Genomic DNA, 129,371 nt, shown 5'->3' on the forward strand with positions numbered 1-129,371 from the left:
TCCTCTTCCATTTTTGGAGCCCCTTGGGATTTTGCTTTTTCCTGGGGCTCCTCAGATTCTGCCTCTTTGTCTGAGCTCTGATCAGCTGCTTCCACACTGGCGGCTGCAGGAGAAGGGAGGACAGGTCAGTCAGTCCTTGTCCCACGACCATCCCAGTGGTGCTGGCACCTGGTTGGACCCTGCTCGGAGCCAAAGCCAACATGGGACAGGGCAGGGAAAGAGCTGGGACCTCTTTTCCATCAGAGCCAGTGACAAGATGCTGAAATTAAAAAGGAGAAATGATCACTGTGCTGTGTTTTGGTGGGGGGGCCCTTCCAGAAGGACAACACAGGGAGGACTGGAGCTGCTACAGCACAAAGCAGGAAGGAAGAACAGCCTGGAATACAAGGCATCTCAAAACCTATCACTTTAATAACTGGTCAGTAAAAGGTACAGGGTATTAATAAGTTAATTATCAAAGATTGAAGAGCTCCCAGAAAATTGTCAAGACCAGAGGGTTTTGCCTCTGGATGACTAATTCACTGTCCAAGTGACAAATTCCAGGGAAGGAAGTTCATGACAGAATCCCAAAGCCCCCAGGGGAAAGAAACCCCAACTCCCAGTGTGTGTGACCTGGTGCTGGAAGGCTGGAGACTTCCCTAAATCACCCTCCCGCAGCAAGGTGTTCGATTTAAACCGGTTGTTTTGGTGTGACAGCTTCCTGTTCCTCAGGTTAAGAAGGGGGAAATGGGAACAACTGGCTTCAGGGATGCTCGGAAAGCCCTCGGGTAAAACCACTCCTTGGAGCCACTATGGAAAAATGACATCACTGACTTAGTGCCAGAGACGTCACCCAGCTCACGCCCCTGCCTGAAGCAGAGGCACCTTAGGGAATGGGGCAAGCACCAACACAGCCTGCTCCAGGCCCTTTTGTACCAGTTCTTCCTCGGAAAAGCAGTTTAATTCAGCTTGCTGTGCTGCAGGTAGTTGGCCTAAAGCCTCATGCTGGGAAGGGACTGGCACGAGTGGAGAAAAGGAGGCTCAGGGGGGACCTTCTCACTCCCCACATCTCCCTGACAGGAGAGGGGAGCCAGGTGGGGGTCAAGATCTGCTCCCAGGGAACAAGTGACAGAACAAGAGGAAATGGCCTCAGGCTATGCCAGGGGAGATTTAAGTTGGGTATAGGGAAAATTTCTCCATGGAAAGGGCTGTCCAGGGCAGTGGTGGAGTCCCCATCCCTGGAGGGATTTAAAAGCCACATGGATGTGGCACTTGGGGACGTGGTCAGTGATGGCCTCAGCAGCCTTGAGGGAACAGCTGAACTCCATGATCTCAGAGGGCTTTTCCAACCTGAACAATTCCATGATCCTACAGTCTAGAAGTCCCAGGACTGCTGGGCACAGGGTGTTCTTTTAAATGCTGCAGCTGGTGCATTTTAGGAAGCACAGCTCTGGAAGGTCTGACAGGAACATGAAGAGTGGTTGTGGGCAACTGATATATCCATGCACACCTGGAATGGATCCAGGAGTACCTTGCCACGGAGGCTGGAGTTACATTCCCCACACATGAAGTGTGGAGCCCAAGTGGCTCTGGGGACACCTCAGCTGTCTGGAATTTGGCCATTGTTACCAGGTAGCTCAGAAACTGAACTTTGAAAGAGGAAGGTGACAGTTCCCAGCATGCCACAGGTTGGATTTCTGATGTTGAGAGGAAGTGGAAGGCAGTGGGATGCAAGGCAGCTGTTATCCACATCCCTTCTCCCAGCAAACCACTGAATGTGGGCACTCTCCTGCTTATGTAATTAACGAGGAAAAAGGAGAGAATGTGGCAGAGAACAGCTTGTCCTGGTGAGGCTGGGCTGCGACAGCGGTGACAGCCACCCCTTGGCCTGACCCCACACGTACCTCACAGCCCTTCCCGGCTCTGCTCCGCAGGTCTTCGGGGAAAGGAGACCCCCCGCTCCTCCCTCCGAAGGGAGCCTTTCCAATTACCTGCTTCTCCCACTTCTGGGCTCTCCCGGCCCGTTTTGCTGGAGCCTCGGCTGGCAGACTCGGGGCTGGCGGCTCCCCCCAGCAGTTTCCATTTCCCTCTCTTGGAGGCCAGCCTGCGGGATGCATCCTGCGAGGCTGACTGGCTCCTGTCGGACAGCGGGCTGGAGCCCGAGACGCTGCCATCGCCTTCCTCCAAGGCACGCAGCTCTGCCTGCCAGGACAGGACACCCCAGTTTATTCCCAGTAATACCACGGCTGCTGCCTGTGCAGTCTCATTTCCGGGACAAACGTCCCCCCTTACCTTCTTCCTTTCCAGCACCATCTCCAGTTCGAGCGTGTCCTGCTCCTCCTCCTCCTCCTCCTCGGCGCTCTCCCCCGACTGCACCACACTGCACAGATCCTCCTGCCCCGTGTCTTCCAGGGGGTCCCTGCTGGGCTCCGGCTCCTCGGGGACAGCCGGCGCCTCTTCTGCTTTCGCCTCCTCTTCCGGAGGCGGCTCGACCTCCTCCTTGCAGATCACCTTCCTCCTCCAGCGCTCCTCTTCCTCCTTCACCACATCGGGCAGGAGCGGGGCCAGGAGGGCTGCAGCCACGCCCTTCCTCTCCTCCTCGCTGTTGGAGAGGGCCTGCACGCCCTCGTTCACTTCCTGTGGGATGAGCTCTGCCTGAGCTTTCCGGCAGCCGCCAGAGGAAGGAGCCTGTGCTGCTGGGGCCCCTCCTGGGGCTGCTTAATGGAGAGGAGCGACCCACCCACTTCCAAGGAAGCCCAAGGAGGTGCCTACAAGCCCTAGGGCAACCACAACCCGCCTGACTGACCTTCTTCACCTCCCGCTTGGCGAGGCTGGTCCCGCGGCTGGCACTGCCCGGGGTCCCCTTCTCCTGCGGGAATGGCTCCGTGGCTGCCACAAAGCTGCCGTTGGCACCTGCAACGGTGCTGCTGAGGGAGAAGAGAGGGAATGAAGCGTGGGATTGGGACAACATCCCACGGAGCAACATCCCAGGTACCTCACCCACCTGTGCTGGTAGTGCTGCAGGCCCTGGACCTGCGTCGCCAGGTACTGTGGCAGCTCCCAGGTCACCTCGTTGCTCTGGGTGTTCCAGTAGTAGTAGCAGCCGGTGTTCTCATCCCACACTTCCTGCCAGTCGCCCATCTCCAGCTCTCCCACTGCCGGGGGGGGCACAAGGACAGCCCGTCAGGCCCTTCCCCCGGTGACACCTGCCTGTCCCTGCTCCCTGTGGGGACGGGAAGGGCTCTCACCTCCGGCCAGCGAGCACTGGGTGTCGTACTGCCACTCCGGGGCCGGCGCCGCGCCCGCTCCGTTGGCTGTGCCCACAGACGGGCCCGTGCCCGAGTCCTTCGGCTCCGGGCGGGGGGGTGTGGGTGGGGGCGCAGAGGAGGAAGAGGAGGAGGAGGCAGCGGTGGGCTCTGTGGGCTGTGGGGGAGCCGTGATAGCGTCGATCTCCTGTAAAAACAACATCCCACCACAGGCTTCAAATGCCAGGCCGAATCAAAGCACTTATTTGGTCATGAAACTCCCCTCCTCCCAAAAACACCCCCTGGCCCTCCCTGGGGCGGCACTCACCGCCAGGAAGTTGGCCAGGGTGCTGTCGATGTCGGTGGAATTGCTGCCATTGGCATCCGTGGAACGGGCTGGTTTTTCCAGGTTCTCACCCTCCTCATCGTCACTGTCAGCGTAGGCTCCCAGCAGACACAGACCTCCTGGAGAAAGGAGGATTGAATCCTTAGGGGGATCCTTGCTGCTGCCACAGGGAATTGGATCTGACCCCACACCCTCTGCTGCGGTGGTCCCACTGTCAGCCCAGGGGGAACAGCCCCCATGGAAGCAGCAGGGTTGGCTTCTGGGGACAGACAGCCCCTTCCCGTGAACATTCCGGGGACAGACACCACTCTGTCCTCTTCTAAACAGCCACAGGGGCATATGCCAACTCCCAGAACTGTGAGGGACCAAGCCCCGAACACAGGGGAGCAGGAAATCATTCCACGGCGAAAAGAACTCGACACGAGGAGGAAAGATCAAATCCCCACCCGAGAAAAAAAGACTCGGGGGTGGGGGGTCGGGATGCCACAAAAACGGAAACCCTCCATTTTTTATCATTATGCACCAGGGGCCGCTCCACTCCACTCCCAAATCCAGGGATTTGTTATTTTGGGAGGAGGGGGGTTTAATCCCACGTTTCCCCTCATGGCGCTCTCTTACCTGTGGCCTTGACGGCGGCGGGCGCGGGGGGCGGCGGGTTGGGCGGGTTGCGTGGGGGCTCCGCCACCGCCTCGGGCTCATCTGCGGGAAAGAAGCGTCAGTCCCGGGGGGCTCCGGGGACGGCGGGAGGGAGGGCGCGGGGAGGGCGGCGCGGGGCCCCCCGGGCTCACGCCCGCGCTAGGCCGCGCCAGGCCAGGCCGCGCCGCGCCAACAAAGCGCGCCCCCCTCCACCGCCCGCGACCGCCTTACCCGGCTCGGAGCCCGATTCCACCCCGTCGCCTGCGGGTCCCGCGGCCTCGTCGCGGCGCGGCGCGGGCGGCGAGAGCTGCAGGATGGGCCGGCGGCCGGGCGCGGCCCGCGGCTTCTTCCCCATGGCGGCGGCGGCGCCTCGGGCTGCGGCCGCGCCGGTGACGTCAGAGCGAGGGGCGGGGCCAGAACAGGACACGCCCCCTCCCGGGCGGAGACAGCAGGGCGGGACCGGCGCTGTCCGGGCCTGTGGGATGGGGATAGGAGCGGGAATAGCGCCCCTTCCCGCCCGGGAAAACGGGATAGGGCGGGAATAGCGCCCCTTCCCGGCCGTGGAACTGGGACAGGACAGGAATAGCGCCCCTTCCCACGCGGGGAAGCGGGATAGGTGGGAATAGCGCCCCTTCCCGCCCGGGGAACCGGGATAGGTGGGAATAGCGCCCCTTCCCGCCCGGGGAACCGGGATAGGAGCGGGAATAGCGCCCCTTCCCGCCCGGGGAACCGGGATAGGGTGGAAATAGCGCCCCTTCCCGCCCGTGGAACTGGGACAGGGTGGGAATAGTGCCCCTTCCCGCTGGAGGAACAGGGATAGGAGTGGGAATAGTGCCCCTTCCTCCCTGTGGAGGGGGATGAGTTAAGTGCCCCTTCCTACCCTATAGAAGGGAGAGGGATGAGAGTTTAATGCCCACTCCTGACCTATAGCCCCATCCTGCCCTGTAAGACAGGGCTGTCTTTGCATTTATAGCCTCTTCCTGCCCTAGGGCTGCCCTTCAATGTACAGCCCAATTCCCCCCTTGACCCTGTAGCACATCCTATCCCATAGCCCTGTCCTGCCCTATAGCACAGGCTGCCCTTGAGTCTATAGCCCCCTGCTGCACTCCAGGGTTGTGGCCCCATCCTACCCTACAACATAATCCTAGAGCTTTTCCTGGGGGTCATAGCCCCTTCTTACCCTATATCCCCCTTCCCTTGACTTATATCCATTGGGGATAGAGCTCCTTCTCTCCTGGGCCCTACAGCTCCATCCTGCTCTATATCCTGGCCCTAGAGCAAGGGCTGTGGGGAGAGGTCTGGGGAGAAAAGCCTCACAGCACCACCCTTTTCCCACCACGCCCTGATGCACGCCTGGAATAACGCTTCCATTTTATTAAAGTTAATCCAAAAACATATCAATAAATAAAAGAAGTTCCCAAAAGTTCCACATCCGAAGCAGGCAGAGAGCGAGTGGGTGTTGTGTCCGTGACCCCCCAGCCCTGCCCATCACCCACTGCCCCCCAGGGGGACAAGCCAGGGCACACGTTGAAGGGGCAACCCCACCTCCCCAAACCCGATCCTTCTGGAAAAACGACGAGTAAATCCAGCACCACAGGCTGGGATGGCGACGCTCCCGGGGACGTCACCTGGGCTAGGGGTGGCAGTACAGGCGCTCCAGGGTGGCCACGCTGACCTTCTGCTGGTAGTCCTCCATCCTGTCGTTCAGCTTCTCGTAGAGCTGGGAGAGGCAGGAGTCACGAGGAATCCCACCCCATCCCAGTGCCCCTCCCTCAGGAATTTTGGGGACTCTGCACCTACCACAACACTGTTCTCGTTGGCGGAGCTCTCCCGCAGCGCCTGCAGCAGCTGGTCAATGGCAGTGTAGGGAAGCCACATCGTGGGGGACGTCGGGGACAGGGGGACCTGGGAGGGACAGGAGCCCTCACACTGTGTCCTCAAGGAACATCCATCCCCCGCCACATCCCTCCCGCCTGCGGGTGAGCTCACCTCGATCCCAAAATACTGGTGCCCTTTGCCCAGCACAGCATCCACGTACTCCAGGACCAAATCCACGGCCTCCTCCAGCAGGTCGTAGTTCAGGTAGAGGCGCAGCAGCTCGGCAGCATCCACTTCCTGCAAAAAAAACAAAAGGGAAACTCAGCCAGGGCTGAGCCTTGGTCCTGGGCACAGGGCACCCAGCCCTGGGGCCTGGAGCGGGGAGCAGGGAGGTGGGTGGTGCTGGAAGGTGCCCATCGGAGCGAGAGTGATCCAGCAGCTCTGGGACAGAAGGGATTTTGGGACAGCTGGCTCCCCGTTCTCACCTTGTAGCTGTTAATGAGCCAGTTGGGCAGAGGGATCCCATGTGCCAGGAGCTTGTTGATGACGCAGCGATGGTACAGGCTGTTCTGGGATGGGTAACGCTCCAAGTAGGATGACAGCAGCCTCCAGGCTTCATCCGTGGCACTGCAAGGAAACAATTCCCCTTGGAACACGTGCCAGCAGCTCCTGCCACTGTCTGGGAGGCCATGGTGTGCTCCAGGTCACGTGGGGACAATGTGCAAACACAGCTCTCCCCATATCCCTGTCACACAAGTTCTGCTTTAAGGGGTTTTTAAGGACCCACGACACTCTGGATTCCCACAAGGCTCCTGTCTCCAGACCCTCCTGCTCCCAAACTGTGGACATGGTCCTACCTGGACTCCTTGGTGGTGACCAGGGATGAGAGCTGGTTTGCTGCCAGCCAGTCCCAGGCCTTGGCCTGCGCCTCTTCCCCTCCCAGCTGGAGCTTGATGCACCTGCATGAAAACCAAAAACCAAAGAAAGGTGGGTCCCTCCAGAGCCCAGCCCTTTCCCACTGCCATTAAAGCCACCCCTCGCAGGACTACTCCCAAGGAACAGCTGGGAATCAGCTGGATTGGCAGGAAAAGAAGGTTTTTAGGGCCAATTCCACCCCAAAACCACTGCGTCCCTCCGGCCCCACATCCCCCGAGGTGGGAGAACACCCGGACACGCACTTGAAGGTGAGGCCCTCAAAGATGGGCGTCAAGGGCAGCTTGAAGGTTTGGCACAGGGTGATGGCAGAGTCGAAGAGTCCGGCCCGGACCAGGAGAGACACCGTTTCCTCGGGCGTGGAGTTGCCTGAAGGGAAGGACCAGGTAAAGCCTCTCCCAGTAACACCCAGTGCTTACTGGGGCCTCACCCCATGTTACTCATCAAGAGCTGCAACAGCAATGCGCTAACAGCCTCAAACACCCCGCAGCAGTACTTCTCAATCCATGGCTGGAGGCTTCCCTGGCCTCCAGAGCATCCCATGAGCCCAGGAGCTATCCCCTGGAGGGACTGCACAGAGCAGCAGGGAGACACAGAGCTGGCCCTGATCCATCATCACCTGGAGAGGGACTGCACAGGGACACAGGCAGCAATATACAGCCTACAGGCAAATGCTGCTGCTGTTTAGGACCACGGAATTACTTGGAAAAGAACAAGATCAAGGCTAGGGAGGGGACAGCCTCGTCACAGCTCTGTATCCAAGCAAACAAGGCACCAGCTCAGCTCTGCCAGCACAGAAACTGCGGCACTCGGCTCCCTGCGTCTCCACTCTGCCCTCAAAGCAGCTGTTCCCTCCTTTCCCTGCAATCCCTTGCTGGGAAGTCACCTCCTCCTGACATTTAAAGGGGAGAGATGTGGACACGTTGTATAACTTCTATCAGAGATATTAAAAGGCCCAGGGTGGGAGAGTTGCACCTTCCTGCTGTCCAAAAAGGAACAACTTGGAGGAGCTAACACTGTTCCATGAAGCAGGACTGTCCAGGAAAATCATTTAGTCATCAATTAAAAAGGCTGGACTCAATGATCTTGGAGGTCTTTTCCAACCTTAGTCATTCCACGCTTCCATGATTTCCAGCAAGATAAAAAAGTGCCTTTTTGTCCCAACCCAGAAGCTCATCCCACCCTCCCTGCAGACCACTAGAACTTGGAAAAGCCAAAAAACAGCAGAATGGTGGATGGATTTCACGGGAGGGATGGGGATTGGGCGGTCCTTGCCAGCTCCTGGGTTTGTCCCTGGGGCAGGACAGGGACCTGAAGGGTCTGAAAGGGGCTGAATCCCTCTCACCTGCCACAGCCGCTGCCGACACGTCGTGTTCCACCAGGGTCAGCCGGATCCGGGCCAGCAAACATTCCCTCTCCAAATCCTCCAGCTCCAGGATTTCGATCTGGCGAGTGGCTGGAACAGATGGATACTGGGCTCTCAGCATTCCAAAAAGGGTTCTCTGGGCACTGTGCAGAATGTCATGGAATTGCCTGGGTTGGAAGAGAGCTTAAAGCTCATCCATTTCCATGGGCAGGGACACTTTCCATTATCCCAGGTTGCTCCAAGCCCTGTCCTACCTGGCCTTGGACACTGCCAGGGATGGGGCAGCCACAGCTTCTCTGGGAAATCTGTGCCAGGGCCTCCCACCCTCACTGGGAAGAATTTCTTCCCAATATCCCATCTAACCCTGCCCTCTGGCAGTGGGAAGCCATTCCCCCTTGTCCTGTCTTTCCAAGCCCTTTTTCCGAAGTCCTTCTCCAGCCCTCTTGGAACCCTTTTAGGCATTGGAAGGGGCTCTAAGTTCTCCCTGGAGCCTCCATACCCTTGTAAAACCATCTCCACACCCCTCTCCCACCCTAAGAGGAGTTGTACCCCAGAAAGCACCACAGGAATTATCAGGATTTGCTGCCCTTTCCCTGGTCCCTTGACTGCACTCTCTCCTTGATACTATCCTCTAATTCCTCCTCCTCCAGATGTTACCTAATATTTGGGAACAGCTGCTGCTTTGCCTGCCAGGCACACGCCACAAAAAAAACTCTTCAGAAAGAGCTGGTTTAAAAATACCTGACCTTAAATTTTCCCCACCGGAAGGCTGAGGATAACCTGATCCCACATCCTGGGCTGTGGCACACACAGGCACAGCTTATTCCTCACAGGATTTCCAAGGGCACAAACAGTCTTGAACAACCAGAAAATGCCTCAAAAAGGTGTTTGGTGGTTGGTGTTTTTTTTTTTGATTATAAATTATTTCCACTGAAAAAAAAAAAGGCACTGTCAAGGCATCAACTTGCTGAGAGCGTGCACAGGAGCTCCTTGGGGAATAGCTGTATTCCTTGGGGAAACAGTGGCAGTGTGTTGCAAATGGGACACTGGGAGAGTTAGAAACCTTAAAATCCCCCCACATTATTGATCCAGTGGAGGTAAGAGCTGCCCTGAGCTATCTCCCAGCTCCCATGGGAGCAGCAGAGAGGCTGTGGGGAAACTCCAGAGGCACAGGAAGGACCAGGACTGGGCACTTACTGGGAACAGCCATGCACTCCCCGTCGTGGCTCCTCTTCGGGGACGCTCCTGGACGCTCGTACTTGCAGGGAAAAGCAGAAGGAGGGTTTATAGCCACCTGGTTTCCCAAGGATTAATCACTTTGATAGGATAAATCCCAACAGGAGCCTTGATTTGGATCAGGGAAGCCGTGCAACCCCTTGGGAACTCAGGTTACTTTATCTCTGGGGCTCTCAGGAACATCAGGATTGGGTGACCAGGCTGCAGCCACCTGAATCCTCATTAGGATTTGAAACACAATCCCTATTACACCAACTCTCCTTTGCAACTGGTATTCCAGGTGCTCACACTCCCCTTTAACAAAAGGTGATATAATTCCCATATATATCCACCAGCCCATTTCCAAAAGTTATCCTGCTTCCACCCTGCTCCAGAAAGGGGAATGACACAAGGGTCACAGGTAGGGGTGATGAGCAGGGCCAGACCAAGAGCAGCGGATTAAGAGGCCCAACGCCTCTGTTCGCACTGGAAAGGATTCCGGAAGCTCCCCTGCAGGAAGCTCAGCATTCCTACCACAGCTCCAGAGGCTGGCTGCACTATCCAGGCGTATTCCGGGCGGATCAAGCGCAGGCAGTTAATAGCGGCCAGGAAACAATTTCCCTGTTTCTGGAGCCCTCGGAGCGTCCGCACCTCCCTGCCCAGGCGCATTCCGTACTCAAACATCACTGTTCCAGCTGGAAACAGGGGGAAAAAAGAAAAAAAAAAAATCCATCAGCCAAGAGCCTGGTGAGGCCACACACGTGGCAGGGCCAGGGGTGTCCCGGGTGGGTGGGCAGGGACAATGTGCCATCCCAGGCTTTACCTTTCCGGTAGTTGTGCCGGTAGACGTGGAAGGCGTAGAGCAGCTCGTAGTAGTTGTGAGTCATCAGGTCCACTGCCCGAGCGTGGGATTCGATGATCCCGACGACCTGCAACACGAACAGGCAACCCGTGGGCCCATTAATCCCTTTCCTTTAAAGGCAGTGCCCCCAAGCCCCATGATCCCAGCGCAGGATTACCTCGTTGTGCAGGTTCACGTAAGGGAATTCCACCAGGTCCTGGAGCTGGGATCGCTCGCACAGAACCACCACTAGCTGGCGCAGGCAGTCCAGCTGCCTGTGGAGGGAAGCACAGCCCTTTGGAGGAGCAGGACTAAACCCAGGAGCAGGAACACAAACAGCTCCAGGATGCAGGATTTGAGCCGCAACCAACCACTTTGCGACAAGCTCCTGCTTTGGGATGAGCTCCGTGGGATTCTTCCTGGCTTAGAGCCAGGTTATCCCTTTAGATTTCTCCAGTGCTGGAAACAGAGATCCTCTGAAAAGGTCTTCTCAGGAGGGCAGTCTTCCTCCCTCAATCAATTAAAAAGCATTCCTATTTCTCCTCCTTTATTCCAACTTTTCTCTGCTAGGATGAAGCTTCCTCTACCCAGTTAACTTCCCAAGCTGAAAACTCAACTCCAAATCTTTTCCAAATCTCTTTTTTTAGGAGCCAATTGACTTGGCTCCTAAAACTTTTAAACATGCAATGTTGCCAACAATCCTTCAGCCTCTTCCCAGATTTTTTTCCTTCTTTGAGACAGTCCCAATCCCAGGTGTCCTTAAAGTGAACATCCAAAAATTGCCTCCGCCTTTTTAAACCCACCTTTACACATTAACTCTTTAAACACGGCAGCCACGTCCTATCTTAAAGTGTCATTTTCCTTTCAGTTTCATGGAAAAATGGGTCCATGGGCCTCAAATAGAGGCATGAACTGTCACCTACCTGCCTGGATCCGGGTTTTGTGTTAAGGCTACATATGCTTCACTGTTGTGTCCCAAATCCAAGTGATGCTTGAAGATGCAGGTCCTCAAAGTAGCCTGAAAACAGCACAAACCAGTTATAAGACCAGCAGGAAATTCGAGTGGAAGAGGTTCCCAAAGTAACACCTTGCTGGAAAAGACTGACTGTGTACCTGGCTCCTCCAGTCATCTGCTGATTCCATGATGGCCAGGGTGGCCAACTGGATCACCAGCTCTGGCAAACCCACCATGTCCAACAAGCGAAGGACCTGGAAGAGAAAATACTTGAATAAAGGGGTTTTTGGGTTGTTTTTTCAGGAGCTGCTCCTGGCTGAAAAGATTTTGCCAACGTTTTAGGGAATCAGACTGAAAAAACGGAAGATTTGGGTAAATCACAGGGATCTGGATGAAACCCCAGCACAACAGGTCCAGGTTATGGCTTGCGTGGAGGATTCACCTCTGCACGTGGGGGATTTTTGGAGCATTTTAACATTAATGATTAATTTTCTGGATCCTAATTCCAGGGATTCCCTCAGCAGGAGCCCAGCTCTGAGCTCGCATCCCGACTGACCCAGGGCATTATGCAAGAGGAAAAGATCCTATCTCAAATTAAACATATTAACTTTAATTTGCCTCAAAGCTTAATAACCTTCCCCTTAGGCAGCGTCTTGCATCAAGTCTGGACATGTCTGGCTTCTGCTTCCAGCAGCTGGATCTCATCCTGCCTTTTTCAGCTGGATAACAAAGTTCTTGGCTTTTAGGAAACTAATAGGTGGAAAGTACCTAGGTTTCACATGCTCACCTTGTCATCACCCCCAAAGAAAGTAAACAGAGGTTTCACCTCCCAAATATTAAGTTTACTGAGGTTCAAGTCACTTCTCCCCCCATTCCAGCCAGGGACTGAGCAGGAATTCTCTGCTCCCTGTGGAGGGACTTGGTGCCAGTTTCCCTGCTCAGGACTGTACCTTGTTGTAGTACTGCAGGCGTGGCGTGGAGACCACCTCGCCCTCCTCGGGCTGGATCAGCCTGTCCAGGAACTCCTCTCTTCCCACCTCTGAGGCAGCTTGGCAGAAGCAATCCAAAGCCTGGAAGCAGACCTGGAATCAGCTCCCTGTCCTGTCAGGTGACTGATCCAGCAGCTGTACAGGTGAGGGGACAGTGTGGCCTCTCCCAAGCTCATGAGATCTTCCCCAAGAGCAGATTCCATCACTCTGCTCCAATCCCATCCTTTCCCGAAGGAGGCAGAGCATGGGAAGGATGGTCCCTGTGCACCTCCTGCCTTCCAAGGGAAAAGGTCCCTCAGACTTCAGAGCACGTGAAGGAGATGTGGGAGGGGTCTTACCTTGTGCCCCTCACCCATGACCAGGTAGCACCTGCCCATCATGAAGCAGCAGGAGCCCATGTTCACATGGCACCACGGCTGCAGCAGGCGGATGTATTCCTACGGGAGACAAGGAATGGGAGATTGGATTCAGGTCAGCACTCGCTCGTGATCTGCAGGCACCCACTACCAGCTGGTTTTTGGTGGCCCTGTTACCTCCTGTTCTCAGACAAATCCTGCTTTGCCAGCTCAAGGGCTGGTTTTCCCAGCCCCAAATTCCCATGGCTGCACTGATCATAGAATCCTGGAACAGTTTGGGCTGGAAAGGACCATCCAGTCCCACCCCCTGCCACGGGCAGGGACACCTTCCACTAGGCCAGGTTGCTCCAAGCCCCATCCAACCTGGTCTGGAACACTTCCAGGGATGGGGTAGCCACAGTTTCTCTGGGCAACCTGTGCCAGGGCCTCACAGACAGGAATTCCTTCCCAATATACAATCTATATCTCCCCCCTGTCCTGTCCTTCCACAGGCCCTTGTCCAAAGCCCCTCTCCAGCATTCTTAAACACCCTTTAGGAACTGCAAGAGGCTCTAAGGTGCCTTCTCTTCTCCAGGCTGAACATTCCCAGCTGTCCCAGCCTGTCCCCAGAGCAGAGCTGCTCCAGCCCTGTGATGGAGAGACATCCCCACCGTGCTCCCGGGAAACAACCTGCCCCAGTGTCTGCAGGGAGCACCTGACAAACAGCTTCCAACATCCCTGAAAATCAGACAGGATTCTTTCTACATTCCATTGCAGGGAATTGCAGAGGAAATGTGGACAGAGCACAGCAGGGAGGGTAAAGGCAGAGGAACAACGGGCAGGTGTTAGAAGAGGTTCAGGAGATGGTCAGCAGCCAAGGAAGCACATGGATGCCAGCATGTGGGACAGGGGTGGGATGGAACATCAGCGGCACACCAGGGGCATGATGACACCAATGGGACCCATCCTGGCCCTGTGCCAGCAGAGCATCCTCATCATCCTTGGAGCAGAAGCCACGTCCCGCTGGCAGGGCTGTGGGACTCGGCAGGAGAAACCAGGTCTTGGAAGTCAAGGCACCTCTGCAGGTGCACGAGCCCCCAGCACCTCTCCCCTCACCTTCCCTGGCCACAGGTCCACTCAAAGCCACGTGGCAACGCATCCAGAGCCCGGATTAGCAGCTACGAGAGATAAATCCTGCTCCAGGCTTGCCTAACAGCCTGTCACACACAGTTTGGCCTGTGTCCCAGGCCACTGCTTGGTCACCAGACCTTCCCCGTGCTCGCCAGCTCCTTGCAGGGAGCTTCCTGCATCCCCACGATTTGGGTCACCGTGCTCCCAGCAAAGCTGCTGTTATCTCCCCGGGGTCAAGGCACTTAATCCAAGTTTCCGTGACCGACTGGGATCAGGGAGCGGAACAGAAGGAGGAGGAGGAGCCGGCTCCTGCGGAGATAAAAGCCTGGAGGAGACACCAGCGAGGCGAAAGCAACACGAGCAGATTCAAAGCGTGTGCACATGCCAGGAGGGAGAAGGATGAGGCTCCAATCTTGGCATTTCCTGGCTCAAAAGCTTGGAGGAATTGAAATTCTTCCCTCATTCTTCTTGGCAGCAACACAAAAGGAAGCACTTCAGCCCCCAGGTGTGAGGGGCTGGGAGGATAAAAGGTTCTGCTGAAAAACAGGCCTTCACAAACAGCCTGCCTGGCCCTGGTGCCTCCAGGAACGCCCAGACAGGGATGAAGCCTGTCACGTGGAGCTGCAGATAAGGAATTATGCCGGTCAGAACTAGAGCACAAGCACCTCCAGCTGTCAGGAGCCCAGGGAGAGAGGTAGAGAACCAGTGGTCTGAAATATAGCATGCTGTCTGAGACATCTGGAAATCAGGAGTTCACTGTCCCTGCTACTGAAATGTCGGGAGCAGCCAGGGATGGAATGATGGTGGGTGTTTCTTGCACTGATTTTTACTAGGACATTAAGGCTCATTTAACAGATGAGCCCTTGCTGGGTCGAAGAAATCCTTCTGAACCCTGGTCCCATGGGCAAAGGTGCCACAGGAAAGGCTGTGAGCACACCAGCACCCAGCAAGCTCTTGGACTACTGGGATATTTAAACAGGCTCTGCAAAGGTGTTGCTGGAGCGTCATGTGGTCAGACAAGCCCTGGGAGACTGAACTCCTCCATGAAAAGGGAATGGAATAATAAAATGGAGTATCTGGATGCACTTGAAAATAGATGAAAGAGGAGATGCAGAAGATGATTCCCCCATGGCAGGGGAGTGGAATGAGATGAGCTTAAAGGTCCCTTCCAACTCACGACCTTAAATCATTCCCCAACAAACATTCTGAGGCACTGTCTAAGCTTAGAGAGCAGTGACTAGAGGTGAAGGGGACATTTAGATTGGATTATAGGAAGAAATCCTGCCCTGTGAGGGTGGTGAGGCCCTGGTACAGGTTGCCCAGAGAAGCTGTGGCTGCCCCATCCCTGGAAGTGTCCAAGGACAGGCTGGATGGGGCTTGGAGCAACCTGGGCTAGTGGAAGGTGTCCCTGCCCATGGCAGGGGGTGGCACTGGATGAGCTTTAGGGTCCCTTCAAACCCAAACCATCCCAGGATTCCATGACTAGAGGAAAGCAGAACTCCAGCTCCTGGAAAGATGGTATTTTGGAAAGTTTTCTGGCACCTGTGAGAGGGACAGCACAAAGGACTCACCTGCAGCTGGGTGTACTGACAGCTCCCCATCAGGCACTCTGGGAAGAGGAAGCTGGGGTTGCTGGGCCATCTGAGCAGAGGTTAAGGAATACAGGAGAATCCAATCTGGAGAAGCAATCTGGAAGCCAACATACCTCTCAGGCTCCATTTGTGGGGGGAAAGGAGAAAAGATTAAGCTGCTCTTTACTCAAGTCATTATTCTGTAATAAGATTTATCCATATTAGAACAAAATCATTAGTACATCTAATCCCCAGCTCCCTGAATCCCGTTACCCTTCCAAATCTCCCAACACTCCGCCCCGCCAAGTCAAGTTGTGAGAGCTCAGGGGCTTAAAGTCAAAAACTCAAATCCTTTATCGCGCACCTAAAACAGGGCGAATTCCATGAAATCTTAAAATACCCACAAATCCCATTAATGCCAGCAACCTCACTCCTTCAGGAGGCTTGTCTTGGAAATCTGGGGGTGGAAAACTGATTTTGGGACGGCAGGAGGCTCGGCAGCAGCGGAGTCACAGCCAAGGATACAGGAGAGGCAGAAAATCCGCCACTATTGAGGTGATGAGGTGGGGCCAGTTCAAACTTGTCTCAGCCAAAGAGGTGTTTGGTTGCAGGAAGAGTCGGGATATGATGTGCTTTCTGGCCACTTCCTGAAAGAAGAGCTCCACGATGGTCTGAGGGCCTGATACTGAAAGTCCAAATGAAAGGAACAGTGAGGAGAGGGCCCCTGCAGCAGAGATCCCAGGCTTTCCACCCCTCACTGTGCTCATCAGCCCCAACAGCACAGATTAAGTCAGGGCAAACCAAAATCACGTTCCACGCTCCGGCTTGTTGGTTTTGGATTTCTCCTGCCGTCTGGTTAAGTCAGAGGGAGCAGCAGGAGATCAAAGAGCCTGGTTCCGCAGTGTTTATTAACCACAGCTCAATTAAAACACACAGAAAAGGGGCTGTGCTCCCTCTCCAGTTGTTATTCCCAGCCCAGCTGCAGCCTTCCAGTATGACAGGGCTGAGGGAGTGCTGAGCTGGCTGCTCAAATGCCTCCCTCCTCATTCCAGCACCCCAGAAATCCCCCCTTACTGTTCCCAACGCCTCTCCCAGAGCTGCCACCTCCTTCCCTACGTTCCACATATTCTTCCCAAAGAACAGTGGCCAAACAGGACTTTCCTCACGAGCCGGCCAAGAAATAACCCACAACACTGGCAAACACAAAGGATGTTTTCAACCTCCCTGACATTTCCAGCTGCCTCCTGCACCCAGACTCTCCGTCAGGGAGAGCTCGGACTCTGAGGATCACAGATGTCAGAAAGTGGAGGAAGTTCTTCCCTGGCTCACACGTGGCAGTGCTGCCTGTTTGTCCCAGATCTTCCCAGCTCCCCGTGAAGTATCTGAGCCTCCAAGTGCTGACTAGTCACAGCAGGCTCTTACCTGTGTGTTTCCTCCCCATCCCTGCTCACCTCCTCCCTCTGGAACCACTTCAAGGCCCACATCCCCCTAATTAGGCTGCCTTATATCCTCCCCCGAAAAAAACTAACCCAAAACTTACATCTTTGCAGCAAAACTTTAAAGATAAGGAGTAAATATCAGCTGCAGCGTTTTGGGGAGGTATTTCCACGTTTTCAAGCAGGTTTTGGACAAGTATTTCTACATTTTCACGCCACCCTGAGCTGCTGCTCCCAGTTGCTGTGGGATAAAGGTTGGAGAGCAGGACAGGTTGGATGCAGCTCTGAGCAATCTGGGCTAGTGGAAGGTGTCCCTGCCCATGGCAGGGGGTGGGACTGGATGAGCTTTAAGGTGCTTCCAACCCAAACCATTCCAGGATTCCACGGTTCTGTGACAGACCTGGTCTGACCACTAGAATCACTGTACAGTGCACGAGAGGTGAGTTTGGCTGATGCTGCCGGGGTTAGAATGAATAATTTTTGCTGAGTGAAGCATTCCCATCGTCCTCAGGCAGAGAGCAAAACCTGAGTCCAACACTCCAAGGGCCTTTACTGTTGCTTGTTTGTTGTGTTTTTTTTTTTTGTGGACAGGCTGACAAACATCCCCACTTAAATCAGGGTCATTCAACCACACAGTCCATTAGCTCTCTGCATAAAGCACTTCCCCCCTCAGGTGGCAGAGACAGGTCTAAATAACAGAAAGGGAGAGCTGATGATCCGTGGACACCTTACCCAGCTTGTGTGGTGTCAGAGCCGTGGTGTCTGCTAACTCCAACACGGAGAGATGCTGCAGATTAGATTCCCTGGGGAAGAAAGGAGCCATCAGTGAAGAGACAACAAAACGCCTCCCGCTTTAATTGTGCTCATTGTTCAACTCCCACGAGCACAGAACAGCGAGGCCTTGCAGGGCAGATTTAGCACAAGGCAAAGAGTCAGCTCAGAACGTGGAAGGGAAAAAAACAAAACCCTCCCCAGCGCTCCTGGAGCAATACTCCTACAGCAACCACCAGCTTTCCATGCCAGGAAGGGCATTTCAGGTGGATTTAGGAGGTATCAAAGCCAGAGCAGGTGGAGACTTACAGCGTGTCCACAGGGACGTCGGAGGCCAGGCACTGGCTGGCCCAGCGGATCAGGAAGTAGGAGAGCAGCAGGGGAGAGGTGCGGTGCAGCAGGTCCTGCTGGGACTGGAAGAGCTGTCCCCCTCCCAAAACCATCTGCAGGGAAAGCACAGAGCCTGGTTTCACACTCGGAACAACTGGTGAGGTTTGTGTCCGGCACAGCCCGTCCCTCCTGTGAACACCAGGGTGGTCAAGGGCTCAGCAGGGAACTCAGCCCACCTAGGAGACCAGCAGGACACCTGCCCCATCCCTGGAAAAGTTCAAGGTCAGGATGGATGGGGCTTGGAGCAACCTTTTCAAACAGAAAATGCCCCTGACCAATTCAGGGGGTTGGAACTAGACGGTCTTTCAGGTCCCTTCCAACACAAAGCATTCCAGGATTCTTGTCCCTGAGAGTGAAATCATGGCTTTGCTACAACTCAGGGTCTCTCCATAAGCTCCAAGAGCAGGAGTCACAAAAAAAAACAATCCAAGCTTTTGAAGGACACGGGTGCACCAAGGTGGGAAAGCAGCAGGTCACATGCCTCATGCTGTGAGAGAGCCTGGCTCCAGAGGGCCAACCTTCCAATGCACCTTAAATGCTCCTAGGATAACCCTACCCCGGAAAAAGGGATTTATTTTCAACCAGGAAACTCCTGCAGTAATGTTTCTAAGTAAATAATATTGTTTAAACAAGGCTGTCCTTGTCTGGGGACTTGTTCCACATCCCTGAGTCCGTCCAAACAAGCAGCACTGTCCTTCACGTGGCCTCGGGCCTGACAGGACAGACCCAGACCAGTCCATCCCACCACTCCAAACACAAATGCCATTGAGGGGGCTGTTTGTTCCAGCTGGAGCAGCTTCCAAGGGCCTGAAAGTGCGACCTTGGGGTGTGCTGCCAGAGAACGGAGCTGCCATCGGTGGTGGGAGAGGGATGGGGATATCTGGGAGAGCTGTATGTGTGCTGATTCAGACAGAAGGCTGGAATCCGTGCCCTCCTCCCACAAGTAAAGCTTTGCTTCCTGGATGCTGAGCGTGAAACAAAGGGAATTAGGCTGCTTCACTCAGGGAGACAAAAGCAGCTGGAGGAGAGAGGAGGACTCGCCCGAGCCTCGGGCTATTCCAGCAGCCTTGTGGGAAGAGCTGGATCTCATCCTGGCACCAGCAGAACCCCGGATTCCCAAGCTCGGGGAGCACAGCGGCAGCTCTGAGGGCTGTACTCACAGGGTCCCCGAGGCGCAGCAGGAGCTGCTGGAGGATGAGCAGGTCCCGGCAGATGAGGAAGCGGATGCTGGAGATCTTGGCCACCCCTCCACACACCACGTGGGCCGCGGTGCCGCTGCCGAACAGCTGGGACAGGTTCATCCGCAGCGCCAGGTGCGGAGCTGAGAGGGAAAACCACCCGGGTCAGGGCAGGAACCGGACAGGCAAGAACAATCCCCCAGGGTAAGGGCCCTTCCCGGCGTTTCCCAGAAGCTGGGGAAGGGCTCTCACCTCTTTCCATGTCAGCATCCGTCTCGTAGTCCATCTCTCGGATGAGCAATCCAATGGCGTGGATGGGGTTTCTGATCTCCTGCAGCTTGCTGTGAATATCTTCCATCACGTTTTCCCTGCAAGAACCAAAACCATTCTCATCACCACGACAAGCGACGTGAGATTCCGACTGAAGGGGGCTCCCTTATGCTCCCTTCCAGGGAGGATCAGCACCTGATCAGCCTGGGCATTCCTACCGGGAATCCTCGGCTGGCTTGGAGTTTTATTACAGTGCCTGCAGGGACCAGTCTATTTATTTCACTCCCTCAGGCTACCAGGAAATAACAGCCAGATAGTTGGCATTCCATGAGGGAATGATTTCAGGTTAGCAAAGGAACCACATGGCTTGACCGAATCTCTGACCTCTCCCTACTGGCTCCAGGCACTTCTTTCCACACCTAACAGAAATTTGCCCCTCTCCTGTTCTCTAAATCACTTGAGAATCACCAAAATTTATTTCCTGGAGGGGTTCTGGCCTGGAAGACCCTGCTAATGACACCGAACCACACTCCCCATCCCTGGAAAAGTCTCCTGGAAAAGCACAGGGAGAGGAGCCCACACATCTCAAATGCCCTCAGATGTCAGGCAAGGGCGGCTCCAGGCAATCCCAGCTCAGCCATCCTGAGAAGCTTCTGGAAAAGACATCTCCTTACGTGTCATTAGCTATCAAGTCCTCCAGGATCTGCTCTGCAGCCTTTTCTGGAGGCTGGAGGCGGGAGCAAGCCATTTCCATGATGAATGCCATTTCCATGGAAATTGATTCTCCGATCAGGCGAAGGCACTGGACAAGACAGACAACATCACGAGACATCTCCAAATCTGCAATGAAAGAACCTAACTGTGTATTTTCCAAGAGATTTCCAAGGGAAGGTGGGAAGACCATGCAAAAACCGGTTAGTTCAGCTCCCACCACCAGTAACAGCAAACTGGTCCCAGTTCCCCGTGCCAAACCCTTCCCGACTAACAACAAGGACAAATTAGAGCTCAGGAGTTGACAAGGGAAAGATTTGGGGTTTATTATTTGGAAAAAAAAAATGATGCAACAATAAAACAACTAAATTCCCTCCAAGGGATTTTTTTTTTCCTAAGTCACAGGTTGAAAGGAAGTAATGAGTGCAAAAAAATATCTCAGAGAAAACAGCTCAGCTTGGCTTTGCAATCCTTTATGGATGAGTTTTTAAAAATAAATCCCAGTTTTTGAGACTGTGACTGTTCGTAAGAGCCAGGGCAGGAACTGCTGGGGCTCCCAAATACAGTCCAGCCCTCCAGCTTTCCTTTCCTCAGTTCCATAAATAGCTCAACCCAATGGATGATGATGATGCTTTATAAAAATATATAAATATCACTTGAGCATGAAAGTGAAGCTTAAGTAACATTTTCCAATGCCTTTTTCCTAGAGAACCAGCATTCCAGGGCCAGCAAAGCACAGAGGGCACTGTGGTGACAATATTAATGACAGGTTTTCCATGCTCTGGCATTTACTTTCCAGAGAGAAGGAAAGGCACAGGCCCTCTCCACAGCTGATGTGAAAACATTTCATAAATCCTGGAATGGTTTGGGCTGCAAGGGACCTTAAAGATCACCCAGTTCCACCCCCTGCCAGGAGCAGGGACATCTTCCACTATCCCAGGTTGCTCCAAGCCCTGTCCAAACTGGCCTGGAACACTTCCAGGGATCCAGGGGCAGCCACAGCTCCTCTGGTAAACCTGTGCCAGGGCCTCCCCACCCTCACAGGGAAGGCTTTGTCCCAGCCCAGCCAATTCCATGATTTCACGATTCTATTTGCAGCCTTGACACCATTTTCTAATTCCCGCTGTGAGCACAACAGCAAGTTTCACAAAACAGATCTCCCTACAAAGCCAAAGTAGAACTATCTCCATGCAACTACGGACCTGGAGCCCTTCAGGAGACCTCTGTGCAAGCTCCCACATCCCTGACACAAGGGAAAAACTCCCTCTCTCCTCACCTTCAAAGATGGCAGCATCGTCCTCAGTCAAGAGGTGCTCGTTGGAGAGGAGATAGAGATGATCCACCAAGGAGCAGGGCACAAGGAAGGACATGGAGCCCTGGAAAGCGAGGAGAAAGTCCTTGAGCTTCCCAGATCCTCTGGAGGAACTTCCCCAGAGAGTGCCACCACCACCCAGGCTCACCTTCTTCAGCAGGCACACCATGCTGGTGTAAGGGTTCAGGTGCAAGGCCAGGGGCCGGGAAAGAGCCTCCTGGTACTGAAGGCAGCAGGCATAGAATTTGGACCAGAATTCCACCTGCAGCTGCCAGAACTCCTCCGGGGAGCACTCGTATTCCGTCACGCTGCCCTGGAACTAGCGGGAGCAAAACGGGAGGATCGGAAATGGCAGGATAAAATGAGAGAAATTCAGACTCGAAAGGACATGGGGATACTTCAGGTAGGTTAGTAATAATAATTATTATTTGGATTCTTGGGAAGAATCCCTCTGTTTTGGGTTCTCTTCCAAAATAATGAGCAACAGCTCTGTGTGGTGGGTGACCAAAGTGCACCCAGGGAGATTCCAAAAAACCAAGAGGGAATGGAAAATCCTGGCAGGAAGGATGAAGGTTTGTACTTTTTTAAGAGTGACATGATTCCTTCTGGAGAAATACAAAATACACTGAGGTCTGGGGTCACTCTGCACTTAATTTACCTTCACTGAACGACCACAGCACCGAGTTCAACAAAATATTCCGTTAGGAAAATCCATCTCACCTCACTTTCCACGGCTAATGTGACCTCTTTCCTTAACTCATCCCACGTCAGATCCAGGTGCCTCTCAGTTCCTTGAGAAAAGATCTGCAAAGCAGCAAAAGACACTTGGATTTCAAAGCAAAAGTAAAAGTCTCCCTGAGGGTTCAAGCAGCACTGAGTGAGGTAAAGCAGCAGGAGAGCATCAGCCAGTGCTTTGTGGGATTTGAGTGTTACAAAACATGTCTGGATGCTAAATTTGGCATACATAGATACATGGAAGTGTGGAGTCCCCATGCCTGGAGGGATTGAAAACTCGGTGGATGTGGCACTTGGGTTAGTGGTGGCCTTGTCAGCGCTGGAGGAACAGTTGGACTCCATGATCTCAGAGGGCTTTTCCAACCTTAATAATCCCATGACTCCATGACACACCCTGACAAACAGCACCACAGGGGGCTGAGTCTCCCTTCACCTGGCTACGGCAGCAGGAATGAAAAACAAGCTCAGCAACCTGCTGTGCTATCCAAGGGGAAAAAAAAAGTCTGCTGGAAACCACACATTTTGCCTCTGGCTGTCGGCTCTCACCGGCTGCAGCACGGCCCAACAGCCACTAACTTCCTTTAGGGGCTCCCAACGAAAACTGGTGCCTGCCACGGGCTCCAAGGAATCCTGCTGCCTCACTTCTTAACAACCAGGGAGAGAGAGCATCCCCAAATCCCCCTCACTAACCTGCAAAGCCTTCTGGATAGCTGCATTAGAGAACTGGCCAGGCATGAAGAGATACTCCAGGTAGGTTTCCTGCAAAAAGGTAACGATTTAAAAAAACTCAAGGATCAGAAGAGCATTTGAGATGCTGCTTCTGGTCTCTCCTCCCATTCTCTCAACCTCACTCCCTGGATCTGTTTCTATCCGCACCCACCTCCAATTTGGGATTAAAAACTGCCTCCTGCCCACTCCAGACCTTGCTTGTTCCTGTTTTCTCTCCTGACTGACCTCGCTGCTTTTGGTGCTGTTTTACAGCTGGCTCACCCTGGGGTCCTGGTTGTGTCGGACTGTCACCTCCTCCTCAGGCAGCGGCTGCACAAACACCTGGTTCCACTGGCCCGCGACATTCCTGGAAGGACACAAACCCAGGGTCTGCTTTGCATCCACCTGAACCAAACCGGTACTTTTCACCAGCAAAAACAGCCCCCTGGGTCTGGAAACCACAGTTTTGACGAGTGGGATTTGGTGGGAGAGGTTAAATGGTGACATTCCCAACCCTAAGCTGAGGGAACAGGTTGGAATCCTTCACTTAGATCAATGTTCCCTTCATCCCATAACCTCCCAAGCAACTCTCAGACTGACCAGTAGCTTCTTCTCCCTAAATTTGCACACTCACAGCATTTTCCACCCACTGTTTAACTCCCTGCTTCTGCACAAACCTGCCCTCTCAGCTTTATAGTCAGGGATGATCCTATCCCATCACATGATTTTTCCTGGAAGGGACCAGCTGGTTTTTTTGAAGGAGCTGTTGGGGAAGCACAGAGCCCTCCCTCTGCCACGCTCAAACTCCACTTCCAGCACTCCTGCTGCCTGGATTTTTACATTTTTCACATTCCTGTCGCTTGATTAGAAATCTTTAAGTTGAGGAGGTCCATCAGGGTTTTAAGGAGCTGCTCCTGCAGTTATCCCAGCAATCCAGCCCCAAAACTCACTGCTCAAAGTTGATGTATTTCACAACAGTCTGGTTCTCCTCGTTGTGCCACAGAGCCCAGATCTCGGCCGAAGTTAAGGCAAAGTCAACCAGAGTCTCCTAGGAAAGAGGGAAAAAGCAAATTTCCCTTCTTACCCTGAACTCTCAGTGCAGCAGTGAGGTGGGTACTTAACAACAGCAGAACGTTCCCTTGTGTCATTTAACAAGCTTTGGGAATTGTTCAGTTTGGAAAGAGAAGGCTTTGGGGTGACCTGATTGCCCCTTCCAGTACCCAAAGGGAACTTAGAAGAAAGAGGGAGAGGGCCTGTAGTGATGGGATAATGGGGAATGGCTCTGAGCTGGAAAAAGGGGAGATTTAGCTGGAATATCAGGAAGAAGTTCTGTCTGTGAGGATGGTGTGGCCCTGGCACAGATTGCCCAGAGAAGCTGTGGCTGCCCCATCCCTGGAAGTGTTCCAGGTCAGGTGGGATGGGGCTTGGAGCAACGTGGGCTAGTGGAAGGTGCCCATGACAGAGGCTTGGAACTGGATGATCTTGAAGGTCCCTTCCAACCCAACCACAATTCTGTGATTTAAATCCCAGTGTCCAAGTCCCTCTCCCTCCAAGGAGGCCTCAGCTCTCACCTGTGAGGAGAACAGGGAGGAGATGTGGTCAAGGCTGTAGCGGTTGCTCTCAGTGCTCACCAGCTGGAAGACACAAAACTACAAACACACCTCATAAATCATTTCCTGAAGGACTAAACCACCACATCCCAGGGAATCTCATCACTCCCGTCCCTTTCCCTGCCTGGTGCTACAGGGAACAGAGCCCTGAGGGCAACAAGGGGGTGAGCTGAGCACATCACTGGACACTATGTACCATGTACTGACATCCTGGCTTCACCCTTCTCCCCAAGGACAAACATCCCTGCCCGGACCCGAAGGACTTACAGCCTTTTCCAAAGACTAAACTGGAAAAACTGTTAAAACCACTACTCCTGGAACTGCTGGTGACCACAAAATGTGGGAAAAGAAGGAGAGCAAGGTGGGAAAGTCCCAAATCCTCAGCTGCGGACCCAGCTCTGCATGTCCTTCCCAGAGCATGAGCACTAGTGGGACAGCAGGAGTCATGCTATGTGCTCCTGCTCCATGTGGGAATCCCCTGGAGGATGGGATAAGCTGTCCAACAGATGAGCCTGGTCCGTGCTGCCACCCCCCTCCTGCTAAATTTATCCTTCTCCACGAGAAGTTCTCCAGCAGTTGTAGAGGCGTCCCTCGCTCCCAGGAGCCCGGTGTAAACACACCAGCAGTATTTCCATGCTTTCAGCTCCTTCTGGACCTCTCCTTTTCCCACGGCACGTCCGTGCCTTCGGAGTAGGAGGCGAACGAGCCCTCGCGGATCAGCTCAGCCACACAGGGAATTCCACTCCCAGGGCTCAGGCACACGTATCCCGGCGTTTGGAAGGGAAAAAGGTTTATTTAAAAGCACCAATCCCTCCCAGAGGGGCACACACGCGCAGAATTTTTCCCTATTTCCCTGCTTTCCAGGCCTGAATCCCAGGAAAGGAGTTCTCCCGCATCCCAAGGAGCGGGGAGGGGCTGTGTGCCCGTACCTGCCCTCGGCGAGGGGCGTGCATGTAGACCCCGAGGTAGAGGCCCAGGGACTGGGAGAAGGCGAGGCGCAGGCGGTGCCCGGTGCCGGCCGCCAGCCGCAGGTCCCTGCTCACCGGCATGAACTCCAGCAGATCCGCCACCATCAGGCACATCTGATCCTGCCAACGGGGGGAAAGAGCCGGGGCAGCAAAGCAGTAAATACTCAGGGCTGAGAAACTGCCCTTCCTCCTCTTTCTCGTTCCCCTTCCCGCCAAAATCTGTCCAGGCTTTTCCAGGAAGGATGCAAATTAAGCCTCTGTACGTGTACCTGAACCACTCCTTGGCTTTTCCCACCTCACCTGTGCCCTCTCCCACCTCACCTGTGCCCTCTCCCACCTCACCTGTGCCCTCTCCCCACCCATCACACAGACTGCCAGAGCCCAGGCACGTAGCATGAAGCTTCCCCTCCCTCCCATGACACATTCCAGTGCCGCTGAGCCGTGAAAGCGCCGTGCTGCTCCATTAGCTCTGGCACTCAATATCTGGAGCAAGAGGCTTTTATTAACTTCTTGTTGACAAAGACACTTTCATTACTGCTGAAAGCGGGAGAAAATCCATTTGGGATGGCTCCTTGGGCCTTCAGAGCACTCCTGCCTGCCTTCCCAATGCTCCAGTAGGTCTGGAAATAGCCCTTATCCCAGGGTGAGAGCAGGGAGGAAACCACCCGCTTCCCAAACGTGCTACAAACACGCACCATGACCGTTCTCACACGTTGTCCCAAATCCCAGCGTGGAGAAGCCACAGAGACAATTTAACGGGAGATAAATCCATGCCAAGCACTCAGCTTTCACTCCTTCAGCCTCCCTTTGCTCCCCCAAATCCAGGCTTTGCTCACCTTGTAGGACCACATGCGGAGTTTGTGGTCCTGGCAGAGGGCGAAGAGGAAGGCGTCGTGATCCAGGCAGTGCACGGAGAGGCTGACGGGCACGTCCGACAGGCCACCGTCGCCTCTGGAGAACCAGACCTTACATCAACAGCTTGAAAGAAAATTCCACACCCCTGGAAGTGTCCAAGGCCAGGTTGGACAGGGCTTGGAGCAACCTGTTCTAGCAGAAGGTGTCCCTGCCCGTGGCAGGGGGTGGCACTGGATGGGCTATAAGGTCCCTTCCCACCCAAACCATTCCAGGATTTCATGATTCTAAAATCAAGGCAGGTGCACAGATCTGAGGCACTGGGGTTCCACCACTGTGGATTTAAATCCAAATAAACCAGTGGGGTGAGACCAGAAGGTGGTAATGTTTCAGCATCCATGGAGCAGAGGACCCCACCACGCCAGTAACACCCAAGCATGGACCTGAGCAGCCCCAGGCAGGGATCCCATCGGCCCCAGGCCACGCCCCTCCCACTTCCAAAGAAAAGGCCCTAGGATTTGGCTGTGCACTCTAAGCCACCCTAACAATCCCAGCCCTAAAGATCCCAATCCACCCCAGAGCATCCATGTGATCCCCACGTAACCTCTGCCCATCAGGAACAACCTGACACCTCTGCACAAGGGCAGCGTAATCCCTAATCCGTGCTGGCTGCCGGCCACATCCTGGGCAAATCCTCGGAGGCCAATTACCAGAGAGAACATATTCACAGACACACAGAACCAGCAGGACCCCACTAATCCAGCATTCCGCTCCCAACTTCCGTACTCTGACAGCTCCTGTGACCCAGTTAACTTTTCTGGGCGGAGTATTTACAGGTGCCTGTGTGACTTGAGCTAAAAATTCCAGGTGAGGGGATCCAAAGGCCAAAATTAGCTCCGTTTATCCGTCTCCAGACATTTACCTGATGGCAGTCGGCATCCAGCCAGTGAGGAAACGCTGCACCACCGAGCTCTGCTTCAATTCCACGATGGAAACGCTTCCTTCGGAAACAAAAGGGACACCAAATATCATAACTAAACAAAATTCCAAGCTGGGAGAGGGAGTGTAGTTCGCAGTGCTCACCTGGAGCATCAGGAGGAGGCAGCTTAAGGACAAAGATCCCTCCTGAGGCAGAGGGAAGGGCGAAGAGAGCCTCCCCCTCGCTGCTCAGCCAGGCCGCGGAGGCCACGGAGTTGGGAGCCAGCCCTGGCACGCTGGGAATCACGTAGTAATTGGAGGGGTCTCTGATGTGGATTTTGCTGATATCCGTGAACACAGACTGGACTTGGCTCTCCGTGATCAGCTCCTGGAGGGTGGATATCAGGGAAAATTCCTTCATGGAAAGGGTTACCAGGCATTGGAACGGGTTCCAGTGCTGGAGCTCCCATCCCATGTGGATGTGGCACTTGGGGACATGGGTGGCCTTGGCAGTGCTGGGGGAACAGTTGGACTCCCTGATCCCAGAGGGTTTTTCCAACCTCAGGAATTCCATGGAATAGCAACTCCTGAGCACACATATCCAAGGTACGGGAGAAAAGCGTCAGACACCCGTGGAATGGCAACTGCCCCTTGATAGAAAGCATTTTCCCAGTAAAAAAATTTTCGGGACAGCTCACAGCAAACCACTGGTGACAAATCCCAGGAAGAGCAGCTCTGCCACAGCACAGGGTCATCCCTTGGGAAAGCTCTCCAGAGCTCTAAAAGCAGGGGAGAAGCTCTCCAAGAGAGAAGAGGAACCCGGCAAGAGGCAAAATCAGAGCAAGCGGGGAGAATCATGGAATCCTGGAACGATTCGGCTTGGAAGGGGCCTCAAGGATCACCCAGTCCCAACCCGCATCCCACGGAATGACGGTAAACGTGGACGATGGATCCTGGGCTGGATTTATACCGCACGACACGCAGATGCCAACCGAGAGCGGAACGCGGCAGAATTCCCGAAAAAAAAAAAAAAAACCCCTTTCCCCGCGGGTGTGTCAGCCGTCCCCGCCCGGCACTCACGCTGCGGTAGAGCCGCGCGGGGTGCGGCAGCAGCAGGCGGTGCACGGTCTGCGCCGTGAGCAGCAGCACGGCCAGGTGGCTCTGCAGCTCGCACAGGTGGACCCCGCCCGGCAGGAAGGGGCAGCCCTGCACCCGCAGCCGCAGCGCGTTGTGCAGCAGCGGCACGTCCAGGGACTCCTCCACCAGCTCCACCGTGTCCCCCGACGTGCTCCTGCGGGGACACAAGGGATGAGAGAGGGCAGAGGGAGAGGGCGGGAGGGGCAGAGGGGGTGGGAAGGGGAGAGAGAGGAAGGTGAGGAGGGTCCGAGAGGGTGGGAAGGGCCTGAAGGAGGTGAGAAGGGAAAAAGTGAGGATGAGGAGGGTCTGAGGGGAGTGAGGAGGATCTAAACAGGATAAGGAGGGTCTGACAGGGTGGGAAGGGGAGAGACGAGGGTAAGGAGGATCTGAGAGGGTGGGAAGGGGAGAGACGAGGGGGAGGAAGGTCTGAGAGAGAGGGAAGGGGAAAGACGAGGGTGAGGAGGGTCTGACAGGCTGGGAAGGGGAGAGACGAGGAAGGTCTGGGAGGGGATGGGAAGGGGAGAGACAAAGACGAGGAGGGTCCGAGAGGGGTAAGAAGGGAGAGGTGAGGACAAGGAGGGTCCGAGAGGGGTAAGAAGGGAGAGGTGAGGACAAGGAGGGTCCGAGAGGGTGGGAAGGGAGAGGTGAGGACAAGGAGGGTCCGAGAGGGTGGGAAGGGAGAGATGAGGATGAGGAAGGTCTGAGATGGTGAGAAGGGGAGAGATGAGGACGAGGAGGGTCTGAGATGGCGAGAAGGGGAGGTGAGGATGAGGAAGGACTGAGGGGGGCGACGCGGGGGTGGGGGCGGGTGCGCGTACTCACCACCGCACCCATCGGTTCCTGGTGGCGGCCGCGAGCTGCGCGCTCTCCTGGTAGCAGAAGCCGCCGGCGCTGTCGGGGTAGCGGCCGGCGGGGAGCGGGGCGGTGCCCGGGGGCACGAAGAGCAGCTCCTGCGGGGGCCGCGGCGGGGCCCGGCCGGCCGCGCTCAGCTCCAGGCAGCTCCGCGCCGCCAGCGCCGCCGCCATCTTGGGCCGTCGGGTTCCCGCCTCGGCCGCGCGGGGCACGACGGGAACTGCGGGGGAGGGAGGGGCGCGCCCCTGGTGGGCGGGAGGACGGGGGGCAGGAGGGAGCGGGGCGCCCCCTGGCGGGCGGGAGGACCGAGGGCAAGAGGGAGCGGAGGGAGAGGGTCTGGGGGAGGGAGGACGGGGTGGTTTGGGGAAAGGAGGAGGGGGAGAGGGTCTGGGGAGGGGATATGGGCGAGAGGAAATCTGCGGAGGCGGAATACGGGGAAGAGTGGTCGATGGAGGGGGTTTGCGGGGGGGATTTGGAAAGAGGGGAAGGCAAGGAGTTATGGGGAGAGGGGGCTCTGAGGAGACGGGGAGGAGAGGGGGATCTGGGGAGGGAAGTTTGGGAAGGGGGTCTGGGGAGGGTCCATGGGATTTGGGGCAGGCCAGTGGGGGACAGGACAGGATCTGGGTCTGTCTTAGTGGGGGCAGTGACAGCCCCGTGTGCCCACCGGCAGCAGCCGTCATCCAGCCCCCAGCACTCACCTGTGCCCACACCTCATCCCGGCGAAGCTGCCGCCTTCCCGGACGTGTCCGGCTCCGTCCGCTGGCACAGCATGTGTTCCTGTGTTGGTGTGGGCAGTGGGGACCCCACCACTCCACGGGTGCCACACGTCTCCCCACGATGCCACGCGGTGCCGGTGCCGGGCCTGGCCGGGTTCCCGCTCCACTCGGAACAATCCAGCCTTTCAGCGGGATGCGGCGCCGGTGGCACGAGGCTCCCGCTGGCAGAATGGGCCCATTCTGGTGGCAGGTGCCGCGGGGAGCTGGGGGCTCCAGCTGCCCCCCCAGCTTTATTTGGGGTCAAAGAGCCCCATGTGGCTGTGGGAACCATGGGGAGCTGGCACAGCTGGATTTGGGGACTCAGGCATCGCAGCACTGCCGGAGCTGGGCGCTGCTGATGGAAGGGGTAGAGGTGGGATAGAGGGGGACTGGGTGTACCCCCCACCGTGCCCTGGCAGCGGGGGCTGCCCCACATCCACCCCATGGCTGGTGGCACTGGGTGCCCGTGGTGGGGCAGTGACCCCACGGGTGCTTTGGTGCATCCCAGGACAGCGTCAGGACCGTGCTGGGACAGTACTGGGACCGTGCCAGGAATGGGTCAGGACAGTATTGGGACCATACCGGGACCACACCTGGACTGTTCCAGGACCGTACTGGAACCATACCCGGACCGTACCGGCACCGGAACAGTACCTGGACCACACGTGGACCGTACCGGGACAGTACCTGGGCTGTACTGGGACCATACTGGGACCGGACAGGGACCGGGACAACACCGGACCGTACCCCACACTCAGCCCAGAGTCCCTGCGATCCTATCCCGCTCCCATTCCCGGGAGTCCCCGTTCCCGGGGTCGGGCGGGGCGGCCACTGTCCCCGCCCCGAGGCGCTCCCGCCGCTTCCTGCGGGCACGACCGGGACGGGGCGGAACGGGACGGGCTGGGGCGGCGGCGGGAGCGGAGTGCGGTGAGTCCGGCCCGGGCGGGAGCGGGGCACGGCCGTGGGGGCCGCGGGCGGGGGAGCCGGGGGTTCCCCCCGGGCGGGAGGGGGCGGTCCCGGGGGTGCCCGGCAGCGGGGGTCCCGGTGAGGCGGGAGCCGGGGGTCCCGGTGGGGCAGGAGCCGTTGCATCCCAGTGGAGTGGGATCCGTGGGTCTCGGTGGAGCAGGATCCGTGGGTTCCGGTAGGGCGGGAGCCGTTGCACTCCCGTGGGGCAGGATCCGTGGGTCCCAGTGAGCAGGATCCGTGGGTCCTGGTAGGGCAGGAACCGTTGCATCCTGGTGGAGCGGGATCCACGGGTCCCCGTGGGGCAGGATTCGTGGGTCCAGAGATGCCCGAAGCTCTGGGTGCCAGTGGGGCAGGAGCTGGGGGTCCCCACGGGAGCTGTGAATCCTGGGGTGACCAGGGCTGGGTCCCGGGGGGTGCAGGGGACTGGGGTTGCTGGGAGACTCTCGGGACAGGCACCCACGGAAACATGGGGTGCTCCCAGGCCCAGCCGGAGGGTGCAGGACAGTCTGCGGCACGCGGGGTGACCCCTGAACGGGGGTCCCAGTGTGGGGTGTGGGTGCCCTCGCCCCTCCGTTGGGATTAGGCGGTGGGACGCCACGGGCGCCGGGCACTAAGAGGCTTTGGCAGCCCCGTGGAGTCGATGCCGCCGTGTCCCGGGAATGTCGTGACACGGGGACCCCCGTCGTGCCGGACCCCCGATGTCCCCGCGGGCGGGAGCGCCGGCGCCCAACCCGTGCCCGCCGGGCCCGGCGGTGCCAGCCGGGGCCGGGAGCGACGGGAGCGACGGCCGCGGCAGCTGGGCTGGAGCCGCGGGGACCTCCCCGCTCCCAAGGCCGCTGGGATTCTGGAAAATGCTTGGAAATGGTGAACCGCCTGCCCTTATATGGCTCCGGCGGGCTGGCGCGCCTCGGCCCCTCTCCCGGCGTGCTGTGCCGTGCCGGGATCCTGGGAAAACGCCGTGGGCTGTGCCTCGCGCCCCAACTCCCGCGCTGGAATGTGCAACGGGGCCGGCGGATCCCACGGCGGGGAGAAAACCCCACCTCCCTCCCGCCGGCACCGGCACAGCCCTGGCCCCTGCCTCAGCTTTCCCGACTGGGGAGTTTTGGGGAGCCCCCGTATGCACCCAGGTCGGCACTCCGGGGACTGGGGGTACTGCGACGGATCTGGGGATGAAGGTCAGGGCTAATCCCACCCGGAGCAGGCGGGAGCCGGGGGGCTCTGGACAGCCCTGTGCCCACCGAGGTGACACTGGGGGAGTAAGAGGATCAACCCCCCCGCTCCCCGGGGCGGGACGGAGGTGGCCAGAGGGCCCAGGCGAGTGGCCACAGTCCCAGTGACGTGGGACCGGTGCCGTAATCCCGGTGCTCTGAGCGGATTAGGGTGGCCGGGGCTGGCCTTTGGGGACGAACTGCAGTGGCCGCAAATCCCCGGCCGGGTGTCACGTGGGGGAGCTCCTGTCTGGTCCCCCAGTGCCGCCTGGGGGTCCCCTCTTGTGCTCCAGCAGAGTGGGATGGGGGTCAGACCGTGCCAGGGGGGATGGATGCCGGGGGGGCCTCGGTGTCACGGACTGCCCATGGGGCTGGGTGTCCCCCTGGAGTCGGGGTGCCCGTAAGGCCGAGTGCCTCATGGCTGTGGGACTAAGGAATTTGGGGTTTGGGGGGAACTGTTCCCCAAATCAACCAGATCTGGTGTGCCTGGGAGGTGCCCCATGGCAGAGGCAGCTGTGCCAGCACCCAGGGTCCCAGGCTGTGGCACCGCTGGGGCTGTGCGCTTGGGGTGGCTTTTTGGGGGGCTCCTGGTGTGCTTTTGGGGAAGCCCCGGGGAGGGCGGTGGCAGGATGGCGGCCAGGCGGCACGGTGGGTGTGGGGAGGTGCCGGCAGGAACCGGCCTGACCGGTTGGGTGCCGGTGCCGGGGGTGCCGGGGGGCTCGGGTGGCCACGTCCCCGGCACAGCACGTGGCCTGGCTCAAGGTCACCGTCCCCAGGGCCACTCGCCGGGGTGACCGGGCTCGGTGGCCTCGCTGTTCCGACACGCTTTGCTGCCGGCCACTGGTGTTTGGGTGCCCCAGCTGTGCTGGTGGCACCGAGCAGTTTCGGTGGCACGGGAGGATCCCGGTGGCACTGGTGGTCCGGAAGGGCGAGCCGGCACTGAGCTCACCTGGAAGGTGTCCCGCGGGCGCGGCGCTGACGCACGGCCCCGGTGGGTGGGGGCGATGGCGCTGGTCCCTCCTGGTCCCGGCACAGTCTTTGAGTGTGGGGTGAGGAGGGGGTGGGTGAACCCCTAATTCTCAGCATTGCAGTGCGCTGTGCTGAGATCCCTTTGTGCCGTATCCGGAGATTTTTCGGGGTCGGGGGATGCTGGCACCCCTTGGCGTGGGGGGGGTTTGGCCATCAGGGCTCTTCCTCGGGGTGACCCCCCCCTTGGTGCCACATGCACCACCCAGATTTGGGGGCTCCCCACTCCCTCTAACCCCACCGCTCTGCCCCCAGGGCCGCCCTGTGCCCCGCCGGTGCCAGGCGATGCGGGGATGCCAGTGCCCGCGTGCCCACAGCGCCCTGCCCTGAGCCCGGAGCCCGGCTGTGCCATGGAGGATCCGGCCGGTGCCGCGACCGAGCCGTGGGCCGAGGGGCTCCACAACACCAACAACAATGCGGCCCCGGGGGGGTGGCCGAGTGCCCGCAGCGGGCACCCTCTGGCACCTTTTGGGGGTCCTGGGGCCAAGCCCAGCTACCTGGACCGTGTGGTGCTGGAGATTGTGGAGTCGGAGCGCACCTACGCCCGCGACCTGCGCAGCATCGTGGAGGTGGGTGCTGGGGGGCACCCGGGGGAACGCCCCTTGGGTGGGGTCCTGGGGGGGCATCAGTGCCATCATGGGTGCCTGGCAGGGCTACCTGGGCAAGATCATCGACGCGGAGGAGCCGGTGCTGAGGCCGGAGCAGGTCAGCGCACTCTTCGGGAACATCGAGGACATCTACGAGCTCAGCAGGTGGGTGAGCACGTGCCATGGGGATGGGGCACTAGGGTGCCGCCCTGTCCTGTGAGTGGGGGGGGGGCTGTGGTCACCCTGTCCCCTCTGTGCCCCACAGCACCCTCCTGCAGAACCTGGAGAGCTGTGCCAGTGACCCCGTGGCCGTGGCTGTGTGCTTTGTCACCCGGGTAAGGGCGAGCGTGGTGAGGGGCATTTGGGGCACCAGGGGGGCACTGGGGCTGTGCCAAGGTTTCACCACACTCCCCTCTGCCCTCAGAGCCAGGAATTCACCATCTACACCCAGTACTGCAACAACTACCCCAGGTAAGTGGGAGCACAGGGGGGTGGGCAGGGAGGCGGGCAGGGGGGTGGGCAGGGGGCTGAGCCCGCTCCCTGCCCACAGCTCGGTGGCAGCGCTGGCCGAGTGCATGAGGAGCAAGGTCCAGGCACGGTTCCTGCGGGAATGCCAGGAGCGGCTGCGGCACGCACTGCCCCTCGGGGCCTACCTGCTCAAGCCCGTCCAGAGGATCCTCAAGTACCACCTGCTGCTCCAGGTGGGCGCCCAGCGCGTGGCACGGCACGGTGTGGGCACCCGCTGTGGCACGGGAACCCGGCACAGGTCCCGGCACCTGGCAGGGCACATTCCCCTGGCACATCCCGGGCTGGACGTGCCCGCGGGCAGTGCCCTGATGACACGTACTGTGCCCAGGAGATCGCCCGGCACTTCGAGCACAAGGCGGGGGACGACTACGAGCTGGTGCTGGAGGCCATCGACACCATGACCTGCGTCGCCTGGTACATCAACGACATGAAGCGCAAGCACGAGCACGCCATCCGCCAGCAGGTGGGCACCGGGGGAGTCACCGCTGCCAGGGGGGCACTGGGTGGGCGCTGGGCAGGTGTCGTGATGCTTGTGTTGTCCCTGTGTCCATGCAGGAGATCCAGTCGCTGCTGCTGGGATGGAAGGGGCCGGACCTGACAAGCTACGGGGAGCTGGTGCTGGAGGGCACGTTCCGGGCCCAGCGGGTGCGCCACGACCGTGCCCTCTTCCTCTTCGACAAGGCCCTGCTCATCACCAAGCGCCGTGGGGACCACTACGTGTACAAGAGCCACATCCCGGTGCGGGACAGGGGTGGGGCACTGGGGCGTGCTGGGCGTGGGGGAGCCCCACTGAGTGCCAGGGATCCCAGTGGATGACAGGGATGGAGGAGCGGAGTGGGTGTCAGGGACCTCGGTGGGTTCTGGGGTGGGAGTCCTGGTGCATTCCGGGCATGCCGATGCCTCTCCCTGCAGTGCTCCTCGCTGATGCTGATCGAGAGCACGAGGGACTCGCTGTGCTTCAGCCTGGCGCACTACAAGCACGGCAAGCAGCAGCACAGCCTGCAGGTAAAGGGGCACGGGGCATTGGGCACCCTAGGGACCCCCCTGTGAACCCCCTGGCTGACCCCAGTGCCCTCCCTGTGACCCTCAGGCCAAGAGTGTGGAGGAGAAGCGCGTGTGGACCCACCACATCAAGCGGCTCATCCTGGAGAACCACCACGCCACCATCCCCCAGAAGGTGAGGGTGAGGTGGATGGCACCTTGGTGACACGGGAGACCCCCCAGTGTGGCGAGTGGGGGGGCAGTTGCACCCTACCTTCACCCCCATCTCTCTTCATCTTCCTCCCCACCCAGGCTAAGGAAGCCATCCTGGAGATGGACCTGTTCTGTGAGTGGCACCAGTATCCCGCCGTTCCCTCCCTGCCCTCCTCTGTCCCCTCCGTGTTCCCCTGTGTCATCCCCTGTCCCCACAGACCCCCCGCGCCTGCCCCGCTGCAGCCCCGAGCGCCTGAAGAAGAGCTGGTCCTGCCAGCCCCTGGGTGACACTGCCACCGAGCCGCTCCAGGGACGCCGGCAGTCTGGTGAGAGCTGCGTGTCACCAGTGTCCTGACTGTCCCCAGTGTCCCCACTGTCCCCAGTGTCCCCACCACACCACCTCCACTACTTACCTGGGCCAAGCCATGGCTGGGTGACACCAATGCCTGCAGGGAGGGTGGCACCAGGTGCTGATGGTGTCCCTGTCTCTGTCCCCACAGAGCCCTTCCAGCACCAGGGGCACACGGAGACGCTCCTGGAACGGCTTCAGGAACACGGGGGGCGCAGGCAGTCGGGTGCGAATGGCAGCCAGGCACGGGGGGCTTGGGTTGCTGACAAATTTGGGGACACAGGGGTGATGCCACTGTCACCTCACCTCCCCACAGAGCCTGCCAAGCACAACCTGTGGCACCTGGGTGAGCAAGGTGAGCTGGCAGGGCTGCGGCACCGGTGTGATGGGCAGAGGGGTGGCCGGGGGATGTGGGGGCAATTTTGGGATGCTGCACCCCCACTAACCTCTGCTTTTCTCTCTCCTGTTTGGCAGGGCTGAAGGTAAGGCTGGGTGTGGGTGGGTTGGGGTGCCCAGTGCCCCCCAGCCCTGGCACAGAGTGCTGAGCCCTGCCCTCACCCCCACGCAGCATTCTGGCAGTGATGGGACACTCCTGGAAGTGGGGGAGCCCCCCCAGCACCCCAGAGCCTGGGCGGCAGCTGAGGGCATGGTGGAGGAGGAGGAGGAGGGAGAGGAGGCTTTGGGCAAGGACAGCCAGGAAGAGCTGCCTGAGCCTGGGAATCTGCTGGTGGAGCCCCAGGAGGAGCAGGTACCCACCTTGGTCCCCCAAATCACTTCTGGGGCACCCATGTCACTCCCAGGGCACACAGTATAGCTCCTGGGGCATCCCATGTCACTTCCTGGGCACACCACATCCCACCCCGGGCAGGACCCAGTGTCATTCCCGGGCACCCCATATTGTTTCCAGGGCACCCCATATGACTCCCAGAGCACCCAGTGTCACTCCCAGGGCATCTGGTATCACTCCTGGGCACTCCATATTATTTCCAGGGCACCCAGCATCATTCCCAGGGCATCCCATATCTCTTCTCGGGTACCTCACATCACTCCCAGAGCATCCCATGTCACTCCTGGGGTACCCCACATCAGTACCAGGGCACCCCATGTTGCTCCCGGGACCACTGCAGGGTCCCCAGCTGTGGTTTGTCTGGGACTCACCCTACTTGGAGCACCTGGGTGCCCCCAGCTCATGACACCCCACCTTTGCTCTTGCCCAGGCCGGGGGGCACTCATGGGTGCTGGAGGGACCCAAACGGCCGAGCAGCTGGGGGCCGGGGAGCTGTGAGAAGGTCAGTGCAGCCCTGCAGCCCCCACCTGGGGGTCCCCAGGGACCCAGCACCCACTCACCCGCTGGCAGCGCTGGGGAGCACCGCGAGGTGCCAGAGGCACCCAAATCCCCGTCCCCGGCGGGGCCCCCGGCACTGCCCAGCGGGGACAGGGAGCCACGGGAGCGCCCTGCGGAGGATTTGCAGATGCTGAGCAGCGAGGAGGAAGAGGAGGAGGAGGAAGAGGAGGGGGAAGGAGCTGCCAGCATCCTGCCGCCCTCGGTGCTGGACCAGGCCAGCGTCATCGCTGAGCGGTTCGGCGGTGGCAGCAGCCTGTCCCGGCGGAGCAGCCTGGCACTGGAGGGGCCGCTGGGACGCGCCCCCAGCCACGGTGGCAGCACCCTTAGCCTGGACGGGGGCCCCCCGCTTGAATCCGGGGAGCCCGGGGGCTCCTGCAGCACCGTCCCCTCGCCTGAACCCTTCGCCAGAGCCCGCCGGGAATCGCTGCTCTCCAACCGGGATCGCCTGCTCCTCGACAAGATCAAGAGCTACTACGGCCACGCCGAGCACCGCGACGCCGGTTTCGGCGTGCGCCGCCGCGAGAGCCTCTCCTTCATCCCCAAGGGGCTGGTGCGCAGCTCCGTGTCCCGCCTCAATGCGCTCCCGCGGCCCCCTGGGAGCCCTGAGCCCCCCGCCCAGCCCGAGGCACCGGAGCCGTGCCAGGAGAACGGGGTGCAGCCCCCCGAGCCGCTGCTCATCCTGGAGGAGGATGATGTGGGTGCCGGGGGGTCACCCTCGGGGCCACCCCCCCAGCTGCTGCTGACCCCCCCTCACCTGGGCACCAAGGTGTACCAGCTGGCACGGCAGTACAGCCTCCGCATCAAGAGCCGCCGCTCCGGCGCCCGCCGGCCCCCGCTGCCGCAGGAGGACGGGGACCCCCCTCCCAGCACGCCCTCGCCGGCTGCGCCGCGGGACGGGGGACTGGCCGTGACCCCCGTGTCCCCGTGTGTCCCCCGCAGCCCCTCGAGCCCCGTGGGTGCCGAACCCTTCGTCTGGCCCGACGTGCGGGAGCTCCGTGCCCGTTTCGGTGCCCCCCGGCCCCCGCCCGTGAGCCGCAGCCGCTCGGCGCCCGAGGGTCCCGTTCGGGGCGGGCGCCCCGCGGGGAAGGAGCGCGGCGGCGGCGGCCGGAGCCGGAGCGCCGAGGCCAACGCGGGGTCCGACGGCCCGAGCCCGGGGCCGGCGAGGCACAGCAGCGACGGGGCGCTGTGGGTGGCGGCAGAAGCCCCCCTGGGCCCCGGGCAGCGGGTGCTGGTGCTGGAGCGGCTGCCGGAGCCCCCCACGTACGTGCAGATCCGCTCGCCCACTACCCGCGAGAAGATCTGCCTGAAGGCTGTGGTCGAGCGCTGCAAAGCCTACCAGGCTTCCGAGGAGTACCGGCGGCGCTGCCCCGACACCCCCGAGCCCCCCCGGCACGGCCTCGTCAGGGACCTCCGGCAGAAGTTTCAGAGCCTCGACGCTGCCAGCTAGGGGAAAGACGGGGAGAAGGGGCATTCTGTGGACCCCCGGGGGAAGGAGCGCCCCACGGACCCTCAGGGGAAGGAGTACCCCATGGACCTCCAACTTACCTGGAAGAAAGGGCACTCCATGGCACCCCTGGCTGTTTGGGAGAAGGAGCACCCTGGGGACCCCCGATTTGCCCAGGAGAAGGGGCACGCCATGGATCCTCCCAGCCCTCCTGGAAGAAGGAGCACCCCATGGACAGTGAACTTGTCCAGGAGAAAGGGTACCCCATGGACCCCCAACCTACCTGGAAGAAAGGGCACCCCATGGACCCCTCAATCCACCTGGCAGAAAGAGCACCCTGGGGACCCCCAACTTACCTGGAAAAAGGGGCAGCCCATGAACCTCCCTCCCTGCCCAGGACCAGGGGCCCTCCCCATGTCCCCTCGGTGCCCTCCCCTCCCCCGTCGGCGCCCAGCACTGCACCCCGCTCGCTTTCGTATCTTTATTAGAAAAAAAACCCCCAAACTGAACCCAAAGTTCCTCTCTGGTCGCCCGCCCCCCCCGGGGTGTCTTGGCCCGGCCGCGGGGTGCAGGGGGGTCCCCCCACCCCGGCTGGGGGGGGCACTGGGTGGGGGAGTGCTGGAGAGGGGCCCCCATGGGCCGACGCTCTTTGGTTGGTGCCCGCGGGGGCTGGGGGTCCCCCTCTGCACCCACGTGCTGCGGGGGGGGTTTATGGCTTTGGGGAGCACCCGCGCACCCCCCCGTGTGGGTGCTGGGTGGGGGTCCATGCACACCTGTGCCGTGCGTGCGGAGGGGGGGGCCGGGGGTGCACCTGCATGCGGGGACACACGTGTGCAGACGTGTGCGTGCAGGGACACGCGTGGGCACGACGGGCACACGCCCGGGGGGGAGGGGGGAGGGCACCTGCGCTCGCCTCCACACAGGCGTGTGCCTGAAGCGTGTAAATGTATGTATATATATAAATACAAATCTATATATATATATATATACACCTGTGCACACTGACACGTGTGCTCGCGGTGGGGGGGGGGCTCCTGCCCACGCGTGACCCCCCCCACGTGCCCTCTAGACCCGGTGGCACCTGTACAGGTACCTGCACACATGTGTCCTTACACACGCGTGGCCCCGCTGGCGTGACGTGGGGTGTCCCCCTCCGCCCGCCATCCATGGGGGTTATTTCTTTTTTGGGAAGAAGCTGAAGCGTTTCTCCTTGTCCTTGCGGGGCAGGGGCGGTTCAGGGGGGGCCGGGGGCAGGGACAGGGGGAGGCTCTGCGTCTTCCCCCAGCTGCCCCTACACTCGGTGATGGCCGCGCTCAGCCCCTGCAGCCAGGCCTGCAGCTCCTCCTGCGGGCACGGGATGGGGAGGGAGATCAGGAGGGGCTCCCCTGTCCCTCCAGCACCTTCCTGGCCACCCCTGTGTCCCCCTGGGTGATGCCATTTGCCCCCTGTCTTCCCCAGCCGCCCACATTCCCCTGGGCACTGCCAGCCCCTCACTGTGTCCTCACGGCACCTCTTGCCACCCCTGTGTCTGCTGAGCACCACTGGCCCCGCAACGTTCCCCTGGCCAGCCGTGTGTCCCCTGGGTACTGCTACTACCCCCTGTGTCCCCCTGGGCATCACCAGCCACCTCATGTCCACCTGGCCACTGCTGAGTGCCATCACGTCCCATCGGCACCAGTGGCGTTCCCCCATGTACCCTGGGAACAGCCAGCCACCCCGTATCCCTCTGGACCTCTCTGGCTACTACCCCTGTGTCCCCTGGGCACCACTGGCCACCCTGTGTTTCCCCAGTCACTGCTGGTCACCACCATATTCCCCACCCTCCCCTCTGTCCCCAGGCCACCCCTCACCTCATCCTTGCCATGGAACAGCCACTCGCTGCCGTTGCTGAGCCTGGGGACAGAGCACATACACCAGTGCCACGCATGCCCACCGCGCCCCCCCAGTGCCACGCCGTGCCCTCACCTGAGCTTGAAGACGTGTTTCTTCTTCTTGTAGCCGGCGGGGACCTCGCAGCGGGCGTCGCGCAGCCCCAGGGGCTCCTCGCCCTGGCACGGCAGCCCCAGGGCACGGCTCTTGGCGTCCTTGAAGAAGGCGAGCTGGCCGCCCCGCAGGACGCAGTACCGCGTGCTCCACGACCTGCGCCAGCACCGGGTCACCCCAGTGTCACAGCCGCGCCCGGGGACACCGCGGGCCCCGCCACCGCCGCCACCACCCTGCCTACCGGTTGGACGCGCGCTTGGTGGCCGCCTCCAGGTCGTGCTTGCGGCCGAGGTAGCCCTCCAGCTGGACGCTGCTGACACGGGCTGGCAGCGTGGCTGGCTCCTCCGGCTCCTCCCGTGGTGGCCGTGGGGCTGGTGACACTGGCTCCTCGTCACCCGTCCTCGGCGCCAGCTGTCGCAAAGCAACGGCGCGGTTACGCCGCGGCGTCACCCACCGCCACCGAGGGATGCGTGGGGAGAGGTGTTGTCCCCTCCCGTGGTGGCACCGGGCACGTGGGTCGCTGTCACCCGGTGGGTCACGGTTCTCGAGCTGGTCTACACGCTCCGGCCTGGGGGCGGGTCACCCCCAGGTCTCAGTACCAGTGACCCCACCAGATCTGGGATGCGGGAACTGGTGGCTACTGGTAGGACCCCAGTGAGCATCTGGGACATGGTCCAGCCCTGAGACCCTCAGTACAGTGTCAGTGACCCCAACAGCTTGAATATTCAGGAACTGGTGACTACTGTGAGGACTCCAGTGATGGTTGGGACCCTCACTGAGGTGCCAGTGACCCCACCAGTTCTGATACGTGGAAACCGGTGGCTACTGGTAGGACCCCAGTGAGCATCTCAGACATGGTCCAGCCCTGGGACCCCCAGTACAGTGTCAGTGACCCTACCAGCTCGAATATTCAGGAACTGGTGGTTACTGGCAGGACCCCAGTGAGTGGTTGGGACATGGTCCAACCCTGGAACCCCCAGATCTCAGTGACAGTGACCTCATCAGCTCCAGCATGTGGGAACTGGTGGCTGCTGGGAAGACCCCAGCAAGCAGCAAGGACCCTCAGCACAGCGCCAGTGAAGCCACCCCAGCTCCAGTACATGGGAACTGGTGACTACTGTAAGGATCCCAGTGAGCTGCTGGTTCATGGTCCAGCCCTGGGACCCCCAGATCTTGGTGCCAGTGGTGCCCCAGATGTGGGGTGATGAGGTTGAGCCGAGCCAGGTGAGCAGTCCTGGGAGCCGCCCTGCTGTTGCTGCCAGCCCAAGGTCTTGGGGACAGTGGGAGGTCCAGTCAGGGGCCATGGTCCCCAGTAAAGGGGACGCCCATCCAGCTGGGTGCCACAGGAGGTGCTCAGCCATGATCCCTGTCCTCAGGGAGCCAGGAGACGCTTGTGTCCCCAAGCAGGTAGAAATGATCTTGGACCCAAGTCGATACTTAGAGGCCCTGTTCCCAGGCAGGCAAAAGTGATCTTGTCCCCAAGGAGTCAGGAGATCCCTGTGTCTCCATGCAGATGGGGCTCCTGTCCCCAAGCAGGTGAAAGTACCCGTGTTCCTGAGCAGGCAGAGAGGACCCTGTCCCCATGCAGCCAGAAGATGCCCGTGTCCCTGAACAGGCAGAGGGGGATACTGTCCCCAAGCAGATGAAAGTGGTTGTGTCCCCAAGCAGGCAGAGCAGGACCCTGTCCCCAGGAGATGCCCATGTCCCCAGGCAGGCAGAAATGATCCTGTCCCCGTGTAAGTACTCCAGGATCTTGCCGCCAGGCAGGGCAAAGTGATCTTGTCCCCAAGGATCCAGAAGATGCCCATGTCTCTGAGCAGGCTGGCAGTAGGCAGAGGGGGCTCCTGTCCCCAGGCAGATGAAAGTGGCTGTGTTCCCAAGCAGGCAGAGCAGCACCCTGTCCCCGAGGAGCCAGAAGATCCCTGAGCAGGCACAAATGATCTAGTCCCTGTGTAGGTACTCAAGGATCCTGTCCCCAGGCAGGGGAAAATGTTCCTGTCCCCCAGGAGCCAGCAGACACCCATGTCCCCAAGCAGGCAGAAGAGGCAGAAGGAGTTCCTGTCCCCAAGCAGGCAAAGCCACCAGAAAGCCGTGTCCCCACGTAGGCAGAGCAGGCAGGAGGAGCAGAGAGGCTGGCAGCGGTCACAAGGGGGTTGGCACATGAGGTGACAATGCCCCGAGGGGGGCAGTGCCCTGTGGAGTGACGATGCCTTGCAGGGTGTCAGTGCTGTGGGGGTAACGACGCCCCACAGGGTGCTGATGCCTTGTAGGGTGGCAATGTCCCACAAGGTGACAATACCCCAGAGGGTGACAGTGCTCCATGGGGTGACAACGCCCCATACAGTGATGGCGTCTCTTGGGGTGACGATGCCCCGCAGGGTGCTGATGTCCCGCAGGGTGACGATGTCCCTCTGGACAGCAATGTCCCAGGGGGTGACAATGCCCCAGGGGTGACGATGTCCCGCAGGGTGACGATGCTCCTTGGAGTGACAATGCCTCACAGGGTGACGATGCCCCACAGGGTGACAATGCCCCATGAGGTGACAGTGCCCCACAGAGCGATGATGTCCCTTGGAGCGACACAGTAGCCGGGATCTGCCCGCTCCAGGGCAGACACTCCAGCTCTGACTGTTGCACAGATCCCAGACACACACGTGCACCCACAGGTGTCACCCCCCCTGTCACCCCAGGAGCTGGGGCAAAGGGGACCTGCAGCACCCCTCTGCCCGCCTGGCCTTTTTGGGGTAATTTAGCATTTATTCAACTCAAGGCAAGGACAAGGTGAGGGTTGGGGACACAGGGAGCCATCAGCACAATGTGGTCACAGTCACGGGGGGTGCCAGGAACGGTGGGACATGCAGGGAGACGGTTTTGGTTGTCGGGGAAGGTAAAAGCTAAACTCAAGAACTGACCGGCTCTGGTCCATCCGTGGTGGGTAGTGAAGAGTCCTGTGTGCTCACATCCTTCCTCTTCTCCTCCTCCTCCTCTTCCTCCTCAGACCTGCACAGGGAAGCAGCTGTTCAGCATCCCCATCCCAGATGTGATCCTGCAGGGATTTGGGGCTGGCTGCAGCTCTCCTGTCCACCCCTCAAGGGATGAAAGCCCTGTCAAGGGTGAGGCTTAACCTTCATGCTGCAGAAGAGCATCAGTTTGTTGCTTGGAAAAGACAAATTGCTAAAAAGCCCCTTAATGCTAAAACAAAAAATCCTTAATGGTTTGAGAAAATACGGAGTTAAAGTGGTGTCCATGGTCACGTGGAATGGCGGTGGCAGCCCTTACCTGGCATCCAGCTCCCCATCCAGATCCAGGTGGTAGTCGGGAGCCTCTGAGCGCGTTGTCCCATCCCGTGCCAGCCCCTCACGCAGCGACCGCCCGCCCAGGAGCTCCAGCTGCCGGGTAAAGGGGGGAAAGTGTTAAGGGATGGTGGGGGAGCTGAGGCAGGGCAGGCAGAGGCCTCGCCACGAGCCTTCCTCACCGTTGTCAGCTTCCTGAGGGCGGCGATTCGCTCCTCCCAGGTGGCCGAGGACTTCTCGAAAGCCTCGTGTCGCTTCAGAAGCTTCTCCACCGCGTCCACCGTCTGCCCGTAGTCACTGCTGGCCAGGTAGGGCTCCTGCGCCATGAGCCACGACTCGGCCACCGAGGCATCGCGGGAGAACTGGCAAACCTCCAGCACTAGGAGAGGGACAGACAGAGCTCAGCCCCTGACTCACCCTCCCCGCTGCCCCCCCAGCACTGCCCCGCCCCTCCCCGGCACCCCCGCCACACTCACGCAGCCGCAGCCGCTCCCAGCGCTGCTCCCACGTCTCCATCATGGCTTTCCTCTTGTCCACCAGCTCCACCAGCTTCGCCTTGATCTGAAAGCGAAAGCTGTGAGGGGTTGGCCCTGGTGGCACTGTCCCCACTGCTCCCTATCCCTGATTTCTTCACCTCTGGCGAGTCCTGGTGCTTGCGCTGCAGCAGTTTCTTGCCCAGCTCGATGCAGGTGGTGAAGTTCTTGCTCCGAGCATCCACCTCAGCCCTAATTCCCTGGTGGTACTTCATCAGCAGCTCCACCGAGGAGACATCCCTGGGGACAGAGGGGCACCGACGTCAGAGGTGCCACTGGTGCCGTTCCCATCCCAGGTGCCCGCTGGGCACATCCCTACCTGGGTTTCTCCTGTGTCTCGATCTGCCGGACGGTGCTCTCCATCCAGGAGAGCAGATCCCGTGCCATGCTGAAGAAGCGGTGCTTGTCGGCAGTGTCCACCAGCCGTGCCCGGCGCCCGCTGCACGCCTCCAGCAGCTCCTGCAGTGCTCGGGACACCTCCTGCTCCTGCTCCTGGATTCCGGCCGCCTTCTCCCCGGCATAGGCGGTCTGCAGGCGCGCCGCCGTGTCCCGAAACTGCTGCACCTGCACGGAGTAGCATGGAACGGTTCAGGGTGGAAGGGACCTTAAAGACCATCTAGCCCAACACCCCGCCATGGGTAGGGGCACCTTCTACTAGACCCCTGGGAATGCTGAGTGCTGGCATCTGCAATGCCAGGACGGAGCCTCACCTGTGCCTCCAGCAGCTGGAGGTCCCTCTCGAAGGCGCTGTGCATGCGGTGAAAAGCCTCCACCGTGCCAGCGTCCTCGCCCAGGTCCTGGGGCAGCTCCTGGCGCCGGCTGGCGATGAGGGCCAGCAGCTCAGCGCCGTCGTAGAAGTACTTGTGGAGGTCGTGGGAGGCTGCGAGGAGCTGCATGCGGGTGTCGATCAGCTCCAGCAGGTCGGCCCAGCTCTCGTTCAGCCCGTCCTTCCACTCGGCCATGGTGGCTGCCTCGGTGTGCCCTGCGTCGATGAGGTCCTCGATGGTCAGGTTCACCCGGTCCACGCGCTCCTGCCCCACACTGCCAGTCTCCCGTGCAAACTCCCGAAACTTCTCCCGCAGGAGCTGCACGGAGGGGAGAGAAGAGTCACGTCACAGCCCCAAACCACCCACTGGCACCGCCAACGCTCACCCTGCGACCCTCACCGTGACGTGGTCCAGGTCCTGCCCCATCTCCTGGGAGGAGGCGACCACGTCGCGCTCGGCAATCCACTGCTCCAGGTCTTCCACCTCCCGCTTCAGCTGGAAGAGGTGGGACATGTTCTCCAGGCGCCGGCGGCGCTCCTCAGCCACCTCCTTCAGCCCCGCGTAGTGCTTGTCCACCTGGCCCTGCAGCCGGATGATCTGCTCCCTGCGCGGTCCCGGCACACAGACACCCAGTTCTCACCCGGGAAAAGATGTCCCCGACCCACCCGTGTTGACGACCAGGGGGGCTTGGGGGTGAAGGACCCGCTCTGTGCTCCCCACATCCCTCTGCAACCACCTCCCGGCCCAACCAGAGCAGCCAACACCGCCAGAGCTCCGGCCAAACCCCCCACCCACACAGTGCTGAGGGCACGGGACTGCCCCGAGGGACAGGGGACAGGCAGCAGTGGCACCTACCCCTCGGGGTGGCCGGCGGAGAGCAGCTGCTGCGCCCTCCCCGCCAGCTCCTTGATGGTCTGTCCGTAGTCCTCGATGGAGCGCAGCTGCCGGACGTGTCTCTTCAGCATCACCAAGCCACTCTCCTCATCCTATGGAATGGAAGACACAGGCGTGGTCAGGGCACAGGAACTGGGGTCAAGACCCACCACCCATCCTACAGGGATGTCCTGGCTCCATCTGATGCCTTGGGCAGCAATGCTGAGCTCAGCGGGGCATGGCACGTGATGGCATGGCATAGGGTGGATAGTGTGTAGTGGCACAGGAATGGCACACAGGAGCGTGACACACCACAGTGTATCCTGTTAGACATGGATAACATCCAACAGCACAGCATGGCATGGCCCAGGTTGACATGGGGTGTCCCAGCACAGTGTGACACAATACAGAGCCCCTCATGGCATGGGGCACCACATGGATCCGCTCCTCACCTTTGGCTTCTCCTCGGCTCCCATGAAGAGCTCCTGCTCGCTGACCCAGGCCTCGGCCTCACCGGCATCCAGGTAGTACTGCTGGGCCTCTCCAGCCTCCTGCAGGCGCCGCTGCCGGGCAGCTGCCTCCTCCTGCAGCGCCTCCCACAGTGCCCGCAGCTCCTGCGCCCGCGCCGCCAGCTCTGGGCCCGGCTCCTCACTGCTCCCCGCCGCCTCTCCCCGGCTCAGCACCTCAGCCAGGCGGGGGGCATGGCCTGCCAGCTCCTTCTGCAGCGTCTGCCAGGGGGCAGGAGGTCACGGTGAGGGTCACCCAGGGGATGGGTGATCCCAAGGGACCCTCTGGGGTGGTGGGTGTTGCCGCAGCGCCCGGGCTCACCTCGTTCCTCTTGGCGAGGCGCTGCACGGTCGGGAGGTCAGTGCCGTGATCTGTCGACCTCGCCAGGGACAGCCGCTCCTGCACCCACAGCTGCGGGAAAGAGCACCCACTGAGCCCCCCGCAGCACCCATGGGTGCCCCCTGCACCTCAGACCCTGCTGCGGTGAGGACACTCACCGTCTCATCCTCCAGATCCCGCCCCAGCTGGTACATGGCCTTGGCGGTCTCCAGTTCCTTCCTCTTCCTCTCCAGCGGCTCCAGCAGCTCCAGGACTCGCTGCCGGAGCATCTGCTCCTGCCCGGTGGCGTCTGGCATGTCCCCAGCACCAGGGGTGCCCTGCCACCCCAGTTCCTCCAGCTCCTTCATCCACGTTCCCACTTGCTCTTCCAGTCTCTGTGGGGGGCAAACCCACGCGAGTTGCGGGTCAGAGCCAAGCTGGAGACCCCCCAACCCCATTTGGGAACAAAACCCGTCACCTCCGACCTCCCGCTCCTTCCCAAAGAAATCAGCGAGGTGCCCCCACCCACCGTCAACCTCTTCAGCAGCAGGTTGGTGGCGGTGAGGTCCTGGACCTTCTCGGCGGCGCGCAGCTCCTCCTGCGCCCGCCCCAGCCACCTCTCCAGCTCCGCGTAGCTCTGGGCGTACAGCGCCGAGCGCTCGGCCTCGAACAGCTGCCGGCCCTTCTCCTCGGCGGCGCCGCGCAGCCCGTCCCAGCGCCGGCGCAGCTCCTCCAGCCGCCGCGGCACCACCGCGCCGTACTGCGGCTTGCGGCTCGCCAGCTCCGTCCCCTCCTGCAGCAACAACAGACAGGCTGGTGGCCACCACGGCACAGGGCCATCCCTACCATGCTGCAGGCTGAGATTCCTCCCGAATCGTGGAATCACTAAGGTTGGAAGACACCTCTAAGGCCACGGAGTCCAACCATTCCCTCAGTACTGCCAAGGCCACCACTGACCGTGTCCACGAGGCTTTTAAATCCCTCTACCTGCCCTGGGTAGCCTGTTCCATGGCCTGGACAGCACTTTTCATGAAGGAATTTTCTGATATCCAACCTGAACCTCCCCTGCTGCAGCTTGAGGCTGTTTCTTCTTGTTTTGTCCCTTCTTTCCTGGGAGCAGAGCCCAACCCCACCTGGCTCCACCCTCCTGTCAGGGAGTTGTGGGGAGCAAGAAGGTTCCCCCTGAGCCTCCTTTTCTCCAGGCTGCCCCCCGCCAGCTCCCTCAGCCATTCATTGTACTCCAGACCCTTCCCCAGCTCTGTAGCCCCCGTCTGGTCACAGTGCTAGCACTCACCGCCTCGATCTTCTCCAGCCAGCTCTGGTTGGGTGCCAGCTCAGCCATGAATGCCTGGTGCTTCTGCCACTTGCTGTGGAGACCACGGGCTTCTCCGTAGGAGACATCCTGAGCCATCAGCATCTTCTCCTCCACCCAGGCATCAAACTGCAGGGAAAGGGTGTCAGGACTTGGCTGGTGGGGAGGCCCCAGGGGTGCCACCAGCCATGCCATGTTCCTACCTCCTGGCAGCTCTGCAGGAAGGTCTGCAGGTCATGGTTGTCCTGTAGCAAACCAGCTGCCTCCTCCACCTTGGTCATGACAGCTCCGTGCCTGGCAAGGGAGCGGGGATGGGCAGCATTAGCCCCACTGCCCACCTGCTGCCCACCCACCCGCCAGCCCTGAGCCGGACTCACCGCTCCTGGAGAGCCTGGCACTTCTCGGAGATCTTCTCAGCAAAGATGTTCCCTTCTGCCACCAGCTTGTTGCCACCAGCCACCACCTCGGGGACCTTCTCTGCGCTGCTCTCCACACCGGCACGGAAATCCTGGAAGCGGCGCAGGGCAGCGGCCGAGCCCTCCAGTGTGGGGGGCAGCTCCAGGTGGGACAGCGTGTACTCCTGGGGGGGGGGCACAGCAAGGGGTCAGCGCAGGGTCCCCCCTTTTTGGGTGTGCCAAGGAAGCCCAAAGGACGTTGCCTGGGCACCCACCTGGTTGGTGAGGAGGATCTCCGCCTGCTTGGCATCGCGGAGGAACTCCTGGAAGTCGCGGCACTGGGTGAGGAAGCGCTGCCGAGCCTCCGCCATCCTGCCCAGGGCGGCCCAGCCAGCCTCCACGCCGCCCAGGCGCTGCCGCAGCCCCTCGTACTCAGGATCCGTCTGCCCCCCCAGCACCCGCTCCCCCGCCTCCACCAGGGCGGCGAAGGCACCCGTGTGCTCCTCGGCGTCACGCCGGGCCGCCTCATGCCGCTGCAGCATCTCCTCCGCCTCCGCCAAGGATGCCGGCACCTCGTCGGCAGCCGCCACGGCCTTCTGGGCGCCAAAGAGCCACGCCTGGAAGTCATCCAGGTCCTGCAGGAAGCTCCGGAGCTGCCCGGCTTCCCCTAGGGATGCCGCCCGCTCTCCCAGGGCCGCCTGCAGCTCGTCCCAGGCGGACGTCGCCGTCGCCAGCCGCTGGGCCACCTCCGGGGCCGCCTCGGGCCGCTCCTCGGCCAGGCGCTCGGCCTGGGAGCGCAGGGCGGCCAGGCGGTCCTGGGCCACCGCCAGCTCCCGCTCGATGCCGAAGAGCTTGCGCTGGGTGGCCAGGACACCGGCCAGGTCACGGCCCAGCTCGGCCGTGGCCTCCACCGCCCGGGCTTTGCTCCGCAGCCATTGCTGGGTCTCCTCGGACTCCAGGTTGTAGTTGAGGAGTCGCAGAGCCGAGCCCACTGCCCGCCGGCGCTCCGACACCAGCTCCCGGAACCGGTCCCACCTGCGGGACAGAGGCGGGGGATGGCGGGGGACGCACTGCTGGGATATCACCCGCCAGCCCACCCCAGTGTCACCCACCACGGTACCTCTTGTTGAGTTGCTCCTGGCACTGCCGGACCTGGGGGCTCCGGGGGTGCCCGCCGGCCAGGAGCCCGTCGGCCGCCTGGTTGACCGCGGCGATCTGGGAAGCCACGGCGGCCATGTCCTGCTCCAGCCCGTCCAGCCTGCGGGGACAGCAGGGCTGAGCGCGGGCAGCCCCTCGGGACACGAGCACGGCGGCACCGCCACCACCGGGGGCTCCTCACCTGCGCTGCGTCACGTCCAGGTCCTCCAGCGCCTGCGGCACCTCCAGCTGCGCCAGCCAGGTCTCCTTGGAGCCCATCCAGAGGTGGCAGGCGTCGCTCTCCCCGAAGACAGTGTAGAGGTCCAGGGCGTCCTGCAGCTGGCGGCCGCGGCGCTCGGCCAGCGCTGCCGCCTGTGCGTGCAGCTCCCGCAGTGCCGCCAGCCGGCTCTGCGCCTCGGGGCCGGCGCGCAGCTCCGGCGGGAAGCCCTCGGCTTGCTGCGCCAGCCGGTCCAGCTGCTCCCGGGCGGCCGCCAGCTCGTCCAGCAGCTCCTGGTGCTGCCGCAGCAGGACGAGGGTGCGGGACTCATCCTGGCCCAGCTCCTCGGCAGCCGCCCGCCGCTGGGCATCCTGCAGCCCCTCGGCCAGCTCCTCCACCTCCACCTGGAACTGGAAGAAGCCCTCGGCTTCCCGCAAGCCGCGACGCCGGAACGCCGCCAGCTCCTCCAGCTGCGTCCACAGTGCCCGCACGGCCGCCCCCCGCTCCCGCAGCCGCTCGGCTGCCCGGCCCGCGGCCGCCAGACCCTCGCCCGCCGCCAGCGCCTGCTGCAGCCGCCCGCCCCGGCTCCGCAGCTCGGCCTCGAAGGCAGCGTGCCGGCGCTGGAGCAGCAGCACACCCGGCAGGTCCTTCCCGAAGTCCAGGGAGGAGTAGAGCTGCTCCTGCTCCTTGATCCAGCTCTCCGCCTCGTCCAGCTCCCACAGGCAGGTCCAGAGGGAGCGGGATTGCTCCAGCAAGGCTCTCCTCCGTGCCGCCAGCACCTGCAGCTCCCGCCGGCACATCTCCAGATGGCTCACGCGATCCCGGATGACTTTGGGGTCGCAGGGACGGTAGCCTGGACAGGGATCGAGGAGGGCGCCCATCAGCACAGCATCCTGCCTTCCCCTGGCCGTGCCATGGACGCCGGGCTGTCGCGGCACACCCACCCTCGGCGTCGGCGAAGCGGAGGGCGGCCGCACTGATGGCCCGGGCTGTCTCCGCCTGCATGGCCATGTCAGCCTCCAGCAGCCGGTGGGTCTGCAGCAGCTCCTCCGCTTCCAGAAGGTGCTTCCCAGATTCGGGAGATGCCAGTTGCACCTGCAGGAAAGCCTCAGCCATCACCCACTGCCACCAAAAACGTGGCACCAGCACCCCAACATCTCATCTCCTCCCTGCCCCCCCCGAGGAGGGTGACACCCAACACTCACGGCTCACCTTGACCTCGTCCATCCAGTCGATGCAATGCAGCATCTCCTGGAAGAGGTGCTGCAGGGTGAGGTTCATCTCCAGGCGCTGGCGCCGGGCAGCCAGAAGCTCCAGGAGCTGCTCCCAGAGCCGCAGGATGTTGTCCTTGCGCCCGTTGATGCGCTGGATGTCATGGTAGCCCTCCAGCTCCAGCTCCCTGGCCACCGCCTCGATGGCCTGCACCCGCTCCCTGTAGGCAGCCGTGTCTGTCTCGATGGCCTCATGCTTCTTCTTGGCCGCCTCCACAGCCGCCAGGTCCTGCCCAAAGTTGTCCTGCCCGGGCACAGAGCCCGTGGTGAGGCTCTGGTGGGACTCCCCGGGGTGGGGGTCCACGGGATGGGAGTCCCCGGCCTCACCTGGGCCACCAGGCGCTGGTTCTCGCTCAGCCAGGCCTCCCTCATGGCTGCTTTCCGGTCGAAGCGTCGCGCCAGCTGCTCCAGCTTCTCCTGACGGATCAGCTCGTTGCGCAGTGCCAGCTCCCGCTCGTGCTCTGCTTTCTCCAGCTGCTCCCAGGCCTGGGGAAAGGCGACACCGGAGGGGTGGCACCCTGAACTGCCCTGGGAGATGAACCCAACCTGCCCTAGGACCTGAACTGCTCTGGGACAGACCCAATCTGCCCCAGCAGAGGAATTCAGCTTCCTCTGGGAGATGGGCTCAACCCGCCCCTGGGAGATGGACCTGCTTTGTCCCCAGGAGATGATGGACCCAATTTGCCCCCAGGAAACAGGCACAACTTCCCCCAGGAGGTGAACTCAAATTCCCCCAGGAGATGGGCCTGACTTGACCCCAGGAGACAGACTCCAGCGACCCCAGGAGATGGACCCCGTACCCGGTTGATGTCAGAGACCAGGCGCCCCTCGTGTGGGGTGTAGACACGCTGGTTGTTGGCTCTCATCCGTGACTGGATGGTGAAGAGCAGCACCTCCAGGTTGCCCTTCTCCTGAAACCTGCCACAGAGAGAACTCAGAGGCCACCCTTGGGTGCCCCACACCACCAGGTAGGCCTGGGGAGGGTGGGGGGCTCTTACTTGGGGGGCTTCTCCACGGTGCGGTAGGTGCTGAAGGCTTGCAGCTGGTGCTGCACCCCGGCCAGAGAGTTGGCGAAGCTGCGGCTGTTGAGGGAGGCGATGGTCTGCTCGATCCAGGTGAGCAGGTCAGACGCCAGCCCCCCATAGCCCTCGATCATCCGCTCTGTCTCCTTGGCGTGCTCGATGACCTGCGGCGGCACTGGCAGTGAGCACAGGGGGCTGGCATCCCAACAGAACCCCCCAGACCACCTCACATTGTCCTTTACCTTGCCCAGGCGCCTTCCCTCCACCTCCAGCACCTTCATTTTGGAGAAGTAGTGGTAGAAGGCCACCACGTAGGTGATGATGGACTTCTCGTCAGGGTTCTCTGTGAATACATCTGCCCGGCACAAGCAAGAGGGGTCACTCCCGACCCAACCTTGGCCCACCCCACAGGCCGCCATGGCCTCGTGAGGTCTCCCTCGTGCCCACCCAGACCCTCCTTCCTTTCCATGGGCTGGGAACCTCTCTGTGCTCCACGGAGCCTGGCAATGTCCCAGCAGAAACTGAGGCAGGAGGGCTGGCAGCACAGACTCACCTTCGGGGTCAAGGAGCGGGGTGATGCCCAGGTGCCGCTCTGCCACGCTGAACGCATGCTCCAGGTTGTGCCGGGCGTTGGATTTGGTCAAGTTTTGGAAGTCAACCAGCTCAGGCCTGGTTATGGAGGGCATGGGACAGCAGTGACACACCTGTGGTACATCACTCAGTGCCACCACTACCCCGATGCCCACTGCCATGCCACCTACCTGTGCCTGTGGATGAGGGCATTGAAGGCCAGCCCGTCCTTCCAGCTCGAGGTGAAGTTGGTGACATTCACGTGAGGGTACCTGCAATGGGGACAGAGTGTCACTGTCACCCTCCGGACACTGCTGGACCCCGGAGCAGAGGTGTGGGGCACCTACCCTGCCGTCTTCATCTGGCACCAGAGCAGCAGCGCATCCCTGGCAGAGCGAGTCTCCCGGCCCTCCTGCGTCTCCACAATGATGTCCTGGATCTGAGGGCAGAAGGACATCAAAGGGTTGGAACACGAGATCCATGGAGGATGGTTCCTGCTTGGGAACCAGGTGAGAAGCTGAGGGGGGCCCCAAGCCACCTGTTCCTACCTGGAAGCGGAGGATGATGGTCCAGATGAGGCCGAGGACGAGGCGGTGGTTGCCATCCACAATGTCGTGGGAGCCCATGTTCTCCAGGTGCACCCGCTGCTCCTTCAGGAACTGCAGCGCCTTGTCCACATTCTCCAGGCAGTGGATCCGCATCCGGCCCTTGGTGGGCTTGGGCTGGGGCACAACAGCGCTCAGCACTCTCCCCTCCACACCGGGCACCCCAAACCCCACAGGGGACACCCCCACGCCCATGCTGCCACCCCAGCCCCTGCCCAACGGCAAGGTCAGCTCCCTGGTGGAACAGCTGACATGACAGGGCATGGCATGGCATGGCATAGGTCCCAGGGTCTCCAGCTAGATGGGATTCCTACCAGAAGCTCTCCTGACAGCACCTCCAGCAGCTTGATGAGCACGCGCCCGTCCCGGAGGTCCATGTAGAGGTCCGAGATGCGGCAGGTGACACGAGCCAGGTGCGAGTTCACCCACTTGGTGAAGGTTTTCTTCTGCACGGCCTCCCGCTCGTCTGCAAGGACAGCGGGCACGGGGTCACCGACAGCGGGGACAACCCAGGGGGACCGCGGGGAGCCGGCACCCACCTGCTAGGGCTTTGATGCGGGAGCGCTCAAAGAGCCGCGCCGAGCTGTTGTCGTTGTCCAGCTCATCGTCGGACGCGTCCCAGCGGACGTTGATGCGGCTGTACTGCTGCTGCAGCTCCAGCTGCTCGTAGTCGTTGGCCGGGGGACACCGGCGAGAGGCCCCTGGGGACAGGGGGACCGTGAGAATCAGCGCGGCTGCAGCGGCTCGCCGGCCCTGCGGCACGTGGGGATTTGCAGCTCAGAGCGGCTGGATAAGCTGCTCAGAGGGATTTAGCCTCACCCCACCCAGGTGTTGGGGGGGGCACCTGGGTGCTGCGTGCTCCAGGACCCCCCGTGCTGAGCTGTGCCGAACCGTGCCGATGCCTATTTACAGTGCTGTGTCCCCACCCAGGTCCCTCCTGCCCCGCTAACACCCCAATCTGGGTCTCCGGGGGTGTCCCCCAATCCTTGTGTGCCCCTAGGGAAGCGGGTGCCGTTCACCCCAACCCCTGCACAACAGAGGGGCTTCACCGACACTGGTGGCAGAAAGTGGGTGACAGCTGCCAGCGGGGGTGGCCACCCACCCCCGCGGACATTTGAGACACAGATAGGACATGGCTGGTATCTAAAAATGCCTCCGAGCAGCTGTCGGTGGCTGCTGGGGCCCCTGAGGGGTGAGAGGAGATGGGCTCTGGCTCCCCACAGCCAGCAACACACCCAGGACCACCCCCAGCAACCCAGAGCTGCATGGAGCCCTCAGCTGAGGGTGTTGAGGGGAACCCCGTGTGCCCCAAACCGCTGGTGACCCCGTGAGCTGTGACACTGCATGATTCCCCCAGGCCCCCCCGGAACCCCTCAGGGCACCCCCTGGATCCCCTCGGGTCCCCCTGGGTGGTGTTATCGGGGCGGCCGGGCTGGACCACACCCCAGCTCCGCACCCTAATCGGGGCAGCACAGGCAGGGCTTGGCCTGGGTTTGGTGGCACTGGGAGTGTGCAAGGACATGGAGGAGCATGCGGGAGCATGGACACGGCAGCAAGGGCACACAGGAACATGTGCATGTGTGAGGAAGGGCATGTAGAAGTGTAGAAGTCTGACAGAGCCTGTCCATGGGAGCGAGGACGAGCAGGAACGTGCCAGAGCATGCAAGAGTGAGCAAGGACACACAGAAGCATGGCAGAGTGTGCACATGTGAGCCAGGACACGTAGAAAATAGAAACATGCCAGAGTGTGCCAGAGCATGCACATACCGGCAAAGGTAGGCAGGAGCACGCCCAGAGCATGTACATGTCAGTAAAGACATGTGGAAGAGTGCCAGAGCATGTCAGAGCATCCACGTGAGAGCAAGGACATGCAACAACATGCCAGGGCACGCAAGAGTGTGCACATATGACCAGGGACATGCAGGAACATGCCAGAGCATGCACACATGAGCCAGGCCATGGGACACACACAGCAGGCACATGAGCACATGCAGGAGTGAGCAGGAGGGCACCGGCGCCAGGCCCGCACCCCCCCATGCCGTGGCTCTGTGCCACTGCTGGAGCACCTGGCTCCCCCTGTGGGAGCCCAGATTTGGGGACCTTCCCCCCAGAACTTCAGGGACTGCCAGTGGGATGGGTGTGCTGAGCTGGGTCGGGTCTCTGCAGGACACCTCGGTTCTGACTGTGTCCCTGACAACACAACAGCAGGGCCACGGCCGTGAGCATCCAAGGAGGAGAGAGAGGAGGAGGAGATGACGCTGAAGGGAGCCACAGCAGGCCCACGGGAGCGCTCTGAGCGCGGGCGCTCACCCACCCTTTAAATCTCCCTCCGCCGCACCGGCGCCTCCTGAGCATCCCTCCCTGGCACAGCCGCGCCGCCACCGGCACCCGCCACTTGGGAATTGTCATTCCTCCTGCTCGGTGTGCGGGAAGCTGGGAGTGCCGGCGTGCTGGCCTCACCGCCAGCATCCTGCAGCCGCGGCCCGAGCAGCGTCGCCTTCCCCGGCCAGCGACTCGGCACGGTGAATCAGCACTTCCCGGCTTGGGGCTGGCACTGTGCCGTCGCCACGGTCCCCCCACCGGGCACAGGTGATGTCCCCCCACATCCTGAGGGCAGCCAGGGCAGCGGTTGGCTCCTGGTACCCATGGCACCCTCAAACCCATTCCCTGGCTCATCCCTTGCCACTGCAGCGTGCTGCTGGAAAACCCCTTCCCGGGGCACAAGAACTCATTGGGATCCCCCCAAACATCCCAAAAATGCTGCCCCACCACCGCCACCCGCAGCCTGGTGTGTCTCCATTGCTCCACTTCACCAAAACACCTGGATTTGGCATCTCCACCGTGCCTATGGGCATCCACGCTCTTGTTGGGAAGGGGGCAGGAGTCAAGGGGCATCCCCCCAGCCCCCCAACAGCCTCCTGCCTGCGAGGCGCAGGGCCAGAGCTGGGAGCAGATGGTCCTGCTCGGCACGGCCACGCTGCACAGCACGGGGCGCTTGGGCACGGCCCGGCATGGCTTCTCCGGCCGCGCTGCCCCGCTCCGGCCAGGGCTCCCCTGCCACACTCTCACCCGCCTGGAGAATTTGGGCTTCCCCAGGGCCACACGCTGGCTGTGCCAGGACTGTCCCATGTCACCCAAGCCGGAGACACGCACACGTGCTGACACTCCACAGACATTTTTGGCTATAAATAGGCCTCCCCTGTGCGCGGCGCCAGCCAAGCCCCGCTCCCTTCTTAGGAGCTGCCCCCCCCCCGCACCCCAAAATCGCCAGCCGGTGCCACAAAACCGCACGATAGCTGTAAAATACTCTGCAGGGGGTTGTGCCGGCACCCAACGGGGCTTTCTGGGTCTCCTGGGCTTGCCACCCTCTTCCAAGGCACCCCGATCTCCTGATTCTGGGAGCTGGAAATTTATAAAGGGAAATGCTGGGAAATCAGCCCTTGGGGACCCCTAGGTTATTGGGGTGAGGGTAAGAGTTCCCTCAGCCCAATGCCTACCCGTGAGCATCCTTGTGGAGCTGGGATGAGGGGGGAGTCAAGGGCACGGCACCCCAGAAACCCTTTCCAGTAAGTCCAGTTTGCCCAGTTGCTAAAAACTGGGGGACAAAGTGGGTTGGGCAGTTGTGTTCCACCAAGACCCTCCGGACTCGGCTTGCCCACCGTGTCTTGACAGAGCTGGGAGCACCCAGGACTGTCTTGGGGAACCCTCCAGGGGTTGGTACCCCAGGGGAAGTGTCCCCAAGGTGTCCCCACGTTGTCCCCGGGGTGTCCCCAGAAAGTCACCGCCACTCGCCTGCCCCGTCCTTCCTGAAAGCAGCCCCGAGGGACACGGGGTGACAGCAGAGCCCCCGCCGCAGGGCGAAAAGGGCGTTTAGCCCCCTCCGGAGGGCTCCTCACCCCCCACCAAACTTTTCGCCGTGCCTACCGCCCTCCCCCCCCAGTACCGCTCCCGGTGCTCGGCGCAGACCCCCGCCCGGTATCCCCGGGGCGGGCAGCGCCTCCCGGTGCCCCCCCCGTCGGCGTGTCCCCGGGGAGCGGCGCCTCCCGCCGCCCCCCGAACCCCTCCGTACGCCCCGGAGCGGCGCATCCCGGTGCCGCGGGGTCTCACCTGCGCGGGGCGGCGGGCGGGAGAGCGGCGGCGGCGGCGGCGGCGGCGGGGCCGGTGCGGGAGCGGGGCGGGGGGAGCGGAGCCGCCCTGCACGGCGATATAAATAACATTATCTGGGCGCGCAGGGACATTCCTGCCCGGAGCCGGCGGCGCTGCCCGGCCCCGATAGCCCAGCTCCCCCCGGGAGGGCCGGGCCGAGCCGACCGGGCGGGCGGGGACGGGGATGGGCGCAGGGACGGGGACGGGGACGGGCCGCCCGCCCCGCAATGCAGCACAGCGGCGCCCCCCGGCCGCCAGCGCCACCGGCACCCGCGGCACCGGCAGCGGCACCGGCAGCGGCACTGGCAGCGGCACCGGCAGCGTCACCGGGCACCGGCACCAGCACCGACAGCATCACCGGCAGCAGCAGCACCGGCGGCACCGGCACCTGCCAGGTGCGGAGTAGCGCAGCGCCCCGCCGACATCGGTGGGGGTCCCCGGCGAACCACCCCCTCCCCACCTTCCCCGGCCAGCCCACGTGTCCTCCGGCAGCCCTGGATGCCCCCCAGCTAGTCACAGGCACCCCGCAGCTGGCCCTCAGTGATCCCCAGCCAGTACCGGGTGTTCCCCGCTAGTTCTGGGTATCCTCCCCCCGCTAGCTGTGGTTGTGCCTCATTAGCCCTATCAGTCCCCCAGCTAGTCCCAGGCACCCCCCAGTTAGACCTCAGTGTCCTCCAGCTAGCCCCAGGCATGCCCCAGTTACTCTGGGTGTCCCCCAACTAGTCAGTGGTGCCCTCCACCTAACGCAGGCAGCCCCCAGCTAGCCCTGGCCCCTGCGTGATTAGCCCTGGGTATCCCCCAAAAGCCCTGGACGTGCCTCAGGTAGCTCCAAGTGTCCCCCAATAGCCCTGGATGCCCCCAGCTAGTTCCAGTAACCTCCAGCCAGCTCCTAATGTCCCCGAGCAGCCTTGTCCCCACTAGTCCCAGGTGCCCCCAGGGAGCCCCAGGTGTCCTGTACTACTCCTCTGTGCCCCCGGGTGTCTTCCACTAGTCCTATGTGTGTCCCACTAGTGCCAGGTGACCCCAGGTAGCCCCAGGTGTCCTACACTAGTCCTGTGTGCCCCCAATAGTTGCAGGTGTCCCCCACTAGTCCCTGGTTCCCACCAGACAGCTCCAGGTGTCCCTCACTAATCCGGTGTGTGCGCCACTAGTCCTGTGTGCCCCCACTTGGGAAGCCCCAGGTGCCCTGCACTAGTCCTGTGTGCCCCCAGGTGTCCGCCACCAGTCCCGGGTGCAGGTAGCCCCAGGTAGCCCCAAGTGTCCCCCGGTAGCCCCAGTTTCTCCCCATCCCGCCCCATTGGCCCCAAGCCCCGCCCCTTTCCCCTCAAGCCCCGCCCACAACTACTGAGGCCGCGCCCGCGGCCCCGCCCCGCTGCTAAACCCCGCCCCTTTGGGCCCAGCTCTCGCGAGACCCGGGTCGCGAGATGTGCGGGGGCTGTGTGGGCACCGAGTACCCCGAGCGGGTGAGGGGCGGGGGGGGCCGGGCCGGGACCCGCCGGGACCCCTCCCCGGGCCGGTCCCAGCCTCTGCTGCCGCCCTAGGGCACCACCTGCCTGGAGGGCGGCTCCTTCCTCCTGAACTTCGTGGGCTGCGCGCAGTGCGGCCGCCGGGACTTCGTGCTGGCCGCGAACCGGGCCGCGGGCCTGCACGACGGGGAGGAGATCGTCACCTACGACCGTGCGAGGGGGGAGCACCGGGGCAGGGGGGGCGTGAGCTGTGGGATCTGGGGGTCTTGAGGGCCAAGGGGGACATTTGGGGCCTGGGACTCAGGGGGTCGCTGAAGGTTGGGAGGGGTGACTGGAGGACTGGGAGGGGTCTGGAGATCGGGGATTCTTGGGTGTTGGAGGGGACCTGGGGCCTCTGGGGGACCTCTGGGGCCTGGGGTTTTGGGGTGCATGATGATAGGACCCGGGCTCAGAGGAGGGGGGAGGCCTAAGGGAGGGTTAATTTGGGGGCCCAATATTCAGGAGGTCCCTGAGGACGGGAATGGTGGCTTCCCGGGGATGGGGTCTCCTGACGGGTTGTCAGGGAGCTGAGGGGCATTAAGGGGGGTGAGGTGCTGGGGTGGGGGAATTCGATGCTTTGGGGACAGGAGGTCTGCACCCCAGGAGTGAGGGCAAGCACAGAGGGTGGGGGTTTCTCCCGAGGGACTGGGAGGGGGTGTACCCCAGGGACAGTGCCTGTGTTCCCTCACCCCACTGTCCGCCGTTCTCACAGACCTGTGCAAGAACTGCCACCACCTGATTGCGCGTCACGAGTACACCTTCAGCGTGGTGGACGACTACCAGGTGTGCCCCTTTTTCACCCCAAACCCCTTCCTGGTTCCTTTGCCTCCGGAATGTCAGACCCACCCTTCCGCGGGCTGATTCCCACCTGCCCTGGGACGGAGCCTCGAAGGATTCGGAGCTGCATCCTCTGTGCCCGGGGCTACCTGGAGGTTCCCAGCACTGGTCCGTGCCTTGTGGGGGGAGCCCAGCTCACCTGGCACGGGAATGTGGGTGATGGGAGGGGCCTGTGCCCCCCATTCCTTATTCCTGTCCCATTTTCTATGTGGCAAACTGCTGGAAAAAGGGCTCGGGGGAGCCGGTGGGGCTGGAAATGAGATCCCCCCGGCTCTGATTGCAATCAGGGATCGGGTACCGGATCCGGCTCAGGTTTCCCTGTGGGGGAGCAGGGCCGTGGCAGCCCCCTTTTTTTTCCATCCCCCCCTTTTCCTCCCCCCAGGAATACACCATGCTGTGCCTGCTCTGCGGCCGTGCTGAGGATTCCATCAGCATCCTGCCCGATGACCCTCGCCAGATGACCCCACTCTTCTGAACTGGTGTGTACCCTGGGATGAGATCCCTGGAACCACAATCCCTGGGGACCACACAGTCCCTTATGTGATTCTCTCCCCCAGGCTTCCAACCTGGATTCAAGGAATGCCCGACACCGGATGCTCCCGTGTTTCCGGAGCCCTGTGGCTCTGACCCCGGCTGCAGGGATGGGGTGCAGCGCCACGGCCCGAGCCCCCCGTGTGCTGGAGACATAAAGGGGACCCCAAAACAGGGTCTGTGTCTCCCCAAAAACAGGATCGAAAGGGATTCCCACCCCATCCCTGCCTCAGGAGGCCTCTGGTGTGGGGCAATAAATGTGACGTGTGACAGCTCAGTGGTGCAGGTGGGAATATTTTGGGGCTGGGCTTTACCCCCTAGAGCTGGTGAAGGTATTGAGTCCTGATACAGGGATCAAGGGAGCTTTTGCCATCCCAGGAGCCTATGGAATTCCTCTCTAGTCCTTCCCAGCACCTGAGAGCCCACTGCACCCTCGCAGTGCTCTCCTGTGGAGAAAACTTGATTATTTTCCCTCCCTGAGGAGCTGGCTTGGGGTCACGTCTGTGTGCCCTGGGGTGTGTAACTTAGCCCTGCCCTGCCGGGAATTCCTTATTCCTGAGGCGGGAAGGAGCTGGGTGTGGGAAATCACTGCCCTGGGGTGAGTGAGGTGCTGCTCTTGGCACCCAGCCCCAGCAACACCCACGGGGAACTGGGTGCAGCCAGCCTGGCCCCCACCTACCCCTGTGCCGCTGTTTCCTGATGTGGCACCTTGGGGCTGCAGCCTCCTTCCTGCTACCCCACATGGCTGTGGGTATGTTCCCAAAAACCACGCGGATCCGGGCGCGCTCCCTCCGGCTCGTTTATTGCCCCCAGCCCGTGCCGCCCCAGAGGCTCCAACCCTCCGCCCCTATCGAGCCCCCTCCCCACGGCGGTTTCAGAGGGGGCTGTCACCCTGCGGAGAGCTGGGGCCACCCCAGGGTGACCGCAGAGCTGGGATCACATCGGAGCCGGGGCCGTGCCGGAGCTGGGGTTACTTGGCCAGCTTGAGGAGGCGCTGGATGTCGGGCTCCAGCTGCGCCGTGGGCACGCGGGGGCTGTAGCGCCGGAACGGCTCCCCCTCGGGCCCCACTAGGAACTTCTCGAAATTCCAGGAGATGTCGGAGCGCCGCACGGGGCTCCAGGTGACAAAGCGGGGCTCGGACATCAGGTGTGCAGCCTCGTCGGCTGGCGCGGGCAGGTGAGCCTTGAGGTAGGCGAACACGGGGTGGGTGTCGCTGCCGTTCACCTGGCACTTCTGGAACAGGGTGAAGTTGGGTTCAAAGCCGCCCCCGGGCCGCACGTGCTTCAGGGTGTTGAGGATCTCCTCGTTGGTGCCGTTCTCCTGCGGCAGGGAAGGGAAAATCCGGGAGCTATGAGTTTCCCGGCTCCCCCACCCCCCACACCACTGCCTTGTAGCCCACAGGACTTACCTGGTAGCCAAACTGATTACAGGGGAAGCCCAGCACGACCAGCCGCCGGGGGTAGCGGGCTTGGAGCTGGTTGAGCTGGGTGTAATCCCGCACCGTGGTGCCTCAGAGCGACGCCACGTTTTCTATCAGGACCACGCGGCCCCGGAAAACGCCGAAATCCACCTTTTCCCCGTGCAGGGAGGTGGCGCTCAGGTCGTAGAAGGACTTGGCGATGGGGACGCTCATGGCTGCGGGCGCGGCTGCCTCCCCCGCGCGCCCGCACCGCCTCTTAAGGGCTTCCCGGCTCCCACGTCATGGTCCAAAGGTCTGCGGGCCCCGCCGCGGCTTGGGAGAAATCGGAGCTGCCCGTCCCACCCGTGGAAGGAGGAAGGTGGCGCAGGGCCAGGGCGATGCTCCACCTGCCTCAATAATTCATGGCACGGTGCGGTGCGGCTGCTCGTCCCAGTGCCCGCAGGATGTGGGTTGCTGCCGGCCTGGCACGGCGTGTTCCCGAGGTTTGGGAATGCTGGTGGGAATCGGGGAATAACTGGGAGCTGGGGCTGTGTGGGGTGGAGGACAGGAGGGACGGGTGCCCCAGCACTTCTGGCCTGGCGCTGCCTTGGCATCGCCTCTGGGGACTCCTGCGCTGCCATCCCAGTGCCCACCAGTCCCAGGGCCCGCTGGTCCCAGTGCCAGCTCAGTCCTTGGGCCCATCCACAGTGGTGCCCACCATTGTCCTTGTACCTGCCCATCCCAGTGTCCGGCAGCATCTCGGTGTCCACCTCTATGCTGGTGACCGTCATCCCAGTAACCACCCATCCCACTGGTGTTGGCCGTGGCACCCCACGGGTCCCACGCTCCATATTCCCGTGCCCAGCCTGGAAAGGGGACACCGTCCTGGCTGCCCCCGATCCCTGTCAATTATTGATCACCGCTCGGGTGTCCGTGCCCGGGCTGTGCCTGCTGCACGCTGCTCCCTGTGCCGGTGCCTCTGGAGGGTGACCACCACTATGGCATCGTGCCCACATCCCCCCACGGAGCACACGCACTACCAGCACCTCCAGCATCACTTTTATTCTGCAAACGGTGTGTGTAAAACTGGGGGGCTCCCACGGGCACGGGGTGGACACCGGGTGGGTACACAGCGCCTGGACACCCCCCATCCCACCCTGCACACCAGGGGGGGCACAGGTGCCAGGATGGGGGGGCACCCTCATGCCTTCCCCCCTCCCACTCCCTGTGGGGTGTCCCTCCCCGCCTCCATGGGGACCGCCCCAATCCCGCCCCTATCGTGCCCTCCCCCGACACAGCCCGGGGCACCGTCAGGGAGGTGCCAGCCTTCAGCACCAGCAGGTTTTGGGGGAGTCCTCACTCTGCAGAGGCTGTTGCTCCTCTTCCTCCAGCCGGGCCAGGGTGGGGGCGCGGGGGGGTCCCCGCAGCTCCTCCAGCTCCTTGCGGTGCGCCTGCAGCACCAGCTCCGTCAGCCGTGTGAAGGACTGCGGGAAGGGGCGTGTGAGCCCGGGAGAGCGCGCCCCGACCCCTCCAGAACCTCCAGCCCTCCTCCCAGTCCCCTCAGGACCCCGCGGCCCTCCTCCAGCCCCCCCCATACCTCCTTGATGTTGAGGTTGCTGCAGGCACTGGTCTCGTAGAAATCCATCCCGTATTCCCTGGCCAACTGTGGCACCAGGATTTTGGCGGGGAGGGAGCGTGATTTGGTGGGGGGGGGGATTCAATTACCCCGCTTCCCCCCCGGAACGTGCACAGCCGGGCACGGACAGACGGGTGAGCTGAGGGGGCTGGCATAGGGGAATCCCCCCGGGTCTGGGCACTGGGGACTTTGGGGGTCCAGAGGTTCTGGGGGCGTCCCTGGGTGCTTTAGGGGTGCAGGGGACCACGCTGGAGGTGCGAGGAGGGGTTGGGGTTCCCTGGACACCCTGGGGGCGGAGTGTGTGGGGGAAAGGGGGTTCCTGGATGCTCTGGGAGCTGGGGTGGGGGGGTCCCTGGTCATGCTGGGGGGCACTGGGCATGTTTGGGGGTCCCTGGGCACAGGTAAGGCTGCAGGAGGGCTGTTGGGGTCCATGGAGAGTGCAGGGTGGGCTCAGGGAGGGACTGACCAAGCCAGGGGTAGAGGAGGGGGGTACTGGATGATCTGGGGGTCTAGAGGTCCCAGGGAGGACACGGGGGGGGGGCACTGGGTGCTTTAGGGGTGCAGGGGACCATGCTGGAAGTCTGGGGAGGGGTTGGGGGTCCCTGGACATCCTGGGTGGGCAACAGGGAGATCTAAGATCGGCCCTTGGAGTGTACAGCTACTGTGGGGGAGGCAGGGAGCTCCTGGATAGTGGGAGGGGAGGGAATGCTGTTTTTGGGGTGCCTGGGTACAGACTGCAAGGGGGTAGGAGACGCCTGGTCATGCGGGGGCGGGGGGAGCTGGGGATGTTTGGTAAGGCTGCGTGAGGGCTATTGGGGTCCCTCGTGAGTGCAGGGGGGGCCCTGACCACCCTGGGGGCGCAGGGGTTGGGGTCCTGCCCCCCCGCGGGGCACAGGCCAGCCCCCGCTCACCTGCAGCCCTTGCTCTTTGGGCACTTGCCTCTTGTGCTCCTCGTCCGCTTTGTTCCCGATGAGGATTTTCTGGACGCCGTCGGGTGCGTACTGCGGGGTGAGTGGTGTGAGGACCCCCTCACCACAGCGGGGGGACCCCCAGCCCTTCCCGCCCCCCCATGCACCCCCACCTCATCCACGTCGCTGGCCCACTTGACGATGTGCTGGTAGGAGCGCTCGCTGCTGATGTCGTACACCAGGAAGATGCCCTGCGGGAGGGGGGGCCGGCCATTGACACCCCAAATCTGTACCTCAGTTCCCCCTCTGCTGCTCACCAGGACGGGTCCCCCCTCCATACCTGTGCCCGCCGGTAGTACTGCTTGGTGATGGTCTGGTACCGCTCCTGGCCGGCCGTGTCCCTGCCCGGGGACAACGGGTCAGTGCCACCACCCGCGGCACGAGTTGGGCAGGGTTCAGCCCCCACCCCGGCTGGGGGAGCGGGACTCAGACCTCCCCCAAAATGCCCCCCTTCCCCCACCCCTCCCCGGGATCCGGTGCCGCCACTCACCAGATCTGTATCCGCACCTTGATCCCGTCCACCTCGATCGTCTTCATCTTGAAGTCGACACCTGGGACGGGGACGGGAGAGGGGACGGGGTGTCCCGGTGTTCCCCACCGCTGGAGCTGCTGTCACCGGGGGCACTCCGGTCCCCTCCTGGCCCACCCCAAGCCCCGCCGTGGCCCGGTCCCGGTGCCCACACCTGGTGCCAGGCCTGGCAGGAAGTGCCAGGTAGGTGATCCAGGTTCCCCAGTGCTACGGCTTTCCGGTGCTGTGGCTGCCCACTGCTCCCGGTTCCCGGCTGCATCCTGCTCCCGGCTCCCCCGTGCCAGAGATGCCCAGTGTTCCCGGTTCCCCAGTGCCCATGATTTCCTGGCTCCCTGATGCTCCCGGTTCCCCGAAGCCGCGGCTCTCCGGTGCCCCCGGTTTCCCAGTTCCCGGGTACTGCGACTCCAGATGCTCCCGATTCCCTGGCTCCTATAGTTTCCCCACTCTCTTGTTCCCCATTTTCCCGGTGCCCACGGTTAACCGTGTCCCCGTTACTCGCAGTTTCCCGGTGCCCCCGCTTTTCCCGTGCCCGCCACTCCCTGGTTCCCCGGTGCCCACGGCTCCCGGGTGCCCTGGTTTCCCGTTTCCCCGATTCTGTGGCTTCTCAGTTCCTCGGTACTCCCCCGTTCCCCGGTGCCCACGGTTTCCCCCCTCCTTGGTTTCCCGGTTCCCGTGGCTCCCTAATCCCCCCCAGTTCCCATGGTTTTCCCGCTCCCCAGTTGCCCGGTTTTCCGTTTCCCCGGTGCTGCAGCCTCCCGGTACTCGCGGTTTCTCGGTGCCCACGGCTCCCTGCTTCCCCAGTGCTGCCGCTCCCCGGTTTCGCGGTGCTCCCCGTTTCCCGGTGCCACGGCTCCCCGGTTCCTCAGTTCCCCGCTTTCCCTTTTCCCCGGTACTGCGGCTCCCAGCGCTCCCGTTTCCCCGGTGCTGCACCTCCCCACCGCTCCCGACTCGCTGATGCTCCCGGTTCCCCGTTTCCCCGTTTCTCCGTTTCCCCGGTGCTCCCGCTTCCCCGACGCTGCCGGTTCCCCGCTCCCGCCGCCGCGCGCTGCCGGTGCCGGTACCGATGGTGGAGATGTGGGCGGGGTGGAACTGGTTGTCGGTGAACCGGCAGAGCAGGCAGGTCTTGCCCACGCCCGAGTCCCCGAGCAGCAGCAGCCGGAACAGCACGTCGTACTGCTTGGCCATGGCGGGCCCGGGCACCGGGGCCGCACCGGAGCTGCGCCGCCGCCGCGCCGGGCCGGGCTGGCACCGGGGGATGCACCGGGGCGGGGCGAGGGCGGCGGCGGCGGCGGGAGGGGGCACCGGGGCGAGGGTGTGGGGGGGTAACCGGCGGATGCTGTGGGGAACGGGGAGGGGACACCGGGGATGCGGGGGAGGGAGCACCGGGGGTGCACCGGGGATGTACCGGGTGCGGGGGAGGCACCGGGGAATGCTGTCGGGAAACGGGGTGGGGACACCAGGGGAAGCACCGGGAGAACCGGTGGGGACAGGACACCGGGGGATGCTCCGGAGTACCGGGAGGGACACGGGAGTGCGCAGGGGAGGGAGAACCCGGGGTACACCGAGGATGAAGCAGGGGATGCCCCGGGCACCGTGGGGATTTGTAGGGGAGCTCCGTGAGGGACACGGGGGAACCGGGGCCGATGGGGACACCGGGGGATGCTCTGGAGTACCGGGAGGGACACACAAGGGAGGCACCGGGGATACCTTGGGGGTGCTCTGGAAAACAGGAGACAGGAGAAACGGGGGATGCCCCAGGGGGACGAGCGGGGACACCAGGAGATGCTCCGGGGCTGCTGGGAAGGGGACACAGGGGTGCAGCAGGGGACACTGGGGTGAAACAGGGAGCTGCACTAGGGGAACGGGTGACACTTTGGAAGGATGGGATGGCATCCAGGGGGACAAAGGTGGGCCCATGGGAACGTTGTGGGGGTCAAGGAGGCCAAGGGCAGGGTTGGCACGGGGACAACTGCCGGGATCAGTGCAGGATGGGGATGATGGCGTGGACAGCAGCCCAGAGGGGAGGGATTTGGGGGTGTTGGGTGATGTCCTCCACTGCCCGGCTGCAGAGTCCTCGGCATGGGAAGGACGTGGAGCTGCTGGAGCAGGGCCAGGGCAGGCCATGGAGATGCTCCGAGGGCTGAGGACAGGCTGGGATAGAGCTGGGGGTGTCCAGCCTGGAGAAGAGAAGGCTCCAGGGAGACCTTTGATCCCCTTCCAGTGCCTAAAGGGGCTCCAGGAGAGCTGGAGAAGGGTTTTGGACAAGGGCATGGAGGGACAGCACAAGGAGAAATGGCTCCAAAGTGGAAAAGGGAAATTCAGATGGGATATTAGGGAGAAATCCTTCACTGTTAAGGGTGGCGAAGCAATGGGAACTGAATTCCCAGAGAAGCTGTGGCTGCCCATGGATGCCTGGAAGTGTCCAAGGATGAGCTCCCTTCCAGGATCCCAAGCCACGGAGTAAGCGATGACGTCACGCGTGACGTCACACCGCGATGACGCAGCGCCCTCCCGGCATGCGCGCCGGGGCCGGGCGGGGCGTGCGGGGCGTGGCCAGGCGACGAAAGGGCGTGGCCAGGCGGGAGGGGCGTGTCCCCCGGGGGGGCGTGGCCGTCTGTCCCCTCCCGGCCGCCGTCGCCGCTCCCCGCGGGCCGCGATGGCGGGAGCGGCCCCCGGGCCCGGCGGGCGGCGGCGGCTGCGGGACGACGGGCTGCGGACCTGCACCTCCGCCGAGCAGGTGCGCGGGCAGCGGGCCGGCCGCCGCGGGGCTCCGCGACGGGGCTCGGGGGCGGGAGGCCAAGAGTGGGGTCGCCAGGCTGCGGTGTGGGGTCTGGGGTGCGGCGGGGCCGGCCCTGGGGTGCGGCGGGGCTGGTGTGCGGGGTGCCGGGGCTGCTGTGGGACCGGCTGATCCCTGCCCCAGTTTCCCCGCGCCAGCCGCTGGCCGCACACCCACCGATGTCACATCAGTTCGGTCACCCGGGGGGGGTTTGGGGGGTTTCGGGGGGTGCTGCCACCCGCCAGGCGCTGCAGCCCCCCGGGGGACACCCCCGCTGGCTGTGACACGTCCCCCAGAACTAGTGACACGTTGTCCAGACCTAGTTCGGGGCGGGTGAGAGGTCGTGGGGGACAGCCAGACCCCCTCCTCCCGCCCTCCGTCCTGATCCAGCTGCTGGCAGCTCCCCTGGGTGCCGGGACGGGGTGAAAAGTGACCGCTGTTTTCCCAATCCTTGGGATTTCTGCTCAGTTCCATCCTGGCAGGGCACAGTGCCATGCATGTGGGTCCCTGTGCTGCCCCTCCCAAACCCTGTGGCCGATCCTGGGGTGTTTTCCTGGAGGATTACTCTGGGCCGGGGGTGTCGGACTCCCTGGTTATCCCAGGGTGAGTGGGAGGAAGGTGTTTTCCATGGGGGTCCCAGGATGGATCAAACTCCAGCTGGATTTGTAAAGCAGCACCAGATGGTGCTGGACTCTGACATAATTCAGGGCACAAAGGTCCTGGCAGCTCCCACTTCGGTTTTACTGGATGAAATGGGGCTGTGAGTCCGATAAAGCCCTGGGATGGGGTAGAAACTGGGGGGCTCAGTGGGGATCATTTTGGGATGTGCGGAGCTGCTTCCCAGAGATTACCACAGTCTTTATTCCCTCTTTGCCCGCCAAGTCCAAGGTGGAGGACATCGTGCAGGAGGTCTATGACGCCTACAAGACAAACCATCACTCCTCGCAGTGAGTCCTGAAATTCCCAATATATGTAAACAACTCCCATCCCAAAAAACCAACAACTCCGGTTGTGGTGGGATCCTGCCCCTCCTGCCATTGACCCCCTGCTTTTCCAGGCCATCCTGCCTGCTCATCCCTGTCCTTCCTGTCTCCCAGGTACGTCCTGCAGCGGGAGAAGCACTTCCATTACCTGAAGAGAGGCCTCCGGCAGCTCACTGAAGCCTACGAGGTACCGGGAATGCCGGATATCCCGCCCTGGAGCCACTGGCTGGGACAAACCCCTCACCCCAGGGCTGTCACTGGGGCTTTGCTGGCCCCGGGGTGGACACAGCATTTCCTGTGTGCCCGTGGGATGTGGTGATGCTCTGGGGGTTCTGCTCCCTGTCCTCTCACCCCTGCCTGCTCCTGCTGCACCCCGTGTCCAGTGCCACTCCCCACCTGTCCCCTCTGTCCCCACAGTGTCTGGATGCCAGCCGCCCCTGGCTCTGCTACTGGATCCTGCACAGCCTGGAGCTGCTGGATGAGCCCATCCCGGAGTCCGTGGCCTCCGAGTAAGTGGTGGGAGCCGAGGGGGGGACCCCAAACCCTGCCACAGCCAGCGTCCCCACGGGCCGCCCGCGTGACGCTGGAGGTGCCACCTCCCGCTGTCCCCGGAGCAAAGGAGCGCTTTGTCTCCCTGCTTTGTCTCCCTGCCGCCGTCAATGCCGCCCATTCTTCCGGAGGCTCCCTCGTGACGGCAGAGATGGGGGGGTGACACCCCCGGCTTCGGCCTCGGCGGGGGTTCACGGGGCTGGGAGGGGACACATCGCCCTGCTGGGGCGACACAGGTAGCAATGAGCCCCTTGCCCACTTTTCCTGCAGCGTCTGCCAATTCCTGAGGCGCTGCCAGAGCCCCCAGGGGGGATTTGGAGGGGGTCCCGGGCAGCACCCCCACCTCGCCCCCACCTACGCCGCCGTCAACGCGCTCTGCATCATCGGCACCGAGGAGGCCTTCGGCATCATCGACAGGTCTGGGGGCCGGGACAGCTTGGGGGGACGTGGGGGGGTGTGTCCTCCCCCCTCACAGCCGCTGGCTCCTGCAGGAAGAAGCTCCTGGAATACCTGTACTCTTTGAAGCAGCCGGATGGCTCCTTTCTCATGCACGTGGGTGGAGAGGTGGACGTCAGGTGGGTGAGGGCTGTTTTGGGGAGCTGGGACACTTTTGGGGAGCCAGTGCTGGGAGCTGGTGATGGTTTTGGGAGCCGGTATAGTTTTGGGGAGCTGGTGCTGTGGCGGGGAGCTACTTTGGGGTGCCGTAGCACAGGGCTGGTGTCAGGAGCTGGTGCTGTTTTGGGAAGCCAGTGTAATTTTGGGGAGGCAGAGCTGCCGCAGGGAGTGGGTGCCATTGTGGGGTGCCGGTGCCACATCCCTGAGCACCCTTTTCCCACATCCCTGAGCACCCTTTTCCCGCAGGAGCGCCTACTGTGCTGCCTCGGTGGCCTCACTGACCAACATCCTGACGCCCGCGCTCTTCTCCGGGACGGCCGAGTGGATTGTCAGGTGAGATTTTGGGACGGGAGCGGGGACACACAGACAAGGGATGGCATTCCCGGCACCAGTGCCGCCCTGACCCTGCTCCCACAGGTGCCAGAACTGGGAGGGCGGGATCGGCGGCGTGCCGGGCATGGAGGCGCACGGCGGCTACACCTTCTGCGGCATGGCCGCGCTGGTCATCCTGCAGCAGGAGCACCTGCTCAACCTGCGGAGCCTGCTGGTGAGTGACCCCTGCCCAGGGCACAGGGCGGGAGGGTCTCATCTCATGGGGGAACTCTGATCCCACACCGGCTCCGATCGTCCCGCAGCACTGGGTGACCGGGCGGCAGATGTGCTTCGAGGGCGGATTCCAGGGCCGCTGCAACAAACTGGTGGACGGGTGCTACTCCTTCTGGCAAGCCGGGCTCCTGCCCCTGCTCCATCGGGCACTCCATGCCAGGGGTGAGTTGCCATGGGCTTCCTGTGCTCCCCAGAGTGGCATCTCCAGGGATCTGACACCCCCTCCTGGTGTTTCTTCTCCGTGTTTCCCTCCCAGGTGACACAGCGCTGAGCATGGCGCACTGGATGTTCGACCAGCTGGCACTGCAGGAATACATCCTCCTGTGCTGCCAGTGCCCGGCTGGGGGGCTGCTGGATAAGCCAGGAAAGTGAGTGATGGGGGGAACACGGGGCTGCTCGGCCCCCCCAGGCTCCCCCTCAGCATCCCAATATCTCCTGCGTGCAGATCCCGGGATTTCTACCACACCTGCTACTGCCTGAGCGGGCTGGCCATTGCCCAGCACTTCGGAAGCGGAGACCTCCACAATGAGGTGGTCCTGGGTATCCCTGAGAACTGCCTGGTAGGTGCTGGACATTGCTGCAGTGGGCAGGCCTGAACTTCTACGGCTCCACAGTGCTGGGAAAGGCAGATCCAATGGAGGTGGAGAGCTGGGGTTCAGCCTGGAGAAGGGAAGGCTCCAAGGGAGAATTCAGAACCACTTCCAGGTGGAAGGGGCTCGCAGAGCGCTGGAGAGAGGCTTTGGACAAGAACTCAGAGATACAGGACAAGGGGGAGTGGCTTCAAAATGTAAAAGGGGAAATTTAGATGGGATATTGGGAAGAAATTCTTCCCTGTGAGGGTGGGCAGGCCCTGGCACAGGTTGCTCTGAGCAGCTGTAGCTGCCCCATCCCTGGAAGTGTCCGAGGCCAGGCTGCCCAGGGCTTGGAGCAACCTGGTCTGGTGGAAGGTGTCTCTGCCCAGTGGGTCGGACTACACGATCCTTAAGGCCCCTTCCCATGCCATACCCCTTCCAGAATTCCATGATTGACCTCTTCCATCCCTCTCTCTCCCACAGCAGCCCACGCACCCTGTCTACAACATTGCCCCAGAGAAGGTGGCGAGGGCGGTGATGCACTTCCTGCAGTATCCCGTGCCCAGCCTGGATCCAGCACCCGCTGCCGAATAGGGGGAGGGTCCTGCTGCCGCCTGGGGGTCCCGTGGCCCCGGAGTGCACGGCCCAGCCCAGCCCATGGCGTGGTGTGGTGGCCTGGCCGGCACAGCGAGGTCCTCAGGGTGCTAGCAATACCAAAACCCAGCCTGCTCTGGGCTGCGCGTCCCGCTGCCGTCCCGGCCGGGCTGTGGCAGAGCATTTTGGCATCAATAAACCAGAAGTGACACCCTGCCATGTGCTGGGGGCCCTGGGGACACACGGGGCAGGAGGTGACACCGTGCCCGGCTCTGGTGGCACCACTTCCCTCGTTCCAAGAACACGCGGTGACTGCTGGGCAAGATAAATTAAGTGGAATTTTGGCTTTTTTTTTTTGTTTATTATTTATAGTCTTATAGTAAAGGGAAGCCTTAACTTGCAAGACAACTCTGGGCAGTATGTACAACATACCTTAAATTTATGGAATGGCATCAAAATGGGGGGAAAACGGGCACCTACGGGGCAGGGACGGGCCACTGGAGTTCGGAAAATGCCACGGAGGTGGGGAAGGGGCCGAAGGAGGGGAAAAGGAGGAGGAGGAAGAGGTGGGGGACGGGACCCCCCAAGCCCGGCTCTGTGCCAGGTCGTGCTCCGCCGACTCGGGCAGGTGGAGTTTGCACACAGAGAAAATAAATAGGGAGACCCCCCTAGTGCTTGCTCCCTTTTTTTGGGGGGCGGCCCGGCTCCTCCCCGCTCCGGACTGCGCTGGTCCCCGGCTATAAATAGAAATGCTCCTATAAAACCAGGAGGGACAGGGGAGGGGGGTCACTAGCAGGGGGGGCAGCGATGGGGGGCTCTCCCTGACCCCCCCCAAGTCTTTCGGCTCGGCCTGTCCGGCTCCCCCCGGGGCCGGCGCGGTGGGAGCAGGGAAGGGGCCGGGGAGGGCTGGGAAGCTGCAGTCCGAGAGCTTCTAGGAGCGGAGGGAGCGAGTCCTGCTGCGGGCCGGGGGCTGCCAGGGGGGCCTAACTGGCCTCCATGCGCAGCTTCTTCCTGCTCTGCGGCTCGTCGGGCTCCGAGTCGGAGCTGGAGTCGGAGCCGCCGTCGAAGGCAGAGATGGCGCTGCCCTTGGGGTTGGTGTAGAGGCTGTTGTCCGCGGGGTAGCTGGCCTGGAGCTGGGCACTGGAGCGGGCCTTCTCCAGCGCACGCACTGCGGGGACGGCACGGTCACCCTGCGTCTGGCCCCGCATCACAGCTCCTGCCACACCCCAGCTCCCGTGGGATCCCAGATCACAGCTTCTGCCACACCCCGGCTCCCGTGGGATCCTGGATCACAGCTCCTGCCACACCCCAGCTCCCGTGGGATCCCAGATCACAGCTTCTGCCACACCCCGGCTCCCATGGGATCCCAGATCACAGCTCATGCCACACCCTGGCTCCCACCACATCCTGGATCCCAGCCCCTGCTAGCCCCCATCTCCAATCAGATCCCAGCTCCCACCTTGCTGCTCCAACAGCGCGTTCTGCCGCTTGAGGTCATCGATGTCCTGCTGGTGTGTGTGGTTTTTCCGGCGCATGTACTGGATGTACTCTGTGGCTTTATCCAGGATTTGGGCCCGGGATGCCTGTTGCAATAGTGGGAAAAGCCAGAGGCAAGATAAAGACCTAGTTCAGGGGGGAAAACCATGGGATTTCATCTGCCTCATCCCACCCTGGCTCCGGTCTTGGGAATGTCCCAAAACACGGAGCCTGGACGCTGGGTGGGCACGTGTCCGTGCTCCCAGCACGCTCCATAAACTCACCTTCTCTCCCTGGAGTGAGGGCACGGAATCCCGCAGGCTGTGGAAACTGTCCTTGATGTGGTCCCTGCGCTTGCGCTCCAGCGCGTTGTGATGAGCCCGTTTGTCGGCCTGGGAGGGGGGGACAGGGATGGCACCGGGGGGGGCCACCATCTGCACCCCTAGAATTCCTTCTGGGAAGTGCTGCGGGAGCCCGGCTGGGCCCCTGGGGCGGCTCCGCGGCCGTGACGCCGCCGGCTTAGCCGCGAGGGCGGGGAAGGAGGCGGCTCCCGGTCCTTTCGGTTTCCCCGGCTTCCTGCTGCCGGGGCAGCCCCGGGCTCCGGGGTGGGGGCAAAGCACCTTCGCCCCGGAACTTGGTTCCCCCCCACCAAAACAACCAGGCACAAGTCCCCCTCTGCCAGCCCCCCGTATTGTACACCTCTCCAGTACCCCCCAAATACGGCCCTACATCCCCCCTAAAATGACACAGCCCTACACATTCCCCCTCCCCCCGACAACCCCGTTTTACCCCAAAAGACCCCGCACTCCTCCTGCCCTACAGAGCCCCAGATCTCCCTCCGCAAGTCCCGCAACTCCCCACTGATGATCCTCCCCATAAGACCCCCATCCCCGCAGGACACCCCCAACCCCTTTCCCCCCACCACCCCAAGACTCCCAGCCCCGCAGATCCTCCCTGTGTGTCACAGCCCCCGGAAGACCCCAGCCCCAAACGTGTGTCCCCCTCCCAAGAAGCCCCTCAACCCCACAGGACATCCCCAAACCCACCCTGCTCCCCTAGGGATCCCCGCTGCCCCTCCCAACCCCCACCCCCTCACCCCCCACCCACGTGCTCCCGATCCCACGGGGGTGCTGCGTGGGGGGCCCCCCCAGCGACCTACTGCGGACTGAAACCTCGGCTGCTCCTCCTGAGGAGCCCCGAGCCGGGCGACGAGGAGGAAGAAGAGGAAGAGGAAGAAGATGGTGGAGGGGGGGGGCGCCGCCATATGAGGGAAGAACAACACACAAACCAAACGTTACCCCGTTCCCAGTGCTCCTAGGGCGGGGAACGGCTGCGGGGGAGGCGGGGGTTACCGCGGGGCTGTCCCGGGAGCGGGGACCCAACTCACGTCGCTCTCCACCTCGATGTCATCGTTGTCGCTCATCGCTCCCGCCCGGGTGAAGCCGCGGGCCGCGCCGCCACAACAACAGCCCGCACCGCGCATGCGCACGGGGGGGGGGGGCGCTGCGGGCAGCGATGGCGCCGGGCGGCGCGAAGGACCACGGGAGTTGTGGTTTAGACAGGAGGAGGGGGAGGAGCGACTCCCTGCTCGGGGACTACTCCTCCCGGCGAGCAGCGCGCGGGAGCGTTGCACGCCGGGAGCCGTAGTCCCCGCCTATAAAGGGGGCGTTGAGGGTCCGGCGCCCGGCCTTGGGATGGAGGAGGTGAGTGCGGATCGGGGGGAGGAAAAAGCGGGGTGGAAGGGCTTGGGGTTGTGGTGGAGAGGGGTGTATGGGGGTCTGCAGGCCGGCCTAGCAAGAGGGGCTGTCGGGTGGGACTGCGGGGTCGGTCTGGGCTGCTGTGGGTATGCCTTGAGTGCTGCAGGTTGGCCTGGGGATCTGCAGGCTTAGCAAGGGCGGCTGTGGGTCTGACCTGAGTGGCTGTGGCCCAATTTGGGTGTCTGCCTAGGAGGGTACAGGGTTGCCCGGGGGGAGGGGGGGCTGCAGGGTTGGGCTGGGGTACTGTGGTTCTGTCTGAGGGGCTGTACCCCAGTTTAGGGGACTGTGGGCGCGGCCTGCAGGACCATGGGTCTGCCTCGGGGTCTGTACCACAGTCTGGGGGACTGCAGGTCAATCTGGGGGACTGTGGGCCAGGTAGGGGGGACTGTGGGCCAATGTTATGGGACTGTGGGCTGCCTGGCCTGAGGGGATTTGGGGCCCACTGGGGGGGTTTGGGCATCCCCAGGGAGGGCAGTGGCCCTGCTCGGTGCTGGGAGCAGGGCAGGGCTGGGCTGTCCCTATCCCAGCTGCTCCCCATCCTCTCTGGGCTCCTCATCCCCGTGGGCAGCCCCAGCCGGGCTCTCCCTGCCGTCCTGCTGGTCCCCGTCACCCTCGGAGCCCGTCTCATCCGAGTCATCCTCCTCCAGGTAGCGGTACCCGCAGGATTTGTGGCGCGGGCGCGGCAGGCGGGGCAGCCGGTACTCCACACGCCTGCGCCAGCTTCCGCTCCATCCACAGGTACGTCCCCACCGCCACCACCAGCGTCAGCAGCAGCATGGACAGCTTGGCCTGTGGCGGCACAGCGAGGCGTTTGGGATCCCCGCAGAGCTCGGAACGTCCCGGGGCTGGGCTGGGGCGCACCTGGGGCTCACCTTCATGGGCAGCCCGGACCACAGGTAGACAGCAAAGATGGCCAGGGCCTGCCACCAGTGGTAGATGGTGAAGATGAAGTCTTGGCGCTCCTTGTTCTTGTACAGCATTCCTAGGAGGACTGTGGCAGAGATTGCAATCAGCGCCTCCCTTCCTGTGCAGTGGGTCCCCCTGGCGTGGGGGACAACGGGACGACCACAGTGGGTCTGTCCCGCAGATCCCAGGAGTGGGAGCGCAAGGTCGCAGCGCCAGGGTTAGTGGGGAGAGGATGAGTGGAGAAGCTGGGGACAGCCGAGGCTGCTTTGGGGACCACCACCGATGATGCTTTGGGGATAACGGAGACATTTTGGGGACCACCGAGGCTGTTTGTTTGTTTGGTTTTTTTTTCCCCCACCACTCACTGCTGATTCCGGTCTTGTTGAGGGCGCTGCCCGTGCCCCAGAGCGCGGCGAAAGCGTAGAGCAGCGGCGCCTGTGCCTGCTGCCGGGGCTCTGGCGCCCAGCAGAAGAGCATCACCAGGAGTCCAGCGTGGATGACGGCCCCAGCCAGGAGCGGGATGTGCCGGCGCAGGCGCAGCATGCTCAGGGCCAGGCTGGAGCACGCCGAAGCAGAGAAGCCGTAGGCCATGAGGAGATACGCCAACTTCTCCAGCCCCAGGGTGCACACGCCGTAGTTCTGCGGCGAGTGCGAGCTCAGCATCACGTGGCCCTGCTCCCTCACCCCCCCACCCCATCCCAGGTCCTACCAGGGAGAATCCGGTGCAGACGAAGAGCACCTCGAAGCCGCTGTAGATGAACAGCGGCAGGAGGTGCTGCAGGCGGTAGTCCCGCATGTGCTTGAAGGGCAGCTGGAAGATGTTCCCCCAGCCGATGCTGCGCATGTCGATCTCCTCCATGGGCCGGTACGCGGCGCCGCACAGCACCAGCACCTGCCGAGCGCCCAAGGTGAGGCGCTGCCCCCGCCCAGCCCGGCGCTGTCCCCACCCCGCCGGCCCGGCACTCACCACCAGCATGGCGAGGAAGGCGGCAGCCATCAGCGCGCTCTCCACCACGATGAGGTTGACGCTGCGGGGGAGGCTCTGCAGCACCGTCTTGTTGAAGCCGGGCAGCATGCCGTGGCTCAGGGTCCCTGCCGGGGAAGGGGGGGGGAGGGCACACTGCAGTTAACCCCAATGGGAGCGGGGGGCTCCCGGTGCCGCCTCGCGCCCCCGCGGCCTCACCGCAGTGCTTCACCGTCGCCAGCGTGTGGTTGAGCTGGTACAGGTAGTTGTTGAGGAAGAAGACCATGGGCAGCTGAGCGCAGACGAAGCTCAACTAGAAGATGTAGCAGGGGGGGCAGGCTCAGCGCTGCCGGTGTGGCCCCCGCCCCGCCTGTCCCGCCCATCCCACCGGCGCTCACGTGGAAGCAGGAGTAGAAGACGGTCTGGAAGACGATGATGTAGGTGTTGCAAGCGTCCCGTGGCGCCCGCTCCTTCTCCTGCTCCTCCTTGTAGTTGACGTACTCGTAGTACTTCTGGGCCATCCTGCACGGCACAGCAGGTCAGCCGGCACCCCAAGGCCCTGTGCCCCCTGCCCGCCCACCCGATGCCTACCGCGTGATGTAGTTGCCCATGGAGGCCCAGAGGGGCACGATGACCACGCCGATGGCCACGGCGGAGGGCACCAGGGTGTAGTAGCGCTCCCAGTAGTTGCTGGAGACGAAGAGGGCGTAGATGCCCACCGCCAGGAACATGGCCCACTTGGTGCCGAGAAACCTGCCGGGGCGAGGAGCGGGCAGTGTGGGCGGCTGTGCCGGTGCGCCGTGCCAGCCGGGAGCGTGGCGGAGCCGTACCTGATGAGGATGGGTGTGTAGAGCAGCGCTGCCACGGGCGTGACGTTGATGCCCATCAGCACCTTGTGGTCGATGTCCTCCAGCTGGATGTTGCTGTACTTCACCTCCCGGTAGGTCTCGTCATAGTGAAGGATCAGCTGCATCTGCAGCAGGCCTGTGGTGGGGGAACCCGGGGGCGGTCACTGCATGTTCTGAGCACCCCGGATGGTTTTAGGGACCCCTGGGAGGTGCCCATACCCAGGTATACACCGTAGGTGAGGGTGCCAGCCAGACTGGCGGCCACCACGTTCTTGATGACGCCGAGACGCTTGCGGCGGAAGTACTTCTGCTCCTCCTCCTCCTCATTGTAGTCGGGGTGAGCGCCCACAAAATCATCCAGCTGGAGGTGACCCTGGCTGTCAGACCTTGGGGATGGCCACCACAGGCCTGCCCACCCCCCCATCCCCTCCAGGTTCCCTCCCCTGGTCTCACCTGTGTCTCTGTCCCCTCAGTGCCCAGCCTGGCACCCAGCACCATCTTGGCCCCATCCTGGCAGCAGTCGGGGTCCTTCTCCATCACTGCTTCTGGGGGAAACCGGGATGGTGCCAGGATGGGGAGGAACCTGTTGGTACCCCAAGTCTTGTACCCATGTATTTTGTACCTCTGTGTCCTTCATACCCAGACCTTGCACCCCCCGACTCTGCACCCCTGTGCCCAGCACCCCCAGACCCTGTGCCCATGTGCTCTGCACCCTGAGAGATGCACCCCCAGACCTGCACCTATGACTTGTACCCCCAGCCCTCGTACCCTTAACCTTGCATTTCCTGCACCCATGTGCAGGATGGGTGCATTTCCTGCACCCGTGTGCCCAGCACCCCCAGATCCTGCACCCATGACTTGCACCGGTGTCGGGCACCCTGCACCCACGTGCTCTGCATCCCTACACCCTGCACGCCCCGAACCCAGCACCGTCCCCACCCCCTCAGCTCTGCACCCCCCCGAACTGCACCCCTGGGCCCAGTACCCCCAGCCTCCACCGCACCCCCCAGCACCCCGACCCCTGTACCGGGTGCCGGAGCCTCCCGGGGCGGGGCTGTCGCTGCTTCCTCTTTCGGACGGGGCGGGCGGGACGGGGGTGGTTAAAGGAGCCGCTCCCACATTCCCCCCCACTCCACCCCCGCACCTCTCGTGTCCCGGACTCCCCCCGGCTCCTGCACCCCGTTCCCTGCCCGCAACCCCCAGTGCCCTGCACCCGCCCTCAGCACCCCGACCCCCCCAGAACCCATCACCCTGACCCCCCTGCACAGCACCCTGACCCCCCGGCACCCATCGCTCCCCCGTTGCACAGGAACCCTCAGCCCCCACCGAACTCCCCTCCCAGCCCCCCTGTACCCCACAGCTCCCCAGTGCTCCCACCAGACCCCGGACTGGGTGCTGCCTCCTCGGTGTGTCCCGTGGCACTGGGTGCTGGTCCCGGCTGCTCTCGCTTCCCCTTCCCTGCCCGGGGGATGTGCCAGAGTGCCTGGGCGGGGGGACACCCCAGTCTGGGGGTATGGGGCACTGCCTGCCCTGCTGTCACCCCAAAGTCAGGGTGCATGGCATGGCAGGGTGCCCCGGGGCAGGGTGGGGGGACATGGGCAGGGCAGGAAGGGGTGACATCTTCAGGGCAGGATCTGACCCAGCCGGTAGCGGGGGATTCTTGACATGGGATTCTTACCAGGCTGCTGGTTCCTGAAGGATGAGTGGGATATGTGGGGAACAGCCCCAGAAGGGTCATGACAGTGGGGTAGGGGCAGCACCCATCCTGAGGGCCCCCCACACCCCAGGTGAGGGGAGCCACCCTGGAGTGCCAGGGGGAAAGGGTCCGTCCTGGGAACAGGATGAGGGTTGTCTGTGTGGTCCCAATGGATCAGGGTGGTTCTGGGAGCAAGGTGAGGGGTGTCTCTGGGGTCCCAGTGGGTCAAGGTTCATGGTGGTGGCTTGGTGGCTGTGGGAGTTCCCCAGTGCCACTGTCCCATGGGGGAGGTCCCATCCTATCCCATCCTAGACCTTTTCCCAACTGCCAGCCCCATGGAGGCGGGGCCCAATCCTCCCCGCCCCTGGCCATGGGGCCCAGCCACTGGCCCCACAGCATTTAGGGGCCCCTGAGCCTCAGCAGCGCCCACCTGGCCTCCCGCTCCTCCAGCCCCTGTGCAGCTCCCAAGGTAGGCACTGCGGAGTCCCCAAAACTGGCGTCCCCTGCGTGGCACCCCCTTAGCATCCCCCCTGCAGGTGGGGGTTGTGAGGTATTGGGGTGGGTTCCCTCGAGGAAGGGGGTGGGTGAGGAGAGGAATGGGGGGACAGATGTGGGGCTGCAGCTCTGTCCCCCAGATTTGGGGGTGTCTTGTCCCTGAGGTCCCCATGGGTGACCCCACATCAGGTGAGCAGCCCGGGCAGGTCAGTATCCAGAGGCTGGCAGTCATCCTGGGAATCCCAGGCATCTCCCGGGGCCTCAGGCAGCAGCACTGGGCTGAGTCACCCCAACAACCAGGACGGCCCCGAGCACCCAACCGCCCTTCAAAGGTGCCGCAAGTGACTCCTCTTTGGATTGAGCGCTTCGATCCTGGCATAAGCTACCCCGTCTCTCCCCAGGGCCACCACACTCTCCATGGAGACCGGCAGCACCTTCCAACAGCTTGGCAAGCAGCAGCCCCTTGAGCCCCCCGGGCAGCAGCCCCTGGGCTGTGGCAAGTGCAGCTCCACAGGCAGCGATCATGGCAAAGACCTCAGGAAAGCTGCTGGGTGCAGTGGAGGCAGTGGGATCGGGAAGGGACCAGTACCGCTGGTCTGCAGCACTGTGTGGTGAGAACAAGGGGCTGGGGACAGGAGGGAGACAGGAGGGTGGGCAGGGGGGCTGTGGCAGTACCAGGACGTTGGGGACCCCAGGTTGGTGCTGGGGGACAAGTCTGGGATATGTGGGCCACCGCCTTCCAGCATGGCCCAGGGGAGAAGATGGGATCTGCTGGGAACAGTGCCGTGTTGGGCTGTTCCTAGCAAGGGAAAAGCACAGGTGTGTGGACTCCCTGCCCTGTCCCCAGGGACTCTGGGGCTCCAGTTTGATGCTGGAGCGTGGGACGACATGGATCTGGGGTGACGTGGTGCTCTGAGGAGCTGAGATGGGGTTGGGGTCCGTCTGACACTGCCATCCCTGCAGTGGGAACCCCTATGCTGGGCTGGTGAGCCACCTGAGGGCATCCTGGCTCTCCGGGAAGACACGGCCCCTGGAATACCGCATGACCCAGCTGGAGGCCCTGGGACGCTTCCTGGATGAGAAGAAGCAGGAGATCCTGGAGGCCACTGATTTAGACATGGGCAAGGTGAGAGGGGGGCTGGGATTTGGGGGCCACTGGCATCATGTCTTTGGGGTCCTTCATGCCCCTTTGTCTGGCTGTTGCATCCTCGTGGGGCTCAGGGCACGGGCATGTCTCCTCGCCAGGGTCCTGTGTCCCTCTAGGTGTGCTTCAGGGCTGGTGTGGCGCATCCATAGGTGCTCAGTCCCCTCAGATCTGGGGACAGTGGAGGGCCTGTGCTGCTGATCCCATCCCTGGTGCCCTGACATTGGGCAAAGGCCACCTTGGCTGACGTGAAGTGGGAACGTTTCACCCGCTGTGTCGCCCCCACACATCCAGCCCCTGGGGGTCTGTGTGAGCTCCACAGAGGGTGATGTCCTGGGGTGCTCCTGGCCAGCCTGGCACACCCAGGATTACTGGCATTGTGCAAGGCGCTGGCGCTGCACATTCCCAGAGCCTTACAGGGACTGGTTTCACTGGCATGGTGGCATGGGCAGGGATCTGGATATGGCTCAGGGTATTGCAGCATGCCAGGAGGTCCTGGATGAGCCGCTGACGAAGCGGAAGCATCCCTGCCATGGATAATTCCAGTGGTCTCAGCTCATTGTCTCTGGAAGTGTTCAGGCTGGACAGGGCTTGGAGCAACCTGGTCTAGTGGAAGGAGGCCCTGCCTGTGGCAGGGAGTGGCGCTGGATGAGCTTTAAGGTCCTTTCCAACCCAAACCATTCCAGGGTTGGTTCCATGAGATGATCCTCACCTCTTTGTCAGGCATCAGTGCAGCAGCCTGTGCCCTCAGCCACGTCCTTCCACGTCCTGCCATCTCCCAAGGCTCCTAATTGCCTTGTTTGTTGGATGCAAGTCCTTCTCTTTCAAGCCAGGCCTTGATAGGCATCAGTGTTACGAGTGTGTCTGCCACCTCTCCTAATTATGCCTAATTAGATCTGGTTGTCCAGTAATGAGCTTGTTATGCAGCCAGGCCCTCATAGTTGGATGGACACTTCACCTGCTCTTACGTACCTGAGGTGGTGCCTCACGTCCAGTGATGCCGGTTCCTCTCTGGTGCCGATGATCAGCAGCGCTTGGATGACCTCAGACTTAATGTCCCATCTCCCAGCCTTCGTATCCCATCAGAACCCATAATGACTCATCACCTTCCTCACAGTGGTGATGCAACTGTCATCCCAGATCAAGAGCGGCCCCGTTGCTTCACCGGATTATGCCACGTGCCTGCGGAACTCACGTCCGGGAGGGTCCTCACGCTTCCTGGCAGCAGTGCTTTGGGGACCGTTTTGGGGTGGTGGAAGAGCATGGGAATCAAGGACCAGCCTTCCCAACCCCAAAGTAGTGTGGTGATGGGAGTGAAGGCTCCAATCCAAGGATGTTTTGGAGTTGGAGTAGTCCAAAAGTCCAAATGTCACAGCACAGGAGCTTTGCTCTTCCAGCTCTTCACAGTCATGAGGGGGCTCCACTGAGCCTGCTGGGTTATCCTGGTGTCTTCACAGTTCTCCTGCAAGTGTGATCCTGATCTGTGCTCTGTGGCCGTGGAGAGGACCCACTTCTCCATCTTGAGGGGTTTAATTGAGCTGTGGTTCTTTGTACTTCCCTTTAATCAAGGTCTTAAGTTCAGGTTTTGTCCATGGGCATGGGGAGGAAGCTCCAGGTTTTACTTCCAGCTTGAGTACCCAAGTGGTCAGGATGCAAGAGCATTGTCCCATCCCAGGGCAGCAATGTGGAACTGCCTCTGGCACCAGGACCAGCTCTTCTGAAGCTCCAGTGATATTGCTCTGTGTCCTCTTGGCTCAGGGCTCTGTTGCTGGTTCACAGTGCTGAGCTCAGGAATTTGTTAAATATCATGAAAATATCATGATATATTCAATTTTGGTGGTTTTTTTCCCTCTGGTCAAATACCTGTTTTCATACAGTTTCTGGGACACTGATATTCCCTGGGAGTTACCGGGGGTGATGGCAACTAATATTAAAGAGCTTCTCCTGCTCTTCGTGCTTGGAAGAGGGGAGAGACACCTCCTGGGGTGGTGGGGTTGGTGATGGGGTTGGTGTTGGGGTGACATTCTGTGATGTGTGTCCCCAGCCGTCCTTTGAGGCTTACTTCACCGAGGTCCTCCTCTGCAAGAACGAGCTCAACGTCACCCTCAACAACCTGTGCCACTGGATGAAGGACGAGCACGTGGACAAGAATCTGGTAAGAGGGAAGCTCTAGGGAAAGGGAAGGCAGGGAAGGGGATTGCTGGTGGGGAGGACAGGACTGAGGTCATGGACGTTCTCACAGGTGACGCAGCTGGACTCTGCCTTCATCCGCAAGGATCCGTATGGGGTGGTGCTCATCATAGCGCCCTGGAACTACCCCATCCACCTCTTCCTAGTGCCCCTCATCGGGGCCATCGCTGCTGGTGAGCCCCACGTTCCAGTCCCCTGGCCCAGAGGATCTGGGCAGTGCTGGGGTATCGTCCCCAGGGGGGCTGGCTGTTACAATGTCACTGTGCTGATGTCCTGTTGATCTCCCCCCAGGGAACTGTGTCATCATCAAACCCTCAGAGATATCCAAGAACACCGAGAGACTCGTTTCTGAAATGCTGAGCTGTTACCTGGACAACGTGAGAAGCCCTTCTTGTCCTTGTCCCTGTTCCCGGGCCATGGTGTTCTCAACCCTGCCTCGCAACCCCAACCCCACATATCTTCCATGTGCTGAACCTCCTTCCTCCACACCCAGCTGGTGTCCCAGCATCCCAGGATCCTGTTGGTGGGGACAGATGGTGACAGGAGGTGTCCTATTCCCTTGCAGGACTGCTTTGCTGTGGTGACTGGGGGTGTGCAGGAGACCACCAGGCTACTGGAGAACAAGTTTGACTACATCTTCTTCACTGGTATGTCCCATGGGACAGAGCAGAGTCATGCCTGGATTTGGTGTGAGGGGGAAGAGGGATTCCCTCCAGACACACCTGCTAAAAGGCAGGGATTGGCTTGGGGTTGTGATGCAGGGATGTGTTGGAGGATCTGGGATGTGTGTCTGAGATCTGGTGGGACTCAGTGTGCGTGCTCTGACCCCCCAGGTGCCGCATGGCAGAGCTGTGCGATGGCTGGTGGGTTCATCCCAATCCCCCGTGTTTTCCATGCCCACAGGCAGCCCCTCAGTGGGGCGGATTGTGATGACGGCGGCTGCCAAGCACCTGACGCCGGTGACGCTGGAGCTGGGGGGCAAGAACCCCTGCTACGTGTCCGACACCTGCGACGTGACCAACGTGGCTCGGCGCGTGGTCTGGGGCCGCTTCTTCAACGCAGGGCAGACCTGCATCGCACCTGACTACCTGCTCTGCAGCCTGGAGATGCAGGAGAAGCTCATGCCCGCCCTGCGCGAGGCCATCGTGGAGTTTTTCGGCCCCAACCCCAAGAATCCCCGGATTTTGGGCGCATTGTGGGGGACAAGCAGTTCCAGCGGGTGCGGAAGCTGCTGTGCAGCGGGCGCGTGGCCATCGGGGGACAGACGGACGAGGCTGAGCGCTACATCGGTGAGGGCTCGGGCCTCACGCGCGTCTTTGTCCGTGCACAGAGCGGATATGGGGTGTGGAGAGGGCCTCGCGTTTGAAGTGGGGGGGCTCTAGAGGGAAATGAGGTTCAGGGAAGGTTTCCACTGGAATTGGGTGCTTAGGGATGGGTCTTGGCAGGAGGTCCATGGTGTCACCTCCGACCTTCTGTGCCCGGCTGATGCCGTGGGGTTTCTTCTCCGCAGCTCCCACGATCCTGGCAGATGTGCAGCCCTCGGACCCTGCCATGCAGGAGGAGATCTTCGGGCCCATCCTGCCCATCGTCGTCGTGGCCAACATGGACGAAGCCATCGACTTCATCAACGCGCGGCCGCGGCCGTTGGCCATCTACGCCTTCTCCTGTGACAGCAAGGTGAGTCCGTGGAGCAGAGCAGGTGGGGAGGAAGATCAGGCACCACCCCGACAGCCCCCCAGACGTGCTCTGGAGGGATCACTCTGGGATCATCTGATGGATGAGTTGGGTGACGTTTGCCAAGTACAAGACCCTCATCCGCCTCCTCTGCTCCCTCCCAGGTGGTGAACCAGGTCCTGGAGCGGACGAGCAGTGGCGGCTTCTGCGGCAATGACACCCTGATGCACGTGACGCTGACCTCGCTGCCCTTCGGAGGGATTGGTATGTCCAGAGCCCCCAGGCCTGACCAGCTTCATTCTCCCTTTTAGGAATAGTGGGAACTGATAAATACATGGAGATCCTCCTCAGAAAAGGGGAAGTTTTTGTTCTCGGGGTTGGTGCAATTTGTTTTCTCAGGTGAAAAGCGAGGTCCCTCAGCCCTGGGCCTTTGCTGCAGCATGGTCCAGGGATACAGGAACACAGGAGTGTTGTTCCCCAGAATAATTCCCAATCTCCTCATCTCTCCCCAGAATATTTTTGGAATAAATCCCTCCCTTTGGTGCTGCCCCTTCTCAGCATCTCTGTTGGGGCTCGTGGCTGAGTCAGACATAATGAAACACCTTAACAATTAATTCCTCACCTGCCTGTGGCTCAGCAAACAATTTTTGGTGGTTCCCATTCCATAAGTTATCTTAATTGGGAATGATTCAAACCAACCACCTCCAATTATCAGCTAAAGCCACTTTAGAGCAGGGGAATGGGCTGAAGTCATCGGGGTGAGACGGGAAGTCACTGGACTCAACCTCCAGTTAAACAGGAACTGGGAGAACTGGGTGTTGCCAATGTGGCTTCAGGTTTTAAGAGCTCTAGGAAGAAGATGGAACAGCTCCAACTGTTGGGAGATGCAGTGGAGCATCATGGAGGGAAATCAAGGCTTGTATAGCCCCAACAGAGCTTGTGTAGATAAACAGAGGTGGATAAAAACAAGGTGCTGAGGCCTCCAAATGGCTGAGTTACAGCAGGATTGGTTGGACTGCATATCCATAGACCTGGAAGAGGCACTGGGAAGGATGGAATTCCTCCACCATGTCTGTGTTGCTCAACAGAGAAAAGCCTGGAGGGTTTTTTTTTTTTTTCCTCTCGTGTTGATGCTCAGAGTGGGTGTCACCAGGAGCAGAGTCCCATCCTGAGCATGGACCTGTCCTGTGCATTCCAGGGAACAGCGGCCTGGGAAAGTACCACGGGAAGTTCACCTTCGACACCTTCTCCCACCACCGGGGCTGCCTGCACCGGAACATGGGGCTGGAGGCCCTCAATGCCCCGCGCTACCCGCCCTACACCCAGCAGAAACTGGGGCTCCTCACGGCCACCTTCGAGGTCAAGCGCAGGGGCACCTGCACCCTGCTCTGAGGGTCCCACGTCCTGCTCCGAGGGTCTCCACGCACAAGAGTCGCTGTGGAGAACCAGGACTGTCCCCCGATTCTCACAGTGTCCTTTGCCTTGCTGGAGCGCGTTGGACAGCCGAGATGGACGCCCCCTCCTGCACCCTTGTGGCCTCTGCTCTGGACTGTTTTCCAGGACGCAGCTGAAATGGCCCAGAAGCTCTTTTTCCTCTTCCTGGTGGAGAAACGGTCCCGTCAGCCCCCTCTCCCATCACATGGACGATGGGGATGATCCTCCCTCTCCTCACTGTTGCTCTTTCCTCCGTGTAACTCTGCCTGTAGTAAAGACTTTGCATTGAGCTCTCTCCTGCCTCTTCTCGTGCCTCCGTCCTCCGGTTTGGGGGGTGCTGGGAGGTGCCCTGGGCTGGATTTGGCTGGAATGGAGCCAGCGGTGATAGGCAGCCCGGCAGGCAGCCAAGGGGCAGAGCAGGAAACTGGCAACCACCCTCCTTTGCACTCCCCCAGGGAAGGGGGAAGCTGCAGTTGGTGGCCTCAGGGCAACCACCCCTGTGTTTGCTCCTGTGGGACCATGGAGACTGACAGTGTCTCCCTGCAGCCCACCGGGAGCGGGGCTGGTGATGCCACGAGGTAGGAGTGTGGTGGGACAGAGGGGTGGCAGGAGGGGTCCTGGTGCTCTGTCCTCTCTATCCCACTGGAGTGGCAGTGGGATAACAGGATAGGGTGATACAGAGCTTGGAGGAGCTGGGCTGGGACTGGGGTCCCTCTGACACCCCTGTCCCCGCAGTGGGAACCCCTATGCTGGGCTGGTGAGCCACCTGCGGGCATCCTGGCTCTCCAGAAAGACACGGCCCATGGAATACCGTGTGGCCCAGCTGGAAGCCCTGGGACGCTTCCTGGATGAGAAGAAGCAGGCGATCCTGGAGGCCGCTGCTGTGGACATGGGCAAGGTGAGAGGGGCCTGTAACTGGGGAGACCTGGTGGCAGGAGGAACTGAAGGGCTCCCCCACCCCAGCTGAGGGCGCTGTGTCCTCCTCCCTCTGGGTGCTCCATCCCTTCATGGATCTTCCCTGGGTTCACAGCCTCTGGAGTTGGGAGACTGAGGTGAAGCATGTCCCAGGCCCCCTCCAGAGCTTGTCCCTGCCCTGACATGGGCAAAGGGGGCTGTGGGAAGCCTCCTGACATTGACAGCCATTCCCACACCTGCCAGCCTCTGTTTCCCTCTTTCCTGGGCAGGTTCGTCCCTGCTCCCTGCCCGGGATTCCCACTGAATTGTCACCTCCTTCCCTCCCTAAGGGCTTGCCCAGGCTTCGGCATTCCGAGCCTGGACTCTGTGGCTGCGCTCTGTGGCTCTGCAGCTGGAGCCTCACTATCACACAGGGCTCATTGTCTGCTGTTCTCCAGCCTAGACCCTTTGGACACCCTCCCTCCCCATCCTTCCTGCTGTCTGGATCAATGGGATCTGCATCATTTTTCCTATTTTTTTTTTTTTTTAAGCAGTCAGTGCTTAAAAACCTCATGCCATAGACACAGGGCAGGGGGCTCAGCACCCTTGGGGGGTGCCCGTTCACCATGGGATGGCGGAGGCTCCAGGGCGTCAGACCCCAAATCCTGGGGAAAACAATGTGGAGTGTGAGGATATGAGCTGCCCTGTGCTGCAGGACACACTGAGATCACGTGTCAGGTCCTCTGTGTCCCCAGCCGCCCTTTGAAGTTGAATTATCTGAGGTGTTCCTGTGCAAGAATGAGCTCCACGAGACCCTGAACAACCTGTCCCACTGGATGAAGGACAAGCAGGTGGACAGGCCTCTGGTGAGAGGGCAGCGGAGGGAGAGGACGGGAGGCAGAGCCGGGGTGGGATGGTGGTGCAGGATGGGACCTGTTGTGGTGGGTGTCCTGCAGGCAAACCAGTTGGATTCGGCCTTCATCCGCAAGGAGCCGTATGGGGTGGTGCTCATCATAGCGCCCTGGAACTACCCCATCTACCTCATCCTGGGGCCCCTCATCGGGGCCATCGCTGCAGGTGAGCCCCACCTTCCAGCCCCCTGGCTCAGAGAATCTGGGTAGTGCCAACCCTGGCAAAGGCACCTTGTCCTCAGAAGGGCTGCCTGTTACCATGTCACTACTCCAAAAGCCTGTCCATTTTCCCCCAGGGAACTGCGTCATCATCAAACCCTCGGAAATATCCAAGAACACCGAGAGACTCCTGGCGGAAACGCTGCCCCACTACCTGGACAAGGTGAGATGCTGTCCCCATACCTGCCTTGTGGCTGGGGTGTTTCTACCGCTGCACACTCGGAGCTGTGCCCTGTGCCCACCCCTACACCATCCCTCGTTTTGTGAGCTGCCCAGCCTCCTTCCTCCATACCCAGTGAGTGTCCCAGGACCCTGTTGTTGAGGACAGATGGTGACAGGAGGGAGATCTGTTCTCTTCTCATACAGGACTGCTTTACTGTGGTGACTGGGGGTGTGGAGGAGACCACCAGGCTGCTGGAGAACAAGTTTGACTACATCTTCTACACAGGTAATCCTGTGCGACAGAGCAGAGCCCTGCCTGGCCTTGGTGTGAGGGGGAAGAGGGGTTCCCTCTGAACAAACTGCTAAAAGGCAGGGATTGGCTTGGGGTTGTGGTGCAGGGATGTGTTGGAGGATCTGGGATGTGTGTCTGAGATCTGGTGGGACTCAGTGTGCGTGCTCTGACCCCCCAGGTGCCGCATGGCAGAGCTGTGTGATGGCTGGTGGGTTCATCCCAATCCCCCGTGTTTTCCATGCCCACAGGCAGCCCCTCAGTGGGGCGGATTGTGATGACGGCGGCTGCCAAGCACCTGACGCCGGTGACGCTGGAGCTGGGGGGCAAGAACCCCTGCTACGTGTCCGACACCTGCGATGTGACCAACGTGGCTCGGCGCGTGGTCTGGGGCCGCTTCTTCAACGCGGGGCAGACCTGCATCGCACCTGACTACCTGCTCTGCAGCCTGGAGATGCAGGGGAAGCTGCTCCCTGCTCTGCGCGAGGCCATCATGGAATTCTATGGCCCCAACCCCCAAGAATCCCCGGATTTTGGGCGCATTGTGGGGGACAAGCAGTTCCAGCGGGTGCGGAAGCTGCTGTGCAGCGGGCGCGTGGCCATCGGGGGACAGACGGACGAGGCCGAGCGCTACATCGGTGAGGGCTCGGGCCTCACGCACGCCTTTGTCCGTGCACAGAGCTGATATGGGGTGTGGAGAGGGTTTCCATAGGATTTGGGTGCTTGGCGGGGTGTCCCTTCATAGAGGGGCTGGGGTAGCTCCAAGGCGTCATCTCCGACCTCTGTGCCCGGCTGATGCCGTGGGGTTTCTTCTCCGCAGCTCCCACGATCCTGGTGGACGTGCAGCCCTCGGACCCTGCCATGCAGGAGGAGATCTTCGGGCCCATCCTGCCCATCATCGTCGTGGCCAACATGGACGAAGCCATCGCCTTCATCAACAGCCGTGAGCGGCCCTTGGCTGTCTATGCCTTCTCCTCCAGCGACAAGGTAGAGTGACAGCAGGACTGTGCCCGCCCTGTGCCCCTTGGCGGCCGTTTCCAGCCATGTCTGAGCTCCAGATATTTTCCTTAGAGCACACAGCCCTGGTTAGGGGTGGGGGGAGGGGGATGGATTGCAGCTGGAGCTGTGAGAGTGAGGTTGGACACTCACTTCCCTCTTTCTCTGCTCCCTCCCAGGTGGTGAACCAGGTCCTGGAGCGGACGAGCAGCGGCGGCTTCTGCGGCAACGACACCCTGATGCACGTGACGCTGACCTCGCTGCCCTTCGGAGGGATTGGTATGTCCAGAGCCCCCAGGCCTGGCCAGCAGGAGCCAGGTGTGATGCCACCCATGGTCAGGAAGGGTCTCAAGGGGAACCCTCTGCTCCAGAGGGCTCAGTGGTCCCTAGGGAAATTCTCCTTCAGAAGCTATTTGCCTCACCTTGTGCTCTTTGGCTTTGCTGGACACACGTGGAGCACCCTGAGGTTCCTTCTCTCTGTATTTCCTGCCCCAACCTCTCTGTTCCCTGTGTCTGAGGGAATGTCTGGCTTAAAACATCGGGAACTGGGGCTTGGAGCAACACGGTCTAGTGGAAGGTGTCCCTGCCCATGGCAGAGGGGTTGGGACTGGATAGTCTTTAAGGCCCCTTCCAACCCAAACTGTTGTGGGATTCCATGATGGAGACACTCAGTTTTGATGGGATGATCTCCACTATCATGGAAAACCACCTGAATCCCGCTCAGCTGGCCGGGTACCCTCAGTGCCATCACCCTTTATCCCAGGGTGACACGACGCCCAGCCCTTTGCCCCAGGCAAGATTTGCATTTTATCAGGAAGACGAAATGCCTCGGGACCACTCACTGAACTTTATCCCATCCCTTATCAACACACAGGGCATTTCCTCATTATCTGCCAGCCTGCCTGCCCTGCCCTGTGCTTGTTCCTGGCTGGCCACCTTCCACCTCTCGACACTGATCCCTGGAGATGGGTCCCACCTTGCCAAAGCCACCTTGACCATTGTCCCTCTCCACTCCCAGAGTCTTTGCAGCAGCAGGGCTGGATCCAGCATGGACGGGGATGTGTTTTGGAGGGTATTCCTGTGGTAGGGAAGCTCATCTGGTGGGAGCATCCTGCTGCTGCCACCAGCTCATCAGCGATGCCCTTCTAGTAGCTAAATGTGTTACCTGAAACGGTGAAATCCACTGATTGGAGGGTTTTGGGGAATCTCTCCACCTCCTAGGCTGATCTCCCCACTCCAGACCACCCCTTTGGGTGTGCACTGGGTTACCTCGATTGGTCCTGTTTCGGTCACATGCCTGGGAAGCTCATCCATGGCTTGGAAAGCAGCTGGATGAAGATGGGGGGGGGGCCGTTTTTACAGATCTGGGAGCTTAATTTTGGGGTTCTTTGACCCAAACGATGGCCAGATCCAGCCACACCCCCGGGTCCCGTGCTGTGTGTTCCAGGGAACAGCGGCTTGGGAATGTACCACGGGAAGTTCAGCTTTGACACCTTCTCCCACTGCCGTGGCTGCCTGAAGCGTGGGATGGGCTGGGAGGCCCTCAATGCCCCCCGCTACCCCCCCTACAGCCAGAAGAAATTCGGGATCATCCGGGCCGCTTCCAAGGTGACGCGTAAGAGTGACTGCGTCCTGCTCTGAGGGCCCCTGTGTCCCATTCCAAGGATCCCAACCCCGGCTGTAGTGTCCAGGTACAATGAAGCGTGTTTACCCACATCCTGTGTCTTCTCCTCCATGTCCCCGCTCACCTCAGCAGTCCCCTGTCCCCCTCATCTCCCTCCATCCCAGTCCCACATCCCCTTTCCTGGCTCTGTGGGGCTCCATCACCGCCGGTCCCACCGCAGCACAGGGGTCACCTCCATGTCCCCCCACTGAGGACTCTGCTCTGAGGAGGTCCACAGCAACGCCCTGATCCCAAATCCTTACGCTGGAATGATCCTGGTCTTTACCACGATCCCAGTTTCCCTTGATCCACGACCTCCGTTTCTCCTGCTCCGTGACCCCGGTTTTCTTTGCGCCGTGACGCTCCAGTTTGGGGGGGCTGGTTGTGCTCGGAGAAGGGATTCCCACCCCTGCCGGGCCGTGGAGTGCCGCGGCTGAATCCCAGAGGGATCCCCCTGGGTAGGACGGGGGAGGAGAGAATCTGAGAAGGGTGTTGAGATAAAGACACTTTAATAGGAAAACACAAGGAAAGGGTGACCGCGCCCAGCACCGGCGCCCCGCTGCCCCCGGGAGCCGGGAGGCCCCGGAATCCCGGGAAGTGCCAGAAGCCCGGGACGCTCTGCTCCGCCGCCGTAACCACGTGGGGCTCCGTCGCCATCAACACGCGCTTCCGCTTCCGCCGGCCGCTCGGACACGCCCCCTCCCCGACCCGGCCAATCGCCGCTCCGCGGGCTCCTCTCCGTCCAATGAGTGACGCTCTGCCTCCCTCCCCCTCCCCGCCTGCGGGGCTCCGACCAATGGGAAGCGCGTTCATCGCCGCGAGCCCCGCCCACCTCACGCGGCCCGCGCGCGCATGCGCAGTGCCCGCGGGGGCGGCCAGGGGTCAGGGCGCTGCAGGTGAGGGGACAGCGGGGGGACCGGGCCGGGCTGGGCTGGGCCGGGCCGGGCTGGGCCGGGCTGGGCTGGGGGTCCCGCTTAGGGCAGAGGGGGCGGCCCGGACCGCCCCCCCCGAGGACACGCGCAAAGGGTGAGCGGCGATTTCGGGGGTGACAGGAGCGGTTGGTCCCGCCGGGGAGGGACAGTGGCTGCTGGAGAGCGGGGAGGGGGCTTGGGGATGATTTTTTGGGGCATGGGGGTAAGCGGGGGGACGCCTGGGTCCTTTGTGAAGGAGACAGGACTCCTGAGTCATTGGGGGGGGACAGTTGGGTGCTTTGGAGGAGAAGTGGGACGTCCCAGGGGGGTGAGCGGGAGGCAGGATGCCCGGGTCCCCTGGGGGGACACTTGGGGTCCCTGGGGAAGGGGTGTGTGTTGGGACACCAGGAGAGAGGTGCCTGGGGTCCAGTGTCTCTTTGGCTGGGGTCAGGGTCCCAGGCCCCCCGTGGGAAGCTGGGGGGCCTCCCTTGCTTGCAGCCCCTGAGGTTCCCTCTTCGCCCCAGGCAGGACCGGCCATGGCGGCGCTGCGGCTGCTGTACCGGGCTTCCCGCGCAGGTGAGGCCACACCAAGCACCCCCGAACCCCACTAAGCCCCATCTCGATCCCTCCTCACTCCCCTGTCCCTCCCTCAGGCCCCCCGGTCCCGCTGCGCCTGCTCAGCACCAGCACCCCCAGGGACTGCTACAGTGAGTAGGGCCGTGACGCCCCTGTGTCCCCTCCGTGTCCCCTCCCTGCGGTGGGCACAGCCCCTGTCCCCAGGGCGTACGGGACGGGCACAGCTCCCTTTTCCCGCAGAGTACGTCAACGTGCAGGAGCAGCCCATGGACATGCGCTCCATCACCGACCGCGCCGCACAGACCCTGCTCTGGACCGAGCTCGTCCGAGGTGAGCCCCGCTCGCCCTGCCCGTCTGCAGGGTGCCATCCACCCGGCCCTGACCTGGCTCTGTCCCTGCCAGGCCTGGCCATGACCCTGAGCTACCTGTTCCGGGAGCCGGCCACCATCAACTACCCGTTCGAGAAGGGCCCGCTGAGCCCGCGGTTCCGCGGGGAGCACGCGCTGCGCCGCTACCCGTCCGGGGAGGAGCGCTGCATCGCCTGCAAGCTCTGCGAGGCCGTGTGCCCGGCACAGGTGAGCCTTCCCCCCGACCCTGCTCCTGCTGCCCGGGGGCTCCGGGGCTGACGCTGTCCCCGTGCCAGGCCATCACCATCGAGGCCGAGCCCCGCGCCGACGGCAGCCGCCGCACCACCCGCTACGACATCGACATGACCAAGTGCATCTACTGCGGGTTCTGCCAGGAGGCCTGTCCCGTGGATGCCATCGTGGAGGTAAGGGGTGCTTGGGGTGGCCTTACAGACCCCCTTTTCCCCACCGTGCTGACCCCAAGGGTGACCTTCCCACTTCCCGCCCCGGCAGGGTCCCAACTTTGAGTTTTCGACGGAGACGCACGAGGAGCTGCTCTACAACAAGGAGAAGCTGCTCAACAACGGCGACAAGTGGGAGGCCGAGATCGCGGCCAACATCCAGGCCGATTACCTGTACCGGTGACGGCCCCCCCTGGCACCCACCCACCACCGAATAAAGGGTCTGGGGGTTCACCCGTCACCGGGGGCACCGACCCCTTCCCGACCCACAGCTCTGTGTCTCTTCCTTTCCAGCACTGGCGTTTGACCCTCCTGAGCCCCAGGGTGATCCCTGAGTGTGTGGTTGTGTTTTGAGAACGAGGACGAGGGTCCTGGGGGTGACAGCAATGTTGGGGTGGGGAATGGGTTGCGGAGAAAGGTGTGGGATGGGGTTAGAGGTGGGCAGGGTTGGAGGGGCAGCACTGGGGGGAATTAGGGGAGAGCTGGGAGACTCATTTCCACTTTCCAAGGGCAGCCAGGTACAGGGGGCTTGGTGGTACTGTTGGGGGAGCCCCAGTGGTGCTGGTGTGAGGCTCTGGGTGATCCCAGCAGGGGGATCAAATGTGGTACAAATGGGAAGGTCCTGGTGGTACTGGTGTGGAGGTCGTGATCACCCTGGCAGGAAGGTCCCAGTGATCCCGTCCTGGGGGTCTCAGTGTGATCCCAGTGATACCAGTATGGGAGTCCTGGGGGTCTCAGTGATGCCAACTGGGTAACTCTGACGGTATTGGTGTGGAGATCTCAGTGGTACCAGTGTGGGTTACCTGGTGATCCCAGTGGCACTGCCAGGAGGGTCCTGGTGATACTGATGAGGGGTTTCCTGGGTCCGAGGGAGTGTGTGTGTGGGGGGCTGTTTCCCATTTCCATCCTCGCTGGATGATGCAAGGGGCCCTGTCTCCGAGGGGCCCCTTCCCACCGCGGGGTGGGATGCGGGATGTCCCAGGAAGGGGGGGTTCCCGTCGGGCGGCGGGGCCGGGCCGGTCGGTCCCTCCCCGGGGCCGGGCTCTTCCTGGGGAAGAGGAAGTGCGGATGGATCCTCGTCCCGCTCCGCCGCGGGGGGGGCAGCAGGGGCAGGTGGGCCCGGAGCGGGGCCGGGGCGGTCCCGGGGCGGGGGGTGCGCTGGCCCTGACTCAGAGGCAGCTGAGCGGGGCGGGGATTGTGGGGAAATAGGAGGTTTGGAAAGTATTTTGCCAGCCCGGTGCTGGGAAGAGCCGCGTGTGACCGGAGCGGGTCGGTTTCCCACGGCCACAGCGAGGCGACGCCGCGGTGCCGCCGCCGCCGCCTCCGGGACCCCCGGGGTGACGCCTGGGGTGACCCCCCCGCCCTGGTGTTCCCCTCTCTAGCCCTGACCCCCTGTCTCTCAGACCCCCATTCCCATCCCGTCCCGTTCCCTCCTGTACCGTTCTATCCCATCCCCAGGCGGGTGCCCTGACGCCTCCGCACCCCGGGCCGGATTGGGGGTCTCTGGGGCTCTGGGGGGGCCATGGGGTCCCTGTTCCGCAGCGAGGAGGTTTGCTTGGCCCAGCTCTTCCTCCAGTCCGCCTCTGCCTACAGCTGCATCAGCGAGCTGGGGGAGCGCGGGCTGCTGGAGTTCAGGGATGTAAGTAAGGGTTGGGGATGGGGGCGGTGTGTGTGTGTGGGTGTCTTTTGGGGTGTCCTGGGTGCAGGGGATTGGTCTGGTTGGGTTTGGGTGCCCTGGGTTTGGGATAGGTATTTTGGGGTGCTCTGGGAACGGGGACTTGGTCTGGGTGGGTTAGGGTGCAGGCTGTTTGGGGGGGGTGTGGTTTGGGATACTTATGGGTTCAGGAGGGTCGGTTTGGGGTGCTCTGGGAACAGGGAAGTTGGTCAGGCTGGCTTGGGGCGCAGAGAATTTGGGATGGTGTTTTGCGGTGCCTGTCACCCCGGGATGCTGGACTCCCCATCCCGCGGGGCCATGCCCTGATTGCCCCCCCGCCTCAGCTGAACCCCAAAGTGAGCCCCTTCCAGCGGCGCTTCGTGGGCGAGGTGCGGCGCTGCGAGGACATGGAGAAAACCTTCAGTGAGTGCCGCGGGGGCGCGGGGCTGACTTGGGGGGGGCTTCTTAGGAGGATCTCCCCCTTAGCCCTCCACTCTGACCGTGTGTTCCCCCCGCCCGGCAGCCTTCCTGCAGCAGGAGCTGCGGGGCGCGGGGCGGGTGCCGGGGCCGTGTCCCGAGAGCCCGCGGGCGCCGCTGGCGCGGGAAGCGCTGCGGGTGCAGGAGCAGTCGGAGCAGCTGGCTCAGGAGCTGCGGGAGGTCAGCCGGAATCGCGCATCCCTGCGCGGGCGCCTGCGGGACCTGCGGCAGTACCTGCATGTGCTGCGGGAGGGACGGCGCTTCACCAGCCTGCCGGTGGGTCGGGGCGACCCCGCCGGCCGCGGGGGGGGCTGCTTGGTGCCTCAGCTTCCCCCTCCCCGCAGACTCATCCCTCTGCATCTCTGCAGGCCCCCCTGGGCTCTCCGCCACGGCCACGGGCGCTCTCGGAGCGTGAGCCCATCCTCGACCCCTCCCTGCACCAGCACCTCGAGCGCAAGATCAAGTGAGAGGGGCTGGGGCGCAGGGGGTGGGGGGTGAAGAGGGGCCATGGGGCAGTGACGTGGCCACGGGGCAGCTGGGAAGCTGTGGGATCAGGGTTGGAGATGGCCTGTGGGACAGTGGCGTGGCTGGGGGGCAGCTTGCCCATCCCGACACCCCTGCCGTGTCTCTGCAGCTTCGTGGCTGGCGTCATCCACCCGTGGCGAGTGACCGCCTTCGAGCGGCTGCTGTGGCGTGCCTGCCGCGGGTACCTGGTGGCCTCCTTCGTGGAGATGCCTGAGCCCATGGAGGACCCGGCCACGGTGAGGGGGCACCCGGTGGGGAAACTGGTAGGGTTGGAGGACTGGGACACCAGGGTGACATGGGCTGCGCTGTTCCCAGGGCGAGAGCATCACCTGGGTCATCTTCCTCATCTCCTACTGGGGCGAGCAGATCGGGCAGAAGATCCGCAAGATCTCGGACTGGTGAGGGGCCGTGTCTGTCCGCACGGAAGTTTATTTAGTAACACCCACTCTGGATCCCCACGCAGGGCTGGGCTGGGAAGCCCTGGCACACCCTGACACGGCGGTGTCCGTCTGTCCCAGCTTTCACTGCCAGGTGTATCCGTACCCGGAGAGTGAGGCCAGCCGGGAGGACACCATTGCCGGGCTGCACAGCCAGATCCAGGATCTCAGTGTGGTGAGCCGGGTCCCATGGGGAGACGTGGGAGCCATGCCAGGACCCACATCCCTGACCCAGGTGCCCGCAGGTGCTGGAGGAGACGGAGCAGTTCCTGGCACAGGTTCTGGACAAGGTGGCGCTGGCGCTGCCCGCCTGGCGCGTGCAGGTGCAGAAGATGAAGGCCATCTACCTCATCCTCAACCAGTGCAGCTTCGATGTCACCGAGAAGTGCCTCATTGCTGAGGTCTGGTGCCCCGTGCAGGACCTCACCCAAGTGCAGGATGCCCTGCGCCAGGGATCGGTGAGTGCCTTGGTGCCCCTGTGTCCTTGTCCTGGGCAGGCTCCATGTCCCCCTGTCCTTACAATGGGGGTGTCCTCGTGCCAGAGCTGCTTGGTGTCCTCGTGCCAGTGGCTGCTTGGTGTTCCCACATTCTTGTGCCAGGGTTTGCCTGGTGCCCTTAGGCCCTCGTGCCAGAAGTTACTCGATGTTCCCCCGCCCTCGTGCCTGGGTTTCTTGGTGCCTCCACGTCCTCATGCCGGCAGTTGGTTGGTGTCCTCGTGTCCTTGTGCCAGGGGTCGCTCAGTGTCCCCATGTCCTCGTGCCGGAGGTCACTCAGTGTCCTTATGTCCCCTCACCATTGTGGGGCATGTGCCAGGAAGGGGGGTGCCGGGATCAGGCTCCAGGAGCTGGGCAGGGGGGGTTGCCATGGGGTGGTGCCATGCAGGGGAGGTGCCAGGATCAGGCTCTGGATGCTGTCCCCACAGTACCAGAGTGGCTCCAGCGTGGAGTGCTTCGTGCAGCGTGTCCCCACCTCGGAGAGCCCCCCCACCCTCATCCGCACCAACAAGTTCACTGCCGGCTTCCAGAGCATCGTGGACGCCTATGGGGTGGCCAGTTACCAGGAGGTGAACCCCGGTAAGGCCCCCCCGGACCCCCGCCACGGCCCCGAGGCTGGGGATGGCACCCCACATGATGCAGTCCCTGTGTCCCACAGCGCCCTACGCCATCATCACCTTCCCCTTCATCTTTGCCATCATGTTTGGGGACGTGGGGCATGGGCTGCTCATGTTCCTCTTCGCGCTCTGGATGGTACTGTACGAGGACAGCCCCCGCCTGCGGCAGGGCACCAACGAGGTAGGGGCAGGACAGAAGGGTGGGATGGGGTTGGAAGTAAGGGGTGGGCTGGGGGACGTGGAATGGGGTTGGAGATGTGGGATGGCCTTGGAAGCATGCGGTGGGGTTGAAGGTGTGGAGCAAGGTTGGGGGTGTGGGATTGGGGTTGGAGGCATGGGATAGGGTTGGTGACACAGGGCGGGTCAGGGCTGGTGGTGTGGGGGAGGGGGATGGCGTGGGGCAGAGGAGATAGTGAGAGACATGGGAGCCTTATTTGCCCCCACCAGATCTGGCTGACGTTCTTCGAGGGGCGTTACCTCATTCTGCTCATGGGAGCCTTCTCCATCTACACCGGCTTCATCTACAACGAGTGCTTCAGCAAAGCCACCGTCATCTTCCCCTCTGCCTGGAGCGTGGCCACCATGGCCAACCACTCCTCCTGGAGGTGGGATCCCACCCCTGTGCCCCCTGCCTGGGTCCCTGGGTCCCTGTCAGTGCTGACATGCCTTGCTCTGCCCCCAGCTCTGCCTACCTCGCCACCCACCCCTCCCTCACGTTGGACCCCAATGTCACCGGTGTCTTCCGAGGGCCGTATCCATTTGGGATCGACCCGGTGAGTGTCCCCTGGCAGGGACAATAAGGTGGGACCCTCTTTGGGGTGGCACAGAGTCTCACCCACCTTGTCTACAACAGATCTGGAGCTTGGCCACCAACCACCTCAACTTCCTCAACTCCTTCAAGATGAAGATGTCAGTGGTGCTGGGCATCGTGCACATGGGCTTTGGTGTTGTGCTGGGGGTCTTCAACCACCTGTGAGTCCTCAGGCTGCTCCCACTGGCTCTTGTCATGCCAAGGGGACCAGGATTGAACTCACCTGGGTGGGACGGGGTGGGTGACTTGGGTCCTGTACTCCTACACCTTGGTGGGTGCCGAGGACATGCGAGGGGGAGGAGGGACTGGCTGAGCGTGGCTGATTTCCCCCCGCCCAGGCACTTCAAGCAGCGGCACCGGCTGGTCCTGGAGTTCCTCCCAGAGATGATTTTCCTCCTGGCTCTTTTTGGCTACCTGGTCTTCCTCATCTTCTACAAGTGGATCAAGTTCAGCGCTGCCAACTCCCTGGTGGCCCCCAGCATCCTCATCCACTTCATTGACATGTTCCTCTTCACCTCCAATGCTGAGAACGTCCCGCTCTACCAGGGGCAGGTACCACGCCCCTGCCATGGGGACCACCCAGGGTGGGAGAGCTGGGAGCCCTGGTGTTGTGAGTGGGGCCGTTCTCAGCTCAGGTAGCCTGTAGGGGACCCCAGAATGATGTCCCTGTGCCACAGGTGCCGGTGCAGATGGTGCTGGTGGTGCTGGCGCTGGCGTCGGTGCCCGTCCTGCTCCTGGGGACGCCGCTGTACCTGTGGTGCCGGCGGCGCGCCCCGACTGTGGTAAGGCTGTAAGGGTGGCTGTGGGTGGCTCAGCGGGGAGGTGCAGGGGGGGCACATCTCACGGCCTGCCGGTGCTGTCCCGTTGCAGCCAGTGGCTACAGGAGAGCAGGAGCCACTGCTGGACGGGCAGGAGGCCGGGAACTCTGTCAACGCCACCAAGGAGGACGTGGAGAGCGGGGGGCACAGCCCTGATGCCAAGGTAAGGGGCACCCAGGGTGAGCTCAGGTGGTGGGAGTAGGGGTATCTCTGTCCCCTGCTCATGTCCTGTGTCCCCTCCATCCCTGCAGCACTTGGACTTCTCCGAAATCTTCATGCACCAGGCAATCCACACCATCGAGTACTGCCTGGGCTGCGTCTCCAACACCGCGTCCTACCTGCGGCTCTGGGCACTCAGCCTGGCGCACGCCCGTGAGTGCCCTTGGCCCCCTGTGTCCCCCACCGGAGCTGGGCAGACCCTCAACCCCTCTGCCTGCCCCTGTCCCTCCCATTCCCAGAGCTCTCGGAGGTCCTGTGGAGCATGGTGATGCGGAATGGCTTCGTGGGGCTGAGCTACGTGGGCGGGGTGGTGCTGGTGCCCGTGTTCGCCGCCTTTGCCGTGCTGACCGTGGCCATCCTGCTGGTGATGGAGGGGCTCTCAGCCTTCCTCCATGCCCTGCGCCTGCACTGGTGAGTCCCCAAAGCTGGTGGGATCTGGGGGATGGGAGGGTGATGGACCCCTAAAAACCACCCCTCACTCCCCCACCTCTCCTCGCCAGGGTGGAGTTCCAGAATAAGTTCTATGTGGGTGCCGGGTACAAGCTGTGCCCCTTCGCCTTCGCGCCAGACACCTGGGAGTAGCCGTGCTGAGGGAATGCCGGGGGCTTGGAACATCGGTGGCAGCCCAAATTCCCCCCTGCCCCGGAGCCGAGGGGCAGCTGGGTCTGGCTGCAGCATCCCCCTATCCCCTCTTCAGCAGTGAATAAAGCTGCCCCTGTGGCTTCCCCCCAGCTCTGTGTTGCCATCCCTTGGGTCAGGGGTCTGGGGGGGATTTGGGGGTGCCCCCCATCACTGCTGCCCATAGCCAAAGGTGGGGCCTGCGGCGGTGCCGTAGGTGCTGAGAGGGGGGAAGGCGGGCAGGGGGTAGGGCAGGGTGCGGGGTTTGGCCCCCACGTACACACTGGGGGGGCAGGTCAGGGGCTGGAAGGGAGGTGCAGGGAGCTCAGGGAAACTGGGGGGTGCTGCTGGTTGTTGGGTGGCAGCAACCAGTGCCCCACGGCTGCGGGGAGCCCCTGGGGGGGAGAGGGGCAGCAGCAGGGGGTCTGCCCCCCCTGCAGCCCCCCTACCTTTCTCCTGCTTCTCGGGGTGGGGGGGCAGTGGGGCGGCCCGGGTGCGGGTTGTTGCCCCCAGCAGGGACCCTGCCGGCACCCCGCACCTGCAAGGGAGATGGGGGGTCAGGGGAGGCGGTGTGACCCCCTCACTGCGGTGTGGGGGCAGCATCCGGGGGTCCCTTACCATGGCTCGGGGTCGCCGTCCCGAAATCCCTTGGCGAAGGGGTTGCTGGCGATCTTCAGCTGGGTGATCTGTGGCGGGGAGCAGGGTCAGGGGGTCCCTGGGAGGGTGCCCCGGGGTCCCCCGCCCCCCGTGCTCACCCGGTGGTTCTGGTAGGCCGTCACTGCCATGAACTGGGTCTCGGGGAAGCTGAAGGACTTGAAGTTCTGGTGGGCGAAGCGCTCGCTGTCGCGCCGTGGGTCCACGAGGACGACGTGGAATCGGGGCTGGTAGCGGTGCATGGAGTTGAGGATGATCTGGGGGGTGGGAAAGGGGAAGGTGACAGGAGACCCCCCACCCCCAATGCAGGGGTGCATCGTGTCCCCCCTCCCCATCACCTGCCCCACAGCGGGGTCCTCACGTGGCCATTGTCGTCCAGGAGGTTGTTGGTCAGCTTGAGCTTGTCGAAGGAGACGATCTGCCGCATCCACTGGGCGCCCTTGGCGGGGGAGTCGGGGTGGAAGTGGACGCGTCCGGGAGCTGCCGGCTCAGCCCGGCCCGCTGCCAGCCAGGAGGAGCTGTGGAAGGCATATCTGCAGGGCGGGGTGGGGCTCAGCACCCCCAGATCCAACCCTCTGCCCCCACAACCCCATCTCCACCTGTATCTCTTGTCGTCCAGCGGGATGAAATCCATGAGCAAGACGTAGTCAGCCAGCGGATCCAACCCCGACAGCTTCACCTGGAAGGTGGGAAACATCCTCCTGCACAGAGAGCGGGGGTGGGAAGGGTGTGCCCCCACCCCAGCAGCCCCCCGTGCCCCTCAGGTACCAACCTGCCCGCTTTGGTGACGATCATCTCGGTGCCCAGGCGGTTGAACTCCTCCCAAAGACTGCCCATCTCCAGCCGTGCCGCAGCGTGGCACACGCGCTGGTTTTTGCCGCTGGCCCCTGGCCCCTCGCCGGCCCACCCAAGACCAGGGGCACACAGGGGTCCCTCACCTGCACCCCCCAGGAAGGCTGCAGAGGGATGAGGGGGTGTTTGGTCTGGGGGAGCAGACACCGCATCACACCCTCCCTCTGTGGAGGGATGAGAGGATTGAGGTGGGGTTTATCCCCCTCCCCATTGCATTCCCACTCTTTTGGGATGGGGTGACCCCCCATACCTTATAACACTGTGGGACCCCACCACAGGACCCCACCAGTGGGACCCTGGAGCATTACCACAGGTGAGTTTTACCTGTCATGGGTGCAGCAGGAGGGTAGGAGGTGTCCGTGGCTCTGTCTCCGGGCATGGTGGCAGTGGGGACCACACTGAAGCCCCGTCCAAGTGCAGCGCTGGCTCTGGACTGTCCCCTGCAGCCTGCCGGGGGTTTTATGCCCCAACTCCAGGGTGGAGAGGCGGGGGCTGGAGCCGAGGTGGTCCTCAGAGGCTGGAGCACGGCCCCCTTCCCTGACCTGCCTTGACGCGATGATGACGGACAGGAGGTGAGCGGTGGCACTTCTGGGACCACCACTGGTCCCCAGCTGGGGCTTAGGGCACCCTGGGCTGTGGAGAGACATCTGTCTTGGGGTCTCCATGTCCCCTTTTATCACAGATCTGAGAAGGGGAGATGGGGGCTGCTCCACCCCCCTCCTCTGGGCAAAGCCCCTCTCTGCACGTGGCTGTCACCACCTGATATTAAAAATCACGGTGAGGTGTTGAGGCATTGGCTGCTCTGGCAAAGCCTCTGTGGGGTGGGGGAGGACCAGACTGCTCCCTCCCCCTAAGCCCAACCTATCCCAGTGTGGGTCCTGTCTCTGCCCTGGTACCTGGGACCCCCGTGCCCCCCATCGCTGTGTTCAATACTGGCCTGACAGTGGGAGATGGATGGGGCTGAGCTGGTGCTGTGGGGCTGAGGGATATTTGCAGGGAGGTGACAGACACCAGGGCAGGGGGCTATGGTGGGAAAGCAGGGGGCTACTCCAGAGCCCCCCACTTTCCTACGACCTGTGTCACTGCGTGCCACGGTGTGTATTCCAGCGGGATGAGGGGTGCTCAAGCTCTGGGGAAGGGTCTGGACGACAAGGAGATGTCCTCATGGGGATGCTGGTGTTTCTTTCTGCCCACTGGACTGAAATCCCTCCCTGCTCTGCATGTCTCCAAGCTGGGTCTCAGTCTTCCCTTCTGCCTTGGGGTCAGTACTGAAATCCTTCCCGTGCCCGTCGTAACACAGAGGTTAATCCTGTGTCCCCCACGCTGTGGGGGTGGCCAAGGGGGCGGCGTGGGCAGCACTGGATTTTGGAAGCAGGGCTGATGCAAACCAGGCAGGAACCATCTCCCCAAGCCCCCCTCCATCCGTCACACCCGCACACGTGTCCTGTAGAGCCGGCTCGGCCCCATCCATCTCCCACTGTCAGCCGGGCCGTGGCCGCGGGGCCTGTATTGAGCGGGGAGATGAGGAGGTGCGAGAGGCAGAGCTGACAGCGGGGGCTGATGGAGGGGGCTCAGCCCCGGGCAGGAATGGACCTGGCAGGGCTCCATCCACAGCTCCTGGATTTTCTGGGTGGAACTGGATGAGCTTTAATATCCCTGCCAACCCAAGCCGTTCCGGGATTCTCTGGTCAGGGTAGGTGACTGCAGGTGGATCTCCTGAACCCCTGCTGAAGCGCATGATACAAAATGGCTTTTCAAAATGAGCTTCTTTGGTCCAGAATGGGCAGGTGGAAACCAGAAAACCTTCAGAAGAGGGAAAATGCTGACTCTTTCCAATGGGCAATATTGCCCCAGACAGCAGGACAGGCTGGAGAGCAGCTGTGGAGGCCACCAAGGTGGAGATGAGCCATCAATGCATGCTGGGTGCAAGGACACCCACTGGCAGCTGGAGAAGAGCAGTGGCAGCTGGTCAAATGACTTTTTGCAATGAACCTTTGACTCACAGGTATAATGAGGAAGTAAAAGCTGCTTTGGGAGGGTGAGGGGAGAAGGGGAATCAGTCTGAGCAAACGGTCGTCTCACAAGGAGTAGCAACCAGTCAGCACAGCTGCTGGGAAAAGGGAAGTGAGAAGGGAGGAAGAAGTAATACTCATTTGTCAACCAGACATTTCTCAAGATAGTTTTGGGTCAGAGTCGGCTCTTTATTTATTTTACCTTTTTTTTTTTTTTTTTTTTTTTTGTAAACCCTGAATAAGAAAAGAGGAAGGAAATTTCAGCAGGTAAAGTTATACCCTGGAAATGTTCCAGACCACATGGGGATGGAGCTTGGAGTAACCTGGGCTAGTGGAGGGTGTCCTTGCCCATTGCAAGGGTGTGGAACAAGGTGAGCTTCAAGGTCCCTCCTAACCCAAACCATTCCAGGATCTAGGATCTGCTCTAGGGAATGTGTAGTGCAAAAGAAAATTGATAATTGCAAAGATAAAGCAATAATTTCCTTAAGTATGTCCATTACTGAGAGTTAGTTTTTTTCCCCTCCTACATATAATAACTAAGATATATATTATACAACTACAATTGCATAATTAAACGATAATATAGAATTAGAGAAGAATTAAAAAAAAATCTTTCAAATTCAAGTCTTCAACAAAAGTCCTTGATTTTGTGTTTCACTCCTCCCAGTCATGTGCACATAAGCAGCATTGCTCAGGCTCTGCAGGTATCAGTTCTCTTGTGCCGTGGGGATCCTGTCCCTAAAATCCCAGAGAAACCTTGGGATGGATCTCAGGGCCCTTGGGGAAGGCTCATTCTGTTTTCAGGTGCCTCAGAGACCCTTTGGTGATTGGTCCCCTGAGGATGGTGTAAAACTTAAATCTTCCAGCCACGTTAGAGGGCAGAACAGGGAAAACTTCCTGGTTTTGGCAAGACCAAGGGATGGAGCCTGTGGACTCCAGCTCAAGGACCTGTGAGTATCTTGGCTTGAGCTGTCATTATTCAGAGAGGGTGGAATTTTAAGTGAGTTTGAAACAGTTTTTCACTGGATGGGGAAAGTCATCCCTCCCAAGTTCCTGCAGAAGCAGGAACCTCTTAGTGAAGCTTTTTATGGGATATAAAAAAACAACTCCAAGTTATTAAGGTCCTTCCTGAAGGCAAAACACAGTACATCTGAGTCTTAATTTTTTAACTCAAATTTTAGATGAATGTTCCTGACATCAGCACCCCTGGGAGGCACAAGGAAGATACCGTGCAAGTATAAATTGGATTAGAGGGAGATGTTTTTTCCTTTAAGCTGCACATGGATGAAATTGCAATCAGGAATGCTGGTCTTGTTTTACTTGATCCAAACTGATTGGAAATCACTTCAACAGGTCTGTTGCCAATTCAATGCAGCACTAATTAATGTAGCAAATGAAGGCATGATGTTATTGTATTTTTTTACCTCCACATAGGAACATTCTCCCCCACAATGTCATCCATTCCAGGGATGGGGCATCCAAAACTTCTCTGGCCCTGGCACAGGTTGCCCAGAGAAGCTGTGGCTGCCCCATCCCTGGAAGTGTCCAAGGCCAGGCTGAACAGGGCTTGGAGCAACCTGGGCTAGGGGAAGGTGTCCCTGCCCATCCAGGAACTGGATGATCCATAAGGTCCCTTCCTACCTAAACCATTCCAGGATTCCATATGTTGTATTCAGATGCACCTGGTTTGCCTGATGGCTCCAGAACTCCCCCATGGGCTTATCTCCTCCTTGTATCCCCCCATTCAGGTGAGGCTGATTTTCCATCCCAGCTGCTGTTTACTCATAATTCCTGCTTCCATGTTTCAGGAGTGGAGTCATCTCAGCCTGGGACTCATCCTCTCTCCTTTTAGGCCTTGAACAAGTCACCACAGGTTCCCCTTATGGAGACAATGATATGTTTGGGGGCTTTGAGTCATCTGATTTATTTCAGGCATTTTTGTTTCGAAAAATGGCGTGGATTTCTCCCCGTGCTGTGTGGTGGTGAAAGGTTGGCAGGGTGACACAGCCACGTGAGAAATGGGGGACTTATTCAGAGCACACAAACTCCAGGCACAGGCTGAAGAGTCAGTTTGAGCCTAAGGGACTTAAATTCAGTTGATAATTTTCACCAGAAAAATGTAAAAATAATTTGCAGCAGGAGAATTCAGTAAGACTTTTCCCTTCATCCCCATTAGCAGTTGTAACACTTCTCCAAATCCTGGTCTCTCTCCCAGTCCCTGAATCTCAATTTCTTACATTAGTTCTTTTTAATTCCCTGTGGTGCCAAGAGATTAATTATATATTCCAAGACGTAAATGTGCATATATATATATATATTTAGAAAAAATTTCTTATATAGTTTAAGTTATATATCTATTTCCTTCATATATATATAAATAATATATTACATTCTTTTAATATGAAATGTGTACATATAAAATTATATAAAGTTTTTGTGTATATATGTATATACATACATACACACACACACATATATATATATAAAGAAGTAGGAAATAAATCCTCCTGCTTCTATTTAGTTTCCTGAAAATCATTGAGTTTATTTAACTAATTGTGTTTATTTGTCAGTGCAGGTCTCTTCCTTCAGGAACTGCTTCCAAAGCCATCCATTCACGAGGGAAATTTCCTCCTCCAGAGACGGTCAGTGACAAACCCTTTGGTCTTTACATGAATGAATATTATAAACAGCAGGTTTTTTTACTCAAGTATTGATGCTCTTCGTGGGGGGTAAATAAGTCCCACTTTCCACACTGATACTGGGAAAAATTTGGATGAGGCCCTGGCACAGGTTTTGCCCAGAGAAGCTATGCTACCCCATCCATTTGAAGTGTCCAAGGCCAGGTTGGGTGGGAAGATCTTGGTCAGTCCTCAGGTGGCTCACTGAAAGGTCCTCTACTGCCTTTCCCAAAGATCTTATGGAATTTGAGTAGGAAAACAAGTGCCACAATGGAGATCCTCACCCCAGGAGGACAAGGATGAATATTCCTTTAGTTATTCAGCAGCGTGTGGACCAACCACCCACCTCTCAGTAGGGGAAAAAACCCACAACCTAATCCATATTTTTTAATTGAATTTATTTCCTTTCCACGTCTCAGATTCTTCACACAAAAGCAAAGTTTGTTTTGTTGAGCAAGAAAAAGCAAGGCTGAACTTTAGTTAAGGAAGAAATCGAGGTCTGTTCTCCGATGGCAGCAGATGTCGCATTCAGGCAGGCGGATGCTGCCCCTGGGGGAGGACTCAGCCCCAAAACCGCTCGATTTTTCATTACTTGTGACATCTCCTGTGGCCTGGCCACCACTTCGCCCCCGGTATCTCCATGTGGGTGATGAAAGGAAGCTCTTAAAGCCTCGTTAACAACACCAGGAGACCAGACATGTCTCTCCTGGGACACCTGAAGCGGGACGTTGGGTTCTGGGGGTGAAACTCAACCCTTCGGCCAAGGCTCATCCAATAATGATGATTTTTAGGTTTGGATCCCTCTGTCAGGAGCCAGCAGTGCTTACTCTTGGTTTACTCTCTGGTGTAACTCTGTCAAGACATGATTAATGTTATCCAGGAGAAAAAAATCAATGTTTATTTATTCTATCTGTCATAGGGTGGGATTTCAGGAGCTGCTGATCTCTCCCTGGACAACGGCGAGATGGAGCCTGAATTTATCTTTTATCTCCAAATGAAGCATCTCATCTGAAGCAAAGTGAGGTGAGACAAATCCCAGCTCTTATTCCTACACCAGGAAAAAATGCACTATGCAAAGTCACCTTCTGCAGTGCTTTCACCTAGAAAAGATCTTCCTGGGACATGGGGAACAGGTATTTATCCTCCAAGTGCTCAGGCTGGACGGGGAGCAGTCAAAAGATGAGGAATAATTTCATTTTTTTCAGCAGTTATCGGGAAAATTATGGACTTCCATGTATGAATGGTTGGGGGAAACTAGGAGGAAGCCTTGCAATTTATTTATGATTTATTCTGGTATGGTATTTCCCTCCTTAATGTCTTAAATATCCACCTGCTTTCAAATATGTTGGCTGAATGTGGATACCGGTGTCAGGAACTTGTGGTTTTCCTCTTTCGAAGAGAATTTACCTTTTGTTGACTGAAAGTTTTATAACCAATTGACAAGAATTGATGTTCTTAATATCACTGATGCATTTAATCCTATTAAATTTTTCAGTTTGAAAGACACAAAGCAGCTGAACCGGACATATAAAACATTCAGCATGGTTGGAGACAATGAGACACTTGTGCCCGAGTATATTCTCCTGGGCTTCACAAGCCAAGCAGAGCTGCAGGTGATGTGTTTTTGTCTTGTTCCTTGCCATCTCGTAGGAAATCTGGGAGGAATGACATGAATCCGTCCTCTCGCTGTTCCTCGGCTCTGCCCTGCAGCTGGTCGGCACAAAGCCTCCTCCACCTGCACCTCTCACCTGGGATCCATCGCTCTGTACCACAGCAGCCCCCTCTTCAAGTGCCTGCACCCTGTCTCCAGCCACTTCTTTGAGTTGGATACTGGACCCTCAAGACCCTGAGGTCATAGTCTGGACTTGTCTCCCGGCCATAGGGGCCATGACCTTGGGGCCATGGTCTGAACTCAGCTCTCGGGTCCACTCCCAAGTGTCCATTGAGGATGTGCCAGCTCACCTGCTGGAGATTTTATGTGAAATATTTCAACACAAATAGTGAAAATCAAGTCAGGTCTGTTCTGCAGCCTGCACAGCCTTCCCTCTGTTCTGGAGAGCACACTGTTCTTAGGTTCCCATTCACTTCCTATTAAATGATACCATGGAAATAATTTTGTACTGAAAGGGGAGAGGAGCTGTTTGTGGGAGTTCAGATGTCCACGATAAATCTTTATGCTTTTTCAGTTGCTGAATTCCTAAACTTTCTTACAGTGGTACAGGCAAAAACTCCACGGCACCCCTGATGGAGCTCCTTAGAGACCTTATAAGAGTTTGTGTGTATGGTAACAGGTGTTGGGGAATGTCCTGAATATGAAACAGGAACGCAGGGAACAAAATCCTCATGTAATGCTGAGCCCTCCCATCAGCTGCAGCGGAGACACCTCTGTGTGCACTGTGGGAGCTGATTGCCACGACATCCAGAGGGCTGGGATGATTGCAGGGTGTTGTAAGCAAGGAATGCCTGGCTTCTAAAACTCACCAGCTGAGTCTTAGAGGCTTCTTTGCTGAGCTGTTTTCAGGCAGCCAAATGGGCCCCCAGCAGGGACTCTGTGCCTGCTCCCCCGTGGTTCCGAGGTATCTCTGGGCCTTCATGCCAGCACCGAGATGTTCTCGGGAAGGCGCTCAGATCCCCGGAGCAGTCTGGGACACAGGCACGATCCCCCTGCATTTTGGGAGCAGATTGGGCCCCCTGGAGGGACAGTGCTGTTGGTGCCCCCTGGGCTCAGAGACCCCAAGGACACGAGCGTGCACAGAAAGGATTCTTCGGGGAGCTCCTGTGGGTGCCCCAAGCTGGGGAGCTCAAAGCAAGGTCCCTGGAATGGATTGAGGCATTCCTGAGAGTATCAGAGGTGTACCTGTCCATCCTGGCCATGGAGCTCTGGAATGGACTGTTATTGGGTTATAAAAGTGGTGTGCTGATTGCAAAAGAGGTGTGGGATTGAGATTACAGAATGAGCAGTGATGGTACTGTGAAGGTGATTGTTATGACAGGGGTTAAACTGGGAAAACATTTGGTAATTCCTCAGCTTCTCTCTTTGCCAAACTTGCCCAAATCTCTGCTAGGAAGAGATTTGCTGGAAAAGTTGAGGCAGAAATTAAATTGGAAAATGGGGAGATTGAAATTCTAATTCCTGAAACTAAATGTGGGAGAGCAGCAGCTCTTCTTGTGCAGGGAATAACTCCTGTCAGCAGCACCGTCCCGACTGAAGTGGCAGGTGGAGTTGTTCCTGTCGTGTGGGCTAGTGGAATTCCAGGAAACTGGACCAGGGCAGAACCTGTAAGAATTACCCCTAAGTCAGAGTCTGTACTGGTAAGGCAAACCCAGTATCCTTTAAAATTAGGAAGCCAAGTTGGATTGGTTCCTGTAACAGCCAAGTTTGGTAATCATGGTTTGAGAGTAGAATGTGAATGCAAGAACCTGTAAAGAAAGGAAATGGGAAAGATGATTGATTCCTGGGAGCAAGGGCTGACAGACACTGGCAGTGGATGTTTGGTTGTGGTTGGCAATGAGCAGCTTGACCTCCCCATGGTTGTCTGTGCTGGCTGTGGGTTTGGGTCCTGTCTGGCCACAGGTCTGTGCAGCAGCTGGAGCCTGGGCAGGTTTGGGGGCTGTGGTGTCCCAGCCTCTGAAGTTTGTTGTCACTGTTTCCTTTCAGTGGCAAAGTGTTCCTGCTTGGCTGTTTGTTGCCCTGCAGCCAGAAGAGCCCAGCCCTGAGATGGCTCCGTGTTGGTGTGAGCCACAGTCGGTGTCACCTGCCCTTGGGACAGTGCCCAGAGCTCCCTTTGCCATCCCCTGCTGCAGGGTGGGAGCTGCACAGAGCCACCAGCGTCCAGCTGGAGGATCCAGGAGGATGCAGCTCTGCTTTTTTGGGAGGTAAGAGGTGGGGTGCCGGAGCTGGAAGGTCCACACTTTATATAATTTTATATGTACACATTTTTCCAGGCAGAGGGAGGGAAGGAGCAGGGAGAACTGCAGCTCCCAACAGCTCGGTCAGTGCTGGTTGGACTCAGGGCTGGGAAAGGTCACTCGGTGTGAGGGCAGGTGAGAGCCCAGGGTGGCCCTGGGAGCCTTGGGGCTGTGAACAAGTCCAGTGGGCAAAGGAATGGACACTGGAGAGCTGGGCAAACAGCTGGAGGAGTTTCAAGGAGAACCAGGAAACTGGACTTAAGGAGCAGTAGCTCTTTGTGTTTGTGTGTGTAGAACCAGCTCTAGTGCAGCCATGAGTGATGTGGGAAATGAGTTTCAGGAGGCTGGGAACAAGTCCCACAAACTGGTTAAAATGAGATGGACTCTTCTGAAGTGTCTGAAAACTGGTATGATTGTCGAGGTGTTGGCACTTGTTGTCCTGTGTCTTTGGTGAGGTGTTGACTCAGTACCTTTATTGGAGCTGCTGTTGGATGAAGAAGTGCCCTTAATTGACCTGTAAGATTCTAGTTTTCTTTTCTGCTTCTCCCAGCTTGTCCAGGAGATGGAATTCCAGTGCTACCTTATAGATGGCTCGTGGTGCTCCCTAAAGGAGCCTTTCTGCCTTCAGGGCAAGTTCTGGTGCCACTGGAGCTGTTGGGAGAAGCGGAGGGTTGGCAGTGACAGGCCTGGAATGCTGTTGCTGAGGCACAGACATTGCTCCCTGGCAGGTTCCTGGGTTGGATTCCTTGGCGGCCACTTGGCAAGGCCTGGAACAAAACATTGGATGGTAAAGCAAAGCTGGGGAGGTTCTGGTTTCAGAAAGGATCATTGTCTTCTCTTTCTGCAGGGACACTGAGCTGGTCCAGCTGTGCCAAGAAGAGCAAGTGGGCTGTGAAGGTTTGGAGCAGTCTGGAAGGTTCCTTGTGCCCAAAGGATCCTGGCAAGTGCAGCCCTGGAAGAGTCAGGAATAATGAAAAGTGCCCCAGCTCTCCTGAAGCTCAGCTTTGTAAGACGTGTCTCAAGACCAGACAAAATTTTCCAGCAGTGAGCTTGGCAGAAAAGGCCCTGTGAAGCAAAGCAGCATGAAAATCCAGAGCTGCTTGTGGATGGCGGGTGAAAGCTGGAGCCCTCCCAGGTAAAGGTGTCTGATCCCCACAATCCTCTTTGTGTCCTCTGCCAGCAGCTGCCCTTGGTCATTCTTGTGGTTTGCAGGTTGTAAAAAGGGCCTTGGGGATTTGCTTCTGGGAATAGGGATCCGTTTCCTGATGGGAGTCCTTGAAACAGAGTGAGAAATGAGGAGGCTACCGGAGTGCTGGGGCTGGAGAGTCCACAGTGAGTATGGTTTGAGTGTCCTGATGTCCCCGACCCAATGCTGTGCTGTCACCAAGTCCTTTCATTCTGATTTAAATGGTCTTTAAATGTGCTGGAAGTCCAAATTGAAGTAGAAAATGCTTGTGGAAAGCTTGGTGTTTCCCAAGGGAATGCTTTAGGGATGTGCAGCTTCTGAAGTGCAGAAATAATTTGGGTTCCCCCAGAAACCTGCTGGGCTGTGGTGGGGTTTTTTGTGGTTTGTTCTTTTTTTTTTCTCCTTTCCCCCTCCTTTCCCCCTCCTTTCCCCCTTCCCCCCTTTCCCCCCTTTCCCCTCTTTCCCCCCTTTCCTCCCCCTTTCCTCCCCTTTCCCCCCTTCCCCCCTTTCCCCTCCCTTTCCCCCTTCCCCCCTTCCCCCCTTTCCCCCCTTCCCCCCTTTCCCCCCCCTTTCCCCCTTTCCCCCCTTCCCCTCCTTTCCCCCCTTTCCCCTCCCTTTCCCCCCTTTCCCCCCTTCTCCCCTCCCTTTCCCCTCCCTTTCCCCTCCTTTCCCCTCCCTTCCTCTCCCTTCCCCCTCCTTCTCCCCTCCTTTCCCCCCTTTCCCCCCTTCCCCTCCTTTCCCCCTCCTTTCCCCCCTCTTCCACCCTTTTCCACCCTCTTCCACCTTTTTTCTTTTTTCCCCCTTTCCCCCCCCTTTTTTCTCTTTTTTTAATCCCATTCCGTACTCTTGGAAAAATCCAGTCCGGGTTTTCCCCTATTCCGTACTCCTGGAAAAATCCAGTCCGGGTTTTCCCCCATTCCGTACTCTTGGAAAAATCCAGTCCGGGTTTTCCCCCATTCCGTACTCCTGGAAAAATCCAGTCCGGGTTTTCCCCCATTCCGTACTCCTGGAAAAATCCAGTCCGGGTTTTCCCCATCCCTACTCGCTCCCGCTGTTCCCGGAGGACGCTGCGGGACCGGCAGTCCCCGGAGCTGTGCGGGGTCCGGCGGGAGGGGCTGGGGGGCTGCGCTGGCGGTCGGGGCTCGGCTCGGCTCCCGGGGCTGGCGGGGCTCGCTGTGGAGCGCTCCGTGCCCGTTCCGTGCGGGGGCTCGTGGGGAACTCCCCCTTCCTCGGGGAATGACCCGTCCTGCGGCTTCTGGAGGGGTGAGCTGAGCTCGGAACAGCGCGGGGCGGCTGGGATGGGCAAAGGCAGCCTCCTGCTGCTGCTGGAGCGCTTGGCAACCCAAAGAGGGAGGGAGATTTTCTCCCCTGCTTACGGAGCACGATACTGGGGCTGAATCGTTCCCAGGGAAGTGTCCGCTTGAACGAGGTGTTTCCCAGCGACATTCCAAGAGCCCTGAATGCTGGGATTTGGGTCTTTGCGGCGACTGCTCTCTGGAAGCTCTTTGGAGAGAGGGCAGTCCGGCAGGTGTGCTGTCCCACACTCGGAGGGCAGGCGGCATCGCTTCCCTGTGCGCCCCCAGGGAGCCGCCACCTCTCCCCGGCTGGGAGAGGGGGAGCAGCGGGCGATTTCCCGGCTGCGCCGGGCGGAGGGAATCCCTCATCCCCCACCCCGGGGCTTCCGTGGAGAGCCGGTACTGCTGCTGCCGGTGCTCGGGTGCCCGGGTGCCCGTGGCCGGTGTCCCGGCGCTGCCGGATCCTGCCCGGCCGTTCCCTGTGGCGGAGCGGCCGCGGGGGCAGCGGGGCCAGCGGAGCCTCCGCGGCTCAGGGGCCGCGCGGCCGCGGGGGGAGCTGGAGGGGCCGGCGGCCCCCACGGGGAAGAACCCCCCTGCCCGCGGGCGTGCGCGCTTGAATCCCTGCATCGTCCCTTGGGAGCTGCAGCCCGGGCACGTGTGTTTTCCAAGGCATCGCTGGGGACAGGACAGGATTTGGGCAGGAGCTGCGTGGTGCCCTCAGCACTTGCCCTTGTGCAGTCCAAAGAAAAGGTGCTTTATTGCATTCCCAGAAACTGCTCCAACAGCTGTAGACTTCCCCCTGCCTTCTCAGGGTAAGGATGTGGTGACAGCAAGAAGGCAATTGGTGGGGTTGGAGGTCAATTGCTGCATTTTGGTGAGATGTGTAACCTGTGGAATGGGTGTGTTTCCTAGGAGAAAACATTCCGTAGTGGCAGAATGGTTGCCACAGACACCACGTGAGTGCCACACCACGGCGTGAGCCTTCAGGCCCTGCAAGTCCTCGCCCAGACTTGGTGAAGTGTTGAAGCGTGAACTGACTGCTGGGAGTAAGGATGTGTCTGGCAAATGGCAGTGCTGCCCACTGAGCCGCTGTTTCTAGAGAAGAGGGTCCTGTCTGACAGGCAGCAGGCAGTGGACACGGCTCAGTTGCCACGTCTGCCGTGGATGGGCACGGAACTGGACAGCGGTGCTTCTGGGAACAGTGGTGGCTCGTGGCTGAGGTGCTGCTGTTGGAGAGGGCAGTGGTGGTGTCTGCTGCTGGGCAGATGGCCGGGAGCGGGTCATATCCAGGGAGCAGCGCAGGCAACACGAGCAGAATGTTGGAGGATGTGGAATTTCCTTGAAAGTTCACCTGTTTGTAGCTTTTCTCCCGTGGCTTGGAGTCTCTTTGGTAGCTTGTGACCTGTGTCAGGTTTCTTTGGTTTGGTTTTGTTTTTTCCCGATCAAATGAAAAGGGTGGGTTTTACCACAGGCAAGATTAAGGAGGTTTTCAGAAACGTTGGAGAGAGCTGTCTAATGTTCCATCAGGGTGTCCAAGCTGTCTGCTGTCAGTGCAGGAAGGCAGGCAAACTGCAGGGTTATTATTTGCAGAGGGATGACATGAGGTTTATTGTTGATTGGACCCTTTGTCCTTCTTAACAACGAAGGAAATACTTGTGACAGACAAAGCCGGGAGCACTGGAGCTGTTCTGGGGCAGTGGCGGGGGCGCGGCTGCAGGGGGAGCTCCCGGTGAATGGTTCTGGTCTGGACAGGGTTCGGGGCACTCGCAGCTCTGCTTTGGGGTTTTGGGGCTTTTTTTCTGCTTGTTTTTAAAGCCAAGAGTTATTTGTGATGTCAGTCTCACTGCTTGCAATTGTTCTTTTGGGTGTCAGTGAATACATTTGATAAGCCAGGGGGTTCTACAATTCAGTTGTTCTAAATGAGGTGATTCTCTTAGTGAGCAATTGGAGTTGTTTCGTAGTGTGGACTGCAGAAGGATTTTTCTGTCAACTAATTGTTTTTTAATTTCTTTTACAGCTCTCCTACAAACTCTCCACCGGTGTGCATTTGCTGCACTTGCTGTGGGGGCTGGAGTGAGAAGCAGCTGGAGGTGTTTGCTCTCTGCTCGGTCCCCACCTTCCCCTCAGTTCCCTGGGACTCCAGGTAATCACAGCTCACCTTGGCTTTTCTGGGGCCCTTGCTGAAGGGTTTCTAAGTATGGCCCTGAAATTTTCTGGAGTTAGAATTGATTGCTGTTCCAGGGCATGTCTCACTGGGCAGTCTGTGTTTTCACACTTCCCAGGGCAGGATAATTGCAGCAGAAGAAAGCCAAGGCAGCCCAGAGCCTGGCCCAGGAAGGCCCAGGCCTCTGGCAAGCCCAGGGCTTGCTGCTTGGTGTTGATTGTGCCGGTTCCAGTCCCGCACTGTCTGCTCAGGGCTTGTTCCTCACCCTTCAGCTGCAAATGAGAGGGGAGCCAGAGGCAGAAAATGCCCCTGCTGCTGGGGCTGAAGTGTCTGCAGTGCCTGGGGGCTGGCAGGACTTGGCCCTGCTGCCTGCATGCTCTGCAGTGGCCAGGGAGGGATCCCAGAGGTCACCCCCGTGCGTGCTGTGCTGCACAGCAGGAGCTGGGCATCCCGCTTGCCTGCCGGGTGAGCCCGGGGGAGGCCGTGGTGGGGCTGAGGGGCTGCTGCTCTCTGGGGTCTCTGGATTTGCCTTGGAATCCCAAAGCCTCTGCCTGCATGGGAGGAGACAAAGGTGACTCTAAATTGGTTTATTGTTGAGTGTTTTGGTGCTGAGTTCATGCTTTTGGCTTGTTGTGTGTCAGTTCCCAGCCTCGGTCAGGGCTTCCTGTGGAGCGTTGGTGCTGCTACTGGGAGAGAGAAATCCTTTGGGAAGCTGGGATACAACCAGCAACTCTGTGAATTGCTCAGCTTGTCCTAGGTAAGAGCAGGTTTTAGGGAAGAAAGGCCTGTAGTGAGTAATCAGAAGAGAAGGGTGAAAGCCAGGAGCCTTTGACTTCCCCAGTGCACTTCACTGTCTTTATTCTCCTCTCTTTCAGGACAAGGAAAATCACTGACTTGGGTCCAGCTCTGCCAATGCCTTGGGGTGTGAGCAGCCAAAGGCAAGAGGCTCCAGCCGTGCTGGGGGCTCCTGGTCCTGCCAGTCTGGGGTTCCCAGGCACTTCATATTAAATGATGCCATGAGAATAATTTTGGACTGAAAGGGGAAAGGAGCTGTGTCTGTGAGAGTTCAGCTGTCCATGACAAAAGCTTTCTGCTTTTCCAGTCAGTAAGGTCTTCAAATGTCTTCCAGTGTGTAGGAATGCCTGGCTTCTAAAACTCACCAGCTGAGTCTTAGAGGCTTCTTTGCCGAGCTGTTTTCAGGCAGCCAAATGGGCCCCCAGCAGGGACTCTGTGCCTGCTATCCTGTGGTTCCGAGGGATCTCTGGGCCTTCACGCCAGCACCGAGATGTTCTCGAGAAGGCTCTCAGATCCCCGGAGCAGTCTGGGACACAGGCACGATCCCCCTGCATTTTGGGAGCAGATTGGGCCCCCTGGAGGGACAGTGCTGTTGGTGCCCCCGGGCTCGGGGACCTCGAGGACTTGAGCGCGCACCAAAAGGATTCTTCACGGAGCTCCTGTGGGTGCCCCAAGCTGGGGAGCTCAAAGCAAGGTCCCTGGAATGGATTGAGGCATTCCTGAGGGTATCAGAGGTGTACCTGTCCATCCTGGCCATGGAGCTCTGGAATGGACTGTAATTGGGTTATAAAAGTGGTGCTCCGACTGCAAAAGAAGTGTGGGATTGGGATTAAGGAATGAGTGGTAATGGTACCATTGGCTGTTTTCTCTTGACTGGAATTGTGAGAGCTGCAGGAGTGCAAGGTGTGGGTTCCAGTCCCCACCATTTGGTTTGCACATGTCCTGGTCAGACACAGGTCCAGCTTCCTCAATCCTGAACACAGTGGAAGGAGAATTATGGAATAGCACTGTGAAGGTGATTGGTGTGACAGGGGTTAAACTGGGAAAACCTTGGGTAATTCCTCAGCTTCTCTCTTTGCCAAACTTGCCCAAACCTCTGCTAGGAAGAGATTTGCTGGAAAAGTTGAGGCAGAAATTAAATTGGAAAATGGGGAGATTGAAATTGTAATTCCTGAAACTAAATGTGTGAGAGCAGCAGCTCTTCTTGTGCAGGAAATAACTCCTGTCAGCAGCACCATCCTGACTGAAGTGGCAGATGGAGTTGTTCCTGTCATGTGGGCCGGTGGAAGAGTTGTGGACTATGAAGGGCCAGGTTGGACACTTGTCAAACAGCAGCAGAAGTGGCTCTCCAGGTATCCTAGTATAAATATGGGAAGCAAAGGGATCAAGTAAACCAGTGCATGCTGTGACTGCAGAGGCAGGGATAGGTTGGGATCCCAAAAAGTGGAGTGGAGGTACTTGGTATTCAGCTGCTTTAGACTGTGGTTTAGAGGGTGAAGTGTTTGCTGAAGCACAGCCAATAACAGGAGGGAAAGGGGAAGGTGCCCCTGATGGTTATCCTGTCAGGCCTGATGTGGTCGAGGTTTTTACTCAGCCTGAAATGGGGGAGTCTGGATCATTGCCTTCTCTTTCTGCAGGGACACTGAGCTGGTCCACCTGTGCCAAGAAGAGCAAGTGGGCTGTGAAGGTCTGGGGCAGTCTGGAAGGTTCCTCATGCCCAAAGGATCCTGGCAAGTGCAGCCCTGGAAGAGTCAGGAATAATGAAAAGTGCCCCAGTTCTCATCAAGCTCAACTTTGTAAAACATTAATGAGGATAAAATTCCTCAGCAATGAACTGTTGTGTCCCAAATAATAGTGGAGGGAGAGGCAAAAACTCCCACTGGTGCTGGGGCTGAACTGTCTGCAGTGACCAGGCAGGACTTGGCCCTGATGCCTGAGTGCTCTCCAGTGCTCCAGGCTGGCTCCCACCTGTCAGCCCCTTGCTCCATAACTTGAGGAGAGAGTGTTCCTGCAAGCCCAGCTGCTGTGTTGGTAGTCCTGTGTGCACCTCTTGCCCTGGCCTGCTGTGACTGTATTTGTGTTGCAGCTCAATAAAGTGGTGATTGTGTGACTTTGGTGTCCGTTCCTCTTCCCCTTGCCCAGGGGCTGCATCACTGACTTGTGCCTAAATGAACTCTTGCCCTGCAGCAGTTCTCTCTTGCTCTCAGAGATGTTGCTCTGAGCAAAGGGCAAAAGGCTCCATCCAAGCCGGGCCCGTGCTCCCCTCCTGCATTCCTGCAGCATCCCCTGTTTGCAGTTGCCATCACTGCTGGACATACACCCTGTTCCTGAACAAACTCCCTTGCTGTTCTCTCTCTGGGTCTCCCCTCACAACTCCCCTCCTCTGATGCTCCAGGTGCCAAGGCCCCTGTTTTTGAGGGGCACTCCTGCTCTGCTTCCCCCCCATTCTTTATAAATCAAGAGCCAGGAGCCCCAAGTGCTGAGGGGGCTGCAGGGAGTGTTCCCTGCAGTTCTCCTGCCAGTTCTCCCCTGGGCTGGAGAGCCCTGCCTGGCCTGTGTTTATGGGAGGAGAGTGATGTTATTTGTCCAAAAGGTGTGTTCGTGGGCACTCATTTTCTGACAGGCAGCGCCCTTTTCCTATTGCCTTTCCCAAGTTTTCCCAGGTGCTGCCCAGCATGGGCCTTGGTGCGCTGGGACAGTGATTGCCAGGAGGAAGGGGAGCCTTGGCCTCAGCTGCCCAGCTCAGGTGGGTGGGACAGGATTGGGGTGGCCTGGCAAGGCATGAACATATTTCTGAGTTCTGGGGTGCCTTGAAACCTTTCCCTGTCAGGTTTCTCTCCCTGATTTCCTGGGGTCCAGCATCGCAGGTGTCTCTTCCTTTGTCCTAAGTCCAATGGCAGAGGACTGAATAACTCACAAGGGGGGTTTGGAATGAAAAGGATTCTGTTCCAATTGGGCAAGGAATGCAGTAAGAAAGATGAGCCTCCTTTGAGTGCCTGAAACAGAGAGGAATAAAAATGCTGGAAAAGGTTACATTTTGTTTGGTGTCACCACTGGATTTTTTATGGACAAAACTTTAGTGAGCATTCAGAATAGAAGGGTGAAGGACAAGACCCTTTGAGCTCCCCAGTGCACTTAACTGTCTTGTTCTCCTCTCTTTCAGGACAGACCAAAGCCCTGAATTCAACCCAGCTCTGCCCAATGCCTCGGGGTGTGAGCAGCCAAAGACAAGAGGCTCCAGCCCTGCTGGCTGTGCTGGGGGCTCCTGGTCCTGCCTGTGGGGTGGGGTAAGTCAGAGGGACATGTTTCCCTTCTCCTGCCTGTTGGCATTTGCTCCCTGGGCAAGGGCTCTTTTTCTCACTGCAGGCTGGTCCTTGCTGTGTGTGCTGGGAAGGGTGGAGAGGAAGGGGCAAAGGGCCGGGTGATGGTGGGGTCCCAGAGCTGTGGGGTTGGGCTGGGCTGAGAGGGGCGGGTGGGTCCCCGTGGGTGAGCCTGAGCATTGGTTTGGGGGTTCAGGAGCCTGGGGGGTGTTTGCAGCTCTGCCAGGGCTGGAGCTGGGCTGGGCCGTGGGACAGATGCAGGGGAGCTGGGGGAGCCCCAGGAGCTGGTGCTGACCATGCCGCGGGTCGGGCACAGGCTGGTCCCAGCTCTGCCTTCGGTCCCTCAGACCCTGCATCCCTGGGCACGAGGGCAACTGGAGTTTGACTGGATCCCAGCGCCCTGGACAAGTGTGTTCCCATGAGCACGAGCCCATGGCTCCATCCAGCCCATCCAGCCTCCCTTTCCCTCCAGGGAGTCCCAAACCCTCCCCCCGTCCTTGTCCATTTTCCTGGAATTCCACTGGCCCGCACAACAGGAACAACTCCATCTGCCACTTCAGTTGGGATGGTGCTGCTGATAGGAATTATTTCCTGCACAAGAAGAGCTGCTGCTCTCACACATTTAGTTTCAGGAATTACAGTTTCAGGAGTTACAATTTCCATCTCCTCTTTTTTCAGTTTAATTTCTGCCTCAACTTTTTCAATCAGTCTCTTTCTAGCAGTGGTTTGGGTGAGTTTGGCAAAGAGAGAAACTGAGGAATTACCCAAGGTTTTCCCAGTTAAACCCCTGTCACAATCAATCGCCTTCACAGTGCCATTCCTTAATTTTCCCTCTATTGTGTTCAGGATTGAGGAAGTTGGACCTGTGTCTGACCAGGACATGTGCAAACCAAATGGTGGGGACTGGAACCCACACCTTGCACTCCTGCAGCTCTCACAATTCCAGTCAAGAGAAAACAGCCAATGGTACCATCACCACTCATTCCTTAATCCCAATCCCACACTTCTTTTGCAGTTGCAGCACCACTTTTATAACCCAGTTACAGTCCATTCTAGAGCTCCATGGCCAGCTCTGATACTCCTCAGGAATGCCTCAATCCATTCCAGGGACCTTACTTTGAGCTCCCCAGTTTGGGGCACCCACAGGAGCTCCCCGAAGAATCCTTTCCGTCCACACTCGAGTCCTCGGGGTCCCCGAGCCCGGGGGGCACCAACAGCACTGTCCCTCCAGGGGGCCCAATCTGCTCCCAAAATGCAGGGGGATCGTGCCTGTGTCCCAGACTGCTCCGGGGATCTGAGAGCCTTCCTGAGAACATCTCGGTGCTGGCATGAAGGCCCAGAGATCCCTCGGAACCACGGGAGAGCAGGCACAGAGTCCCTGCTGAGGGCCCATTTGGCTGCCTGAAAACAGCTCGGCAAAGAAGCCTCTAAGACTCAGCTGGGGAGTTTTAGAAGCCAGGCATTCCTTGCTTACAACACCATGCAGTGATCCCAGCCCACTGGGTGTCCTGGGAATCAGCTCCCACAGTGCACACAGAGGTGTCTCCACTGCAGCTGATGGGAGGGCTCAGCATTACATGAGGGTTCACTTTGTTCCCTGCACTCCTGTTCCATACTCAGGACATTTCCCAACACCTGTTACCATACACACAAACCCTTAGAAAGTCTTTGAGGGGCTCCATCAGGGGTCTCTGGTGGTCACCTCTGCCTGGAGCCCCCAAAGTTCTACGTGACAACCTTATCAACTTCAAGACAATTCACCTGGTTGTAGAGGAACTTGGTCTTGCTTGGCTGCTGCCTCAGTTCCCTTCTTCATTCTTTCTTTACTTTGCTTCCTTAGTCCCTTTAAATCCCTTGGCTCAGCTCCGTGGAGTTTCTAGGGTACATCGCACTGCAAAAACTACTAGTGCTGTTACACCTCAAAACTCAGATATCAGGGTGAGAGGCAGAAATCAACTAATCCAGGGCAATACCTCCAAATATTGGGACAAAAATACCATAACATTCCATGGCGTCCCTTGGTAAATTAACAACAAACTGCTCAGACACAAACAATAATAACCTGCACACTACAACAATCTGCCACTGTTGGTTCAACCCAGACAAGTCAGTGGGTAAATTACACAAGGGGAACTTTTTTCAAGTTTCAGTTAGGATACAAAAATCAGGGAGATCAGAAATTCCTCCATACAGTTTTACTTGGAGGAGAGGAGGAAATCAAAGCCATCCCCAGTGCTGCAATCCCTCAGGCTCCCAAAAAAAGCCCAGGGGCTGCACTGGGGCTTTTGGCTGCCCTGGAGCACAGGCAGGAACACGACGTCACCACCCCACGGGCACAGTTGAGAACCCAAAGAGCAGCCACACCAGCAGCTCCTGGAAGCCCTGCTGGGCTGGGCCTTGGGGAGGAAGGGCACTGGCCTCTCTTCCTGCCCAGAAGGAAAAAGTCTCCTTGCTGAGCACTTCCTCTGCCCAGGGCATCAGCTCTGAAGGGAACTTCATCAAATGCAGCTTCTTGGACCAAGAGAGATTTCTGTTCCCTGGAAAATCTCTTTCCAGCTGAACTCAGCACACAGGAGAGGATACAGGGACAGGATTGAAGCAATGACTCCTCAGAAACCCATCAGGACTCAGCGGCACCAGTTCCAATGCTGCGGGCACTCCTTCAGAAAGCCTGGAAAACCCTTGGAAGTGATGCTGCTTTGTCCTTGTTGTCCCAACCTCTTCCTGGACCTTGACTACTTTTAGCACAGATGCTGCTACCTCAGTAAGGCCTTGGAGTAATACTGAAAGATATTTTAAGACCTTCCTGACTGAAAAAGCATAAAGCTTTTATCATAGACATCTGAACTCCCACAGACAGCTCCTTTCCCCTTTCAGTACAAAGTTATTTTCACAGGATCACTTAATAGGAAGTTCCTGGGAACCCCAGACTGTGCCCTCGAGAATGGAAAATAAACAGAGGGAAGGAGCTTTGCACAAGTGTAACACACTCCAGAACAGACTCGTCTTTTGTTTTACTCTTTGTGTTCAGATATAGCACAGAAAAACTCCAGCAGGAGAGCTGGCACCCAGTGGCACCCAGAAAGTCCATCCTACAGGTGCCATAGGCAAGCTGCAGTCATACAAGTCCCTTGTGCCTGCAGATGCCTGGGGGTCCTTTCCACCTGCCTCCTGCTCTCCCAGCAGGAGAAAGGGTGACCTCGGGGACACGGTGGCACTCGACATCCTGCTGAGAGAGCACAGCAATCCCCCGTCCTTGCAAACAAGGAACCGGTTCTCCTGGACATTTCCCCAACAGGCAGGGTCTTTTGTCTCTCCCGGGGTGGGGTGGTGGGGGTGGGGGTGGATAAAATGAACCTTTTGAATTAAAACCGAGGCAATTAGCGAGGGACATCCTAGGGAGGGAATTGAAGTTCTCTCCGCGGGACGGGAAGGGACAATTCTGGGGTGAAACCTGAGCTGGGCAGGGGAGGGTTGGGTGTCAAACCTGTTCCTGTGCAGGGGACAGAGGGAAGGTTTGTGATGGAAAAGCAGAGGCAAATTGGGAGGGGGAGCAGAGGGGTGGCATTTTCCACAGAAATGGTGAGATAATCTGGATGAAACAAAATCACCTTTTTTGTGGGGTGAATCCGGGGGTACCTTAGAGAGGAAAAAGGAGCCTTTCTGAGAGAAAGACTGGGAACTCAGAGAAAGCCGAGGCAGCATTTTGGACAGAAAACCTGGGGTTACTTAGAGGGGATAGAGGTGACCCTTTTAGCTGAAAACCTGGGGTAATTTAGAGGGGACACAACCACTGTTTTATGTAGGAAAGTGGGAGGTGATGTAGAGGGGAGAGAGGTGGCATTTTGGAGGGAATGGCTGAGATCGACTGCCAGCTGCAGGCTGAGCCCTGGGGGCTGAATCCTTCCCGGTCAGCAGGGACTGCTCACCAATGCCATCTCCTGGCTCATAACTTGGTAACATTGTGATCCTCCAACCCAACCCCCAGGTGCTGATGGAACCATTGCCTTAGGTGTGTTTAGTTTATGGCTGGAGAGCTGTTGATGGGAAAAAGATGGAGTAAATCTATTCCATGAATGTGTAAGGAAGGACTGAGTAGCAGGGAAGGGAGGATTTATAAACTACATCAATATTTGAGCCAAATTTGGGGGGAAACAGTGATGGGTGTGGTTGGGTTTGATCTGGGCCGGTCAGGGTCAGCCATAAACAACTTCACCAGACCCTGAACCCTCAATGGACACATCCAGCACCTCAAAAGAAACCCAAGTCAGTAATTACTACAGAGCAGAAATTATTGAAAAATTACCAGGAAAAAAAGGAACTTCTGTTCTTCATGGCAAACCTTCTGTTACTCCTTGTGCAGTCTCTGCATGCTGTTCTAGGAGTTACTAGTTAGTAACAAAACCTGTTAGAAATTCAGATGTAGGATTCGAATTTGGGTCTGTTCCCTACAAACTCCTGAAGGACTGGAGTGGTGACTGCTCTCAGTGAAGGTTGTTTATTAATATTCTGTCTGATTTCCCTCAGCTCTGGGCAGGAAAGGCAAGGGTTTGGGCCAGGCATTGTGCAAGCAAGGCCTGTGTGCCCGTGGATGTCTCGTGGGTGTGGCAGGGCTGGGACAAGGAACTCATGCAGGGACTGAGCTGGCACTGGAGCTGTTGCCGTTCTGAGCCATTCCCAAGGTGTGACTGGAGAAGGAGAACAATGTCCAGGGATGCTGAAGAGGGGGATCTGCTGAGCTGGGTGGCAGCAAACACAGAGCTGCAGGAATTTGGGTGCTGCTGGGGACGTGTCACCTTCCAACCGAGCATCTGTACCCGGCATTCCATTCCCCCTCCGGAGGTGGTTCCGGCTCTGGGTGGGCTGGGGGGGCAGCAGGATCCATGGGGATGGAGCGAAGCATCCCCAGGGCCCTCCCCCAGCTGTGGTGCCGAGTATCCTGGGGGCTGCACTGGGGATGGAGCGAGGAGAGGAGCGTCGTGCTCCCTTCATCCCTCCGGTGCTTTCCCACAGCCCGGAGCTTCCCGGCTCACACGGAGCTCACACGGTTCCCTTTAGAAAGGGAGGCCGTGGAATGTTAGGGGGTTTTTTCCTTTAATCTTTCAAGGTAGTGCTCTGAATTAATTTATTTCTGTCTTGCTCCCAGTGGTGCATTCCCCAGCAGTCCCACAGCAGCTCTTGGGCAGTGCAGCTGCCAGAGGTCCCTCTGGACTGTGGGACAGGCAAAAATTCCAAATAAAAGCATGGGTACAGATGCTGAGACTGTTATAAAGACAAGTGATGGGACATAGAAATAATGTCTCGGTTTTGGATAATGGTTGTGGGGTTTTTTTAATTATTTCCCACTAGTTATTGTTCTTCTATATGTTAAAGCAATTCCATGGTGAGGGAAGAGTGAGACATGAAGCTAATCCCCCGTGCTTTCATGATGTGTTTCATGATGTTTGCTGAACTGCATGTCTAAATACAAGCATTTTAGTAAGAAATCTGTTTTGGAGTTATGGCACACAGGCAGTGAGCCGAGATACTTTTCTACTGGCCTTAATGTTCATCTTTATTTTGCATTTCTAGCGATCATGTAAGAAAATTGTCCTTACAAATGTAAAAGCGCCTTTCCAGGTGCGCTAGAGCAGGGCTGGCAAGCAGACTTTGCAGCTCGCATGGTGATGCCTAAAAAGCCAGGTAGGTGGAGCTGTTATTTCATGAAAATTTGAGTTCAGCCTTTTCGAGGAATTAGGTGTTAGTTTTTAAATAAAACTTTGCAGGGAATTCTATTAGATATGTTTTGGAGGCTACTGCTGCTTATAAACGTGTATAAATGTGAGGAAGCACAAAGTAGAGGGTTTGATTTGGACTTCTGAGTAGTTTGGATTAAACTACATCCTCACATGAAGTTTTTTAAACAAAAGCTGTCAGAATATGCTGTGACTGTTCCTGCTCCTCCTCTGCTGCTGACTCTGTCTCAATGGTACATAAGCTGGATGACCTTCAGTGACACGTCTTAATCTAAGAAAGATGAGTAAAAAATAAATCACTGTGGTTAGTTCAGTCCTGTGGCATGAGGGTAAAGCACTGCTCCCAGGTTTGTAAGGTGTAAAAGATGTGCTCCTGCAGGAACTCTGATTACACAGAGCAGAGAGGGAAAGACTCTCTGGATCAGGATTATTTCTTGATGATGTGGTTGCTTTTAAGTAATGTGCAGGATGAAGTCCACAGGTGTCTTCAGAGGCCAAAACTGGAATCAAGTCAAGGATGTTGCTGGTCTGCTGCTGTTTCTCTCCAAGCTGCTTTAATGGCACTCATTAGGTTGGCTGGGCTGATTGTCAAGGGGGAAGCAGAATTGTCAAAGGGGGTATTTGTTTCCCCTTTTAGCAAAGGGAAGGAAAAAGGAAAATCCATACAGTGGAGGTGGGGTCGATATTCGAGGCATTCCACTGTGATAAGGAAAAATGGATATGACAGTGCAAGCCCCATTTTGGGTGCTCCCAAAATCCCTGCAGCTGGAGAGAGGGGGGAAACTCTTGTTTTCTCACCAAATAACATGATGGGATGCACTTTCCAGTTGCCTGAGTCCATAAAACAGAGTATTTAGGAGCTGCAGGGTTTCTAAGAGAAGCAGCTTTGATAACTTTTCTAACTTATCACACAATTCCATAGCAAATAACCCAGTAAGAATTTAAAATTCTCATCCCTGACAGTTCTGAGACACAGGTTGGGCAAAACCTCCTGGCACAGACTGGGTGTATTTATTTAATGCTGTCTCAGTGCTGAGAAACTGTTTCTCTTTTGAGGGCCAGTCAATTGTAGCCTTCTTTTATTGTAACTGCTGTTCTCATTCAAGGGAATCAGGAGCATCTCCTTTTTTCTTCAGGAGCCGATTTTGCATTAAGAAAAAGCAACTCCCTCCCTACTACCAGAATTGAGCTGTAAAAGATTTTTTGGTTGCTTGCTTTTTTACTCCCACAGTGAATAAACTGATTTCCAGAAAATTTCTCAATATATTCAATGCCTCTCACCCATTTTTTTTGGAAAAAACCCTAAAATGCCCATTTTCAGCAAAGAACAAGACAATTTTTGTATTTTCTTTTGTGAATGAATTGATCTCTCCACGTTTCTTTTGCCAGCTATTACCTCGCTGTTGCTGTAACATCTAGCACGAGAAAGAAGTGCTCTGCTGAAGAAACTATTTGTGAAGAAACCAAGGATCCTAAGAGAAAACTGTCTCTGACAAAAGGGCCTATAAGAAACGTCAAATTATTGGGGGTTGAGAGAGAAAATTAGAAGCAGAGTGTGGGAAAAGTAAATAAGTACTGAAAAGAGAGTGAACTCCGGCATGAATAGGTTGTATACAGATAAAAGATCTGGCCAAGTAACAACAACAACAAGCAATAAGTTGTTAACAGATGCTTGAACTTCATATTGAAACAGCAGAAGTGTTGATATAATTCTGTTGATATAGCTCTGTTGTGTTATTGTTGGCAGAAGAAGTTAGTTTAACTTTAGAGGAAGGGTAAATTGTAGACTCTTGTTTATTTTCTCCGGCTAAAAACCTCTGACTTGACTTTTTACCTATTTTTGTAGTGAATTTTCATCATACCATGTAAGTATGAAATCATTCAGACAAACATTTCACATGTCAATAAAACTGAGTGTATATATTAGCCCAGCACATTTCATTCCTCTAAACCATATTTATTACTTGAGCTCTGCAACATCAATTTTGCCCTTGGAAAAACAGAGGAGCAGAGAAAACAGAAAGCCAGGGTTGTTTGCAGAGGAATGTTGTTGTGAAATAAGCCAGGGAGGAAATAAAAAAACCTCCCCAAATAGTGGTGAATGATCATTAGGTCTCTTTTGAGGCCTTTTCTCTATTTCTGTTTCTATTCAGTTCAGTCCCTGCTCTGTGACTGGCTGAGAGTGAAGCAAAGGAAGTTAAGATCCAAACTGGAAGTTGCTATTCATCCAGGGAAATAATCCAGCACTTTTGATTAGCAATCTTGAAAACTAATGCTAATTAATTTCTCAAGAGCATGTAAATTTGGTCCTTATTTTCCTGAGCCTCTGTATTGCCAGTTCCTAAGCCCAATAAAACTGTGAAAATGTAAATGCTTACCACATTAAGGTTTATTTTCTGCAAACTGAGGTGTTTTTCTTCAGTCTCCTTCTTTGCACTAGAAAATACAAATATCCTGAGCAGCTACAAAAAAAAAAAAAAAAAAAGGTCAGGATAACAAAAATAATTATTTTGCAGAAAATGAATCGATTTGGCATAAGTTGGAAGTATTTCTTACAAGCATGTAAATAGTCCTACATCACAGGACTTCATCCTCCCACCCAAGGAAAGGGTTTTTTCCCCCTTTCCTTACTGAAGAGCAGCACTTTAGTGTCTGTTGCAGAGCACTGCAGTTGAAATAGCAGCAGCAGGGATGTTTCTTTGTGTCTGTGAATATTCAGCTCTAATCTCTGCTGCATTAACAGACTCTGCTTTGGACCTGGTCACCGTCATGAAAATGGTGTGAAAAATGTAAACTTTTTCTCTGCATCCAGCCTGCAGAAGGGCCTCTTCACAGACCAGAAAAATACCTAAGTGTCTCCCAGAGGCACTAAAAGTTTGCTTTAATAAACAGAAATGAGGGAGCCTGGTCACATGTGCGTGACTTTTGAGTTCAACTCAGCAGTGAGTTCACCACATCTGTGACTGGAGACAATGACAAACCAAAAAGGGGGAATACATTTCCTAAAAACAAGTATCACCTCAGGCACTTGTGATTTTCACTCTTCCCTTCCAGAATGTGCCAATACAGTATTTTCCATAGTAGTGAGTCACTACCTGAGTGCCATTTGAGGTTTGTTTTTTTTCAGTTCTGATCAGAGAGGGAGTGTCTGGTCTGCTCGAACACAGTGCAGTTCTTATCCACAGCCCTCGTTTCCTTTGAAAACATGAATAGCTTTATGGAGCTATTAAGTGACACAGGATATGACTAGGTTACTTACTCACAGGGATTTAGATATACTAAATAAGAAAGCAAATCTGGTTTCATCATCCCCCTCTCTTGATTCTTGGGGGAGCAAGTATTACTTTCTGCTTTCTAAAGAAACGCTGTAATTTGAGCTAGTCCGCAGTGCTGTAGTCAGAATGAGATACAAGTTAGTCCTAACCAACAATTTGGAGTTCATTTTCGTTCACAAACGTAAGAGGAATGTGTTGCATTTGTTCCCAGAGATGAAAAGTCTATGGAGGAGCGTAACTTCCTGAGAGAAGGCTGGATTACTCTAAATCAATATATAACATTTATGTATTTTCCTTACTGTCTGTACACTTTAGAAGGAAGTTACACACACCACGCTTTGTCTGCCTACCCTCAAAAAGCCACATACTGTGTTTTCTCCCTGTGTAGCTCTTGTTTAGAGATGCAACGAAAATTAAATGACTTGTAATTTAAGATCAGACCCAAGCTCTTTGCTTTGCTGTTATTCACCAGATTTGGAGGGAGGCTTTTTAAAGCAGATGGAGCCTGTGCCACATCTTTGCCAGGTACCTGAACCTGGCAGTGATTAACTGTCATTTCTTACCCACAGGAAGCCCCAGAGGTGATGACCAGCTTAGCTCTCCAGCTCTCCCTGGTCAGAGCTCAAAGACAAGCATTGTAAAGATACAGAGAGATTTGGTTTCAGACGAAAAATTCAAAAAGACAGAAGTCAAGAGGCTTAGCAGACTTTCAGAACTGACTCTTGGTTTTACCTCTTTCACTCTTTGAAGACAGGATGAAGATGATGTAGCTGAAATTCACAGTAATTTACTCTCTGGATTTTCACTGTTCCTTTGCTGCTTCTAATTCCCTCCTACTTCCAGCAGTACCTGAGTAGAGTAAAACACCTAAAAAACTTCAGGAGTGTGGCCCAGAAAAACCAGACTGCAGACCCATTTCTTGCTGCCCAGAGAGGCCAGGCAGTAAGTCTGGCCTGCCAAGATTTATTACTTTCTCACTTGATGGTTAATTACTTGCAATTACCTTCCTTCTTCACCTACAGATGTACTTTGAAGATTAATACCTTAAGAAATGTGAGCTGCTCCTGTAATTACACGCTCCAGCCAGGACAGCTGGGAATTCCATGCTCATGAGCACCGTGAGGCGATGACGCAGTGTTGCCGTCCCAGTTCA

At 59.5% G+C, this 129,371-nt stretch overlaps 15 protein-coding genes and 1 long non-coding RNA gene across 20 annotated transcripts in view; 8 read left to right on the forward strand and 8 right to left on the reverse strand.

The window, feature by feature from the left end:
* The window catches only part of FNBP4 (formin binding protein 4), a 10,018-nt gene extending 5,442 nt beyond the window's left edge, over positions 1-4,576 (reverse strand). Inside the window, 9 exon segments of the mRNA XM_050336084.1 lie at positions 1-103; positions 1,971-2,181; positions 2,272-2,616; positions 2,786-2,906; positions 2,984-3,134; positions 3,228-3,432; positions 3,553-3,689; positions 4,189-4,269; positions 4,438-4,576. The exon segment at positions 1-103 is cut by the window's left edge and continues 16 nt beyond it. Of these exon segments, the coding sequence (XP_050192041.1) occupies positions 1-103; positions 1,971-2,181; positions 2,272-2,616; positions 2,786-2,906; positions 2,984-3,134; positions 3,228-3,432; positions 3,553-3,689; positions 4,189-4,269; positions 4,438-4,561 (1,478 nt within the window). The 5' untranslated portion in view covers positions 4,562-4,576.
* A 989-nt stretch (positions 4,577-5,565) lies between these two features.
* NUP160 (nucleoporin 160) lies at positions 5,566-29,405 on the reverse strand. Its single transcript, XM_050336502.1, has 35 exons — positions 29,179-29,405; positions 28,300-28,510; positions 27,385-27,607; positions 27,224-27,302; positions 26,286-26,400; positions 25,411-25,569; positions 24,443-24,520; positions 23,822-23,919; positions 23,154-23,238; positions 22,854-22,922; positions 22,149-22,232; positions 21,577-21,747; positions 21,393-21,492; positions 20,080-20,245; positions 19,388-19,503; positions 19,118-19,278; positions 17,877-18,010; positions 17,529-17,599; positions 15,886-16,045; positions 15,361-15,430; positions 12,662-12,760; positions 12,285-12,404; positions 11,493-11,588; positions 11,303-11,397; positions 10,558-10,654; positions 10,362-10,467; positions 10,073-10,233; positions 9,521-9,581; positions 8,303-8,413; positions 7,203-7,326; positions 6,882-6,983; positions 6,510-6,651; positions 6,196-6,321; positions 6,007-6,111; positions 5,566-5,926 (listed from the first exon to the last, which is right to left on the reverse strand). Exons 1-35 carry the CDS (start codon positions 29,379-29,381, stop codon positions 5,840-5,842), a joined length of 4,185 nt encoding a protein of 1,394 aa, XP_050192459.1. The 5' UTR covers positions 29,382-29,405; the 3' UTR covers positions 5,566-5,839.
* A 1,438-nt stretch (positions 29,406-30,843) lies between these two features.
* Positions 30,844-39,084, forward strand: PLEKHG3 (pleckstrin homology and RhoGEF domain containing G3). The gene is made up of 16 exons (XM_050335914.1): positions 30,844-30,890; positions 33,419-33,732; positions 33,815-33,915; positions 34,016-34,085; positions 34,175-34,221; positions 34,301-34,451; positions 34,607-34,741; positions 34,834-35,016; positions 35,191-35,283; positions 35,369-35,455; positions 35,572-35,605; positions 35,691-35,798; positions 35,973-36,176; positions 36,296-36,303; positions 36,390-36,569; positions 37,039-39,084. The coding sequence occupies exons 2-16, from the start codon at positions 33,457-33,459 to the stop codon at positions 38,611-38,613; spliced, it is 3,252 nt and encodes a 1,083-aa protein (XP_050191871.1). The 5' UTR covers positions 30,844-30,890; positions 33,419-33,456; the 3' UTR covers positions 38,614-39,084.
* SPTB (spectrin beta, erythrocytic) lies at positions 39,078-54,090 on the reverse strand. The gene is made up of 35 exons (XM_050335913.1): positions 53,953-54,090; positions 53,728-53,879; positions 53,357-53,530; positions 53,156-53,247; positions 53,000-53,080; positions 52,792-52,907; positions 52,481-52,593; positions 52,215-52,402; positions 52,017-52,134; positions 51,544-51,702; positions 51,158-51,460; positions 50,890-51,040; positions 49,931-50,798; positions 49,712-49,849; positions 48,867-49,626; positions 48,574-48,776; positions 48,400-48,490; positions 48,179-48,325; positions 47,414-47,677; positions 47,064-47,279; positions 46,888-46,977; positions 46,512-46,787; positions 46,042-46,172; positions 45,586-45,790; positions 45,130-45,504; positions 44,739-44,983; positions 44,521-44,659; positions 44,363-44,447; positions 44,069-44,265; positions 43,873-43,982; positions 43,506-43,593; positions 40,835-41,004; positions 40,576-40,749; positions 40,461-40,503; positions 39,078-39,954 (listed from the first exon to the last, which is right to left on the reverse strand). The coding sequence occupies exons 2-35, from the start codon at positions 53,788-53,790 to the stop codon at positions 39,784-39,786; spliced, it is 6,744 nt and encodes a 2,247-aa protein (XP_050191870.1). The 5' UTR covers positions 53,791-53,879; positions 53,953-54,090; the 3' UTR covers positions 39,078-39,783.
* A 4,857-nt stretch (positions 54,091-58,947) lies between these two features.
* On the forward strand, positions 58,948-60,709 carry CHURC1 (churchill domain containing 1). The gene is made up of 5 exons (XM_050335300.1): positions 58,948-59,022; positions 59,101-59,236; positions 59,777-59,847; positions 60,284-60,380; positions 60,459-60,709. The coding sequence occupies exons 1-4, from the start codon at positions 58,984-58,986 to the stop codon at positions 60,374-60,376; spliced, it is 339 nt and encodes a 112-aa protein (XP_050191257.1). The 5' UTR covers positions 58,948-58,983; the 3' UTR covers positions 60,377-60,380; positions 60,459-60,709.
* A 528-nt stretch (positions 60,710-61,237) lies between these two features.
* On the reverse strand, positions 61,238-62,755 carry GPX2 (glutathione peroxidase 2). Its single transcript, XM_050335297.1, has 2 exons — positions 61,842-62,755; positions 61,238-61,753 (listed from the first exon to the last, which is right to left on the reverse strand). Exons 1-2 carry the CDS (start codon positions 62,064-62,066, stop codon positions 61,403-61,405), a joined length of 576 nt encoding a protein of 191 aa, XP_050191254.1. The 5' UTR covers positions 62,067-62,755; the 3' UTR covers positions 61,238-61,402.
* A 124-nt stretch (positions 62,756-62,879) lies between these two features.
* RAB15 (RAB15, member RAS oncogene family) lies at positions 62,880-66,223 on the reverse strand. Of its 2 annotated transcripts, none has more exons than XM_050335295.1 (7): positions 66,027-66,223; positions 64,927-64,987; positions 64,717-64,777; positions 64,550-64,627; positions 64,380-64,469; positions 63,430-63,495; positions 62,880-63,316 (listed from the first exon to the last, which is right to left on the reverse strand). In XM_050335295.1, exons 1-7 carry the CDS (start codon positions 66,148-66,150, stop codon positions 63,161-63,163), a joined length of 636 nt encoding a protein of 211 aa, XP_050191252.1. In that variant the 5' UTR covers positions 66,151-66,223; the 3' UTR covers positions 62,880-63,160. The 2 variants fall into 2 exon arrangements, with proteins under 2 accessions (XP_050191252.1, XP_050191253.1); XM_050335296.1 differs by lacking the exon at positions 66,027-66,223 and adding an exon at positions 65,120-65,523.
* A 1,342-nt stretch (positions 66,224-67,565) lies between these two features.
* On the forward strand, positions 67,566-72,010 carry FNTB (farnesyltransferase, CAAX box, beta). The gene is made up of 12 exons (XM_050335294.1): positions 67,566-67,702; positions 68,624-68,688; positions 68,839-68,911; positions 69,142-69,233; positions 69,544-69,690; positions 69,765-69,848; positions 70,135-70,221; positions 70,306-70,435; positions 70,524-70,656; positions 70,751-70,862; positions 70,940-71,054; positions 71,550-72,010. Exons 1-12 carry the CDS (start codon positions 67,622-67,624, stop codon positions 71,658-71,660), a joined length of 1,230 nt encoding a protein of 409 aa, XP_050191251.1. The 5' UTR covers positions 67,566-67,621; the 3' UTR covers positions 71,661-72,010.
* Positions 71,986-74,723, reverse strand: MAX (MYC associated factor X). 2 transcript variants are annotated; one of them, XM_050335298.1, is made up of 5 exons: positions 74,524-74,723; positions 74,296-74,322; positions 73,421-73,528; positions 73,120-73,249; positions 71,986-72,828 (listed from the first exon to the last, which is right to left on the reverse strand). In XM_050335298.1, the coding sequence occupies exons 1-5, from the start codon at positions 74,617-74,619 to the stop codon at positions 72,644-72,646; spliced, it is 546 nt and encodes a 181-aa protein (XP_050191255.1). In that variant the 5' UTR covers positions 74,620-74,723; the 3' UTR covers positions 71,986-72,643. The 2 variants fall into 2 exon arrangements, with proteins under 2 accessions (XP_050191255.1, XP_050191256.1); XM_050335299.1 differs by having other exon boundaries at positions 73,120-73,243; positions 74,524-74,705.
* Positions 74,724-75,278: 555 nt separating this feature from the next.
* On the reverse strand, positions 75,279-78,527 carry UNC93B1 (unc-93 homolog B1, TLR signaling regulator). The gene is given in 12 exon segments (XM_050335292.1): positions 75,279-75,609; positions 75,611-75,682; positions 75,766-75,884; positions 76,165-76,438; positions 76,509-76,691; positions 76,767-76,891; positions 76,983-77,076; positions 77,162-77,285; positions 77,355-77,516; positions 77,594-77,747; positions 77,831-77,972; positions 78,065-78,527. Coding segments are annotated over 12 exon segments (1,731 nt in total). The 5' UTR covers positions 78,149-78,527; the 3' UTR covers positions 75,279-75,411.
* Positions 78,528-80,219: 1,692 nt separating this feature from the next.
* On the forward strand, positions 80,220-86,533 carry LOC126651149 (aldehyde dehydrogenase family 3 member B1-like). The gene is made up of 11 exons (XM_050336724.1): positions 80,220-80,413; positions 80,766-80,928; positions 82,991-83,101; positions 83,189-83,309; positions 83,428-83,513; positions 83,702-83,783; positions 84,040-84,173; positions 84,230-84,425; positions 84,647-84,813; positions 84,975-85,074; positions 86,009-86,533. The coding sequence occupies exons 1-11, from the start codon at positions 80,220-80,222 to the stop codon at positions 86,200-86,202; spliced, it is 1,548 nt and encodes a 515-aa protein (XP_050192681.1). The 3' UTR covers positions 86,203-86,533.
* Positions 86,534-86,763: 230 nt separating this feature from the next.
* On the forward strand, positions 86,764-91,418 carry LOC126651150 (aldehyde dehydrogenase family 3 member B1-like). Its single transcript, XM_050336726.1, is given in 10 exon segments — positions 86,764-86,809; positions 86,925-87,142; positions 87,894-88,004; positions 88,095-88,215; positions 88,346-88,431; positions 88,635-88,716; positions 88,971-89,357; positions 89,540-89,706; positions 89,895-89,994; positions 91,163-91,418. Coding segments are annotated over 10 exon segments (1,512 nt in total). The 3' UTR covers positions 91,357-91,418.
* Positions 91,419-92,236: 818 nt separating this feature from the next.
* On the forward strand, positions 92,237-93,944 carry NDUFS8 (NADH:ubiquinone oxidoreductase core subunit S8). The gene is made up of 7 exons (XM_050335891.1): positions 92,237-92,274; positions 92,814-92,865; positions 92,943-92,996; positions 93,106-93,195; positions 93,268-93,440; positions 93,509-93,637; positions 93,726-93,944. Exons 2-7 carry the CDS (start codon positions 92,826-92,828, stop codon positions 93,855-93,857), a joined length of 618 nt encoding a protein of 205 aa, XP_050191848.1. The 5' UTR covers positions 92,237-92,274; positions 92,814-92,825; the 3' UTR covers positions 93,858-93,944.
* Positions 93,945-94,829: 885 nt separating this feature from the next.
* Positions 94,830-100,456, forward strand: TCIRG1 (T cell immune regulator 1, ATPase H+ transporting V0 subunit a3). The gene is made up of 19 exons (XM_050336597.1): positions 94,830-95,312; positions 95,672-95,750; positions 95,851-96,080; positions 96,173-96,267; positions 96,439-96,565; positions 96,645-96,727; positions 96,848-96,941; positions 97,012-97,224; positions 97,689-97,839; positions 97,919-98,058; positions 98,325-98,482; positions 98,560-98,650; positions 98,731-98,849; positions 99,027-99,240; positions 99,366-99,470; positions 99,559-99,669; positions 99,758-99,878; positions 99,965-100,136; positions 100,226-100,456. The coding sequence occupies exons 1-19, from the start codon at positions 95,196-95,198 to the stop codon at positions 100,305-100,307; spliced, it is 2,502 nt and encodes an 833-aa protein (XP_050192554.1). The 5' UTR covers positions 94,830-95,195; the 3' UTR covers positions 100,308-100,456.
* A 58-nt stretch (positions 100,457-100,514) lies between these two features.
* Positions 100,515-102,228, reverse strand: TBX10 (T-box transcription factor 10). Its single transcript, XM_050336727.1, has 7 exons — positions 102,174-102,228; positions 101,770-101,953; positions 101,597-101,698; positions 101,359-101,530; positions 101,099-101,254; positions 100,962-101,029; positions 100,515-100,626 (listed from the first exon to the last, which is right to left on the reverse strand). The coding sequence occupies exons 1-7, from the start codon at positions 102,226-102,228 to the stop codon at positions 100,515-100,517; spliced, it is 849 nt and encodes a 282-aa protein (XP_050192684.1).
* A 10,524-nt stretch (positions 102,229-112,752) lies between these two features.
* On the forward strand, positions 112,753-117,998 carry LOC126651091 (uncharacterized). Of its 3 annotated transcripts, XR_007631555.1 has the most exons (5): positions 112,805-112,897; positions 113,599-113,741; positions 113,842-115,072; positions 115,735-115,850; positions 115,969-117,998. It is a non-coding gene; the product is annotated as an uncharacterized LOC126651091 (long non-coding RNA). The 3 variants fall into 3 exon arrangements; XR_007631556.1 differs by lacking the exon at positions 113,599-113,741 and having other exon boundaries at positions 112,753-112,897; positions 114,947-115,072; XR_007631557.1 differs by lacking the exon at positions 113,599-113,741.
* The last annotated feature ends 11,373 nt before the right edge of the window (positions 117,999-129,371 follow it).

This window comes from Myiozetetes cayanensis, unplaced genomic scaffold (assembly GCF_022539395.1).
Source record: "Myiozetetes cayanensis isolate MyiCay16 unplaced genomic scaffold, myiCay2020 scf6-25, whole genome shotgun sequence".
Classification (NCBI taxonomy): domain Eukaryota; kingdom Metazoa; phylum Chordata; class Aves; order Passeriformes; family Tyrannidae; genus Myiozetetes; species Myiozetetes cayanensis.

Coding starts and splice junctions, on each gene's coding strand:
- NDUFS8 (XM_050335891.1), top strand. CDS start 92,826: ATGGCGGCGCTGCGGCTGCTGTACCGGGCTTCCCGCGCAG. Junction 92,997..93,105: donor CACCCCCAGGGACTGCTACA/GTGAGTAGGGCC, acceptor CTTTTCCCGCAG/AGTACGTCAACGTGCAGGAG. Junction 93,638..93,725: donor CCGTGGATGCCATCGTGGAG/GTAAGGGGTGCT, acceptor CCGCCCCGGCAG/GGTCCCAACTTTGAGTTTTC.
- RAB15 (XM_050335295.1), bottom strand. CDS start 66,150: ATGGCCAAGCAGTACGACGTGCTGTTCCGGCTGCTGCTGCTCGGGGAC. Junction 64,778..64,926: donor AAGGTGCGGATACAGATCTG/GTGAGTGGCGGC, acceptor GTCCCCGGGCAG/GGACACGGCCGGCCAGGAGC. Junction 64,628..64,716: donor AGTACTACCGGCGGGCACAG/GTATGGAGGGGG, acceptor CCCCTCCCGCAG/GGCATCTTCCTGGTGTACGA.
- LOC126651149 (XM_050336724.1), top strand. CDS start 80,220: ATGGAGACCGGCAGCACCTTCCAACAGCTTGGCAAGCAGCAGCCCCTT. Junction 83,102..83,188: donor AGCACGTGGACAAGAATCTG/GTAAGAGGGAAG, acceptor ACGTTCTCACAG/GTGACGCAGCTGGACTCTGC. Junction 84,814..84,974: donor CCTTCTCCTGTGACAGCAAG/GTGAGTCCGTGG, acceptor GCTCCCTCCCAG/GTGGTGAACCAGGTCCTGGA.
- CHURC1 (XM_050335300.1), top strand. CDS start 58,984: ATGTGCGGGGGCTGTGTGGGCACCGAGTACCCCGAGCGG. Junction 59,237..59,776: donor GGAGATCGTCACCTACGACC/GTGCGAGGGGGG, acceptor CCGTTCTCACAG/ACCTGTGCAAGAACTGCCAC. Junction 59,848..60,283: donor GCGTGGTGGACGACTACCAG/GTGTGCCCCTTT, acceptor TCCTCCCCCCAG/GAATACACCATGCTGTGCCT.
- SPTB (XM_050335913.1), bottom strand. CDS start 53,790: ATGGACCTCCGGGACGGGCGCGTGCTCATCAAGCTGCTGGAGGTGCTG. Junction 51,461..51,543: donor ACCAGCGCCTGGTGGCCCAG/GTGAGGCCGGGG, acceptor GTGCCCGGGCAG/GACAACTTTGGGCAGGACCT. Junction 41,005..43,505: donor CCACGGATGGACCAGAGCCG/GTCAGTTCTTGA, acceptor GCTTTGCGACAG/CTGGCGCCGAGGACGGGTGA.
- FNTB (XM_050335294.1), top strand. CDS start 67,622: ATGGCGGGAGCGGCCCCCGGGCCCGGCGGGCGGCGGCGGCTGCGGGAC. Junction 69,691..69,764: donor GCCTTCGGCATCATCGACAG/GTCTGGGGGCCG, acceptor TGGCTCCTGCAG/GAAGAAGCTCCTGGAATACC. Junction 70,222..70,305: donor ACGGCCGAGTGGATTGTCAG/GTGAGATTTTGG, acceptor CTGCTCCCACAG/GTGCCAGAACTGGGAGGGCG.
- PLEKHG3 (XM_050335914.1), top strand. CDS start 33,457: ATGCCAGTGCCCGCGTGCCCACAGCGCCCTGCCCTGAGCCCGGAGCCC. Junction 33,733..33,814: donor ACCTGCGCAGCATCGTGGAG/GTGGGTGCTGGG, acceptor GGTGCCTGGCAG/GGCTACCTGGGCAAGATCAT. Junction 36,570..37,038: donor TGGAGCCCCAGGAGGAGCAG/GTACCCACCTTG, acceptor GCTCTTGCCCAG/GCCGGGGGGCACTCATGGGT.
- MAX (XM_050335298.1), bottom strand. CDS start 74,619: ATGCGCGGTGCGGGCTGTTGTTGTGGCGGCGCGGCCCGCGGCTTCACC. Junction 74,323..74,523: donor ACATCGAGGTGGAGAGCGAC/GTGAGTTGGGTC, acceptor GGGGCTCCTCAG/GAGGAGCAGCCGAGGTTTCA. Junction 73,529..74,295: donor AGCCGAGGTTTCAGTCCGCA/GTAGGTCGCTGG, acceptor CCCCCCTCCCAG/GCCGACAAACGGGCTCATCA.
- TBX10 (XM_050336727.1), bottom strand. CDS start 102,228: ATGCCCGGAGACAGAGCCACGGACACCTCCTACCCTCCTGCTGCACCC. Junction 101,954..102,173: donor TCCTGCTGCACCCATGACAG/GTAAAACTCACC, acceptor ATCCCTCTGCAG/CCTTCCTGGGGGGTGCAGGT. Junction 101,531..101,596: donor CTGGACGACAAGAGATACAG/GTGGAGATGGGG, acceptor CCCGCCCTGCAG/ATATGCCTTCCACAGCTCCT.
- TCIRG1 (XM_050336597.1), top strand. CDS start 95,196: ATGGGGTCCCTGTTCCGCAGCGAGGAGGTTTGCTTGGCCCAGCTCTTC. Junction 96,942..97,011: donor AGATCCAGGATCTCAGTGTG/GTGAGCCGGGTC, acceptor AGGTGCCCGCAG/GTGCTGGAGGAGACGGAGCA. Junction 98,850..99,026: donor CTGGGGGTCTTCAACCACCT/GTGAGTCCTCAG, acceptor CCCCCCGCCCAG/GCACTTCAAGCAGCGGCACC.
- NUP160 (XM_050336502.1), bottom strand. CDS start 29,381: ATGGCGGCGGCGCTGGCGGCGCGGAGCTGCCTGGAGCTGAGCGCGGCC. Junction 27,303..27,384: donor GCCTCCTCCTGATGCTCCAG/GTGAGCACTGCG, acceptor TTGTTTCCGAAG/GAAGCGTTTCCATCGTGGAA. Junction 7,327..8,302: donor GTCGGCAGCGGCTGTGGCAG/GTGAGAGGGATT, acceptor CCTTCCCTTCAG/GCAACTCCACGCCCGAGGAA.